The 116598-nt window shown below is 42.9% G+C and overlaps 2 protein-coding genes, 1 long non-coding RNA gene and 2 pseudogenes across 4 annotated transcripts; 2 read left to right on the top strand and 3 right to left on the bottom strand.

The window, feature by feature from the left end:
- The first annotated feature begins 2363 nt into the window (after window positions 1–2363).
- On the top strand, window positions 2364–2852 carry LOC138997057 (jun dimerization protein 2 pseudogene; annotated as a pseudogene).
- A 20682-nt stretch (window positions 2853–23534) lies between these two features.
- Window positions 23535–34871, bottom strand: LOC138997063 (uncharacterized). The gene is made up of 3 exons (XR_011468888.1): window positions 34829–34871; window positions 34567–34621; window positions 23535–23640 (listed from the first exon to the last, which is right to left on the bottom strand). It is a non-coding gene; the product is annotated as an uncharacterized lncRNA (long non-coding RNA).
- A 493-nt stretch (window positions 34872–35364) lies between these two features.
- ZFP82 (ZFP82 zinc finger protein) lies at window positions 35365–106969 on the top strand. Of its 2 annotated transcripts, XM_070398440.1 has the most exons (5): window positions 35365–35436; window positions 52046–52131; window positions 53568–53694; window positions 66220–66312; window positions 103421–106969. In XM_070398440.1, exons 2-5 carry the CDS (start codon window positions 52123–52125, stop codon window positions 104776–104778), a joined length of 1587 nt encoding a protein of 528 aa, XP_070254541.1. In that variant the 5' UTR covers window positions 35365–35436; window positions 52046–52122; the 3' UTR covers window positions 104779–106969. The 2 variants fall into 2 exon arrangements, with proteins under 2 accessions (XP_070254541.1, XP_070254542.1); XM_070398441.1 differs by lacking the exons at window positions 35365–35436; window positions 52046–52131; window positions 53568–53694; window positions 66220–66312 and adding an exon at window positions 68881–69078.
- LOC138997060 (small integral membrane protein 15-like) lies at window positions 43920–44280 on the bottom strand. Its single transcript, XM_070398474.1, has one exon. The coding sequence runs from the start codon at window positions 44178–44180 to the stop codon at window positions 43956–43958; it is 225 nt and encodes a 74-aa protein (XP_070254575.1). The 5' UTR covers window positions 44181–44280; the 3' UTR covers window positions 43920–43955.
- On the bottom strand, window positions 79594–81207 carry LOC138997050 (ornithine decarboxylase-like; annotated as a pseudogene).
- Window positions 106970–116598: the final 9629 nt, after the last annotated feature.

The raw sequence follows: 116598 nt of genomic DNA, 5'->3' as shown, positions 1-116598 counted from the left end.
AAATTAAAAATAAATGTCCCATAGGTTAGCTTTGTTTAGATTTAACATAGTGTTTTGAGATGGACCTTTCTTTCCTGTGCCTCAATTTTCATGCTCATCAAGCAGCTTCCTACATTGTATGGATATCATTCTGTGAAAGGAAAATCACATATTCAAAGTATAGGTCTGCCTTTCACTCCCTGCTACCTCTTCTTAGATACCATGTTAAAGGGTTTTGTTTGTTTTAATATTGAGTTACTTTATTTTTTTTTTTTTTAATTTTTTAAAAATATGTTTTATTGATTTTTTTACAGAGAGGAAGGGAGAGGAATAGAGAGTTAGAAACATCGATGAGAGAGAAACATCAATCAGCTGCCTCCTGCACACCCCCCACAGGGGATGTGCCCGCAACTAAGGTACATGCCCTTGACCGGAATCAAACCCGGGACCCCTCAGTCCGCAGGCCGACACTCCATCCACTGAGCCAAACCGGTGCTGGCGAGTTACTTTATTTGCAGACATATTTTATCAATTTGAGAAAAGTAGAGGAAATATCTGCAAATGGGAGAATTATTAGACACTACTTCATCCTAAAGTTTTACATTACTACCAAAATGAGAATTTCTAAATGAAATTTCATATTCTTTGTTGGTATATTTTAAGTCATTTATTTAGTTCCTCATTTAAAATTACAGAGGTAATGAATGCATTTGTACCCAAACCAATGAAGTAATGACAATAAAAAATTTTTTTAAATATATTTTATTGATTTTTTACAGAAAGGAGAGGAGAGGGAGAGAGAGTTAGAAACATCAATGAGAGAGAAACATGGGTCAGCTGCCTCCTGCACAACCCCCACTGGGGATGTGCCTGCAACCAAGGCACATGCCCCTGATGGGAATCGAACCTGGGACCTTTTAGTCCGCAGGCCGATGCTCTATCCACTGAGCCAAACTGGTTAGGGCTGACAATAAAATTTTTAAAATAAATATCTCCATCCCCTCCATTCTTCACTCTTCCCCTCTGTGCATTTCCTTTGAGTAATGTTTAAACCTTGTGTGTATCCCCCATATATCTCTTTGTACTTAAACATTAACAAGCAAATTACTTTAGTATATTTTTGCAAAAAAATGATATGTTATACATTTATCTATAATTTATTTTTTTAACATTCTCCTGTACATTTTGGATTTTCCTTCAAGGCAATCCATGATTTAATGATTACAGTATGTTTCACAGAATGCTTGTACCAATACCTAGTCTATTCTCCAGTTGTGATATTTCAGTTTGCTTCCTCTTTGTAATTTAAAAGTAGTGCTTCAATAAACATTCTTATAATTTGTCTATTTTATTTTTATAAAATAGGTTTCCCAAAGCATTTGCAGGGTTTTCTGTTTCTTAGGAAGGCCTTGCTTACAGAAAATTTTAGAGGGCAAGTGGATAAAGGAAAAGTGTGTAGTTTTTCATGTGTGCTTATGTGGGTGTGTATACACACATATAGATTTAACATTTTAATCCATCTGGAATTAATTATTGTATATGGTCTGACACAGGATGTCAGCTTTATATTCATAAATAAAGCCAATTACTTCAGAACCAATTATTAAACTATTCATCTTTCTCCTACTGAATTAAAATATTATTTATCATATAATAAATGCTCATCTTCAGATTTATTTCTGTGCTCTATTTTCCAGCAATCTTTGAATTACAATTTTCAGTAACTTATTACTTGGAAATAAAGAGCTATATTATTAATATGCAGTTTTGATTTGTAAATAAAAAGCAAATGTTTCTTCATTAGAATTTTAAAATTATTTTACCCACTTTCCATGAAAGACTCATTGGTATTATATTTGGACTATTATTCATTTTAAATACAGAGTATCTTAAAATGGACTCACAGTTGACATTGAGTAGATATTCATTAAAACGCGTGTGTTCTGAAATTTCTTGAACAACTCTCCATTCTCCTTACTTTCTAATCCTATGTAATAAAAGTCCAGCGACTGAAACAGCAGAATGACCAGAGACCAGAACCACCAGGCCCCTCAACTGGGCTGGCCCCACCCCCCAGCAAGCGGTTAGAGGCGATCAGGCAGGCAAGTGAGTGCTTAGGGGCCGTCAGGCAGGCAGTTAGGGGCCATCAGGCAGGCAGAGCCCTGAGATCAATCGCCTCAAAGAGGGAGACACAGGCTCCTGCCACACCCTGCTGGAGGGATGCTCAGAGGCTGCGATGGGAGGCGCTGGCGGTGGTGGACGCTGCAGGGAGGGGCTGGCGCCAGGCAGCTCCTGAGCAGCTCGGCACCTGCAGCCTGGCCCAGGCCTGGGGTCGCCAACTCTGCCCTTGGCTTCTGCAAGTCTGGACTGCCACTCCTCCTGCTATGATGCCTGGGCAGATCCCGGACCCTTCCATGACTGCGGGCTCTCTGCTAGGGCTCGGCCCCCTGACCGGACTCCCCAGCTTGGCCCTGACTGCAGAGGAGCTGAAATTCGCTGACATCCACAACATTGGGGCCATGATCGCCCCTTTGCACTTCCTGGAGGTGAAACTGGGCAAGAGGCCTCAACCTCTGAAAAGTGAGCTAGACTAGGAAGAGGAGCAGAGGAAAAGGCGCCAGGAATAGAACAAAGTGACCGCAGCCTGATGCTGGAACAAGAAGGAGTGGAGGGAGTTTCTGCAGCGGGAATATGAGTGGCTGGAACGCGTGAGCGCAGAGCTGAAAACCCAGATGGAGGAGCTGAAGCAGGAGCAGCAGCAGTTCATCCTGACGCTCAACCGACATCGCTCCACCTGCATCGTCAGGACCGACAGCATTAAGACCCCGGACTCAGAAGGCAATCCACTGCTGGAGCAGCTGGAGAAGAAGTGACCATGGGCTGGGAGGAGGAAGAGGAGGAGAAGGACATGAGGAGAGGGAGGATGAGGAGGGTCCCAGAGGGCTCTTCCTTGCTGCATGAAAACTCTTCAATGAGGCTCAGCACAGCTAGCATTGGCGGGGCTTTTTTGTGAAACTCAGATCAGCTACACCAGGGGAAGAAACCCAGGCTGATGAAACCCAGGACCAAGCTCTGAGACCAAAGTAGTCCTGTGGGGGGCCTGTTCTGCCTGGGCCAGGCTTTCAGGAGGCAGGACAGAAGCTCTGGTGGAGAGAGATGCCCAACCAGGCAGCTGTGTGCACTTCTCCAGCCTCTCCGCTAGGGCATCATCCAAAGGACCTCTGAGCAGCCAGGAAAAGCCATGAGTTGCAACCAAAATTAGGCTGAGTATGGAACTTAGAGTGAAACTGCAATCTGCCTACCCCCAGCCCTGACCCTGACCGTGACCCTGACCCTGACCCTGACCCTGATCCTGGTGCAAGGCGGGAGAAAGGCACAGTGCCAAGCCCTGCTGTACCCACTCACCGTGGTCCAGCTTAGTCCTGCCCAGAGTGGCAGCCTGGGCACAGCCTTGCTGGCCCTGCTGGAGTTGCTGTGGGCACGAGGCACGGGCATCCTTTCAAAGCACATACTCACTGAATGTTTACAGACTGGCTGTCCTGGCAGGGCTTTCAACTGCACATGTTTTATATACTTTTTTTTAAAAAAATATTTTTTACACAAAAAAAAGATTTTGTACAAGCAATATATAAATGGATTTCTATAATCACTAGATGTGATACAGTATAAATATGCTATGGTTTGTTTGTTATGAACAGATATTCAGCAGTTAAGGCCATTGGGTATAACTTCTAAGTATTGTAGTCTCTGGGTGTTGGGGGTAGCAGGGGTGGGGGTGTGATGCATTTCCATCCTAGTAAACCCTTCATAATACTCAGTTCTGTATCACTCAGTAAACATTACTCTTACTTCAAAAAAAAACACCAAACAAACGAGGGAGGCCCAGGCTACCTCGCCAGTGGCCCTGCAGCAGGTAAGCGGGGCCTCCCTCTGTGGGGTGATTGATCTGGGGGCCCTGCCATTGATCACCCCACAGAGGGAGGCCCAGGCCACCAGCTAGTGACACTGTGGCAGATGTTAGGTCTGGCCAGCGATCGCCCCGCAGAGGGAGGCCTAGGCCAGCCAAGCGATCGCACCCCACACCTATCACCTGCAGAGGGAGGCTACCAGTGGCAGGGAAGGGGGGTGGGGGGACAGCACTGCACAGATGGCAAGCAGTGGCAGTGGCAGGGGTGGGGCCAGAAGCCTGGGAAGGAAAGCCCTGATAGGCTCTGATCTCAGGCCAGGCCTAGGGACCCTACCTGAGGGGTCCTGGATTGCAAGAGGGTGCAGGCCAGGCTGAGGGAACCACAGCCCCCCCCCCCCCCCCCCCCCAGTGCATGAATTTTTGTGCACTGGGCCTCTAGTATCTTTATAATGTAATGCTTTATAATACTTAAAATATGCTACCCTGGCCAGTTTGGCTCAGTGGTTGGAGTGTCAACCCACGCACAAAAGGGTTATGGGTTCAATTCCCAGTCAAGTGCACATACCTCAGTTATGGGTTTGCTCCCTGCCCCCAGTTGGGGCACGTGTGGGAAGCAACCAATTGATGTGTCTCTCTCTCCTTCCCCTCCTCTTTCCTTCCCTCCCACTTTCTCTGAAAAGCAATGGAAAAAATATCCTTGGGTGAGGATTAATAACAAAAAATGTTAGTAAATTCTGAGAATTTAATATCTCTTATTAGAGTGTGTAGATATATAAAAGCCTAATATGAAAGTGTACCCTTGTGAGTTTGACCAACTGGGAGTTCAATCACTCCCTATGACGTGCGCTGACCACCAGGGGACAGTGCAGAATGAAGGAAGGCCCCGGCTGGCAGCTGGCAGCTGCTAGGGACCCTACCCATGCACGAATTTTGTACACTGGGCCTCTAGTTGATTATAAAGTGATAGATTCTTTTGATATTTTGTAATCTGAAGATTTAATCATATATTCATGTCACAGTATTTAAACCTATTTTTTTAAAAAAATATATTTTATTGATTTTTTACAGAGAGGAAGAGAGAGGGATAGAGAGTTAGAAACATCAATGACAGAGAAACATCGACCAGCTGCCTCCTGCACATCTCCTACTGGGGGTGTGCCCGCAACCAACGTACATGCCCTTGACCGGAATCGAACCCGGGACCTTTCAGTCCGCAGGCCGATGCTCTATCCACTGAGCCAAACCGGTTTCGGCAGTATTTAAACCTATTTAACTTTCTTGCCTTCATGCTGTAGACCTGATGACAGTTGTTATTGGGCAGAACTATTTTTTACCATTTCCCCCCATTTTTACAGACTGAAGGGTTGGTTTTTGAGGTTAATTTTTATCCCTTCTCTTGTTTATATATCATAAGAGAAATGATATTTTGCCTTGGTGAAATGTGTTAAAACACACAAATTACTGCCCCCCTTTTATTTGGCCCTGAATTTTTTGTCTTCTCTAGGGCAGTCAGGTCATGATTATTTATGCCTAGTCTGCAGGCCCATTCTACAGGCACAGTCCTCTGACTGTATGTATTTCAATATCTAGAGTTTAAATGAAGTATTAAGATGTGCATTTTAACTACAGATGCAGGCTGCCTCTTTCCATAAAGCATTACCAACAAAAATGCTCTATTTCTTCATTTGTGCGGAAATCAAGAGGAGAGAATTATGATTAATCATCACCTACAGAAAATTCTACTATACCCACCTTTTGTACTTTTAATTTTAATGGACACACATATTGGTTATAGTGGATTGGTCTACTTTTGTTTGAGTAGATAAGGGAATTCACTTATAGAATACTGAGTTGCTCAAACAAAATCTTAGAGTTCTAAGGAATAAAGATATAGAGTCAGGAATAATACTTTAAATGATGGCAAAGAACTTGTGTGGTGAAGTCACCACTGCAGCTGCTGATGACAGAATCCGCAGCTTATACTACTGACATCACAGGTGTTGGACTCTGAATGTTCCTGCTACTGCTACCCAGGGTTACACAGATTCTGACACCGTATGGAATCCCCACAGTCTTTGTTATTTTGTATCATCACCTTGTGGTTCTGAGATGGGTGTGTTTGAGTGCCACAGCCTAGTTTCCATCCTTATGCATTAACTTCTGGGAAGAGTGGGATGCATTTTTAATCTAGTAAGAATCAACCTCTGCTTCTTAAAGATGGGTGTTTCTAGCGTTTTGGTGATAATTTCCATAGTTGTGGTAAAAATTGATAATCTTACTATCACTATTCCACCTTGGCTTCAAGCTATCTGAGAATATTAAGGGAGACAAATTAACATTAAAAGTCAAATCATGGTCCATTTTTACAAACCTCTTAACTTTTTAAAAAATATATATTTTATTGATTTTTTACAGAGAGGAAGGGAGAGGGATAGAGAGTTAGAAACATTGATGAGAGAGAAGCATCGATCAGCTGCCTCCTGCACACTCCCCACTGGGGATGTGCCTGCAAGCAAGGTACATGCCCTTGACCGGAATTGAACCTCGGACCCTTGAGTCCGCAGGCCGACGCTCTATCCACTGAGCCAAACCTATTTTGGGCTATGATTAATAATGCTACTATGAAGCCCTGGCAGGGTAGCTCTGTTGGTTAGAGTGTCATCCCAATACACTGTGAGTTCCATTCTTGGTCAGGGCACATATAAGAATCAACCAATGAATGCATAAATAAGTGGAACAACAAATCAATGTTTCTCTCTCTCAAATCAATCGATCAATTTTAAAATCTATGAACATTCATGGGGATTTTTTGTGGATATTTATTTTTATTTCTCTTGGTTATATATGAGTAGAACTGTTAGGTTTTATGGTTATATATCTAAGAGTTTCTGGATCTCCCAGATTGTTTTCCAAAGTAGCTGAACCATTTTATATTTCCACCAGCAGTGTATGAGGATTCAGATTTCTTCACATCCTTGCCAACACTTGTTATTTTGTCTTTTTTTGCAACCATCTTAATGGGTATGAAATGGTATCTCATTATGGTTTTGACTTGCATTTCCCCAGTGACTAGTGATGTTGAGCATGTGCTTATTGACCATTTATATACCTTCTTTATAGAAATGTCTATTCAGATACTTTGCCCATTTTAAGACTGGTTTATTTGTCTTTTACAAGTGAATTGTGTTATTTATATAATTCTGTCTCTGATGAAAGTCTCTTATCGGACATGTGATTTACAAAAGTTTTATCTCATTCTGTGGGATGTCTTTTCACTTTCTTCATATTGTCTTTGAAGTACAAACGTTTTTTTAAATTTTATTTTCAACTTTGGTAAAGCCCAATTCATCTATCTTTTCTTTTCTTTTCTTTTTTAAATATATTTTATTGATTTTTTACAGAGAAGAAGGGAGAGAGATAGAGAGCTAGAAACATCGATGAGAGAGAAACATCGATCAGCTGCCTCCTGCACATCTCCCACTGGGGAGGTGCCCGCAACCCAGGTACATGCCCCTGACCGGAATCGAACCCGGGACCTTTCAGTCCACAGGCCGACGCTCTATCCACTGAGCCAAACTGGTTTCGGCTATCTTTTCTTTTATTACTTGTGCTTTCAGCGTCATATCTAAGAAACCATTGCCTAACTCAAGTTCTCAAAGATTCACAGTCATGTTTTCTTTTGGGTGTGTTATACTTTTTAACTCATATTTAGACTAGGGGCCTGGTGCATGAAGACTCATGCACTGGGGGTGGGTCCCTCAGCCTGACCTGCACCCTCTTCAATCTGGGAGCTCTCAGGGGAGACCTCTCCAATCCAGGAGTTTCTGTCTGTCTTTGCAATCATATGAGTGAATTGTCTGAGACCCCCAAGCCAGTTTGGTTTGTTGCTCACAGAATAATAGAGGCATTTTGTTTTCCTTTGCTTCATTGGTGGAGATTTCCTAAAAGTTTTAGGATATCTTCCCTTTAACTTTTCCTAGACACTCAGATTTTACTTATGTCTCTCACCTTTGCTTTCCCTCCATCCCCCACCGCAACAGTAACTTGCTCCAGGCTCACTTTGCTCTAGTAACTAGGAGATCCGACTGCCACCAGAACTACGATTCCCAGCATTCCTGGTGTTCCCCATGCTATGAGCTTCCGCTTCAGATCCTGGGGCTGCCACCAGAACTACTATTCCCAGAATTCCTGGTGCTCCCTGTGCTCTTGGTTTTCCCTTCCTGCTCTGTCTCCATCCCACAGCCTCCCACTCTGCCAAGTCCTCCAAGCTGCCAGCTCTCCCACTCTGATCTCCGCCTGGCACCTGTGTATGCAAATTAAACTGCCATCTTTGTTGGGTTCATTTGCATACTCATTCCTGATTGGCTGGTGAGTGTGGCAGAGGGATGGTCAATTTACATGTTTCTCTTTTATTATATAGGATATTTGATAAACTTTTAGTTACTTTAGGGTGTGAAGTAAAGCTACAACTTTATTCATTTGCATGTGAATATGTTGTCCCAACATGATTTGTTGAAAGGCTGTTACTTCCCCCATTGAATTGATTTGATATCCTACTGGAAAATCAGTTTATTGTAAATCTAAGAGTTTATTTTTGAATTTTCAGTTCTATTTCACTGATCTTTATGTCTATTCTTATATCATTACCACACTCTCTAGTAGTGTAATAAATTTTTGGATATAAGAAATGTGGCCCTAGCCGGTTTGGCTCAGTGGATAGAGAGTCAGCCTATCAACTAAAGCAGCCATGGGCAAACTACGGCCCGCGGGCCGGATCCAGCCCGTTTGAAATGAATAAAACCAAAAAAAAAAAAAAGACCGTACCCTTTTATGTAATGATGTTTACTTTGAATTTATATTAGTTCACACAATCACTCCATCCATGCTTTTGTTCCAGCCCTCCGGTCCAGTTTAAGAACCCATTGTGGCCCTCGAGTCAAAAAGTTTGCCCACCCCTGGACTAAAGTGTCCCTGGTTCGATTCTGGCCAAGGGCACATGTCTAGGTTGTGGGCTTGATTTCCTCCCCAGTAGGGGACATGCAGGAGGCAGCCAATCAATAATTCTCTCTCATCATTGATGTTTCTATCTATCTCTCTCCCTTCCTCTCTGAAATATATATATATATATATATTTCATCTTTGATGAAAGGTGAATCCTTCATCTTTGTTCTTTTTCAAGATTTTTTTTTTTTAGCTATTCTAGGTTCTTTGTATTCCCGTATGAATTTTCAGGTCAGCTTGTCAATTTACCAAGGACACTAGGTGGGATTTTTAAGAGATTGCATTGGGAGATAGTGCCACCTTCACCATATTAAGCATTCTGACCAGTGGAGATGGAATGTCTTTCCTTTCATTTAGAACTACTTTAATTTTTTTCAACAATGCTTTGTAGTTAGAAGAGTATAAGTTTTGCACTTATTTTGTTGAATTTATTTCTAAATATTTTTTATGTAATTGTAAATGGAATTTTTATTCTTACTTTCCATTTTAATTGTTCATTGCAACTGTATGGAAATAGAATTGATTTTTGTATCTTGGTCATGCATCCTGAAACCTTAAAGAAGTAATTTATCTAGTTTTTTACTAGATTCCTTAGGGTTATCTATATACAAGACCATGTCATCATCAAACAGTTTTCCTTTTAATCTCCAAATCTTTTTATTTCACTTTCTCTTACCTAATTGCTGTGCCTAGAACCTCTGGTCAAATGGAATTGGTGGATAGATATCCTCAAATTGTTTTTGATTTTAAGAGAAAAGCATTCAATCTTTTGGAATTAAATATTATGTTATCTGTGGAGTGTTTGTAGATGAACTTAATCAGGTTGAGAAAATTTCCTTCTATTCTTGTTTATTTTAAGTGTGGTTACTATGAAAGGGTTGATTGTGTCAAATACTCTTTCTGTATCTATTGAGATGATCAGGAGGTTTTTGTCCTTTATGTATATGGTGTATTATATTAATTTATTTTTGAATGTTAGATCGACCTTCCATTCTTGGTATAAATCCTACTTGGTCATGGCACATGATTCTTTTATATACTGCTGGATTTGGCTTCATAGTTTTTTTGTTGAGAATTTTTGTATCTATATTTACAGCATAAGTGGGTTTGTAGGATTCATTCCCTGTGGTGTCTTTTGGTTTGATATTAGGCTAATATTGGATTCAAAGCAAAGTTGTAAGTATTACCTACCCTTCTGTGTTTTTTAAAGAGTTTCTGAAGAATTGGTATTATCTAAAATGATAGAGTTCACCAGTAAAGGCATCTTGGCCAAATCTTTTTTCTTTAGTAATTTTTAATTACAAATTCAATCTCGTTATTTTTTTATGGATCTATTCAGATTTTCTATTTCTTCTTTTTTTTTTTTCTTTTTTTAAATTTTAATAATTTTTATTTCTTAAAGTATTACAAAGAGTATTACATATGTCTCCTTTTTTCCCCCCCTTGACATTCCCCCGGCCCCAACCCCCGCACCCCCCGCCCCGTGTCTTGTGTCCATTGGTTAATCTTATATGCATGCATATAAGTCCTTCAGTTGGTCTCTTAATCCCCCCCCAACCCTCCCCAGGCTTCCCACTGTAGTTTAACATTCTGTTCAATGTTGCTCTGCTTCTGTATCTACCCCTGTTCATCAGTCCATACTGGTCCCCTTTATTTGTCCCAACCTCACTGGAGTAGTCTCAACCTCACCAGGGCCATCTGAGCATCACCAGGGCCGTTTCGACCTCACCGGGGTCGTCCCTACCTCACGGGGGCCGTTTCAACCTCACCGGGGTTGTCCCTACCACACCGGGGCTGTTTCGACCTGACCGGGGTTGTCCCTACAACACCGGGGCCGTTTCGACCTGACTGGGGTCGTCCCTACCTCACGGGGGCCGTTTCAACCTCACCAGGGTGGTCCCTACCTCACGGGGGCCGTTTCAACCTGACCGGGGTTGTCCCTACCACACCGGGGCCGTTTCGACCTGACCAGGGTCGTCCCTACCTCACGGGGGCCGTTTCAGCCTCACCGTGGTTGTCCCTACCACACCAGGGCTGTTTCAACCTGACCGGGGTTGTCCCTACCACACCGGGGCTGTTTAAACCTGACCGGGGTTGTCCCTACCACACCGGGGCCGTTTCGACCTGACTGGGGTCGTCCCTACCTCACGGGGGCCGTTTCAACCTCACCGGGGTTGTCCCTACCACACCGGGGCTGTTTAAACCTGACCGGGGTTGTCCCTACCACACCGGGGCCGTTTCGACCTGACTGGGGTCGTCCCTACCTCACGGGGGCCGTTTCAACCTCACCGGGGTTGTCCCTACCACACCGGGGCTGTTTCAACCTCACCGGGGTCGTCCCTACCACACCGGGGCCGTTTCGACCTGACTGGGGTCGTCCCTACCTCACGGGGGCCGTTTCAACCTCACCGGGGTTGTCCCTACCACACCGGGGCTGTTTAAACCTGACCGGGGTTGTCCCTACCACACCGGGGCCGTTTCGACCTGACTGGGGTCGTCCCTACCTCACGGGGGCCGTTTCAACCTCATCGGGGTCGTCCCGACCTCACGGGGGCCGTTTCAACCTTACCGGGATTGTCCCTACCACACCGGGGCCGTTTCGACCTGACCAGGGTCGTCCCTACCTCACGGGGGCCGTTTCAACCTCACCGGGGTCGTCCCTACCACACCGGGGCCGTTTCGACCTGACTGGGGTCGTCCCTACCTCACGGGGGCTGTTTCAACCTCACCGGGGTCGTCCCTACCACACCGGGGCCGTTTCCACCTGACTGGGGTCGTCCCTACCACACCGGGGCCGTTTCGACCTGACCGGGGTCGTCCCTACCTCACGGGGGCCGTTTCAACCTCACCGGGGTCGTCCCTACCTCACGGGGGCCGTTTCAACCTCACCGGGGTTGTCCCTACCACACCGGGGCTGTTTCAACCTCACCGGGGTCGTCCCTACCACACCGGGGCCGTTTCGACCTGACTGGGGTCGTCCCTACCTCACGGGGGCCGTTTCAACCTCACCGGGGTTGTCCCTACCACACCGGGGCTGTTTAAACCTGACCGGGGTTGTCCCTACCACACCGGGGCCGTTTCGACCTGACTGGGGTCGTCCCTACCTCACGGGGGCCGTTTCAACCTCATCGGGGTCGTCCCGACCTCACGGGGGCCGTTTCAACCTTACCGGGGTTGTCCCTACCACACCGGGGCCGTTTCGACCTGACCAGGGTCGTCCCTACCTCACGGGGGCCGTTTCAACCTCACCGGGGTCGTCCCTACCACACCGGGGCCGTTTCGACCTGACTGGGGTCGTCCCTACCTCACGGGGGCTGTTTCAACCTCACCGGGGTCGTCCCTACCACACCGGGGCCGTTTCGACCTGACTGGGGTCGTCCCAACCACACCGGGGCCGTTTCGACCTGACCGGGGTCGTCCCTACCTCATGGGGGCCGTTTCAACCTCACCGGGGTCGTCCCTACCTCACGGGGGCCGTTTCAACCTCACCGGGGTCGTCCCTACCACACTGGGGCCGTTTCGACCTCACCGGGGCCATCCCGACCTCACCGGGGCCATCCCAGCCTTACCGCAGAAACAGGAAGTTTGGCCCTCTGTCCCCTGCCGGCGGCTCCCCACCAGACAAAATCTCCAGGCGTTCCTGGTGGTTGAACATCCAGCACTCCTGCCCTCCACCAAGTGCACAGACTGCCTGTCTGCTGTCCCCCAGCGCCCCACAAGAGACTGGGACCAGTGGGCATGTTTGTGGGCTTGCTGGTACAGCAGTTCCACAGTGCTGGCCGAGTCAGGCCCAGCCCTGGCCGGCCCCGGACCCGACTCTGCCCCCCGATTGCGTCCCTCCCAGATGTAAGGAGCTGAAATCTGCAGCCTGCTGGGATGGGCTCTGAACTTGGTGCCTCTGCACATCCTACTCAGTCTCAATGCGCTTCTTTCTATGCGAGGAGTTGAAATCTGCAGTTTGTTGGGTTGGGCTCTGTACTTGGTGTCACATTCTACTCAGTCTCAATGTTCTTTCTCTCCTTCCAGTTGTAGAGCTTCCACTGGGCCAACTTTCCCATGGTTCTGTATGATAGGTGTTTGTCTGATATTTGGTAGTTTCGATGTTGTTGTGTGAGGTAGCACGCACAGGTCTCTTCCTTATGCCGCCATCCTGGTTCTCCTGGGTCTGCTTCTTGAGTGTGTCTCTCATGGCTACGAGCAGTTGAAGTCTGCAATTTGTTGGGATAGGCTCTGGTTTTGGTGCCTCTGTAGCTCCCACTCAGTCTCACTGCGCTTCTTTCTTTTCCTCCAGTTGTAGATCTCCCACTGGGCCAACTTCCCCATGGTTCTGAGTGGCGGTTGTTTACTTCATAGTTGATAGTTTCAATGATGCTGTGAGAGAGCAGCACACACAGGTCCGCTCCCTACGCCGCCATCTTGGTTCTTTCTATTTCTTCTTTAGTCAGCACTTTATGTCTTTCTAAGAGTTTACTCATTTCATCTCAGTTATATTGATATTATATTATATTATATTGGTATATAATTGTTCATAATATTTCTTTATAATTTTTAAATTTTTCTGTATGTTCAATTACAATGTCCTCTCTACCATTCCTGATTTTAGTAATTTGAGTCATTTTTTTCTTATTCAACATAGGTAAAGGTTTGTTAATTTTGTTGACCTTTTATTTATTTGTTAACTTTATTCTTTTTTCTTCTTTTTTTATTGTTTTATTGATTAAAGTATTACAAAGAGTATTACATATGTCTCCTTTTTTTCCCGCCCTTTACAATCCCCCGGCCTCCCCTACCCCCCAGTGTCTTATGTCCATTGGTTATGCTTATATGCATGCATACAAGTTCTTCAGTGGGTCTCTTACCCCCATCCCCTTTGTGCCCCCCAACCCTCCCTGGCCTTCCCACTGTAGTTTGACAGTCTGTTCGAGGCAGCTCTGCCTCTGTATCTATTTTTGTTCATAAGTTTATAATGGTCTTTATTATCCATGAGTGAATGAGATCATGTGGTGTTTTTCCTTCATTGACTGGCTTATTTCACTTAGCATAATGCTCTCCAGTTCCATCCATGCCATTGCAAATGGTAAGAGTTCCTTCATTTTACAGCAGCATAGTATACCATCGTGTAGATGTACCACAGTTTTCTAATCCATTCATCTACTGATGGGCACTTAGGCTGTTTCCAGATCTTAGCTATGGTGAATTGTGCTGCTGTGAACATAGGGGTGCATATATCCTTTCTGATTGGTGTTTCTGGTCTCTTGGGATATATTCCTAGAAGTGGGATCACAGGGTCAAATGGGAGTTCCATTTTTAGTTTTTTGAGGAAACTCCACACTGTCTTCCATAGTGGCTGCACCAGTCTGCATTCCCACCAGCAGTGCACAAGTGTTCCTTTTTCTCCACATCCTCTCCAGCACTTGTCGTTTGTTGATTTGTTGATGATAGCCATTCTGACAGGTGTGAGATGGTACCTCATTGTTGTTTTGATTTGCATCTCTCGGATGATTAGTGACTTTGAGCAAGTTTCATATGTCTCTTGGCTTTCTGAATGTCCTCTTTTGAAAGGTGTCTATTTAGGTCCTCTGCCCATTTTTTGATTGGATTGTTTATCTTCCTTTTGTTGAGTTGTATGAGTTCCCTGTAAATGTTGGAGATTAAACCCTTATCAGTGATAACATTGGCAAATATGTTCTCCCATGTAGTGGGCTTTCTTGTTGTTTTGTTGATGGTTTCTTTTGCTGTGCAGAAGCTTTTTATTTTGATGTAGTCCCATTTGTTTATTTTTGCTTTAGTTTCCAATGCCCTAGGATCTGTATCGGTGAAGAAATTGCTTTGGCATATGTCTGAGATTTTATTGCCTTTGGATTCTTCTAGTATTTTTATGGTTTCCCATCGTATATTTGAGTCCTTTATCCATTTTGAGCTTATTTTTGTGTATGGTGTAAGTTGGTGGTCTAGTTTCATTTACTGCATGTATCTGTCCAATTTTCCCAACACGATTAATTGAAGAGACTATCTTGACTCCATTCTATGTTCTTGCCTCCTTTGTCAAATATTAATTGAGCGTATTGGTTCAGACCGATTTCTGGGCTCTCTATTCTATTCCATTGATCGATATGTCTGTTCTTGTGCCAATACCAGGCAGTTTTGAGAACAGTGGCTTTGTAATACAGCTTGATATCTGGTATTGAGATCCCACCTACTTTGTTCTTCTCATGATCACTGCAGCTATTCGGGGTCTTTTTTTATTCCAGATGAATTTTTGGAGAGTTCGTTTTAGGTCTGTGAAATATGCCATTGGTATTTTAATGGGAAGTGCGTTGAATTTATAGATTGCTTTGGGTAGTATGGACATTTTAATGATGTTGATTCTACCAATGCAAGAACATGGTATGTTCTTCCATCTGTTTATGTCTTCCTCTATCTCTTTTTTCAATGTCCTGTAGTTTTCTGAGTAGAGGTCTTTTACCTCCTTAGTTAAGTTTATTACTAGGTAGCTTAATTTTTTTGGTGCGATGGTAAATGGGATTGTTTTTTTAGTCTCTCTTTCTGCAAGTTCACTATTGGTGTATGGAAATGCCATAGATTTCTTGGCGTTAATTTTGTATCCTGCTTCATTGCCGAATTCATTTATTAAGTCTAATAGTTTTTTGATGGAGTCTTTAGGGTTTTGTATGTATAATATCATGTCATCTGCAAATAAGGACAGTTTTACTTCTTCTTTTCGAATTTGGATGCCTTTTATTTCTTCTTCTTGTCTAATTGCAATGGCTAATACTTCCAGTACTATATCGAACAGGAGTGGTGAGAGTGGGCATCCCTGTCTTGTTCCTGTTCTTAGGGGAAATGGTGTTAGTTTTTGTCCATTGAGTATGATGTTGGCTGTGGGTTTGTCATATATAGCTTTTATTATGTTGAGGTATGATACCTCTATTCCCACCTTGCTGAGAGTTTTTATCAAAAAGGGGTGTTGAATTTTGTCAAATGCTTTTTCTACATCAATTGATATGACTATGTGGTTTTTTTCTTTCCATTTGTTTATGTGATGTATCATGTTTATTGATTTGCGGATATTGTACCATCCTTGCATCCCTGGGATAAATCCTACTTGGTCATGGTGTATGATCTTTCTAATGTACTGCTGGATCCGATTTGCTAAGATTTTGTTGAGGATTTTGGCATCTATGTTCATGAGGGATATTGGCCTATAATTCTCTTTCATTGTGTTGTCTTTACCTCGTTTTGGTATTAGGGTGATACTGGCTTCATAGAATTTGCTTGGAAGTGTTACTTCCTCTTGGATTTTTTTATAGTAGTCTGAGGAGGATAGGTTTTAGTTCCTCTTGAATGTTTGGTAGAACTCCCCTGTGAAGCCGTCTGGTCCTGGGCTTTTGTTTGTTGGAAGGTTGTTGATGACTGCTTCAATTTCTTCCATAGTTATTGGTCTGTTGAGATTTTTAGATTTTTCCTGACTGAGTTTTGGAATGTTGTATTTTTCTAGGAATATGTCCATTTCCTCCAGGTTGTCTAATTTGTTGGAATACAGTTGTCCATAGTATTGTTTAACAATCATTTGTATTTCTGTGGGATCTGTTGTTATTTCGCCTCTATCTTTTCTGATTTTGTTTATTTGGGTCCTCTCTCTTTGCTTCTTGGTGAGCCTGGCTAGAAGCTCATCAATCTTGTTTATCCTTTCAAAGAACCAGCTTTTGGTTTCATTGATTTTATGTATTGTTTTTTTGGTCTCTATGTCATTTATTTTTGCTCTAATCTTTATTATCTCTTTCCTTCTGCTCACTCTGGGCTTTTCTTGTTGCTCTCTTTCTAATTCTTTGAGTTGTAGAATTAGATGATGTACTATCATTTTTTCTTGTTTTTTGAGATAGGCCTGTAGAGCTATAAACTTCCCTCTCAGGATTGCTTTCATTGTGTCCCATAGGTTTTGGATTGTTGTGTTTTCATTGTCATTAGTTTCCAGGATGTTTTTAATTTCTTCTTTGATCTCATTGGTAACCCAATCAATATTTAATAACATGCTATTCAGCTTCCAAGTGTTTGAGTATTATGGGTTGTTTTTATTGTAGTTTATTTCTAATATTATGCCATCGTGGTCTGAGAAGATGCTTGGTATGATTTCAATCTTCTTGAATTTGGGGAGACTTTGTTTGTGACCCAATATGTCATCTATTTTTTAATATGTCCCATGAGCCCTTGAGAAGAATGTATATTCTGTGGCTTTGGGGTGAAGTGTTCTGAAGATGTCAATTAAGTCCATCTGATCTAGTGAGTCATTTAGGATTGCTGTTTCTTTGCTGAGATTTTGTCTAGAGTATTTATCCAGTGATGTCAGTGGTGTATTAAAGTCCCCTACTATGATTGTATTGTTGTCAATCTCTCCTTTGATATCTTCCAGGAGTTTTTTTGTGTATTTGGGTGCTCCTGCATTGGGTGCATATATGTTTATCAGGGTTATATCTTCTTGTTGTATTGATCCCTTTAGTATTATGAAGTGGGCTTCCTTATCTCTTGTTATGGCCTTCACTTTGAGGTCTATTTTGTCTGATATAAGTATTGCTACCCCAGCTTTTTTTCATTTCCATTTGCCTGAAAGATATTTTTCCATCCCTTCACTTACAGTCTGTGTGAGTCCCTTCTGTTGAGGTGGGTATCTTGTAGACAGCAAATGTATGGGTCATGTTTTTTATCCATTCAGCCACTCGATGTCTTTTGGTTGGAGCATTTAGTCTGTTTACGTTTAAAGTTATTATTTAAAGGTACTTGTTTGTAGCCATTTCTTTTTGTGTGTGTGGCTGTTTTCTTTCTGAGGTTATTTCTTCTTTTTACACCAGTCCCTTTAGCATTTCTTGCATTGCATTGCTGGCTTGGTGTTGATAAACTCCCTTAGCCTTTTTTTTGTGTCTGTGAAGCTTCTTATTTCCCCTTCAATTTTGAATGATAGCCTTGTTGGATAGAGTATTGTTGGATTCAGTCCTTTGCTTTGCATCACTTTGTAAATTTCCATCCATTCTTTTCTGGCCTGATGTGTTTCTGTTGAGAAATGATTTGATAACCTAATGGGAGATCCCGTGAATGTAACTTTCTGTCTCTCTCTTGCAGCCTGTAAGATTCTCTCTTTGTCCTGAACATTTGCCATGGTAATTATGATGTGTTTTGGTGTGGGTCTTTTCAGGTTCACCTTGTTTGGGACTCTCTGTGCTTCTGTGATTTTTTTCTTCCCCACCTCTGGGAAGTTTTCTGATATTATTTCTTCAAATAGGTTTTCTAACCTTGTTCCTCTTTCTGTTGTTCTGGCACGCCTATTATTCGTATGTTGTTTCGTTTCATGTTGTCCCATAGCTACCTTAGGTTCTCCTCCTGTCTTTTAATTTTTTTCTCCAATTGCTGTTCAGTTCGGGTGAGTTTTGTTTCCCTGTCTTCTAATTCACTACTTCGGTCCTCCGCTTCTCCTAGTCTACTGTTGAAACTTTCAATGGTGTTTTTTTTATTGCAGCTATATCACTCTTCATTTCTTCTTGGTTCTTACATAATTTATTGATTTTTTCATCTGTTTCTTCTTGCTTCTTGCATAAGTTGTTGATTTTTTCCTCCATCCGGTTTATACACTCTAGGACCCTTAATCTGAATTCTTTTTCTGTCATGTTGCATGCCTCTGTATCACTTAGCTGCTTTTCTGGCAAGTCCTCCTTTTCTTTCCTTTCGGGGTTTCTTTGTCTACCCATGTTTATCGTATTGCCATATCTAGATGTTGAGTCGTTCAGTGGCTGCTCCTTGGGTGGCAGTGGCTTCTCGTGCTGCGGTTGCTCCTCGGGCGGTTGTGGTAGCAGCTGCTCCTCAGTTGGCAGCAGCTCCTCTGGTGGGTGCTGTTCATAGCTGTGGTGGCTCCTCTGGCTGGTGGGGGGAGGCTTCACACACAGCTGCTGTTCCTCAGACAGAGGGTGTGGTGATCAGGAGGCTGCTTTTCCTTGGATGGGGGCCGGCTACACAAGCCTCTCCTTTGAGTTTTCCGTTGATTATTCAGGAAGCCTTCTCATATTTCAGTTGTAATTCCAGCTTGTTCCTGGGAGCATGACCATGCGGCATCCTCCTTCTCTGCTGCCATTTTTAATCTCTAGAATTTTTTTGCTGGCAGGTGTCCATGATCTCGCGGCTGCAGCAGTGTCAGAAGTTAGCCCTGTCCCAGCCTATAATTTCACCAGGCCAGCTCTTCAAAACACATGTCCACCAGCTGCCTGCCTCCTGTCCTGAACCCCGTGCAGCTCCAGTTGGGCCACCTCCCTCCCTTTAGGTTCAGGGGCCTCTCCTGTTAACTTTATTCTTATTGTTGACACTATTACAGATGTCCCCATTTCCCTCTTTCAACGATGCTTTGTAGTTAAAAGAGCAGAAGTTTTGCTCCACCCAGCCCTGCCCCTCCTTCTCTCTAGCCATCACCACACTGCTGTCTGTGTCTATGGGTTATGCATGTACTATCTATTCTTTGTCTAATCCCTTAGCTTCTTCCATCCTGTCTTCACCTCCCCCGTCACTTCTGACAGCTGTCAGTTTGTTCCACATATCCACGCCTCTGGTTCTATTTTGTTTGTCAGTTTATTTTGTTCACTAGATTCCACATATAAGTGAGATCATATGGTATTTGGTCTCAGTAGGATACCAAAGTGATTGTGCAGGTTGTTGTAGGGGTACTCCGTGAAGGGTTATTTCAGTTAGCATAATAATTTCCAGGTCCATCCATGTTGTCGCAAAAGGTAAGAGTTCCTTCTCCTTTTTTGTTAATCCTCACCCAAGGATATTTTTTTCCATAGATTTTTGAGATAGTTGAATGATGGGGGAAAGGAGGGGGGAACATCGATGTAAGAGACACACATCTCCCTCACGCACCCCAACCCACCAGATCGAACCCAGGTACATGCCCTTGACTGGGAATCAAACACTGCACACTTATACCAGGGCAGACACTGGCCAGGGCAAGAATTCCTTCTTTTTTACCACTGCATAGTTTTTCATTGTGTAAATGTACCACAGTTTTTTAATCCACTCATCTACTACTGATCTGTTGACCTTTTAAAATAAGCAACTTTTTGCTTTGTTGATTTTGCTATGGTTTTCTTATTCTCTATTTTATTTTCACTCTATTTTTTTCTATTTCCTTCCTTCTGTTTGCTGTTCTTTTTGCAGTGTTGTAAGGTAGAAATTTAGATTATTAGTTTCAATCTTATTTTTAAATACAGGCATTTATTTACTGCTATTAGCTTTAACTGCATTTCACAAATTTGGGTAGGTTGTGTCTTTATTTTCATTTATTCTCAAATTATTTTCTAATTTCCCTTGGAATTTTTTATGACCCATTTATTTAAATTTTACATTTCTCCCCTGTATGTCATAGAAATTCAGAGGCATATGTTTTTTGTTGTTGCTGTTTGTTTTATTTCCAAGTTTTTGGATACAAATTTTTAACAATATCCAAATTCTTTTATATGTAACAGAGTATTATTAACTACTAGAGGCCCGGTGCACGAATTTGTGCATTGGTAGGGTCCCTTGGTCTGGCCATCGATTGAGGCTGATCAGGGCCTGCCGGCCAGGGGGAAGAACTATGGGAAGTTGGCTGTGGGAGTGCACTGACCACCAGGGGGCAGCTCCTGTGTTAAGCGTCTGTCCCCTGGTGGTCAGTGCTCATTATAGCTACCAGCCAGTCATCCAGTCATAACGGTCGAGGTTGCTTAGACTTTTCTATATATACTAGAGTCCTGGTGCATGAATTTGTGCACCAGTGGGGTCCCTCGGCCTGGCCTGAGGGATTGGGCCGAAACTGGCTCTCTGACATCCCCCGAGGGGTCCTGGATTGCGAGAGGGTGCTGGCCAGGCCGAGGGACCCCACTGGTGCATGATCGGGGCAAGGGAGGGATGTGGGAGGTTGGCCAGCTGGAGAGGGACTGTAGGAGAGTTCCAGGGCATGTCTGGCCCATCTTGCTCAGTCCTGATCGGCTAGACCCCAGCAGCAAGCTAAACTACAGGTTGGAGCGTTTGCACCATGGTGGTCAGTGCACATCATAGCAAGAGGTTGAGCATCCTTAGCATATCATTAGTATACTAGAGGCCCGGTACACAAAATTCGTGCACAGGTGGTGTGTCCCACAGCCTAGCCTGCACCCTCTACAATCTGGGACCCCTCGAGGGATGTCCGACTTGCCTGTTTAGGCCCAATCCCGGTGACTGCCTGCCTGATTGCCCCTAACAGCTTCTACCTCCCAGCCTGATCACCCCCTAACCACTCCCCTGCCAGCCTGATGGATGCCTAACTTCTCCCCTGCCGGCCCGATTGCCCCTAACTGCCCTCCCTTGCCAGCCTGGTTGCCCCTAACTGCCCTCCCCTGCAGGCCTGGTTGCCCCCAACTGCCCTCCCCTGCAGGCCTGGGAAGCCACTGTTCCCTGGGAAGTCAGAGATTGATCAGATCAACAAAGTGTTTAAGGACCTGGGGACCCTCAGTGAGAAAATCTGGCCTGGCTACAATGATGGGCAATGGGGCTGGGGTGTCGGGCACAAACTCTCCTTTGATCAGGGTGCTGCTCGGGGGTGCTCTCGCCCACTTTTTTCTCCACTTCTTCACTTTCCCTGGAATCTCAGTCAAATTATGACTATGGAACAAGGAGGATGTGTGCTTGGTCTCTCACTCATTTCTTCCTCACTCACTTCTTCAGCTGACTGTCCTGAGGAGTCCTGTGAGTTACTGCAGGTTCTTCCTCCTCCTCCCACCTCCCTCCTCCTTCCTTCTCCTCCACCTCTTCCTCCTCAGAACCTGACCCTGGTTTTCATGAGGAGGACCCCCTGAGCTGGTTTTCCTCTTGATGCTGCTATCTTGTAAGTCAGATAGCATGTTTTTCTCTTCTTTTACTGGCTTTCGGCTGCCTCCCAGCTCAAGACTCTCTCTCTCTCTCTTTCTCTCTCTCTCTCTCTCTCTCTCTCTCTCTCTCTCTCTCCGGTGGCTCTGGGGGCTGTGGCTCTGGTGGCTGGCTTTTATTTTATAGTCGTAGTCCTCTCTAATGTTTGATGATGTTCAGAAACTTCCTTCTGCACCATGGCCTGTGCTCTTGCTTCCTTGCCAGCGGCTAGACAGTTCCTCTGTCTCCTGGCTTGTCCTCTCGCCATCTCTCTCCTCTTCTGATTGATTCTCTCACTCCCAGTGTGCTTTATCCGTTCCTCTCTCTCTCTCTCTTTTTCCTTCCTTCCTTCCTTCCTTCCTTCCTTCCTTCCTTCCTTCCTTCCTTCCTTCCTTCCTTCCTTCCTTCCTTCCTCCCTCCTTTCCTTCCCTCCCTCCCTCCTTTCCTTCCCTCCCTCCTTCCTTCCTATCCTTCCTTCTCTCTCTCTCTCTCTCTCTCTCTCTCTCTCTCTTGCTTGTGTGATGTTTATTGAGCTGCTTCTTTATCTTTATCAATAATCTAAACTTCTTTAAATTATATTTTTTATTGTTGATAACATTACAGATATCTCCCATTTCCCCCCTTCACCCCCCTCCTCCCAGCTCTTAGCCCCCTCCCCCCTCCCAGGTCTTCACTACCCTATTGCCTGGTATCCTGTTCTTTTCCATGTCCTTTCCCGTGCTCCTGCTCTTTCTTTTTCACTCTAGCGTGCTTGCCCGTTCTCCTTGGAGTCCTCCTTTCTGTAGGGCGAGTTCCTGATCCTTATCTCTATATGGTGGTCCCTCAGCTCCCCCTCTTCAAGGGACTCCCACTTGGAACCTAGTCATCAGATTGCGACATTTAGAAGTACAAAATAATTAATTGAAGAAGTAGTGTTATTTTTTAAGCATTTTCTTTGCTTTCTCCTCTTGATCCTTCCATCGTTTCTTTTCCTGAAGAATCATCTAAAGTTTTTAAAGTTTTCATCTAAAGTTTTCACTTTCCAAGAGTCCTTTCCATCACCCATTTGACTTAAAACACCCAGCGCCACTGCTGCTCCCTTCTGGAGTCTCTCCATAACTTCTTCAATTTATAACTGGAAGTTTGCACCTTTTGACCACCTTCACCATTTACTCCAACCCCCTCCCCCAGCCCCTGGGAACCATCAATCTGTTGCTGGCATCCGTGAGCTTTTTAAAAAAAATGTAACATATGAGATCATATGGTATTTGTCTTTCTCCATTGTATTTATCTTTATTTTTATTGATTTCAGAGAGGGAGAGAGAGAGAGAAACATCAATGATGAGAGGGAATCATGGATCAGCTGCCTCCTGCACACCCCACACTGGGGATCCAGCCCCCAACCTAGGCATGTGCCCTGACTAGGAATGAACTGTGACCACCTGGTTCATAGGTCGACACTCAACCACTGAGCCACGCCAGCTGGGCAAACTTATTTTATTTAGCATAATGCTCTCAGGGCCCACCAATGTTGCAAATGGCAGCTTTCATTCTTTTTTTTTTTATGGCTGAATAATATTCCATGTGTACATACAGATATATCGCAGAGATATTGCAGGACCACTGCAATAAAATAAATATGGAAGTAAAAGAAGTCACAAAGTTGCTTTGCTGTCTAGTGAATATAAAGTTATATTGACACTATACTGTAGTCTATTTATTAAGTATGTAAGTAGCATTATGTCTAAAAACACGATGTACATACCTTAATTATAAAAAAAATTTTGTTAAAAAGATGCTATCATCTGAATCTTCAGCAAGTCGTAATCATGTGGCTGGTAGAGGGTTTTGCTTCAATGTTGATGAAAATGCAGTATCTGCAGAGTGAAATAAAGTAAAGTGCAATAAAATGAGGTATCCCTGGTCAGGGCACATGCCCAGGTTGCCAGCTCAATCCTCAGTGGGGGACATGCAGAAGACATTCATATCTTAGCTATTGTACATAGTGCTGCAATGAACATGGGGGTACATATCTTTTTGAGTTTAGGTTTTCAATTCCACCCAGAAGTGGAATTCCTGGATCATATGATAGTTCTATTTTTATTTGAGGAACCTCCATACTCTTCCATAATGGTTCCACCAATTTACATCCCCACCAACAGTGCACAGTGTTTTATTTTCTCCACATTCTCACCAACTTTTTTTTATTTCTTGTCTTTTTTGCTACTAGCCATTCTAACAATTGTGAGGGAATACCTCATGTGGATTTGATTTGTATGTTCCTGGTGATTAGTGATGTTGCGTATTGGTTTGTGTACCTGTTGGTAATCTGTATGTCTTTGGGAAAGTGTCTATTTAGATCTTCTACCTTTTTTCTTTCTTTCTTTCTTTCTTCCTTTCTTTCTTCTTTCTTTCTTTCTTTCTTTCTTTCTTTCTTTCTTTCTTTCTTTCTTTCTTTCTTTCTTTCTTTCTTTCTTTCTTTCTTTCTTTCTTTCTTTCTTTCTTTCTTTCTTTCTTTCTTTCTTTCTTTCTTTCTTTCTTTCTTTCTTTCTTTCTTTCTTCCTTCCTTCCTTCCTTCCTTCCTTCCTTCCTTCCTTCCTTCCTTCCTTCCTTCCTTCCTTTTTTCTTAACCTTCACCTGAGGATATTTTTTCTATTGATTTTTCTCTCTTTCCTTTCTTTCTTTTCTTTTTTTTTTTTTTTTAGAGAGAGAGGAAGGGAGGGAGGAGGGGTAGAAAGAGAGAAACGTTGATGTGACAGACACACATCAATTGGCTGCCTCCTGCCTGTACCCTGACCTGGACCAGGGATTGAACCTGCAACTGAGGTATGTACCCTTGACCCAGAATTGAATTCGAGACCTTTTGGTCCACAGGCCAATGCTCTAACCTCTGAGCCAAACCAGCCAGGGCCATTTTTAAAAATGTTTCTTTATTGATTTCAGATAGAGGAACAGAGAGAGAGATAGAAACATCAATGATGAGAGAGAATCATCAACCGGCGGCCTCCTAATGGGGATTGAGCCCGCAACCTGGTCATGTGCCCTGACCTGGAATTGAACCAGCAACCTCTCAGTACAGGGGACAATTTTCAACCAACTGAGCCATACCAGCCAGATGTTCTGCCCATTTTTAAAAAATCCTCACCTGAGGATATGTTTTTCATTGATTCTAGAAAGACAGGAAGGGAGAGAGAGAGAGAGAGAGAGAGAGAAAGAGAGAGGAAGAGAGAGAAAGGTTGTCTTCCATAAGCACCTTGACTGGTAATTGAACCTAAAACCTAGGTATGTGCCCTGACTGAAAGTCAAACCTAGGACCCTTCCATGCACCAACTGAGTCATACCAGCCAGGGCTCTGCTCATTTTTAAATTGGATTGTTCAGGGGTTTTGCTATTGAGTTGTATGTGTTTTTTTATATTTTTTGGATATTAATCCTTTATCATATATATTATTCACAAATATTTTCTTCCATTCAGTAGGTTGCATTTTCATTTTTGTTAGCTGTTTCCTTTACTGTGAGGAAGCTTTTTAGTTTTACTTAGTCCTACTTGTTTATTTTTTGTTATTGCCTTTGCTTTCAGAATCACCCCAAAAATCACCAAGACCCACGCCAAGGAGCTTATCACCAATGTTTTCTTCTAGGTGTTTTATGGTTTCAGGTCCTATGTACAAGTCATTTGTACTTTATTTTTTAAAATTTTTATTGATTTCAGAGAAGAAGGGAGAGGGAGAGAGAGATAGGAACATCAATGATGAGAGAGAATCAATTACTGGCTGCCTCGTGCACGCCCCACCCCCTCTACTCGGAATCGAACTGGCAACCAGGGCTTGTGCCCTGACCAGGAATCAAACCGTGACCCCCTGGTTCATAGGTCAACACTCAACCACTGAGCCACACACGCCAGGCTGTTCAAGTTTTTAATCCATTTTGAGTTAAATTTTGCGTATGGTGTAAGATAGTGGCAGGTTTTTTTGTTTTTGTTTTTTTGCATGTTGTCCAATTTTTCCAACACTGTTCTTTTCCCATTGTATATTCTTGGTTCCTTTGATATGGTTGTGGGAGGCAGCGAGTACTGCTTTTACCTATGCTGCCATCTTGACTGGAACTCCTGACCTTTTCTGTTTTTAAATTTCTATTTTTTATTTATTTCTACTATGACCTTATTTCCTTTCTTCTTTTTACTTTGGGTTCTGTTTGTTCTTTTTTTAGTTCCTCTAGGTATAAAGATAGATTGTTTATTTGGAATATTTTTGGTTTCTTGAGACTTATATAGCTAGAACTTCCTTCTTAGAACTGCTTTTGCTCATCCTATAAAGTATGAAAAGTTGTTTTCATTTGTTTCAAGGTAGTTTTTGACTTGCTGTTGGATTTCCTTTTTTTATGCATTTGGTTGTTTAGTAGCATGTTGTTTAGTCTCTACATGTTTGTGTTTTATCTACTTTTCTTCCTATGGTTGATTTCTATTTTCATACCATTGTGGTCAGAAAATATGCTTGATATGATTTCAGTCTTCTTGTGTTTATTGAGGCTTGATTTGTGGCCTAATATGTGATCTATATTGGAGACTATTCCATGTGCACTTGTAAAAAAATGTTTATTCTGCAATTGTGGGATGAAACATTGTATCAATGTCTATTAAGTTGACCTGGTCTAACCTGACATTTTAAGACCATTATTTCTTATTAATGTTCTGTCTGGATGATCTATATAAATGTGAGTTAGGTATTACAATCCCATACTACAATTGTATTACTATGAATTTCTTTCTTTATGTCTATCAATAATTGCTTTATAGATTTAGATGCTCCTATGTTGGAAGCATAAAGATATTTACAGTTGTTATGTTCTCTTCTTAGATTGCTTCAATGTTGATTCTTTTATGATTATGTGATATCCTTTTTGTCTTTTTTTTTTTAACATGTTTTGTTTTAAAGTCTATTTTTTCTGATATGAGTATTGCTATTTCAACTTTCTTTTCCTTTCTAATGCATGCATGGAATATGTTTTTTCACTCATTGATTTTCAGTCTGTATTGTGTCTTTCTATGTGAAGTGGTTCTCTTATAAGCAGTGTATAAGTACGTCGTGTTTCTATTTTATAAAAGAATTTAATTTATTTTTCTTTTAATTATATTTATTGCAAAATAATGGTTAATAAGATATCTTCTCATGATTTGCTGGTTTTCTTTAGTGTTTTGTTTGGGTTCTTTCCTCTTTAGTTGCGTGTCTTTTGAGGTTTTTTATTTGGGATTACCATAAGGTTTATGGGTATTATTCTATATCTTGTAGAAGTCTGTTTTAAATTAATAGGTTTTTAATTTGAATATATCCTATGAGGACTACATTTTTACTACCCAAACCTGTATCTCCTAACTACTTATTATAGTTTGAGTTGAGATTGACACTTTTTTCTTTTGAACGTCATAGTAGCTGTTGAAATGTGTGTGAGCCACTGTATTTATTAAATACTAGAGGCCTGATGCACAAAGATTTGCGCACTTGGGGGGGGGGGTCCCTCAGCCCGGCCTATGCCCTCTTGCAGTCTGGGACCCCTCGGAGGATGTCCACCTGCTGGCTTAGGCCCGCTCCCTGGGGGATCGGGCCCAGGCTGGCAGTCAGACATCCCTCTGGCAGTCCGGCAGCCCTCAGGGGATGTCCACTTGCCAGCGGGGAGCAGGCCGAAGCTGCAGTCGGACATTTCTAGCGCTGCTGAGGAGGTGGGAGAAGCTCCCACCACCACCGCTGTACTGGCAGCCATCAGCCTGGCTTGTGGCTGGGCAGAGCTCCCCCTGTTGGAGTGCACTGACCACCAGGGGGCAGCTCCTGCATTGAGCGTCTGCCCCCTGGTGGTCAGTGTGTGTCACAGTGACCAGTCATTCCTAGTCGTTCTGCTGTTAGGGTCAGTTTGCATATTACCCTTTTATTATATAGGATAGAGGCCTGGTGCATGGGTGGGGGCCAGCTGGTTTGCCCTGAAGGGTGTCCTGGATCAGGGTGGGGGTCCCGCTGGGGTGCCTGGCCAGCCTGGGTGAGGGGCTGATGGGTGTTTGCAGGCTGGCCACACTCCCTTCAGGGTTTTGGTCAGGGGTCCCCACAGGGGTGCCTGGCCAGCCTGGGTGAGGGGTTGATGGCTGTTTGCAGGCTGGTCACACCCCCTTCAGGCTGGCCAAGCCCCCAGCAACAGAAGTTCCCAGCCTCTTCTTTTTCTTCTTTCATTCTGGGAGTTATTTTACCTTCTATAATTGAAACTTTGTTGCTTTCAGTGGAGCTCAGAGCTGCCCGTGGCAGGCGGGAGGGAAGCCTCCTGCTCGCTCCAGCTCCGTGGCCATGGCCGGCTGAAAGCAGGTATCTGGGGTTTATTTACCTTCTATAATTGAAACTTTGTTGCTTTGAGTGGAGCACAGAGCCAGCTGCGGGAAAGCCTAGCCTCCTGCTCGATCCAACTCTGTGGCTGCCAGCCACCATCTTGGTTGGGTTAATTTGCATATAGTCGCTCTGATTGGCTGGTGGGCATGGCTTAAGGCGTAGCAAAGGTACAGTCAATTTGCATGTTTGTCTTTTATTAGTGTAGATTATATAGCAGTGGTTCTCAACCTGTGGGTCATGACCATCGGAAAACACATATAGCATATCAGATATTTACATTATGATTCATAACAGTAGCGAAATTACAGTTATGAAGTAGCAACAAAAATAATTTTATGGTTGGAGGTCACCACAACATGAGGAACTATATTAAAGGGTCACGGCATTAGGAAGGTTGAGAACCACTGTTATATAGGATTATATTTGGTCTTTCCTACTCTTTCTGACACAGAGTTTCTAAAACCCTTGGAATTTCCTGTGATGAGAGGGATCATGTTTTCTCTTGCTATTTTAATGAAATGACTATTGGAACACTTAAGGATGGGGGCTGGTTGCTAGGAAAATCAACCATGTGATTAGAAGGTTGGCTCTTTTAGTCCCACGTGACTGACCTTCAGGGAGGGGAGAAGAGCAGGAGGTTGGGTCAATCACTAATGACCAATGATTTGGTCAATCATTCCTATGAAATGAAACCTTCATAAAAATCCAAAAGGACAAGGGCCTGAGAGCTTCTGGGCTGGTGAACATGTGCAGATGCAGAGTGGCACACTTGGAGAGGGCATGGAGCTTTCCCCAGGCCTTTCCCTATGCATCTCTTCCATGTGGCTCTTTCTAAGTTATATCCTTTTATAACAAACCAGTAATCCAGAAAGTAAAATGTGTTAAATGACAAAAATTCGACTGAGTAAACTTGGAAATCTAATTGGTTTTATTCAATGCTTCATGATTCAGGGAGCATCAAATCTAGCAAATAGAAAGGAGTGCTGAGGACTGTACAAAATCTAAGGTTTTTAAAGCAGGGTGGGGGGTGGAACAAAGAAGTAATAAATGAGAAAAAGAAATTATTTCAAGCAAGGTCACCTCCCTTTCAGGGACAAAAAGGGCTATTTAGGCAGAATAACTTACTGGTGCTAACCAGAAAATTCTAGATTTGACTGGTTAAGATTATATTCCTGGGGGAGATTGAAACTGCTATTAAACAAAAATTTTGACTTCCAAAGCTGAAAGTCTTTTTAAAGAAAAGGGTTTATTAGGCCATTGCTAGCAAACAAACAAACAAACAATAAATAAATAAAGCTGATTTAGGGCATGGAGCATAAGCCATCAGCAGCATGGTTAAATAGAAAAGACAAATGTGTCCATCATCTCTGAGTTTTGCAAGTGGTTTTGTACATCATGTACAGGGGAGAAAGATGTAAGCTATTCTGAAAAATTTACATTAGCTACAGACAAAGAGGATGGGAGAAGGTTAGGAAGGGCTTGTTCTAGGATAGATCCAACAGAGTCCACAAAACTCATCCATAATAATAAAAGAGTAATATGCTAATTAGACCAGATGTCCTTCCTTCCAGACAAAGCCTCAGTGGGTGGGGGCTGCAGCAGAGGCAAGAGAGGCCCCCGGCCGTGACAGTGGCAGCGGGTGGGAGCCGGGGCCAAGGTCCTTGCATGAATTTTGTGCATCAGGCCTCTAGTCTATAATAATAAAAGCGTAATATGCAAATTGACTGAATGACCAAACAGTAGAACCACCATCCAGACGACCTTCCGGATGACCACGCTATGACACCCACTGGTGCCAGGCCAGCCAAGGCGAGTGCTATGCGATTGGTCAGGGATCCGGCCATCGCCCCATGATTGCCTTGCAGAGGGAGGCCCAGGCCACTGACTGGTGGGGCAATCGATCAATCTGGGGCTCCACTTTTGCCCCAAAGAGGGAAGCCCAGGCCACCGACTGGTAGGCTGCGGTGGGTGGGTGGGACCTCCCTCTGCAGGGTGCATGATTGCCCTGCAGAGGGAGTCCTAGACCACTGGCCAGTGGGGTGATCAATGGGGGGGGGGGGGCTCCATAATTGCCCCAAAGAGGGAGACCAGGCTACCCCGCAGCGGTGATGCGGCAGGTGGGCAGAATCTACCTCTTTGGGGCGATTGATTGCAGGGCTCCCAGACTGTGAGAGGGCACAGGCCAGACTGAGGAACCCCCTGCCCCCACAGTGCACAAATTTCATGCACTGGGCCTCTAGTGTATAAATAAGAAGTCAGGGCTCCTAGAGTTCTGGGGTTCCACAGAACATGGCTAACTATTCTCTCTCTCTCATTGTCCAGTCACTGTAATTTTAATGTAGAATATAGAGTTTGCAACCCAGTATGTGCCCTGACCAGGAATAAAAACTATAGACTTTTTTTTTAGATCCTCACCCTAGGATATATATATATATATATATTTTTTTTAGAGAGAGAGTGTAAAGGAGGGAGTGAGGGAGAGAAAGAGAGAGAGAGAAACATTGATGTTGCCTCCCAAACACACCCTGACCCAGGCCAGGAATGGAGCCTGCAACGGAGGTACATGCTCTTTACCGGGTATGGTACAGGGACCCTTGGATCCACAGGCTGATACTCTAACCACTAAGCAAAATTGGTGAGGGCCAAAAACATCAACCTTTTGATGCATGGGATGAGTCTCAACCAACTAAGCCACATTGGCCAAGGTCCTGTTGTTTCTTTTTGTTGTTGCTGTTAATCCTCACATGAGGATACTTTTTCCATTGGTTTTTAGGGAGAGTGGGAGGGAGGATGGGAGGGGGGAAGAGGGAGCAGAGAGAAACATCAGTTCATTGATTGTTTGCTTCCCATACACACCCCGACCGGACCAGAGATCAAATCCATAACCCAGGTACATGCCTTTGGCCAGGAATCAAACCAGTGACCCTCCAGTGCATGGCCCAATGCTCTAATCCTTTCTTTTTTCTTTTTCACTCCCTCCCTCCCTTGCTCCCTCCCCCTCTTCCTCTCTTCCTTTCTCTCTCTCCTTTCCTCCCTTCCTTTCTTCCTTCCTCACTCTTGTTCCTCCAAAGCCCACAAGCCACTTTTTAAAAAACATGTTACTTTATTGCCCTAACTGGTTTTGCTCAGTGGATAGAGCCCCGGCCTGTAGACTGAAGAGTCCCGGGTTTGATTCTGGTCAGGGGCACGTGCCCGGGTTGCAGGCTGGATCCCCAGTAGGGAGCATGCAGGAGGCAGCCTATCAATGCTTCTCTTTCATCATTGATGTTTCTGTCTCTCCCTCTCTGTTCCTCTTTGAAATCAATAAAAAATATTATTTTATTGATGTTAGAGAGGAAGGGAGAGGGACAGAGAAGAAGCATCAATTGGTTGCCTCCTGTACACGCCCTGACCAGGGATCAAACCCACAACCTGCATATGTGCCCTGACCGGGAATTGAACCACAACCCTTCAGTGTGTGGGATGACACTCCAACCAATGGAGTCAGACTGGCCAGGGCTGTTGTTTCTTTTTAACAAATGTTTCTGTGAATTATGTGACCCGCTCTAGCAAATTAATCAAAACCAGAGAGGCATTTGTTGGAACCTCCAATCTATACTTGGTTGGTCAGAAGCACAGCAACTGGCATGTGAAGTATGTGTGTTGGGTGGGGGCATTCTTATAGGACTGAGCCCTTAACCTGTGGGATTTGACACTATCTCCAGGTAGATAGTGTTAGAATTGAATTAAATTGTAGGATAACAAGCTAGAATTGCTTGTTGGTGTGTAGAAACCCTGCTCCCCAAAGAGTATGGGAATTGGGTGCAGAACCCTTTAATAAGTAAATATGAGGTTTAGTCCAGGCAATCTATATCTAAGGAATGACCAATGCAGCAGCACCCTCCCTCCCTGAACAGGGACCCAGCAACCACATAGACTTAAGCCAGCACTTCAGTAGTAATGCACTTGCGGATGCACACATGCTACCAGCACTGCTTCCATAATTAGAATTCATTTGCCCAGCTATTGACCAGGTTTGGAAAAGCTATTTCCCAGGCACCTTGTTTCCACCAATGAGGGTGGCACTGTGTTAAGAATTTAGAAAGAAGCAGAAGAGCTGGTCATTAGCAGGCAAGTCAAACATGAAACACTGGAAGAAATCAGATGGAGGCTGACTTCAAAGAAAACTCAGTATTGCCTGATAAATTGTGTCATTTTATTGTACCATGGCTAGCCTTCATGCCATGAAAATATAGCCATTCTAACAATGTCACTCTTACTGAACTCCAGGTGATAGCTGGCATGAGAGATGATAGAAATGACATTGAACTTAAAGGAAAACACCATACTGTACAACATCCTCATCAAAACAAAATATAATACTAAGTGTATTTGAAGCAGAGTTCACAAAGCCATGTAAAATCAAACTAAATAGCTGGCATTCCATAAAAAAGAGCTTTCCTTTTTTACTCCCTTTTCTCTTGTTTATGGATTTTTATTTACTTAATGGGTTATAATCAATTTCATAAATTATTGATGACAGAGGGAAAAAATTGTTGCAGGTAGTTTTTAAACACTCTAATTGTATAATTAGAAGGGATCTACTCTAAAATAGGGACTGGCAAACTTTTTCTGTAAAGGACCAAATAATATATAGAGTCAAACCTCATAATTTGTGGATTTCCATATTTATAGACTTACCCACTTGCTAACATTTATTGGTAATCTCAAAGTCAATATTCACAGCACTTTTGTGGTCATTCATGGAGTGATAAAAAATGAGTCCCCTGACTCACATTTCTCAGCTGAACTCAAGGCAACCCTCTGCCTTATTTAAGGCTCTTATACTATAAACAAGTGTCTTTTTTCACAGTCTATTTAGTACCATGTTTTCTCACTTTTGTGCCTTTTATTGGTGATCCTGCTGTTTAAAATGCCCCCAAGCATAGAGTTAAAGTGATGTCTAGTGCTCCTATGTTAGGTAAGCTTCATTCAGGCATAACTATAGTGCTGTTGATCGTGAGTTCAATGTTAAAATAAAAAAATCTATGAGAAGAGTGTGTAAAAAGAAACACATAAAACAGGTTATGTATTGATGAAAATGCTGTGACTAGATGCTTGCAGGAAACTAACTCTGTGTTTCCCTAAGATCAATGGCTCACTAATTCAGTGTTTACTGTTATGCCCAGATTTCAAGATTCCCAAGAAACCACATCAGGGAGCCAGCCAATCCGATGCAAAAGCATAAGAATCTGTATTTCAAGCTAGCTCCGCTCCCCGTCCACCAGACTCACCGACACAATGGCAAACCAAGTGGCTGAGAGAGAGAGAACCCCGCCTAGAGACCGGTTATATAGGGGGGGTTGGAGTAAGGGGAGGAGAAAGGACTGTGCTCTGCCGATTGGCCAGGTGCAAGTCGATGTCTTGTTCCTGGGTGTGGCTAGCAGAGTCTTAGACTTCCGGGAAGACGCTCCTTGCCAAACACGTGGCCAAGGTAAAATGGAGGACGTAGCCCTTACCCTGGGGCAAGGTGGAGGGCCTAGCCCTCGCCCTTTCATTTACAACTTTATAAAATACTAGAATCTGTGTACTGGTGGGGTCCCTTGGCCTGGCCTGCGGGATCAGGCCAAAACCAGCTCCCCAACATCCCCTGAGGGGTCCCAGGTTGCGAGAGGGCGTAGGCCAGGCCGAGGGACCCCACTGGGGGCTGAGGAGTGTGAGAGTGAACCAGCGATCTTTCTGTCAAAGAAAGGAGCTCACTGCCATCTTAGGTCCTGCCATTTAGATATGACCTTCAGATTCTTTCAGGGGGCTGCCATCTTAGGTTCTGCGATTTTGACATGACCTTCAGGCTCTCAGGGGGCCACCATCTTAGGCTTTGCCTTACCTTCCCCTTCCTCTGAATTAGCCAATCGCATAATAATGGGAATCTGAGCTCTGAACCCTGACCAATCAGGTCAGAGTTCAGAGTGAGAAGCAGGGCAGACCCCGCATCAGGAAATAAAACCAGAACAGACTTCCCATTCAGTGTGCTTTTGCCCATGATTTGCACGCAGGAGCACCCTTCTGCACAAAAGTAAATTTGCCTTGCCGATTCAGTTTCGAGTGTTTGTCTCATTCCTATGACATCATTGAGAGCATTTCTAACAGGAGGGACAATGGGCGGGCTCCAGGGCATGTCTGGCCTGCCTCATCCAGTCCTGATCTGCTGGATCCTACCTGTTGGAGCATCTGCCCCCTGGTGATCAGTGCACATCATAGTAACTGGCAGAGGGTAGAAGGTGGGAGGAATAATTAGCATATTAGGCTTTTATATATATAGATTAAAAAAACACCCAAAATTTAGTCTAGGGCTTCTTAAATCTTCCCAACAAAATCCCCTTAATACTAAGAAAGAGGGAACACCCACTCATGGGAATCTGGGGCAGAAGAAAATCAACTGCTGCATAGCAGGAATTACCTTTGAAAACTTATTTTTAAAGTTATGCTTATTCACATTCTTCCCCATGATGAACCTGTGATTAAATGTAAAACAAATACATAATTATCCAGAAATATCAGGTTTTTTCCCCTCCCCACTAAATCCATCAGTTAAGTTTATGCTTCTAGATGCAACATTCTTTTCTCTATTTGTGGAGAGTGAGGCTCTGGGTCACATCCATCATCCAGATAGCCATCCTGCCACAGTTCTGCAAGATTACATCAGAAGCGCACATACTCACCACACAATCAGGTGGGCTGTTTCTCAGACTCACACACCATGGTCTGCAGAGGAAAACAAATCTATCGAAACCACGCCACATAAATGTTCAGAATCAATGACAGGTTCACCAAAACACAATGCCCTGTACTCAGTCCCATTATCTCAGAGGCCCTCCTGCCCCCACCCCAGCATTCCGTTCTACACAGCCCCACACACAGTCATAAAATCTCCACAAACCACATTCCCGCCATCGCAACCTCTCAAACACACACCAGCTACATCTGTGGAAAAAAGTCGCATCCAGAATCACCGCAAAGACAGACACACAGCGCCGGCTTGGTCACTCACAGAACGCCCCCGCTGGCCCGACTACGCGCTACCCCGCTTTAAGGAGCCTGCGGCAACTTAGGAAACATCCAGGACCCCCACCCTTGCTGGGGCGCGAGGGGATCTCTGCTCACTTAACCCGAGGGCGGGACTGAAGCTCCACCTCCCGGGGTTGGCCACGCCTGCGCATTTAGTGCTGAGCCGAAGCTCCCAGCAACCCCTGCGTGCGGCCCCTTAGGCCTCGGGCTGCCCGGCGCTTGCTTCTAGTGGGCATCACTGTGAAAACGGTTCGGAGTCCAGGTGAGCAGTCCTGGCGGGAGCGTTAGCTCTGGCCAGTGTAGGGAAGGCGCTGCAGCCCGCGGGGATAGCAAAGGCGTGGCCTCACCGCAGAGCGTTGGGAGCTCCGCACGCCTGGCGGAGTGTGCGTGAGAACCGCGGTGGCGTAACTCTGTGTGAGTGGGTGGCGGCGCGGGCCAGGTGTGGCACCAGGACGATGTGCAGTAGTGAGTCCGCAACTAGTGGGCGATGGTGTTTGTGTGACTGTATTGGGTGGAGGTTCTTGTGTGACGGAGATGGCCGTGGACTGTGTGACTACGATCCTTAACGTCACAGCTGAATCTCTGCCCTCTAGCTGCACCAGCCCAGCTGCAGAGAAATGGCCCCAGTCGTGGAAAGATTTCCAGCAAAAGACCGGATCTTGGGATAAGAATGTTGGAAGTGAACGTGTCACTCTGACTGACCCTGGGCGTAATCCCACCGCACTTCATCCTCAGGAGCGCGCGTGCGCGCGGACACACTCACACACACAGCTCTGAGGGCTCCAACTGCAGGTTTCAGAACCACGGAGTTCTCTCCAGGACACTGCTGTGAAGTTTCCATCCCTGGCCTGGCCTTCCTCTAATGTCAACAGTGCTCACCCTCTTACCTCACTCTGAATTTGTGTGGATGGTGGGGACTGGTGTGGTTGTGATTTGCCCTGATTTAGCCAGACTGGGCTGGGATCCAAGAAAAGCCTGTTTTAAGATTATCTACTTCCCCAGTCCTATCAATTCTAAGAAAAGGGCTCTGAGGATAAGGAGGAGGAATGAATTTCAATTGCCCATTTAAAATTCAAGGTCAAGGTTCCTGGGTATTTCCTCTTGTTCTGTGAAATGTATTTTTGTTAGGACATGGGAATATTTACTTCCTTCTTAAATGACCTGTCCATTGAATTGATACCTATGTCCCCTCCCTAGTGCCTATATGCACATATTCATTTGGCAGATAATTGCCATTAATTTTCTTTTTATAACTCTTTGTAAAACTCTTAGAACAGTGCCTGATACTTCATAAGTACGTAATAAACATTTGCTATTTGTTGTTATGTGATAATTTGGGGCAGTTCCCTGTCCACTCCAATAGATCAGGAAAAATTAAAATATCAAGCTAATTTTGTTGGGCACTTTCTAGTTTTAAAAAATGAGATGCTCAAATGGTCTAGAACAGGAATTCTTAACCAGAGATAATTTGATCAGTTTGGGGCTTTCAGGGAACAAGAAACCCCTCGAAATAATATGTAAAAAATTGTATATATTTGTTAATGTGCCATTTTTCTGAGAGAAAGTTTATAATTTAATGAGATTATCAAAAATGACCCAGAAAGATTCAGATCCACTGGTCTAGAATCAGAGTAATGATATATGAGAGTGTTCTTTGAGATAATCTTATATAAATTAGTGCCTAACAATTGAAAATTATTAAATAAATCACACTCCATTCATTTCACAGGCCTATAGACTCACATTTCTCCCCAACTCTGTTTTTTATTTTATTTTTATGGAAATAGTTTAATTTTTGTTTCTGATGATAAAATTAATGCAGGTTTAGTGTAGAAAGGAAAAAATATAGAGACCTAAGAACTTTTTTTTAAAAAAAAAATTTTTTATTAATTTTAGAGAGGAAGGGAGAGGAAAGAGAGAAACATCAATGATAAGAAAGAATCATTGATTGGCTGCCTCCTTCACAGCCCCTACTGGGGATTGAGCCCACAACCCTGGCATGTGCCCTTGACCAGAATCGAACCTGGGACCCTTCTGTCTGGAGGCCGATGCTCTATCCACCAAGCCAAAGGAAGTCAAACCGGTCAGGGCAAGACCTAAGAACTTTTAAAGAACATTTAAATTGCCCATAGTCCCACCATCCAGAGTTAATGAATATTACTATTTTGATGTTTGTCTTTCCAAATATTTTTCTGTGTACCTGTTGACTTTGCAAAATAGAATCACAAAAACTGATTATTTAAGGAGATAAAGACTCTCCAACACTTCAAAGAAGGAACCCAGTGCAGTCATAAAATTTATTATATTTCTATGCCTGTATAGAGTAAAAGGAAGTGCAGTGGTTCCCCTCTAATATGAAAAGTCTTTCAAGAATTTACACCTTATGGCAACAAATTATCAAGATAACTTTTTAGAATTAGAGACTTTTTTTTAATGGTTCAAGGTTACGTCTAAGTACAGATTTACAATAATGTGAGAAAAAGTGATAGTAGTGATATATTCAGACATGTTATACAGAAGAACTTGGTCAAATATTTCTATGTTCAGTATGACACCTTATCAAATAAAATTTCTTTAGTTTTATAATGCCAAATGCTATTTCTTGGAGATGCTAGGGATGGAGAGCAAAGAGGGGCTTTGCGCCGTTTCTTCATTTTTGTGGATTTTTTTGCTAATATTATTAATTAAGAAAAATTACATTCTCAAGCCTAGTTTTAAAATTTGTTGTAAAGAGCAATCTTGGAAAAACTCAAAAAGTTTACTATAAGACAAAAAGAGAGGGGAGATGGGTATCCTAGTATTAAAGTTACTAAAGAAAATTAGTACAGATAACATTTTAAATTAAATATTATTTAAGATGTTTTCTTTAATAGAATAAGGGGCATGTAATGTTTTTTATTTTATTAAGTGCTTATAATAAGCTATTTTAAGTATATGTATTTTATTTTTACTTTTAAAGACTTTTATTGATTGAGTTTAGAGAGAGATTGATTTGTTGTTTCACTTATTTATGCATTCATTTGGTTGATTCTTGTATGTGCTCTGACCAGGGATTGAACTCAAAAGCTTGGCATATCAGGACAATACTCTAACCAACTGAGCTACCCGGCCAGGGCTATATGTATTTTATATGTATTATATTAGCATTAATAACATCCCTGTAAGATAGATACTGTTATTTTTTGTTTTTTAATATATTTTATTTATTTTTTACAGAGAGGAAGGGAGAGGGATAGAGAGTTAGAAACATCGATGAGAGAGGAACATCCATCAGCTGCCTCCTGCACACTCCCCACTGGGAATGTGCCCGCAACCAAGGTACATGCCCTTGACCGGAATCGAACCCGGGACCCCTGAGTCCACAGGCCGACGCTCTATCCACTGAGCCAAACCGGTCAGGGCAATAGATACTGTTATTATTCTTCCCATAGTTTAGATGGAAACAGGCACTGAAAATTAAGTAACATGTCCAAAGTGAGACAGGCTAGTAAGCCAGGACAAAGCTGAATAAGGGAAACTGGGACATATCGTTAAATAACAGTTTGCAGCCATCTAGAACAGTGGTTCTCAACCTGTGGGTCGAGACCCCTTTGAGGGTCAAAGGACCCTTTCACAGGGGTCACCTAAGACCATCGGAAAACACAAATATAATTACATATTGTTTTTGTGATTAATCACTATGCTTTAATTATGTTCAATTTGTAACAATGAAAATACATCCTGCATATCAGATATTTACATGACAATTCATAACAGTAGCAAAATTACAGTTATGAAGTATCAATGAAAATAATTTCATGGTTGGAGGTCACCACAACATGAGGAACTATATTAAAGGGTCGTGGCATTAGGAAGGTTGAGAACCACTGATCTAGAATATCTAGATGCCAAGCAGTTTGTGGCCTTCTAGTAAATCTTATCTTCCGTAAGCCAGGGACACTTGAGAATAAATGGTTTGCATTTCTTCCCACCCAGAGAGAGGGTAAATAGCTTAAATCACCGTCCTTGGGGAGACAGACAGCAGAAATCCAGTTAGTGCCATTTGTCAACTATAGCCAAGAACAGATGAAGTTAGGAGAATAAACCTCATTTTGGTACATCAGCATAGAGTTGATGAATATTCTATTGAGATCCTTCCCTAAGACCTCCTCGACACAGCGAGCCCTCAAAACCAAGGTCCCAGCTCCCTCACAGGAGCACACCCCTTACCTCCCCCACCTTTTCCCCACAGCCATGCATTTCCTGCACTCTAAGGGACCCCAGGAGGGTTGTAACCAGGAGAGCAATGAGTAGCAGCAATTCATCCCGGGTAACCCCGCCCCCCCCCCCCCCCAACCTGTCCCCAAGATCCCCTTTTCTCTGACTTTTTGTTTTATTAATCCTCACCTGAGGACACTTTCCCATTGATTGTTAGAGAGAGTGGAAGGGAAGGGGAGAGACAGAGAGAGAGCAACATCCATGCAAAAGAGAAACATCCATTGGTTGCCTCCTGCATGTATCCTGACCAGGGCTTAGGATCCAGTGTGCAACCCAGGTACATGCCCTTGACTGGAATCAAACCTGGACCCTTCAGCCCGTGGGCCGATGTTCTACCCACTGAGCCAAACCATCAAGGGCTTCTCTAACTTCTTAGTGAGCCAAAGCAGCCCAGCCTAGGCTCATGTCCTTGTTTCACCATCCCCAGCTTTAATATACATCCTCTAAAATTCACCTGGACTTATGTTGTGAAATTTTTCCTGCACAAAGTCAAGAACCCACACACTACTGGCTGGCCGTAGGCAGATCCATTCAGGGCCAGGTCCCCTTTCCAGTAACAAATATCTCCAAGTTGATAATTGTCAGAGCTTAGATTCGTGTCCTGGATCCTGATAACAAAGCCTGTGTTTTTCATATATGAGAGTCAGCCACCTCCCAACATTGTGTATATTTTTAGTCTGCCTGTCATACTTGGCAATTTATTGTGGGTATTTTCCTTCATTAATTAATATGAACCAATATCATCATCATTAATATTTCACAATATGCCATCCTATAGAGGAACATTATTTAGGTTTGTTGCATATATTAGGTATTCTGACTTTTGGTTATAAATTATTCTTTGATGAACTTCCTTACATATATCTCTTTATATACTTTTACAAATATTTCCTAAGGATAAATTCCTAGAAATGGAATTTCTAGGTTGAATTATCAGACATGTGTAATGTACAATATGCCAGATCCTTTGCTAGTACTTGGGGAAAATACAGTGACTACAGTGACATGGTTGCTATTCTTGTGTTGCTTACTATTTATGACGGTGGATAAACCTCAATAGGAATAAGATAAGTGTGATAAAGGTCATTGAAGAAGTCAGGGGAAAGGGGAGTTGACTCTAGCTGAAGCCCCTACCCTGGAGGTTTCCAGGCACTGATTTGCTCCTTCAGCTCAACTGTCTGGAACTACTTGGAGAACCCAGTGGCTCAGAAACAAACTCCTCCAGGTAGACAATGACCTCTTGGTGCACTTGAAAGGCAGAGGAACCAACAACATCCTGTACTGACTGACCATAGCATTTTGTCTTGAGGGCACTGTCTACAGCCTGTATTGCTTTGGGTAGGCTTTCTTCCCAGCGTTGGGGGAGGGAGGGCAGTTAGGAGCAACCAGGCAGGTGAGCGATTAAGAAGTGAGACCATGAAGACTGTAGGACCTGAGGGACTTGAACAAGCATCAATGAGTGTGCTGAGTTCTTGGGGAAAAAAACAAACCAAAAAAAAGCAAAACAAATAAAAGTCAGATGGCATGGCTTAGAAGATTCTGAGGAGATATCATCTGATTTTAGCATGCACTGCAGATTGTGATCAAATAATATCAAAACCCTGTGGGGGCTGGGTGCAAAATTGAAGGGATTAAGAAGTACAAATTGCTACAGCATAGGGAATCCTATATAATAAAGAGGTAATATGCAAATTAACCCTCACATCCTCACAAAGATGGCTGCCTACGACCAGGCTGGCAAGGGGTTAGTGAGGGACGACCAAATGACTGAACAAGCAGGCTGTGTGGGGTGACCAGGCTGGCAGGGGGGGGTAGTTGGGGGCGACCAGGCCAGCGGGGGGGCGGGGGGGGGCAGTTAGGGGCAACCAGGCCCCCAGAGGGAGGCAGTTGGGGGGCAACCAGGCCAGCAGGGGGGCAGAAGGAGGTGACCAGGCCAGAGGGGGCAGTTAGGAGCGACCAGGCCAGCGGGGGGAGTGCAGTTGGGGGCGACCAGGCCGGCAGAGGGGGGCAATTGGGGGCAACCTGGATGGCAGGGAGGGGAGTTAGGGGCGACCAGGCCAGCATGCAGAGGCAGTGAGGGGCAATCAGGCCAGCGGGGGGGGGGGGGGGGGGGACAGTTAGGGGCAACCAGGCAGGTGAGCAATTAGGAGCCAACGGTCCAGGATTGTGAGAGGGATGTCCGACTGCCGGTTTAGGCCCAATCCCGGCAGTTTGGACATCTCCTGAGGGTTCCTGGATTGGAGAGGGTGCAGGCTGGGCTGAGGGGAACCCCACCCCCCCTCCCCCGTGTATGAATTCTGCGCACCAGCCCTCTAGTCCTATCTAATAAAAGAGAAACATGGTAATTAGCCGTACCTCCGCTACCCTTCCCATTGGCTAATCAGGGTGATATGCAAATTAACTGCCAGCCAAGATGGCGGCCGGCAGCCAGGCAGCTTGAAGCGAACAGGGAGGAGGCTTGCTTGCTCCAGTGACTGAGGACTCCAACGTTCCCCGCCTGCGCTGCCGGCCTCTCAGCTGCAACTCTAAGAAACATTGTAACAAATATAGAAGCTAAACCAAACCCCAGAAACCTGTTTTCAGTCAGCCAGGATCTCAGAGCTGGAGTCGCAACATTGTTTCAAATACAGAAGGTAAACAAAGGCCAGAAACCTGCTTTCAGCAGCTGAGGCCTCAGAGCTAAAGCTGGCCCAGAATAAAAAAAAAAGAAAAAAAGGAGCGGTTGGGCCAAAACCGGTTTGGCTCAGTGGATAGAGTGTCGGCCTGCGGACTGAAGGGTCCCAGGTTTGATTCCGGTCAAGGGCATGTACCTGGGTTGCGGGCACATCCCCAGTAGGAGATGTGCAGGAGGCAGCTGATCGATGTTTCTCTCTCATCGATGTTTCCAACTCTCTATCTTTCTCCCTTCCTCTCTGTAAAAAATCAATAAAATATATTTTTAAAAAAGGAGCGGTTGGGAGCTTCAGTCACCCACCAGCCTGAAAACGGCCCTCAGTCCCTCAGCCAGACTGGCCAGGCACCCCAGTGAGGACCCCCACCCTGATCCAGGACACCCTTCAGGGTAAACCAGCCAGCCCCCACCCATGCACCAGGCCTCTATTCTATATAGTAAAAGGGTAATATGCCTCCCAGCACCAGGATCAGCGTAGCAGCGAGGCCTCCTGGCACCGGGATCAGTGTGACAGGGGGCAGCGCCCAAACCCCCTGATCGCCCTGCGGCTCTGTGTGTGACAGGGGGCGGGGCTACAACCTTCCTATCCGCCCTGCTCTGTTTGTGACAGGGGAAGGCGTCCCAACCCCCTGATCAGCCCTGCTCTGTGCCTGATGTGGGGAGCTCCCCAACCCCCTGATCACCCTGCGGCTCTGTGTGTGACAGGGTGCAGTGCCCTAACCCCCTGATCGGCCCTGCTCTGTAGGTGATAGAGGGCGGCGCCCCAACCCCCTGATCTGCCCTGCTCTGTGTGTGACCGGGGAGCTCCCCAACCCCCTGATGGACCCTGCTCTGAGCGTGACAGGGGGAGCTCCCCAACCCCCTGATCGCCCTGCGGCTCTGTGTGTGACAGGGTACGGAGCCCCAACCCCTCTGATGGGCCCTGCTCTGTGCATGACAGGGGGCAGCACCCCAACCCCCTGATCCGCCCTGCTCTGTGTGTGACAGGGGGCGGTGCCCCAACTCCCCTATTGGCCCTGTTCTGTGCATGACAGGGGGGAGCTCCTCAACCCCCTGATTGGCCCTGCTCTGTGTGTGACAGGGTATGGCGCCGCAACTTCCCTATTGACCCTGCCTTGAGTGTGACGGGGCGGTGCCCCAACCTCCCAATCGTCTGTACCCTGAGCATGACTAGGGGTGGCATCGCAACCCCCCGATCCGCCCTGCTCTGTGCATGACAGGGGGCAGCGCCCCAACTCCCCAATCGGCCCTGCTCTGAGCCCGACCAGGGGCTGCACCTAGGGATTGGGCCTGCCCTCTGCCATCCGGGAGCAGGCCTAAGCCAGCAGGTCATTATCTCCCGAGGGGTCCTAGCCTGGGAGAGGGCACAGGCCGGGCTAAGGGACTCCCTCTCCCCCCTGAGTGCACAAATTTTTGTGTACCGGGCCTCTAGTCATAATAATAAAAGGCCAAGAGGCATCACGACCTAATCGACCAATCAACCGGTCACCATGAGGGGACCCACCCCCATCTGGATTGGGGGCGTGGCTGGTCTTCAAACCGCCTACGGCCCCTAGCCCAGGCCTGGGCGACGCTGGGGGCCAGGTGTGTGTGGTGCAGTCTTTTAAAAAATAAAGAAAAACCCTCTAGCTCTCCGAGGCGCCTCTTGGCACTGGCCACCCTGCCCCCACCCCCACCCTGCATGGAGCCCCCAGCAGAGTGGCTCAGGTGGGTGTAGGCCTTGCGACCCCATATGCTCAGGCTTCGTTTATGAAATACTATCATAAATCCAGATAAGAAACCTTACAGGGTCCTTCCAAAGCTGCATAATTTCCCAAATGAGTTTCCTCTGGCTGCAGAGCCTGTTCATTCCTTCAATCCTTTTTCAGTCGTTTAGCTTTTGCAATATTTTCTTGGCGTTTTTGTTTTTTCTTTTGCTCCTTTTCCCTGGCCTCAATCATCTTGGCCAGTTTCCAGGACAGTACAGCATTTGCTAGAAACAATGGCATAAGGGCCAAAATAACGGTTGTAAGGAAGCCATATGGATCCTTTGCAGCCCATTCCACAACATACTCAGCCCAAGCTTTTATGTCAAACATCTTTGTAATGGTGTTAGGAAAAGGAGACTTATGCTTGAGTTGTGATCTCTAACTTTGTCCTGGATTAGTGAGCCAATTACAATTTCAGAAGGATGACCCCTGGTTGTTGTCTTCTTCTTTAGCTCTACTACACACTTCTGAGAGAAGGTTTAAATTCTATATGCACCAGGCCAGAAGCAGGAAGGCGGAAGCCCCCCAGCCTTTTTATATGAGGGTTTTTTTTCATACTTTAATTACAATATATGAAATAGGTGTTGTCATTATTTTAAAGCAATAGTTTTTTCCTCTCAATATCAAAGACCTAAATTTTTACACACACCCCAAAAATGTTTATTTGAAGTAACTATGCATCTGGATTCTGGGTTGCCTAATAAGCTCAGTGGTTAGACAGGTGCTTTTATAGCCAAGGTCAAAGGTTCTTTACCCTGATTAGCCTTTGAGGGGGGCCAGCATAGGGGAAGCGCGGAGGAGCAGGAAAACCATTAGAGGAAAAGGAATGGGATTGGAAACTCCCTCCCAACCACCCTTAAGAGAGTTCAAATGCTGTGAGGAGTGGCAGGGCGGTGGGTGGGCGGGGCGTGCGCTGGTGGGTGGGGCGGCAGACTACCTCGTGATTTCGCCCACTGGGCCTCTAGTATAGTTAATAATATTGTAATAACTATGTATGGTTCCAGATAGATACTTGACTTATTGGGGGGATAACTTCATGAATTATATAAATGTCTAACCATTATGCTGTACACCTGAAACTAATCTGTATATATAAAAGCCTAAGCAACCGAATGACCGGTTGACTGGTTGCTATGAAGTGCCCTGACCACCAAGGGGCACACACTCAACACAGGAGCTTCCCCCTGGTGGTCAGCGTGCTCCCACAGTGGGAGCACCACTCAGCTGACCAACAGGCACCAGACGCAGGCAGCACGAGCCTCTCTCCATCGGGACTGACTGGGTGCGAGCTGTGGCAGGTGCAGCAGTGCTGGGATGAGCAGGAGAGGCAGGCAGGAGCGGCAGTCCAACATCCCCCAAAGGGTCCCGGATTGTGAGAGGGCACAGTCTAGGCTGAGGGACCCCACCAGTGCACGAATCCGTGCACTGGGCCTTTAGTATAAAATAATGTTGAGTGTCAATTGTAATTAAAAATAAAAAGTAATAATCATTTTTCTACAAAAAACCCCCACAATAACCAAACCCATGGGATTTCTGTGGAGGTAAATAGATTTTATACAATAAGCTTTATATCCTCACAGTTACTCTTATAATTTTGACGCAAAGTGAGACCAACAAAACAAGAAGATTCATTAACCCTTTGGAAGGCATCATGGCTAAAATTAAAAGTTCAGAAGCAAGATCAAGAAGTTATGAGAGGTGCCCCAGCTGGGTTGCTCCGTGGTTGGAGCATCATCCTGTACACCACAAAGGTTGCAGGTTCAATCCCTGGTTGGAGTGTGAATGGGAGGCAACTGATTGTTGTTTCTCACATAGATGTTTCTCTCTCTCTCTCTAAAATCAATAAACAGCCCAGCTGGTGTTGCTCAGTGGTTGAGTTTCGACCTATGAACCAGGAGGTCATGGTTTGATTCCAGGTCAGGGGACATACCTGGGTTGTGGGCTCGATCCCCAGTGTGGGGCATGCAGGAGGTAGCCAATCGATGATTCTCTCTCATCATTGATGTTTCTATCTCTTCCTCTTTGTCTCTGAAATCAACAAAAAATATATGAAATTCACACACGGGGGTCGGGGGGGGGGGGGGGGGGGGCGGGGGTCCCTCAGCCCGGCCTGCACCCTCTCCAATCTGGGACATCTCTCTCACAATCTTGGACTGCTGGCTCCTAATTGCTTGCCTGCCTGATTGTCTCTAACTGCCTCTGCTTGCCTGCCTGATCACCCCCTAACTGGTCCCCTGCCAGCTGGGTCACCCCCTAACTGCCCCTCTGCCAGCCTGGTCGCCCCCTAACTGCCCCCCTGCCAGCCTGGTCGCCTCCTAACTGCTCCTCTGCTGGCCTGGTCTCCCCTAACCGCCTCTGCCTTGGTCCCCGCCACCATGGCTTTGTCCGGAAGGATGTCTGGAAGGATGTCCAGAAGATGTCCAGTCTAATTAGCATATTACCGTTTTATTAGTATAGATAATAAAAAATAAAATCAATAAACAAATCCTTAGGTGATGATTTTTTTAAAAAGAAAGATTCAATTTTATTTTTTAAAAAGTTATGAGAGGGAGACCAAGATGGCGGCGTAGGTAAACACCGGAGACCGCTGCCGCAAACAACCATTTCAAAAATACAACTAAAAGACTGAACGGACATCACCCAGAACCACAGGAAGGCTGGCTGAAGAGAGACTCTACAACTAGAAGGAAAGAGAACAGCAAATCGAGGCTCAGAGGCGGCGCAGTGTGGAAAATACAAAGGTACCGAGGTGCGCGCGCAAAGCGGGCTGGTGGCTGAGGGCGCGGTTGTCGTTTTCTGTCGGGAGTGAGTCTCAGACTCTGGGCTCCAGATCCGGGCGAGTCTCTAGGGACCCAGACTCAAACGGGAGAAGCGGGATTATCCGGCATCAGTTGGAACCTGAGGGCAGCTTTCTCTCCAAAGTTTGCAGCGGCTGCCGGGGTTCTGAGAAGCAGAGCCTCTGGGAACGGGACTGAGCGTGGCCATAACTGCTCCCTCCGCCCGCCCTGTGGATCCCGCCCCGCCCAAGCCCTGCGCAGAGCCATTTGCCGATCGCCTCAGGCAAAGGCTGGATTAGCGCCTCCCCAGAAGGCAGACGTTTTCCATACAGCTGATTCCTATAGCCAGTCGGCCTGGTGGTCAAACCCCTCTAGTGTTAACTACAACAATTAAGGCTTGGCTAGAACAAGACTGCGCACAGAGACCACAAGGGGGTGCACCAAGAAAGCATAAAAGATGCGGAGACAAAAAAACATGACAGAAATGGAGGATATGGAGCTAAGAATCGCAATTTTGAGGGCTTGCCATAAATTTGTGCAGAACCTCACGAAAACTAATGAGACCCTCGATGCTACGATAAAGAAATTAGAAAGTAAGCATACACGGACTGAAATAAAGAATATTATACCCAATAGCAGACCAGAGGAGCACAATAATCAAACCAAAGATTCGACAAAAAACACCCAATTGGAAAAGCAAAATGAAAAAAGAATCCGAAAGTGTGAAGATAGTGTAAGGAGCCTCTGGGACAGCTTTAAGCGGTCTAATATCAGAATTATTGGAGTGCCAAAAGATGAGAGACAGCAAGATATTGAAAACCTATTTCAAGAAATAATGGCAGAAAACTTCCCCCATCTGGAGAAAGAAATGGACTTACAGGTCCAAGAAGCGCAGAGAACCCCAAACAAAAGGAATCCAAAGAGGACCACACCGAGACACATCATCATTAAAATGCCAAGAGCAAAAGACAAAGAGAAAATCTTAAAAGCAGCAAGAGAAAGAGGCTCAATTACCTACAAGGGAATACCCATACGACTGTCAGCTGATTTCTCAACAGAAACTTTGCAGGCCAGAAGGGAATGGCAAGAAATATTCAAAGTGCTGAATACCAAGAACCTACAACCAAGATTACTTTATCCAGCAAAGCTATCATTCAGAATTGAAGGTCAGATAAAGAGCTTCACAGATAAGGAAAAGCTAAAGGAGTTCATCACCGCCAAACCAGTATTATATGAAATGCTGAAAGGTATCCTTTAAGAAGAGGAAGAAGAAGAAAAAGGTAAAGATACAAATTATGAACAACAAACATGCATCTATCAACAAATGAATCTAAGAATCAAGTGAATAAATAACCTGATGTACAGAATGAACTGGTGATTATAATAGAATCAGGGACATAGAAAGGGAATAGACTGACTATTCTTGGGGGGAAAAGGGGTGTGGGAGATGCGGGAAGTGACTGGACAAAAATCATGCACCTATGGATGAACACAGTGGGTGGGGAGTGAGGGTGGAGGGTGGGGTGGGAGCTGGAAGGAGGGGAGTTATGGGGGGAAAAAAGAGGAACAAATGTAATAATCTGAACAATAAAGATTTAATTAAAAAAAAAAGTTATGAGAGGCAACAGCAGTGAAATAAAGCACTAGTTGGGTATGTTCAGACATTCTTTTCTAGGCAAAACTAACATGTATAGACAAAGTTATGAATCATAGAGTTGGTTCACATATTGGAAACAAATAAAAACATAGCAGCTTTTTTCCCTCCAAGTTCAAGGCATTTTTAAAAAGTAAGTCACCTATTTGAAGAAAAGCTTCCTATTTGTAAAATTTTAAAAATATGTTTCAAGAATATATATGACCATATAAAATGCAACAATGTAAGCAAAAAGAAAATTAAGATTACAATGTGGAGGCCCTGGCCGGGTAGCTCAGTTGGTTAGAGTGTTGTCCCGAAGTACCAAGGTTGTGGGTTTGATCCCTGGTCAGGGCACATACATACAAGAGTCAACCAATTAATACATATAGGTGGAGAAACAAATTGATGTTTCTCTTTCTCTCTAAAGTCAGTCAATAAATAAAAATATTCTAATGTTGAAATAAGCATTTTTTGCATATTTTTCTTTTTTTAAAAATATGTTTTTATTGATTTTTAGAAAGAGATGAAGGGAAAGGGAATAGAAACATCGATGAGAGAAACATTATCAATGGGCTGCCTCCTGCATGCCCCCTACTGAGGATCAAGCCAGCAACCTGGGCATGTGCCTGACCAAGAATTGAATTGCGGACCTTTTGGTCCCTGGGTTGCCGCTAAATCACTGAGCCATACTGGCTGGGCTACAGATTTTTCTTTTTTTTTTTTTTTAATTTTAATAATTTTTATTTCTTAAAGTATTACAAAGAGTATTACATATGTCTCCTTTTTTCCCCCCCTTAACATTCCCCCGGCCCCTACCCCCCGCCCCCCCCCGCCCCGTGTCTTGTGTCCATTGGTTAATCTTATATGCATGCATATAAGTCCTTCAGTTGGTCTCTTAATCCCCCCCCTAACCCTCCCCAGGCTTCCCACTGTAGTTTAACATTCTGTTCAATGTTGCTCTGCTTCTGTATCTACCCCTGTACATCAGTCCATACTGGTCCCCTTTATTTGTCCCAACCTCACTGGAGTAGTCTCAACCTCACCAGGGCCGTCTGAGCCTCACCAGTGCCGTTTCAACCTCACCGGGGCCGTCCCTACCTCACGGGGGCCGTTTCAACCTCACCGGGGTTGTCCCTACCTCACGGGGGCCGTTTCAACCTCACCGGGGTTGTCCCTACCTCACGGGGTCCATTTCAACCTCACCAGGGTCGTCCCTACCACACCGGGGCCGTTTCGACCTGACCGGGGTTGTCCCTACCACACCGGGGCCGTTTCGACCTGACTGGGGTCGTCCCTACCTCATGGGGGCCGTTTCAACCTCAGCGGGGTCGTCCCTACCACACCGGGGCCGTTTCGACCTGACTGGGGTCGTCCCTACCTCACGGGGGCCGTTTCAACCTCACCGGGGTCGTCCCTACCACACCGGGGCCGTTTCGACCTGACTGGGGTCGTCCCTACCTCACGGGGGCCGTTTCAACCTCACCGGGGTCGTCCCTACCACACCGGGGCCGTTTCAACCTGACCGGGGTCGTCCCTACCACACCGGGGCCGTTTCAACCTGACCGGGGTTGTCCCTACCACACCGGGGCCGTTTCGACCTGACTGGGGCCGTCCCTACCTCACGGGGGCCGTTTCAACCTCAGCGGGGTCGTCCCTACCACACCGGGGCCGTTTCGACCTGACTGGGGTCGTCCCTACCTCACGGGGGCCGTTTCAACCTCACCGGGGTCGTCCCTACCACACCGGGGCCGTTTCAACCTGACCGGGGTTGTCCCTACCACACCGGGGCCGTTTCGACCTGACTGGGGTCGTCCCTACCTCACGGGGGCCGTTTCAACCTCAGCGGGGTCGTCCCTACCACACCGGGGCCGTTTCGACCTGACTGGGGTCGTCCCTACCTCACGGGGGCCGTTTCAACCTCAGCGGGGTCGTCCCTACCACACCGGGGCCGTTTCGACCTGTCTGGGGTCGTCCCTACCTCACGGGGGCCGTTTCAACCTCAGCGGGGTCGTCCCTACCACACCGGGGCCGTTTCAACCTGACCGGGGTCGTCCCTACCACACCGGGGCCGTTTCAACCTGACCGGGGTCGTCCCTACCACACCGGGGCCGTTTCGACCTGACTGGGGTCGTCCCTACCTCACGGGGGCCGTTTCAACCTCACCGGGGTCGTCCCTACCACACCGGGGCCGTTTCAACCTGACCGGGGTTGTCCCTACCACACCGGGGCCGTTTCGACCTCACCGGGGTCGTCCCTACCTCACGGGGGCCGTTTCAACCTCACCGGGGTCGTCCCTACCTCACGGGGGCCGTTTCAACCTGACCGGGGTTGTCCCTACCACACCGGGGCCGTTTCGACCTGACCAAGGTCGTCCCTACCTCACGGGGGCCCAGATTTTTCTTAATGTTTGATGCCTGTTAGTACCTCATTATGCTGATATAGGTATACTTTACAAATATAGTCATAATATCCATTTTATTTTTCTAAAGATTACATTTCTTGAATATTTTCTAAAGTGTATTTAGTGAATATAATGCACATACGTGTGTGTGTGTGTGTGTGTGTGTGTCCTGCCATATAGGGTCACACTACCTACAACTGTTGTTACCAGCATTCTTCACTCTGCAATAAGTAGGAAACATATTTTCATCTTCCCAATTAAAGACCTACACCATCATTTTTAAGTGGCAAGTTTTTCACCTTATGGATGCTTTATGATTAATGTTTGTCAACAGTTTTGCCTATTTGTGTACATGTACAGGGTGTCCCCCCAAAATGTATACACACTTTAACAGCTAATAGCTCAATTTTGAAAATAAAGTGTATTTTATGAACACTGCCTTTATAATTATTCAAAGTGCATATACATTTTGGGGGGACATCCTATATAATTATTTTCTTTAATCCCCAAAATAGAGTTTCTGAGTCAGAGAGTTTGCATGGTTTAAATATTTCTTGTACATACTTCTAAATTTACATCCTTTGTAGGTTAGACTGTTCATTTCACCACAAACTTGCTGATATGGGCATCAATTCTCTTAAAGTGATATTTAATATCTTTTGGTGATTTGATGTATTTCTACTTTTTAGTGATTCATACATGCTCATCTTTCTCTAATTGGAACTAGCAATTCTGAGGCAAGAGCTACCGTTGAAAGAGTACTGATTTTGTGGTTAGAAAAATAAACTTTGCTACTTACTAACTGAATTTCTACAAGTGATTTTACTTCTTCGAGTGTGAATTTTTTGATCCACTGCATAGATAGGATAATTATTATATTGCATTGTAATCCTGAGGATAGCTAATGTATATAAAAAACCAATCACATGAAAGTTCTTGATAAATAGATATGCTATTATCTACCTGCTGGGAGCATGAATCCATAACTTTTTTACCTTCGTTGTAAGAAAGAGATGAAGTCATGCAGGAAAGCAATGTGGATGATTCTGATTGAAAATAGTGAGGAGTCCAGAAGATTCTGTAAGTTCTGGCAGTAGGCAGGCAGGGCTGCCAGTACAGCAGTTTGATAGTGGTAATGACTGTCAGGATTGGTGCCAAGCACGCCTGCAAAACTTTGAAAAAGATTCTGCTTTAGAGGAAATGGCCCTTTATCAGCCCTGGAATTTATGACTAGGGATTAAATTAGTTCAGACTCCCTCAAATCTCCCTGTGTGTACAGTATGTGTGTTTGTTAAAGAGGGGGGAGGGGACATATTAGCTTAAGTCACTTGGGAATTTCTGAGACTTATCTGATCTCATGGTCTCCCTTTCCTCCTCCTAGCTCTGGTTTCTGTGAACTCTGGTTCTCCAGGCACGTAAACCCCAAGGAATACTGACCAGTTCTTGAATTTATAAACTATGGCCCATGTAAGTTACTTTTTCTTTCTCTTTCTGGAAATAACTGTCATTTAAGATCCTATGAACATTTATTTATCCAGAAACTTCCTACTTAAGAACCTTCTTTCATTTCCTCTAAAATCAGTGAGGGATGAGGCTAAATAGTATAATGCCTACCCCATGAGTCCTCTTTTTTCCAGTTATTATTTATGTATTCATTGAACAAATCATTCAGCATCACCTATATGTGCTCAGTCTCCTAAGCGATGCTATGGAGCAGAAATGAAATCCTTTGAGGGAGATGTTTGACCATCTCTAGTGAGATGATGAGAGAGGATAGGCACATTTGACTACTCATGGGAAAACTGACCTTTTCCATACTTCAGTTTTCCAAGTATATGAGATTTGCTATTGGTTGGCCTCAGCCTCAGTATATTATGAGATCTCATACTTTGTGAGGCTTTTAGGACTGGCTAGTAATGTGGTTGGTCTTGCATGCAGAGATAATGAATCTTCTCTGGGAATCTCTTAAGAGTTGTACACCAGGAACAGAATTCCATTTGTAGTTGAACAGGATGTGCTTGTCTAGAAAGACATTTTTGTGAATCTGGATCACCAGTATCCAGATTCTACATCAGTAACTGGTATCCCCTAACTCAGGAACAAAGAATGCATACAGTGAGGGATGGAAAATGATAGCAGTTAAGAAGATCATGTAGGTAAATAAATAGTTGTAGACTCTCAAAATTAAGGAGGACCTTGACTATTTTGTGTAGACCAAAGATATTTAAGTATGGAAGAAGATTAAGTCTCATCCATTGCATAAACTATTGCACAATCAATTTTATTTTAAGTTTATTAAAGAATCGTCATTAATAGCAAAACACTTATGATTTGATTGGGTTAAACAATGAACTTGGCAGAAATTTTTTAATTGTGTTTAGATCTTTTCTAACAGATATCGTAGAGAAACATTTTTTTAAAAGTCTTCTCTTAAGGAGAAAAGGTAGAAGGACTCACATTTCTTGAGAATTCATGAATGGGACATATAGCAGGCAAGAAGGCTTATGTACAATATTTCATTTAATTGGAAAACTGATTGTTTGTGTTTTCTTTCCCAGACATATTTGAATAATTAAGATATGCATATAGCAGGTGTAGGCTTATATACAATCTTTCATTTAATTGGAAAACTGATTGTTTGTTTTTTCTTTCCCAGACATGTCTGAATAATTAAGGTATGCCAGAGTATATAAGAAGTTATATCTGTAGCAACAGAATCCTTCAAGAACACAGGCATGCTGCTTCAGGCTCAATGATTTTCTAACTCATTATCTTACATGCTTCCAGCCAAGCCTATTTGCTTGCTTGGTCCATTTTCTGCAGTATCTCTTCCATCTTTTCTTCTTCCATCTTTAAATAAAATTTCTTTAATTTTAATTGTTTTATATGGTTTGTCATTTCAGGGATCAGTGATATTCAGTGATGTGTCCATAGTCTTCTCTCAGGAGGAGTGGGAATACCTGGACTTGCAACAGAGGGACTTGTACAGAGATGTGATGTTGGAGAACTACAGCAATTTAGTCTCATTGGGTAAGGTTATCTGCCTCCAGTAATACAGACTCTGTTCTCTGTAATGCCAACTTTCTTTTTTGGAAATTTTAGCAGTCTTTCAAGAAATTATCTCAATTTCTGCTCCCTGTTCTCAAGGGAATGGTTTGACCTTTTACTTCAAGCAGTCAAACTCGTGGCCCGCGGGCCGCATGCAACCCACAACGAATATTTTTGTGGCCCAGCCAACATAACGGTATGTAAGAAATGTTTTAATAAAAATTTTGTAATTTAATTTTTACAATATCCTGTTATACATAATTATTAATAACGAACTACAACATTTGCTAATGACTGATTACTATAATTGTGTTGCATTCATTTCCCTTACGCCCCTTATGCACAGGTGCACCATTTCTCTCCACTAATACTAGCAGTGAATGTTTTATTTTATTATTTATTTATTTAATTTTAATTTTATTTTATTGGTTTTTTTACAGAGAGGAAGGGAGAGGAATAGGGAGCTAGAAACATTGATGAGATAGAAACATCGATCAGCTGCCTTCTGCACACCCCCAACTGGGGATGTGCCCGCAAACAAGGTAAATGCCCTTGACTGGAATCGAACCTGGACCCTTCAGTCCACAGACCGACACTCTATCCACTGAGCCAAACCGGTCAGGACTAGCAGTGAATATTGTAGCAGTCGATTGTCACATCATTTAGTCTTGTAGTGAATTGTTTGGTGTGTGCAACAGGAAATATTTCGCTTTCGGAGAACAAGAAAAATAGGTTTATTTGCATTACACTTATTAATTTGTGCAGTTATTTAGTGTCTGGTAAGGTAATGTTCAAGAAAAATATTAATTTTTATTAAAATGTTCTATTATTTAATGTTAACGATTACTCATTTATTTCAGCCCTTTGTATTCAGCAAGTCTCTATTGAAATAGACCTAAAGCTTTCGTTTTTTTGTGGCCCACATAAACTTAAACCTTGTTTGCCAAAACTGGTTTGGCTCAGTGGATAGAGCATCGGCCTGCGGACTGAAGGGTCCCAGGTTCGACTCCGGTCAAGGGCATGTACCTTGGTTGCGGGCACATCCCCAGTGGGAGGTGTGCAGGAGGCAGCTGATCGATGTTTCTCTCTCATCGATGTTTCTAACTCTCTATCTCTCTCCCTTCCTCTCTGTAAAAATCAATAAAATATATTTAAAAAACAAAAACAAAAACAAAACCTTAAACCTTGTTTATTTGGCCCATCTTAGCCTTTGAGTTTGACATGCTTGTTTTATTTGTTTGGAAGGTAGCACATTCATTAAGTATATTCATCTTTCCCATACTTAAGTGGCCTTTAGGTCTTCCTTAATGATGAGGGGGCTAGATATGAAATCTAGGTGTCTTATAGCTTTATCCATGTCCAAGAAATCAGATTTCACTTTGTATTTGAACTTAGAATTGCTATATGTATTTTGTTATTTGTTGATAGACTTATCAGGAAAATAGCTACACCTGGATTCTTGTTTTTTTCCTCTGGCTATCAAAAGAACACATAATTTTTGTAGTGGTAAGTTGGATCAATTTACAATTATTTACAATTCAGAAGAATGCATTCCTTTTGTTACTAAACAAACATATTCACTGTTACCTACGTTTTAAAAAAATATATATTTTATTGATTTTTTACAGAGAGGAAGGAAGAGGGATAGAGAATTAGAAACATCTATGACAGAGAAACATCGATCAGCTGCCTCCTGCACACCCCCTACTGGGGATGTGCCCACAGCCAAGGTACATGCCCTTGACCAGAATCTAACCCGGGACCCCTCAGTCCGCAGGCCGACGCTTTATCCACTGAGCCAAACCGGTCAGGGCCACTGTTACCTACTTTTATGACTGAAAGTTAAATATCCAAGAACTTTGCACTTAATATTGTATGAATATCCTAATAACAATAAAATGCCTCAGGAAGCTTCCTGTTTTTCTCTCAACAAAATAGCAATAACAATAAATAGTAGCTAATGAAATATATATAGTGTTTAGTACATATATTGTAGGCAAAATTTATTTTATAAATATAAATTAAAAACCTTCACAACAATTGTGTAAGACAGACACTATTTTTATGCTTGTTTTATAGATAAAAATAAAGCAGGGAACTTGTCCAAGACCACATAAATGGGATGTGGCAAAAGTGGGATATGAACCCAGGCATTCTGTTCTCTCAAGTACTACAGACTCTCAAGAAGAAGTACTTGTATGAAATATAAATGAAAATAAGGCCTTTCCTTCAGTTTATTTTATAATCTTAAAATGAATGTTTTTATTTATTTACTTATTTATTTTTATTGTTGACAGTATTATAGACTAGAGGCCTGGTGCACAAAAATTTGTGCACTCGGGGGAGAGGGGGGTCCCTCAGCCCGGCCTGTGCCCTCTCGCAGTCTGGGACCCCTCGGGAAATAATGACCTGCTGGCTTAGACCCGCTCCCGGATGGCAGAGGGCAGGCCCAATCCCTAGGTGCAGCCCCTGGTCGGGCTCAGAGCAGGGCCGATTGGGGAGTTGGGGCGCCGCCCCCCTGTCATGCACAGAGCAGGGCGGATTGGGAGGTTGCGATGCCAACCCTAGTCATGCTCAGGGTAGGGCCGATTGGGGGGTTGGGGCACTGCCCCCTGTCACACTCTAGGCAGGGTCGATGGGGAGGTTGCGGCACCACTCCCTGTCATGCACAGAGCAGGGCCGATCAGGGGGTTGGGGCGCTTCCCCCGGTCATGCACAGAGCAGGGCCCATCAGGGGGGTTGGGGCTCCGTACCCTGTCACACACAGAGCAGGGCCGATCAGGGGGTTGAGGAGCTCCCCCCTGTCACACACAGAGCAGGGCCCATCAGGGGGTTGAGGAGCTCCCCGCTATCACTCACAGAGTAGGACTGATAGGGGGTTGGGGCGCTGCACCCTGTCACACTCAGGACAGGGCCAATGGGGAGGTTATGGCTCTACCCCGTTACACACAGAGCAAGACCCGTGGAGGGGGTTGGGGCGCCGCCCTCTATCACCCACAGAGCAGGGCCAATCAGGGAGTTGGGGAGCTCCCCCCTATCAGGCACAGAGCAGGGCTGATCAGGGGGTTGGGACGCCTTCCCCTGTCACGAACAGAGCAGGGCGGATAGGGAGGTTGTGGCCCCGCCCCCTGTCACACACAGAGCTGCAGGGCGATCAGGGGGTTTGGGCGCTGCCCCCTGTCACGCTGATCCCGGTGCCGGGAGCCTCGCTGCTCTGCTGATCCTGGTGCTGGGAGGCATGTTACCCTTTTACTATATAGGATAGAGGCCTGGTGCACGGGTGGGGCCGGCTGTTTTGCCCTGAAGGGTGTCCTGGATCAGGGTGGGGGTCCCCACTGGGGTGCCTGGCCAGTCTGGCTAAGGGGCTGAGGGCTGTTTTCAGGCTGGCGGGTGACTGAAGCTCCCAACCGCTCCTTTTTTTCTTTTTTCTTTGCTTTATTCTGGGACAGCTTTAGCTCTGAGGCCTCACTGCTGAAAGCAAGTTTCTGGCCTTTACCTTCTGTATTTGATACAATGTTGCGGTCCGGCTGGCTGAAGCCCGGCTTACTGAAAGCCGGTTTCTGGGGTTTTGTTTAGCTTCTATATTTGCAACATAGTTGCTTAGAGTTGCAGCTGAGAGGCCAGCAAGTCAGGCGGGGAACGTTGGAGCCTGCCATCACTGGAGCAAGCAAGCCTCCCTGTTCGCTTCAGTGCATGGCTGCCGGCCGCCATCTTGGCTGACAGTTAATTTGCATAAGGATATGCTGATTAGCCAATGGGAAGGGTAGCGGTCGTACGCTAATTACCATGTTTCTCTTTTATTAGTGTAGATGTTCCCCATTTCCCTCCACATTGCTCCCCTCTATCCAGTCCCTGCCCCACCCCAGGTCTTCACACATTATTGTCTGTTTCCATGAGTTATGAATATATGTTCATTGGTCGATCTCTTCCTGTTCCTGCCACTCCCCTCCCCTCTGCCATCTGTCTGTCTATTCCATGCATCTATGCCTCTGGAACTATTTTGTTTATCAGTTTATTTTGTTCATTAGATTCCACATATAAGTGAGATCATATGATATTTGCCTTTTTCTGTCTGGCTTTTTTCACTTAGCAGAATAATCTTTAGCTTCATCCATGCTGTTGCAAAGGGTAAGAGATCCTTCTTTTTTGTAGCTACATAGTAAGTATTCCATTGTGTAAATGTACCACACATCTTTTTCTTTTAATATATATTTTTTATTGATTTCAGAGAGAAAGGGAGAGGGGGAAAGAGATAGAAACATCAATGAGAGAGAATCATTGACTGACTGCCTCCTGCATGCCCCCTACTGGGGATGGAGCCCACAACCTGGGCATGTGCCCTTGACTGGAATCAAACCTGGGACCCTTCAGTCCACAGGCCGACGCTCTGTCCACTGAGCCAAACCAGCTAGGGCTACCACATCTTTTTTATTCATTCATGTACTAATGAGCAATTGGGCTGTTTCCAGATCTTGACTATTGTAAATAAGGTTGCTATGAACATAGGGGTGCATATATTCTTTCTGATTGGTGTTTTGGGTCTCTTAGAATACATTCCAGAGTGAGATCGCTGAGTCAAACAGCTGTTCTATTTTTAATTTTTTGAGGAACTCCATAATGTTTTCCACAGTGGCTATACCAGTCTACATTCCCACCAGTAGTGTACTAGGAATCCCTTTTCTTCACTTCCTAGCCAGCACTTATTTGTGGATTTATTGCTGGTAGCCATTCTGGCAGGTGTGTAGTGATACCTCATTGTAATTTTAATTTGCATCTCTCTGATAATTAGTGACCTGAGCTTTTTTAAAATATCTATTGGACATCTGTATGTCCCCATTGGAGAAGTGTCTATTCAGAGCTTTTGCCCATTTTTTTGATTGGGTTGTTTATCTTCCTTTTGTTAAGTTGTATGAGTTCTCTGTAAATTGTGGAGATTAAATCCTTATATGAAATAGCATTGGCAAATATGTTCTCCCATGCAGTGGGCTTTCTTGTTGTTTTGTTGATGGTTTCTTTTGATGTGCAGAAGCTTTTTATTTTGATGTACTCCCATTTGTTTATTTTCTCCTTAGTCTCTATTGCCCTAGGAGCTGTGTCAGTAAAGATATTGCTGCAACATATGTCTGATATTTTGCTGCCTATGGAGTCTTTAGGATTTTTATGATTTCCCATTTTATATTTAAGTCCTTTAGCCATTTGAGTTTGTTTTTGTGTATAGTGTAAGTTGGTGATCTGGTTTCATTTTTTTGCATGTATCTGACCAAATTTCCCAGCACCATTTATTGAAGAGAGACTGTCTTGACTCCATTGTGTGCTCTTGCCTCCTTCATCAAATATTAATTGAGCATAATGGGTTGCGTCAATTTCTGGGTTCTCTGTTCTGTTCCATTGGTCTATATGTCTGTTCTTGTGCAAGTACCAGGAGTTTTGAGAACTGTGGCTTGGTAATATAGCTTGATATCTGGTATTGTGATCCCTCTAACTTTGTTCTTCTTTCTCAGGATTGCTGTGGCTATTCGGGGTCTTTTTTTTATTCTAGATTAATTTTTGGAGAGTTTGTTCTAGATCTTTGAAATCTGCCATTGGTATTTTAATGGAGATTGCATTGAATCTATAGATTGCTTTGGGTAGTATGCACATTTTAATGATGTTGATTCTACTAATCCATGAACATGGGTATGTTCTTCCATCTGTTTATGTCTTCCTCTATCTCTTTTTTTCAGTGTCCTGTAGTTTTCTGCATATAGGTCTTTTACCTCCTTAGTTAAGTTTATTCCTAGGTATCTTAATTTTTTTTTTTTTTTTGCAATGGTAAATGAGATTGTTTTTTTCGTTTCTCTTTCTGTGAGTTCATTATTGGTGTATAAAAAGGCCATTGATTTCTGGGTGTTAATTTTGTATCCTGCTACATTGCCGGATCCATTAATTAAGTCTAGTAGTTTTTTGATGGAGTCTTTGGGGATTTCTATGTATAGTATCATGTCATTTGCAAATAAGGACAGTTTTACTTCTTTTTTTCCAATTTGGATGCCTTTTATTTCTTTTTGTTGTCTGATTGGTATAGCTAGCACTTCCAGTACTATATCAAACAGGAGTGGTGAAAGTGAGCATCCCTGTCTTGTTCCTGTTCTTAGGGGAAATGAATTTAGTTTTTGCCCATTGAGTATGATGTTGGCTGTAGGTTTGTCATACAAGGCTTTTATTTTGTTGAGGTATGATCCCTCTATTCCCATTTTGCTGAGAGTTTTTATCAAGAAAGGGTGTTGGATTTTGTCAAATCCTTTTTTTTCCCATTGATTGATATGATTATGTGATTTTTGTCTCTCAATTTGTTCATGTGATGTATCACATTTATTGATTTGCAGATATTGTACCATCCTTGCATCCCTGGAATAAATCCCACTTGGTCATGGTGTATGATTTTTCTAATGTAATGCTGGGTCCGATTTGCTAGAATTTTGTTGAGGATTTTAGCATCTTCGTTCATCAAGGATATTGGCCTGTATTTCTCCTCTTTTTGTGGTGTGTTTATCTGGTTTTGGAATTAGGGTAATAATACTGGCTTCATAGAAAGAGCTTGGAAGTGTGCCTTCCTCTTGAATTTTTTGGAATAGTCTGAGGAGAATAGGTTTTAGTTCTTCTCTGAATGTTTGGTAGAACTCCCCTGTAAAGCCGTCCAGACCAGGGCTTTTGTTTGCTGGAAGATCTTTTATTACTGCTTCAATTTCTTCAGTAGTTATCAGTCTATTCAGGTTTTTTGATTCTTATTGAGTTTTGGGAGCTGGCATTTTTCTAAGAATATGTCCATTTCATCTAGGTTGTCCATTTTGTTGGAATAGAGTTGTTCATAGTATTTTTTCATAATCATTTGTATTTCTGTGGGATCGGTTGTTACTTCACCTCTTTCATTTCTGATTTTGTTTATTTGGGTCCTCTTAATTTCTTGATGAGTCTGGCTAAAGATTCAAATTAATCTTGTTTATTTTTTCAAAGAACCAGCTCTGGTTCCATTGATCTTTCATATTAATTTTTTGGTCTCTATGTCATTTATTTCTTCTGTTATCTTTATTAATTCTTTCCTTCTACTTACTCAAGGCTTTTCTTGTTCTTTTTCTAGTTTTTTTGTTTTTTTTTACTTGTAGAATTCAATTGTTTATTTGAGATTTTTCTTGTTTCTTGAGATAGGCCTGCAGTACTATGAACTTCTCTCTCTGGACTGCTTTTGCTGTGTTCCATAGATTTTGGGATGTTATGTGTTCATTTTCATTTGTTTCCAGACAGTTTTCCAATTATTCCTTGATGTCTTTGGTAACCCATTCATTATTTAATAACATGCTTTTTCGCTCCCATATGTTTGAATGTTTTTGAGGTGTGTGGTGTTTTTTTTTATTGTAGGTGATTTCTAGTTTCATGCTATTGTGACATGAGAAGATGTTTGATATGATTTCAGTCTTCTTTAACTTCTTAAGACTTATTTTGTGTCCTAACATGTGGTCTTTGTTTGAGAATGTTCCATGTGCACTTGAGAATAATATATATTCTACAGCGTTGGCATGAAATGTTCTGTAAATATCAATTAAATCCATCTGTGTGTCATTTAAGGTCGCTGTTTCCTTGTTCTATCCAGTGATGTCAGTGGGGCGTTAAAGTCCCCTACTCTGACTGTATTGCTGTCGATCTCTCCCTTAAAGTCCTCCAAGATTTTTTTTACATATTTAAGTACTCCTATATTACGTGTATATATGTTTACATCTTCTTGTTGCATTGATCCCTTTAATATTATGTCTCTTGCTATTGTCTTTGTTTTGGAGTCTATTTTGTTAGATATACTAGTGTTGCTACCACAGATTTTTTGTTTGTTTCCATTTGCATGGACTATTTTCCTCCCTCCCTTCACTTTAATGCTGAGTCTTTTATTAAATAAGAGAACATTTATTTGATTAATCACAGATTAATTATTATAAAAAATAATTCCTAGAAGAAATGGGTTTAGGAAACAATTTATATAGGTATAGGGGCTCTAGGAGTATGGGAGTGAGGAAGCTAATGGTAACCTGCCTGGGACAGGGAGGGGGAAGGGAGAAGGGAAAAGGGAAAGGCAGGGGTGTACTTCCAGGAGGAAGAGCACACTGGCTCCTCCATCCTAAGGGTTTTAAGGGTGGAGATTATAAGGAAGGTCCCAGGAGTAGATTTCAATAGAACATTCAGCAGTTTTCCAGGTGTGTCCTTTTGAGAGTTGTGGTCTCCACTGATTGATTGGCTGGCACCAAGGCAAGGGGTCATTATTCAATGTAGCTAGTCCTGAGGTCAGCCATGGGGTCACTGGTGTGGTTTTGCTGCTTTTCTGGACCTGGAGCTTGTCATCCTGACTGGCAAAGTCAGGGCTGAGGGATGCAGCTGAATGCTAGGGACGGCTGCCAGTCATCCTCCATCAGTAGTTGGCTTCGGATGGGCTGGAGCATCTCAAGGTCTTGGGCCTGCTAGTCAGAGTCCCCACTCGTCAAGCTCCCAATTGTGAGGAACAGCCACTGCCTGGCCTGGGGTGGTCCGACTACAGTGAAGCGAGTCTGGCCTGTGACTGTGAATCACCTCTCCAGCTGAATGAGGGTGTGGCTGTGCTCTTCCATGTGATGAAGGTCTGCATTGAGATGGCCGAGAATGCACTCCTCCTGCTCCTCTTTCATGTCAAATATCAATGCAAGGTAAAAATTTTCAGGCACAGTCCACCATGTCTCCTCACTGCAAGCCCTTGTTTTCATGTTCTGAACTGCTCCTTCCTGATTCAGAATCCATCCTGGTGAGTCCTTTGTTCTGAGCTGGGTCTCTTACAGACAGTATATATATATATGGGTCCTGTTTTATTATTCACTTGCCTACCCTATCTCTTTTGATTGGAGTATTTAATTTCTTTATATTTAAGGTTATTATTGATAGGTACTCTCTTATTGCCTCTTTTAATGCCTTTGTTCCTCTCTCTTTTTCTTCTTACAGGCAGTCCCTTTAACATTTCTTACAATGGTGGTTTGGTAGTAATAAACACCTTTAGCCTTTTTTTTTTTTTGCCTGGGAAGCTGTTTACTTCACCTTCAATTTTCAATGATAGCCATGCTAGATAGAGTAGTCTTGGTTTCAGATCCTTGCTTTTCATTACTTTGTATAAATCATACTATTCCCTGCTGGCCTATAGTGTTTCTGTTGAGAAATCAGCTGATAGCCTTATAGGAACTCCCTTGTATGTAACTGACTGCCTTTTTCTTGAGGCTTTTGAGTTTCTCTCTTTGTTTTTAACATTTGCCATTTTAATTGTGATGTGTCTTTGTGGGGGTCTTTGGGTTCATCTTTATTGGGACTCTCTGTGCTTCCTAAATTTGCATTACTTTATCCTTCACCAGGTTAGAAAAGTTTTCTGTCAATATTTCTTCAAACTGGTTCTCTCACCCTTGCTCATATTCTTCTCCCTCTATTACCCCTGTGATGAGGATGTTATTTCACGTGTTTCATGTTGTCCCAAAGTTCCCCTAAACCAGTGGTTCTCAACCTTCCTAATGCCGTGACCCTTTAATACAGTTCCTCATGTTGTAGTGACCCCTAATTTCATTGTTACAAATTGAACATAATTAAAGCATAGTGGTTAATCACAAAAACAATATGTAATTATATATGTGTTTTCCGATTGTCTTAGGTGACCCCTGTGAAAGGGTCTTTCGACCTCCAAAGGGGTCACGACCCACCGGTAGAGAACCGCTGCCCTAAACTATCCTTATGATTTTTTTGTTTTGTTTGGTGCTCTGATGGAGTGATTATTTTCTACCTATCTTCTAATTTGCTGATTTAATTCTTTACTTACTCTGATGTACTGTTTATTCCTTCCAGTGTATTCTTTATTTCAGATGTCATCCTTCTTTTCCAACTGATTGTTTTTTATGTTGTTTTTCATGATATGTTGAGTATTCTTAAAATTATTACTTTATTCTCTGTTTTTGATAAATTGCTTCCCTCCATTTCATTTAGCTCTTTTTGTGGAGATTCCTCCTGTCTTTTATTTTGGACCTGTTCCTTTATCTTCTCATTTGGCTGTTTCTTTGTGTTTCTGTGTATTGGATAGGGCTGCTATCACTCCCAGTGTTGGTGGGGTGGGCTTCTATAGTGGGTGTCTTGTGGGACCCAGTGGTGTACTCTCCTTTATTTTCAGAGCTAGATGCTCTAGGAATGTCCCTTGTCAGGTTATGTGGGATCACATGTTGTAATTGAGTCTTGATTGCTGTTGTCCCTTTCACGGATGGGCTCAGCCCTCAGGCTGGCTGACTTTGAGGCTCAATGCTGAGCACTTCATGCCAACTGTTACACAGATGCTGACAGAACAAAATAAGATAAAATAAGAGCAAACTGAAAACAACATGGGAAAAAACCAACTGTTCAAAACAACAAAAGAATAAGAAAGAAAAAAGAATACTAAAGTACAAGAGACAGTAAACTAGAAAAGAGGCTCTGGACAGGCTTATCAGTTGGTTGGAGCATCATCATGTGCACCAAAAGGTAGAGGGTTTGATTCCCAGTAAGGAAACATACCTACGTTGCAGGTTTGATTCCAAGTTGGGATGTGAGTGGGAGGCAGCTGATCCATGTTTCTCACATTGATGTTTTTCTCCCTCCTCTCTCAGATCAATTTAAAAACATAATTAAAAAGATTAGAGAAGGAAAAAAGAAATAAAATAAGAGTATATGAAAGAGAAAAGAATAAATAAGAAATGAACAAATAATAAAGGAAATAATAAAATTTTAAAAGGGAATAATGAATAAAAATATTGAATAGGAAAGAAAAATGAAAAAAATAATAAAATATACAGAGAAAAAATAAGAAAAGAAAGCGAGAAATAAGAGATATGAAAGAAAGAAGAGAAGAAAGGAAAAAAGAATTATAAATGAAATATAACAAAAAATATAGAAAAGGTTAAAGAAAAATAATGGAGTTTGCCTCCTCAGTTTTTTGTGCCTGCTGTAATCACCCTTTAGATCTGCTGTTTGGGGAGCTCACTGGATTTTGCTCCAATGTTGTCCAAATCTGGCCACTTGGTGTGCTGGTCCTGGGCCCCCTGGGAGGTTTTCTGGTGCTGCCAATATCACTATTCTTGCCTGGCTCTTGGCAATCTGACTGAAACTCAATAGGGTGGAGCCCCAAGAAGTTTGATGTGCAGGGCCTCTGTCTTGGTTTTGCACCTTGAATGTTCCTGCTCTGAGCTGCTCTCCCTTCACCCTCAGAATTGCAGTCAGTGGGTTTATTCAGGACCTGGCTGGGTTGGTTTAACAGACTCGTGTTAGGAGTAGTGCCTGTAACTTGGGCGGGAGGAAGGGAGAAGGGCAGGGTTCGACCTCTCCTTCCCAAGGTTGATCTGGCTGAACTCAATGGGGAGTTCGGTTCTGGTTCTCTGTAATGCAGCTGAAAAGCCCAGCATATGTCCGCTTATCTTTTGGACAGGAGCCCACCCCAGAGGCCCGATATTAACCAGTTATGCCTGGTTCCCTGGCTCCACCTTGCTGCCCTACCAAGTAGGAGGGGGTAAATATAAATTTTAAAAAGCAGCCTTTCTTGGCATTCCAATCTTTCTGCATGGCTGGCCTCCACTGGGTGAGGCCTCCATCCAGACTCCAACTGGACCAAATGTTTGAATCCTTCGCATGGTCAGACTGAGCATTACAGGTGCAGACTCCTAGCCCAGCGCTGCTTCCCCTTGTTTTAGATCACATCAGGACAGGGCCGACCCAGCAGTTCTGCAGGTGTGGGGAGGGGCATCGCCTGTGCACTCGAGGTGGGCAAGACCAATTCTCTTTTCCAAACCATACTGTTCAGCCCCTATCTGGCTCTCTGCCCAAAGTTCTTCCAGTTAATAGAGGATCCCTCAGAGTTACTTCTAGGTGTATGGATCAGACCCCTCCGCCAGCCCTGGGCTTCTGTGTGGCCCCTCCTGCAGATGAAGATGAGAGTGAACTTCCCAGGCTGGTGTACCAAAGAAATTGTTCTTTCCCTGGGATGGTGGGGGCTGAGTCTCCCCATTGGACTGAATCCCAACTGATTCCCACCACCTGATGCTCTGGATTGGGGATCTCTGAGTGGGGCCGAGATCCCACGCTCCCAGGGAAAGGGGCTCTGCTGCTACAAATTCCTCCTGATCTGTGGGAGTTGGCTCACTCTCTCCGTGTCTCCTCCATGCACCCTGCTCTCAGTATTTCAGGTCAGCTACACTTCAACTGGTTTTTCAAGCCACTTGGTCTGCAGTTTAGCTGTAAGTCCCATTTGATGTTGCAAACAAACAGAGCCTCTGGCTACTCTGCAGCCATCTTGGAAATCCCCCCAATATAAATGTTTTTAAACCATCTTGCCACTCTTTGTCTTATAGGCTTTATTACTTGCCATTTGACTTGTAGACAAATTCAATCAAGGCTAAATCAAAGTAATTTTGAATTTATTTTTTATATAATATCACTTTACATATTTTTTCTTCTAACCAGGAAGCTTCATTTCTAAACCAGATGTGATTTCCTTATTGGAGCAAGGAAAAGAGCCCTGGAAAGTTGTGAGGAAAGAAAGAACACTATATTCAGGTGAGTAAGAACCAACTGGGTAGGGGAACCCATTACTAGAGAACACTGTTCAACTACTTAGGGAAGAGGCACGCCCTTCTGATGTTTAGAAAGTCCTCTTTAAAGGTTCATGGCCTGAAGAGAAAAGGTCTGAGACCTGGGGAGCAAATTAAGGTCTTAGCTGGGGATACTAATAGAACTACTATTTTTTTTTTAATCTCATTTACTATTCTTCTTTTTTTTTTCCCCTCCAGTTTTCCTCCCCTTTGAAAAGGGGGTGGGGGATAGATAGGTGCTTTCTTTGTTTTCTGTTGACAGCCATTCTTTCTACCTTCACATAAGGAAGAAACATGAATTTGATAGACTATAGGGAGAATGATTCCATGGTGTAGCATCTACCTCTATTTTCATCTCCTTTGAACCTCTTGTTTAAATAATATTCTTAAATTCCTTTAAATAAAGACATCTATATGTTATCATTTTGTATTTTGCCCTCCATATATTCAGGTTTCTAGCTGAGGAGACTCATTTTGGGCTAAAAGTTCGTAATTTACAAAAATAGGGCCATTTAAGTGCCCTATTTATAATATTATATCTTCTGATTTACTTTCTACCAAAGGAAAGAAAAACATGTTTATTTGTGTGTGTTTTTCCCCAATTTCAACTTGTTTTTTTATTCACATTTAGGTAACTAAATGACACAACTATTAATACTAGCAAAAAATAATGAAATGCAGAGGTTCCAAGTGAATAAGATAATACCAGTTTAGTTAGGAAACATTTAGCCAAAATAACAATTGTTGACTCATTGTTAGACATCTTAAACAAGATCATTTTTTTCTCTTCCTTTGTTTCTTTCTTCCTTTAAGTAAGTTTTATTGAAGTACTAGAGGCCCGGTGCATGAAAATTCATGCACTGGAGGGGGTGGTCCTTTAGCTTGGCCTGCCCCCTCTCACAGTCCGGGAGCCCTCAGGGCCAGGAGGTGACCCGGCGATCAGGGGAAGCCAACGCCCCCATCACACCTCTGCTGCTGCCACTGATGGCAGTGCAAGCCTCAGCCGGCCCTGGTTACCTGCACCTCAGGCCAGCCCTGGGCAGCTGGGGGGCTGATAGGACTGGGTGCCACCATCTTGTGGCTGTGGGCACCGCCATCTTTGAGGGCATGGCAGTCAATTAGCATATTCCCTCCTTATTGGCTGTGGGTGCTGCCATCCTTGCCACGGTGTGAGGGTCAGTTAGCATATTCCCTCTTTATTAGATAGGATGACATGCATACAGAAAGGTGGGCAAATGAGGAAAGGCTTTTTTGAGGAGGTAATATATAAAGAGAGACATGAAGTAAGACTGAAGCCATGTGACTCTCTAAGAGAAGAACATTCAAAGGAGATAGAAAAGGCCTAAGGAGCCCTGGCTGGTTTGGCTCAGTGGATAGAGTGTCGGCCTGTGGACTGAAGGGTCCCAGGTTTGATTCCGGTCAAGGGGCATGTGCCTGGGTTGCGGGCGCATCCCCAGTGGGGGGTGTGTGGGAGGCAGCTGGTCGATGTTTCTCTCTCATTGATGTTTCTAGCTCTCTATCCTTCTCCCTTCCTCTCTGTAAAAAACCAATAAAACATATTTTTAAAAAAAGGCCTAAGGAAGAAATTAGCTTTACATGTTTGAGTACTAACAGGAAAGCTATTCTGGCTAGAACAGGTGGAAAAGAAAGGGAAAGTAATAAGAGATGAGATCAGAGTTAGGCAGGGTCCTGGTTTGCATCTGAGACCAGACTGGGTGGTGCTGAGGCCAGGATCCTAGTCTCAAGCAGTTCTGTTTCTCAAGATGGCATGGTCTCAGGGCCCGCACTGGGTGCCCCGGAGTGTCCATGTTGGGAGCGGGGCTCCACAGTCTAAGACTGCCCGGTTTGGCAGCCCCTTGGAAGACCTGCAGAATCTAACTGTCCCTAGCTCATACACACACACACACCACACACATCCACACATTCCTCTATCGCTCCCTCACTCTCTCACACTCTCTCCCTCTCTACCTTCCTGCCGGTTGCCATCAACAATGCCAATTTTCAAGGAGATTCCAAATCTTCCAATGATTGGGGGTGTTTTAATTCCATCACCTCCCTTTTTTATGGGTATCATGCTCCGGCAAGTGATCACTCTGGCATGCCAGAGGCAGCTCCACACGGGTCCTACCTGTAGTGGAAGGTGGGGAAGAAGGAGGAGAGAATGCAGGAGCAGCAAGCGTGGTAGCCATCTCGGCAGAATGGGTCCCAACACTTAATTTTTAACAGCTGTGATTCTTAGCAGTGTATTTATGACCAGTTTTTTCAGTGTTCAGATATTTTCATAGACTCATTCTTTTCTCATAGTTACTCATGAGTTTACATATTAATTAATTAAATTAGATACTTTCGGGGAGGGGAGGGGTTAAACTGGACTAACTTGTGAGGCAGGAGTGCCTTGTCAGTTGGACCTGTAGATGTGGCTATATCCCCAGGACGTGATCAGACACTGGCCTTTCTTTCATGCCCTAGCCCCGCTGTGTATTGCCTCTGTGGAGACAGATAATAGTAGTTGCTATATGGCCTAAGGAAAATAATCTGGAGGATTCAATATACCCAGCCATATTGAACACAGTATATACTGGTTGTTAGCCACTCTACCCACAACTGATCAATTTTACAAAATGAACACCCTTGGGAAGCCACGTCCACCCTGGCAGAGTGCTCTCCTCTTGTGATTTGGAAAATCTATTGCGAAATGCATCAAGAATGTTTCAGAATTTTCCTCCCAAAGGTTATGTATATATTTTAAATTTACTCTTTTTATTACTATCATGTCTGGGATCTTTTTCTCTCCATTATATTTTATTGTTAAATATATATAAAAAGGCTATTTTATATTTTAATTTTATATCCTGCTGCTTTACTTTATTCTGTTACTATTTATATTATTTAAACCTGTTAAGTTTTCCAGTTATGTAGTTATATCATCTGCAAATAGGAGTACCTGATTTAAAATCCCCCCCCCCCTTTTTGTTTGGTTGCTGTTTTATTTTTTTATGCAATTTATTGGGGTGACATTTCGTTAATAAAATTATATAGGTTTCAAGTGTACAATTCTATAGTATATCATCTGCATATTATATTGCATGTTCATTATCCAAAGTCAAGTCTCATTTCGTCACCAATTATCCCTCTTTTACCCTCTTCTACCGTCCCAATCCCCTTTCCGTCCTGTAATCACCATATTATTGTCTGTTTATAAGCTTGAGGGTTTTTTGTTGTTTTTTGCTAATCTTTTTACCCTTTCACTCAGCCCCTCAACTGACCCCCACTGACACTTCAGTCTGTTTTCACCCTTCCCCCCACTGACACTGTCAGTCTGTTTTCTGAACCTATGAGTCTTTTCCTATTTTGTTTGTTTACTTTGTTCATTAGATTCCATATATAAGCCTTTCTCTGACTGGCTTATTTCGCTTAGCATAATACTCTCCAGGTCCATCCCTGCTGTCACAAAGGGTAGAGTTCCTTCTTTTTTTCCAACCACTTAATATTCCATTGTGTAAATGTACCACAGCTTTTTTATCCACTGATCTACTGATGGGCACTTGGGCTGCTTCCAAATCTTGGCTATTGTAAATAGCACTGCAGTGAACATAGGGGTGCATATATTTTTTCAAATTAGTGTTTTGGGTCTCTTTGGATATAGTACCAAAAGTGAAATTGCTGGCTTATAAGGCAGTTCCATTTTTAATTTTTTGAGGAAACTTCATACTGTTTTCCACATGGCTGTACGATCTGCTTTCCCACCAGCAGTGCATGAGGGTTCCCTTTTTTCCACATCTTTGACAACAGTTGTGTGTTAACTTATTGATGATAGCTATTCTGTCAGATATTGTGGTTTACATTTGCATTTCTCTTGATGATTAGTGACATTGAGCATCTTCATATTTTTATTGGCCATCTGTAGACACTTTGGCGAAGTGTCTATTCATATCCTTTGCCCATTTTTTAACTGTATTATTATTTTTGTGGTGTTGAATTGTATAAGTTATTTATAAATTTTGGATAGTAACTTCTTATCAGATGTATCATTGGTGAATATGTTCTCCCATTGAGTGGATTGTCTTTTCAGTTTGTTAATGGTTTCCTTTATGGTGGAAAAACTTTTTAGTTTGATGTAGTCTCATTTGTTTATTTTTGCTTTTGTTTCCCTTGCCCTAGGATATATATCAGAAAAAATATTTCTGCAAGAAATGTTCAAGATTTTACTGACTATTCTAGAAGATTTATGGTTTCGCATCTTACATTTAAGTCTTTAATTCATTTTGTTTATACTTGTGTATGGTGTGCAAGAAGGTGGTCTACTTTTATTTTTTTACACATATCTGTCCAATTTCCTACACCATTTATTGAATTGAATAGACTGTGTAAAACAACTCTATGTTCTTGCTTCCTTTGTCAAATATTAATTGACCATAAAGGTGTGGGTTTATTTCTTGGCTCTCTATTCTGTTTTATTGATCTATATATCTGTTTTTATGCCAGTACCATGTTGCTTTGTTTATTATGGCCTTGTAGTATAGTTTGATGTCAGGTAGTGTGAATCCTCCAGCTTTGTTCTTCTTTACTATGTTTAGGTATGTTCACTCTATTCCCATTTTGCTGAGAGATTTTGTCATAAACTAGAGGCCCGGTGCATGAAATTTGTGCATGGGACGGGGGTGTCCCTCAGCCTGGCCTGCACCCTCTCCAATCTGGGTCATCCCTCTCACAATCCAGGACCGCTGGCTCCTAACTGCTCGCCTGCCTGCCTGCCTGATCGCCCCTAACTGCCTCTGCCTGCCTGCCTGATCACCCTAACCACCTCTGCCTGCTGGCCTGATCTCCCTTTAACTGCTCCCCTGTCAGCCTGATCGACCCCAACTGCCCTCCTCTGCCAGCCTGATCTCTCCCCTAACTGCTTGCTCCCCTGCCGGCCTGATCGACCCTAACTGCCTCTGCCTTGGCCCCCACCACCGTGGCTTTGTCCGGAAGGAAGTCAGACATCCAGAAGATGTCCGTTGATCTGGTCTGATTAGCATATTACCCTTTTATTAGTATAGATTGGTGCTGGGTTTTATCAGATGCTTTTTCTGTATCTATTGATACAATCATGTGACTTTTACTCTTTATTTTGTTTATGAGGTATATAACTTTTATTTGTGAATATTACATCCCAGCAATAAATCCCACTTGATCATGGCATATGATTTTCTTAAGGTATTGCTGCATCGGTTTGCTAATATTTTGTTGAGAATTTTAACATCTATGTTCATCAGGGATATTGGCTTATCATTTTCTTTCTTTTTTAGAAAAGGAATTTTTATTGACTTCAGAGTAGAAGGGAGAGGGGGAGAGAGATAGAAGCATCAATAATGAGAGAATCATTGATTGACTGCCTCCTACAATGCCCCCAACTGGGGATTGAGCCTGCAACCTGGGCATGTGCCCTGACTGGGAATTAACCATGACCTCCTGGTTCATGGGTTGATGATCAACCACTGAGCCACACTGGCCAGGCTCATTTTCTTTCTTTGTAGTGTCTTTATGTAGGTTTTGAAATTAGGATAATGCTGGCCTCATAAAATGAGCTTGTGTCTTTCTTCCTCTTTAATTTTTTGAAATAGTTTGAAAAGAATAGGTATTCATTCTTTGAATGTTTGGTAAAATTCACCTGAGAAGCCATTCATTCTAGGACATTGGTTTGTTGAGAGTTTTTTAAATTACTGCTTCAATTTTCTTAGCTATAATTGGTCTATTCATATTTCCTGACTCTTCCTGATTAGTTTTGGAAGGTTGTATCTTTCTAGCTATTTTTTTATATAGTCCCAATTGTCCAATTTTTTGGCATGTAGTTGTTTACAATATTTTCTTACAGTCCTTTGTATTTCTGTGCTGTTCATTTGTTACTTCTCTTTTATTTCTGATTTTATTTATTTGGGTCCTCTCTCTTTTTTCTTTATGGGTCTGGTTAAATGTTTGTCAATCTTGTTTATCTTTTCCAAGAACCAGTACTTGGTTTTTATTTTTATTCATTTATTTTCTTCATAAAAAATGCATTTTAGCCCTAGCCGGCTTGGCTCAATGGATAGAGTGTCAGCCTGCGGACTGAAGGGTCCCAGGTTCGATTCCGGCCGAGGGCACATGCCGGGGTTGCGGGCTCATTCCCCAGTGGGGGGTGTGCAGGAGGCAGCCAATCAATGATTCTCTCTCATCATTGATGTTTCTATCTCTCTCTCCTCCCTTCCTCTCTGAAATCAATAAAGAAATATATTTTTTAAAAATGCATTTTATTTAATGACCAAGTACACAAATACAAACACACACATTCACACACTTATATAATTAAAACAATATTGACGCTTACCAGGTAGGATGCATTGAGAAATGTTCTGCTCTGTGTTCTTTCATTAAAAAAAAAAAAAAAAAAAAAAAGCGGGTCACAACTTAGTAAATTTTGCAAACAACAAATATGTTACAACACATAACAGCTCTAGAGTAATACTAACTTATATAATTTTGGGGAAATTTATAGTCTTCCTCCTTCTTAGAATTAGCCCACAAGAGTACTCTATGTACTCAGAGAAAACAAAAATTAACTTAGCCTTGTTACACATGTCCAGCCTGGACATGGTGGGTGCTTTCAGTGTGCTTAAATCACCTACTTTCCCAGGCCCAAAACTGAGGGGGTGACTTGCAACTATGTGTGTATTGCACATTTTATCTAACAGTCCTTTTTATATATGCTATTTCATTTGATCTTCACAACAACCCTGTGAAGTAGGCAAGGAAAATATATATTACCAGATTTGCTTTTCAGATGAAGTTAAGGCTCAGAGTGGTTAAGTGATTTTCCAGGTTATCAGATATTTGGGAAGAGGCAGAGAGAATAAGAACCATTAACTTTTAGGTTGAGGCTCTTTTCTCTAAACCACATAGACTCAGAGAGTACAATCTGACCTCAAATATTTTTACCACTTAATCCTCCTTTTCTTATTGTTGATTCAAGTTTTTATAGGACACAACAAAAGACGTGATTCTAAACTTATCCTGCAATGTTTATGCTTCTCTACCAATGAAAACTTATGGCCATAGGATATATATTCTTTTGGAAAGTACTGTGTCCTTAGCTTTGGTCTAAAGGAACATCTATACTAATAAAAGGGTAATATGCTAATTAGACCAGATCGACTGGACATCTTCCGGTCATCCTGCCTTTCTTCCGGACAAAGCCACAGTTGTGGGGGCCAAGGCAGAGATGGTTAGAGGCAATCAGGCCGGCAGGGGAGAGCAGTTAGGGGCGATCAGGCCGGCAGGGGAGGGCAGTTGGGGGTGATCAGGCTGGCAGGGGAGGACAGTTGGGAGTGATCAGGCCGGCGGGAGAGGGCAGTCAGGGGCGATTAGGCAGGCAGGAAGAGGGGTTGGGGGATCAGGCAGACAGGCAGGTGAGTCTTTAGGAGCCAGCGGTCCCGGATTGCGAGTCGGACATCGCCCGAGTGGTCCCGAATTGGAGAGGGTGCAGGCCGGGCTGAGTGACCCCCCCGGCCCCCGTGCACGAATTTCATGCACCGGGCCTCTAGTCCTATGTAGTAAAAGCCTAATATGCAAATCGACCGAATGGCAGAATGACCAGTTGCTATGACATGCACTGACCACCAGGGGGCAGATGCTCAACGCAGGAGCTTCCCCCAGCCTGAAGGCCCCAGGCCAGCCAAGGCAGGCATGAGCAGGGTCCCCCGACCTCCCCACCAGTCTTTCTGCAGCGGGAGACGGCTGGTGGCAGCAGTGGGGGGCAGGGCTGGCTGGCAAGTGGGTGTTGCTGTCCCTGATTGCCCTGCTGGTCACCTCCCGCAGAGGGAGGCGGCTGGTGGCGGGGTTTGGGGCCAGTGAGTGGGCTTCTCCAGGCCGCCTGCTAAGTGCCAGCGGGGGCCCCCAGATCACCCCGCCTGCTGGTCGCCTTGCAGAGGGAGGTGACCGGTGGTGGCAGTGGGGAGCAGGGCTGGCCAGCGGGCAGCACCAGGCCACCAACCAAGGCAGGTGCCAGCTGGGGCACCCCAATTGCCCTGCCGGTTGCCCCATAGATCAGCCCTGATTGCCGGCCAGGCCTAGGGACCCTGACCTATATATTGGGAACAGTCTCTTAGATTTAAAAATTTAAACCTGGCAAGGCTACTCTAACACTGAAAAAACAGGATGATGCAGCAATGACATGCATGGACTCTGGCTTGCACATTTTGTGGTCAGCCCTGATTTTGACACTTATAACTGTGTGACAAAGCCAATTACTTAACTTCTCCCTGCTTCAGTTTCTCCACCCATAAGATGGGAAAAATGGTACTACTGCCTCAGAAGGATCATGTTATGTAGCTACCCATACAATAGCAAGATGCCTTTCACCTGTATGAAAAGTATGGTCTTTGGTGCATGCAGCATCCTGGATTGCGAGAGGGATGTCCGACTGCCAGTAACCTGGACATCCCCCTGAGGGGTCCCGGATTGTGAGAGGGCACAGGCTGGGCTGAGGGAACACCCCCTGCTCCTGTGCACAAATTTTCTGCACCGGGCCTCTAGTAAGAAATATGAAAGATGTGAAAGGTGAAGGAAATTGAAGAGACAAGAGAAAAGGATGTAAAATAGAATGTATTAATGGATTTTAGTCCCTTTAAGCTTTTAGTTTTGTGACAGAGTTCAATAGAGAGCTTTAATGCAGATGAGATTTGAGGCTTTTGAAGATCTAAGTCTTGATGAAGTCATTCAAACTCAAATTTTGAATGAGTAATGATGGTAGGCCTCAGGGTCTTTGAAAACTTGTACTTTTTTTTTTCTTTTTTTAAAATCTTTATTGTTGAGAGTATTACAGATGTCCCTCTTTCCCCCACCCGCTCAACCCAGTTCCTGCCCAGCCCCAGGCCTTTATCAGCCTATTGTCTGTGTCCATAGGTAATGCATATAAGATCTTTGGTTAATCTCTTCCTGTTCCCCCAACCCCCTTCCCTCTGAGATTTGTCTGTCTGTTCCATGTTTCCATGCCTCTAATTCTATTTTATTCATTAAATTTCTTGTTCAGTTTGTTCATTAGATTTCTTGTTCGTTTATTTTTATTTTAAGGTTCAATTGTTGATAGATATGTATTTGTTGCCATTTTATTGTTCATATTTTTATCTCTTCCCCTTCTTCTCCTTCATCCTCTTCTTAAAGAATACCCTTCAGCATTTCATGTAGTACTGGTTTGGTGGTGGTGAACGCCTTTAGCTTTTTCTTGTCTGTGAAGCTCTTTACCTGACCCTCAATTCTAAATGAGAGCTTTGCTGGGTAGAGTAATCTTGGCTATAGGGACTTGCTATTCATCACTTTGAATATTTCTTGTCATTCCCTTCTGGCCTGCAGTTTCTGTTGAGAAATCAGCTGACAGTTATATGGGTGCTCTGTTGTAGATAATTAACTGCTTTTCTCTTGCTGCTTTTAAGATTCCCTTTGTCTTTAACCCTTGGCATTTTAATTGTGATGTGGGCCTCTTTGGGTTCCTCTTGTGTGAGACTCTGCGCTTCCTGGACTTGTAAGTCTATTTCTTTCAACGAGCAGGGGAAGTTTTCTGTCATTATTTCTTCAAATAGGTTTTCAATAGAAAACTTGTACTTTTGCTTTCCCAAAGTTCTAGGATTTGAATGCTACAATACAAAATGACTCATGTTTTTGTCCATTGATGATCTTTATATTTTTTAAAATGAAGTCCATGTTAGAGTCCATGGATATGAGTGTTCTGCAAAACTGTCGGGAATCCAAGGTTCCAGGAGGATGAGAAAAGCTCCTCCTTCCCCATCACTACACCCTCCACACCCCCAGTACTTAGTTTTTAGACTCTATTTTATTTTTACACTTGAGGCCTGGTGCATGAATTCGTGCACCAGTGGGGTCCCTCGGCCAGGCCTGTGGGATCGGGTTGAAACCGGCCCTCCAACATCCCTTGAGGGGTCCCGGATTCCTAGAGGGTGCAGGCCAGGCTGAGGGACCCCACCAGTGCACGATCGATACCGGGGAGGGACGTGGGAGGTTTGCCAGTTGGGGAGGGACAATGGGAGGGCCCCAGGTGTGTCTGGCCCGTCTGGCTCAGTACTGATTGGCTGGACCCCAGCAGCAAGCTAACCTACCGGTTGGAGCGTCTGCCCCCTGGTGGTCAGTGCATGTCATAGTGACTGGTTGGCCAGTTGACTGCCTTCCCCCTGGTGGTCAGTGCATGTCATAGCGAGCGTTTGAGCAGCCTTAGCATATCATTAGCATATGGGTTGCAGGTTTGTTCCCTTGGCTTTGATTGGTTGAATGGATGACCAGACACTTAGCATATTAGGCTTTTTTTTATATAGGATTCTCATCCAAGGATATTGTTTCCATTGATTTTTAGAGAGAGTGGAAGGGAGGGAGGAGAGAGAGAAACACCTTGATTGGCCTCTCTCCTGTGCACCCATGCCGGGGCTGGTGATCAAACTGAGGTATATGCCCTTGACCAGGAATCGAACCCATGACCCATTTTGTGGCCATTTTGTTTATTTTTGCTATGATCTTTATTTTTCCCTGTCTTCTACTTATTTTTGGCTTTATTGTTCTTTTTATAGTCTAAAGTTAGATGTTTCTCTGTTTTTGAGATTTTTCTTGTTTCTTGACGTAGACCTGTAATGCTATGAATTTCCCTCTTAGGACTGCTTATGCTATGTTATATAGATTTTGGGTTGTGTTCTCATTTTTATTTCTTTCAAGGTATCTTTTGATTTCTTCCTTGAAATCATTGTTAACCATTCATTGTTTAGTAACATGCTATTTAGCCTTTATTTCTTTGTGTGTTTTTCAGGTTTTTTGTGTGATTGATTTCTTGTTTCATAACATTATGGTCAGAGAAAATGCTTGATATAATTTCAGTCTTCTTAAGTTTATTGAGACTTTTTTTGTGTCCTAACATGTGGTCTATCCTAGGAAATGTTCCATGTGCAAGGTCAAAAAATGTATATTATGTTTCAGGGTGAAATGCTCTGAAGATACCACTTAAATTGCCTTGGCTGCTGTTGCTAAGTGGTTGGAGCATCAGCCCACTAACAGGTTCAATTCCTAGTCAGGGGTATGTACCTGGGTTGCAGGTTTGTTCCCATGGCCAGTGTGTGAGGGAGACAACCAGTCAATGTGTCTTTCTCACATCGATGTTTCGCTCCCTTTCTCTCTCTCTCTCTCTCTCTCTCTCTCTCTCTCTCTCTCTCTCTCTCTCATTCCCTGTTTCCCTTCCTTCTACTCCTCTAAAAATTAATGGAAAATATATCCTTAGCTGAGGATTAACAACAACAAAATGTGTCATTTAAGACTGCTGTTTCCTTGTTGGTTTTTTGTCTGGAAGAGCTATCTATTGATGTAAATTAGGTGTTAAAATCCCCTACTATCACTGTATTACTGTTGATCTCTCAAGCTTTGCTTTATATATATTTAGGTGCTCCTTTGTTAAGTTGCTTAGATGTTAACAAGGGTTATATCTTTTTTTGAATTGCTCCCTTTATTATGAATTCTTCTTCTTTTTCTCTTATTATAGCCTTTCTTTTAAAGTCTATTTTGTCAGATATTTATATTGCTACCTCAGTTTTTTTTTTTTTTTCATTTTCACTTGCATGAAATGTCTTTTTCCATTCCTTAACTTTTAGTATGTATGTATCTGTTGATCTGATGTGGGCCTCTTGTGGACAACATATATATGGGTCTTATTTCCTTATCCATTAAGCTATTTTATGCCTTTTGATTGGAGCATTTAAGCCATTTACATTTAAGGTGGTTATTGATAGGTACGTACTTATTGCCATTTTATTCTTTATAACTATGTTCCTCTGTTTTTTTCTTCTTAATGAAGACTAACATTTCTTGTAATACTGGTTTGGTGGTAGTAAACTCCTTTAGTTTTTTTCTGGTCTGGAAAGATCTTTATTTTAATTTTAAATGATAGCCTTGCTGGATAATATAGTCTTGCTTATAGATCCTTGCTTTTCATCCATTTGAGTATTTCATGACAATCCCTTCTGCCTGAAACATTCTGTTGAGAAATCACCAGACAGTCTTATGGGAGTTCCCTTGTAGATAACTAAATGTCATTTTCTTACTGCTTTTGAGATCCTCTCTTTGTTTTTAACCCTTTTCATTTTTATTATAATGTGTCTTGGTGTGGCCCTCTTGGGATTCATCTTGTTTGGGACTCTCTGCACTTCCTGGACTTGTATGTGTTTTTCCTTTACCAGGTTGGTGAGATTTTAAATCATTTCTTCAATAGATTCTCGATCCCTTGCTTTTTTCCTGCTGATACCTCTATGATGTGGATGTTATACTTCATGTTATCTTTAGGTCTCTTAAGTTATCTTTATTTTTAAAAAATTATTTTTCTTTTTGATGCTTTGGTTGGATGTTTTCTGCTACCTTGTCTTGCAAATTGCTGATTTGACCTATTGCTTCATAAACAACTGTTTATTCCTCCTATTCTATTCTTCATTTCAGTGTTTTCTTCATTTCTGACTGGTTCTGTTATGGTTTCTCTGTCCTTTTTCATGCTCTCATTGAGTTTCTCAAACTTCAAATATCAAGTTCTTTGATGATCTTTATAACCACTTTTTTAAATCCTATATCTGGTAAATTGCTTGACTCCTTTTCATTTAGCTTTTTCTGGAGATTTATCCTTTTCTTTTATTCAAGGCATGTTTCTTTGTCTTTTCATTTTGGCTGCCTTTTTGTGTTTGTTACTATATATTAGGTAGATCTCCTTTATCTTTCATTCTTGATAGGGTGGCGTTTTGTAGTAGATGTTTTATGGGATCCAATGGCACAGTCTCCTTGATCATATGAGCTGGATGCTCCAGGAATGTTCCTTGTGTGGAGTGTGTGCATCCTCTTATTGTAATTGAGTCTTTATTTATTTTTTTATTTTCAAAGTACTTCATTGTTAAAACAGGCCACAACACTAAGCTTTGGCTTGTTCTGCCAATGTACAGCTACAAATGCTTGCTTGGCAGTTGAGGGGCACTCTGTAGTAGCACGTTTGAAAATTCAATAAAAATCCATATAAAGCAGATATTCAAATAGTTTCCATAGGAACACAGATTAGTGTGACCCCATTGCCTAGGCCTTCCACATCCTTTCATCTGTGCCAACCTTACTTACAAAGACATTTCAAAACTAGCAATAATTAAGTTAAATGGTTCCCCCAAATCCCAAAAGTCAAGCTATACTCACATAACAACTACAATAATGGCATCTACACATTAATACGAGCTGAAGCACAGGCTGCTGGTTGGCATTTCATCCTACTCTCCCAGGCACAAGAAATAGGCAGAGTGCTGATGTCCTGCTCCTCCACCTCAGGCAGAAGTCGTGGTTCTGGACTTGCTGCATCAGTTGCCATGTCGGCCCTGACGTCACAGAGTAATCAGCCAGTCTCTGGAATCCTTTGAAAGTAGAAGTAGAAGCAACAATGTAAGCACCCAATTTTTAAAAAGCATCCAGTTTCCCACATGCATCTCAGGCAAGCCAAAGTGCTCTACAATGTGATCAGGGCCTTCACATGTTGATCCCCATATGCTGGATGATAATACTTCTCAGCCGGTTTGGGCCTCTTCTGCAGAAGGGGCTTCACGTGTGTATGATCATCATAGAGGATGCAACTAAATATCCATATACTCCATCATTTCGCATAATACATAAGGAGTTTTTCTCTTGGCTCATCATCGTTATCAGAGCCTGTTTGTTCCTTTAATACCAGTGTTTTTGTGTGTGTGTGTGTGTGTGTGGTTTTTTTGTTTTTGTTTTGGCAATATTAACTGTAAGTGTGAAAGCTGATGCAACATGGTATCTTCCTGCCTCAGCAATGAGTGTCACTCCTGAGTCTGACTTGTCAAGGGCTGGATTGAATACACTGGCAATCTCTTCAAATTTAAGCTTTGGATCCTCAGATCCAGGAAGTCACTACCAATATCAAGCAGATGCATGTTGAAACCAACCTCAGCTCCCATGTCAAACACAGTGGGCATCAGAGATGGCCTGCATTAAGTTCTCAGAATTGGTACAGCTACTTCCCATGTGGAAACTGACACCAATGACATCTGTTGCCCATTCCAAAAGAAACCTGTTGGTTTTGAATGTGGCACCAAATTTAACACTGAGACAACAGACCACTTTGGAACCATCAGTGGCAATCTGCAAAACCAACTTTGCCTTTGGATGTTCCCTGGCAACTTTCATCAATTTGACTTCACTATTGAAAGTCATCCTTTGGTCTCCACTATTAATAGCATATTTAATCTGAGTTTTTTAAAAAAATATATGTTTTATTGATTTCAGAGAGAGGAAGGGAGAGAGATAGAAACATCAATGATGAGAATCATCGATCAGCTGCCTTCTGTATGCCTCCTACTGGGGATTGAGCCCGCAACCCTGGGCATGTGCCCTTGACTGGAATTGAACTAGTCCGCAGGCTGACACTCTATCCACTGGGCCAAACCAGCCAGGGAAAATCTGAGATACTTTTTTTTATAAGGATTTGCATAGATCATTCTCTCTGGAGGCACCCCAAGTGTCTGCACCAATTGTATTTCAGTCTTGCTGGCACTGTCAAATCCCATCCTGATGGCAGCTACGATCTTCACTATGTTCTGCTGTCATTGCATTTGACTGCATTAAAGGGAGTGACCCAAGGAAGAGCTTTTAACCATTTCAGATGTTTCTTTAGAATATTTCCCAGGTCTGTAAAATAGAAGGCATCCTTATCATCAGAAGAAGAGACTTCATTAATTTTTTGATTCAGCATCTCCTTGGCAGTAAAGCCCTCATTGAGGAAATGAAAGTCAAACTCTTCATTACTAAATTTGCTCATGGTTTCTAGAAGTTCTGAAATGCAACAAAAAGGAAAATGAAGAGATGGGATTTTAAAAAAATGGTTTTATTAATTTTTTAAATTAAATCTTTATTGTTCAGATTATTACAGTTGTTCCTCTTTTTTCCCTCCATAGCTCTCCTCCACCCAGTTCCCACCCCACCCTCTGCCCTTAACCCCCCCACCACTGTCCTCATCCATAGGTGTACGATTTTTGTCCAGTGTCTTCCCGCACCCCTCACACCCATTTCGCCCTGAGAATTGTCAGTACACTCCCTTTCTATGCCCCTGATTCTATTATAATCACCAGTTTATTCTGTTCATCAGATTATTTATTCACTTGATTTTTAGATTCACTTCTTGATAGATATGTATTTGTTGTTCATAATTTTTATCTTTACCTTTTTCTTCTTCCTCTTCTTAAAGAATACCTTTCAGCATTTCATATAATACTGGTTTGATGGTGATGAACTCCTTTAGCTTTTTCTTATCTGTGAAGCTCTTTATCTGACCTTCAATTCTGAATGATAGCTTTGCTGGGTAAAGTAATCTTGGTTGTAGGTTCTTGCTATTCATCACTTTGAATATTTCTTGCCACTCCCTTCTGGCCTGCATAGTTTCTATTGAGAAATCAGCTGACAGTCATATGGGTACTCCCTTGTAGGTAACTGACTGTTTTTCTCTTGCTGCTTTTAAGATTTTCTCTTTGCCTTTTGCTCTTGGCATTTTAATTATGATGTGTCTTGGTGTGGTCCTCTTGGATTCCTTTTGTTTGGGGTTCTCTGCGCTTCCTGGACTTGTAAGTCTATTTCTCTCACCAGGTAGGGTTAGTTTTCTGTCATTATTTCTTCAAATAGGTTTTCAATATCTTGCTCTCTCTTTTTCTGGCACCCCAATAATTTGGATGTTGGTACACTTGAAGTTGTCCCAGAGGCTCCTTACACTATCTTCATATTTTTGGATTCTTTTTTCTTTTTGTTTTTCCAGTTGGGTGTTTTTTTTTTTTTTTTTAAATATATTTTTATTGATTTTTTACAGAGAGGAAGGGAGAGGAATAGAGAGTTAGAAACATCGATGAGAGAGAAACATCGACCAGCTGCCTCCTGCACACCTCCTACTGGGGATGTGCCTGCAACGAAGGTATATGCCCTTGACCGGTATCGAACCTGGGACCCTTCAGTCCGCAGGCCGACGCTCTATCCACCGAGCCAAACCGGTTTTGGCCAGTTGGGTGTTTTTTGCTTCTCCGTGTTTCAGATCTTTGACTTGATTCTTGTGATCCTCTAGTCTGCTGTTGGATCTCTGTATTATATTCTTTATTTCAGTCAGTGTATGCTTAATTTCTAGTTGGTCCTTTTTCATATTCTCGAGGGTCTCACTAGATTTATCAAGGATCTCACTAAATTTATTGGCAGTTTCTAGAAAATTCTTGAAAAACCTTATAACCGTGGTTTTGAACTCTGTATCTAGTAGTTTGCTTTCCTCCATTTCTGTCATTTGTGACCTGTTTCTTTGTCTCTGCATTTTGGCTGCTTCCCTGTGTTAATAGAGTGGCTTTGTGTGCTAGGTGTCCTATAGGGCCCAGTGGCTCAGCCTCTCCAATTACCTGAGGTGGACACTCTTGATGCACCCCTTTGTGGGCTTTGTGCACAGTCTTGTTGTTGTTAAGCCTTGATTGTTGTAGGTATCACTGGGAGGAATTGACCTCCAGGCCAATTGGCTGTGAGAATCAGCTGTGTCTATGGTGGGAGAACTTCTGTGCTGGAGACACCCTTCTGGGGCAAGACTTGCTTCAGTGGGGCTTTGGTGCTCACTGAGTCTGCCCCCTGAGTGTGTCCCTTATGGATCTGAGGAGTTGAAATCTGGATGGTCCCACTCTGACCATTGGGTACACTGGCTCTTGGATCTCTAAGGAGGTACTAATTTAGCCTCTTCCTGAGGCTACCCAGCAGGAGCTATGGAGAGATCTGCAGATTCCTCTTCTTTGTTTGGGATTTGGAGGTGCCCAGATGAGGCCCAGCTGTGAAGCAATGCAAGCTGCTGTGGGGCCTTGGGCCTTCTTTTGGAAGTTCTGGGTCTCTCTGACCCAGCTGCAGTTAGTTAGGTAATTTTAGATTGCAGAGGGCCAGACCATTCATATGCAAAAGCCTCTGTGCACAGCTTGGGTGGGTCAGGGTCTCAGGGAATCAACAGGGCGAAGCAAACAGCTATGGCTGATCCTCAGCCCTGCCCTAAGAGGCCTCTGGTCTCAGTGTCCGGCGGTAGCAGTAATCACTGCAAGCACCTTTGAGAGAAAGCTGCCCTCGAGTTCCGCCCGCTGCCAGACAGTCCAGTTTCTCCCCATATGAGTCTGGGTCCCCAGAGACTTGCCCGGAACTGGAGTTCAGAGCAGTCGGGAGCTTGAGACTCCCTCCCGATTGAAAAAGACAGCCGCGTCCTCAGTTGCCAGCCCTTTTCGGGTGCGCCTCCTTACCTCTGCACTTTACTTCCGCACCTCCTCTGAATCTCAGTGTGCTTTTCTCTTTCCTTGTAGTTGTAGAATTTCCACTCAGCCAGCCTTCCTGTAGTTCTGGATGATGTCCGTTTTGTCTTTTAGTTGTATTTTTGAAGTGGTTGTGTGATGTAGCAATTTCAGGTGTTTACCTATGCCGCCATCTTGGTCTCTCCAAGAGATGGGATTTAAAGAAATTATTGTCAGCTTTTCACAAAGCAGTTCTCCAGGAATTCCAAGTCCAGCAGAAGATGGGTATCCTCTTGGTACAGCAGTGGAAGTGCCCTTGGATCACAAGGGTGCCTTAAGCTGACCCCATGGAGCCACAGCTGCCTCAGCTGAGTGCACAGGAACACTGGCCACCCCATCAGCTACCCACCCAGCTGCCCACCACCTTGCTTCCTCCCTTGAAGGACTGCCTGCCAAGGGGCAGTGGTGGTGGAGGCTGAGGGAACTGATAGTAATTGAGTCTTGATAGCTATTGGCCCATTTGTGTGTAAGGTTAGTTCTTAGGTGGTCTGTGATGATTGGCTTCAGCCACAGTGTATGAGCTTCTGTGAAGGTGCTGACTACATGAAGTGGAATTTGCCTCAGCTGGGTCTGATGCCTGTTGAGATCTTTCTTCGGTTATGCCACTTTTTAAAATTTATTTTTATTTATTTTTTAATATTTTTTTTATTGATTTCAGAGAGGAAGGGAGAAGGAGAAAGAGATAGAAACATCAACGATGAGAGAGAATCATTGATTGAATGCCTCCTGCACACCCCCTACTGGGGAACGAGCCCACAACCCAGGCATGTGCCCTTGACCAGAATCAGACCTGGGACCCTTCAGTCCGCAGGCTGACGCTTTATCCACTGAGCCAAGCCGGCTAGGGCAAGATATGCCACTTTTGAAACTAATTGGATTCTGCTCTGTTTCTGAAGTTGGCCAATGGGTACATGTTGGTTCTGCCAGTGACTCACCTTGGACACCTTTATGGAGCTACAAAGTGATTCACAGTTTGTGGCTCCCTTTGTTGGGCCTGCGTGTGCATGGGAAGGACCAAGATTTGCACTAAGGCCACTTCCACTTGCATTGAGTCTTGGAGCAGGTCAGCAAAATGTCCAAGAATCCCAAGATCCACATCTACCAGCTGGCTGCCTTTAGACTCAGTCACTGAAAAGCCTCTGGTGGTACTCAAGTTGCAAGAGAAAAGTTCTTAGGAGTCACCAGGTAGAGGTGAGTGTTGTTCACCAAATTGATACAGATTCAGACTTGGTTCTGTGCTGGGTCTGAGTCCTTCTCAGCAAAACTCCCAGGTTATACTAAGTCTAGCTGCCACCAGCTGGTGCTTACAGACCTTTGCTGTGGGGTGGGTTATCAGAATGAGGCCAGTAGAGTTTATCAGGCCCAAATAGATTAAGATTTGGCTGTGTGAGGGGAAGTTCTACACCAGTTGGGCATGTAAAGGAATAATGTTCCCCATCCTAGAGCCATACCACTTGGTGTGTTATAGATTTTGCAGTGAGCCTGGGTTCAACAGTGTGGGGTCACCAGGTGTTGTGAGGCTGGGACTAGTGAAACTCCTTTGAGGGGGAGCACCAGTCAGCTTTAAGGAAATATAGGAGGTGAGCGTTTTGTGGAGTAGCCCCTTCACCAGAACCACACAACTCAGTCACTGACACCTTTTTAGTCTGCCCAGACCTCTGTATCCCTGCCCAGTAAGCTGACTTCTCAGCAGGGTGTGAGCTTTGTAGGATGGGATGACAAGGAATTCAGAAGGTAGTGGGGCTACCTTCTGTATTCCTCTAGGCCAAGGGTGGGCAACCCCTGGCACGCGTGCCAAACATGGCACGCCAGTAACTTTTGCTGGCATGTGAAACCCTCTCTTATAATCTTCCATTTACAATTGTGAATCTTTGTTCTCAGTGATGAATTTTGTTAAGTCTCGTAATAGGAGTCGCCTGACGGATGAAAGTAGTAGCTCGTGCATATCTCTGAAGGTCACGAAATATAAACCCGATATAAGATCTCTGTCATCAGTGATGCAGCAGCAAAAGTCCCACTGATAATATCAAACGGAATCATAAAGTTTTCTGTTGGACTATCATTGTACATGTATACATTAAAAAATAAATGTATTTTCCATCATCATATACTGGGTTTTTGTCGCTTGAATGAATTTTATTATTTCTTCAAGGTTCTTCACATATGTACACCTTAAGAGATATCAAGTAGGCGTAACATGTTCTCAAAAAATTAGGGTTGGGACGCAGAAGAATTTGAGTCAGAGATTTTGCTGGTTTTGGCACGCACTCACTAAAAGGTTGCCCACCCCCCCTCTAGGCTGATGCCATAAGGAGAAGAGTGCTCTACCCCAAAAGATGTCATCTGCGGTGTGGGAGAGAGACTCAGCATAGGGTCCCTGGTGTCTGTCCCTTCACCTCTCTTTCTAGAGCTACAAACCTGTCTCTTTTCACACAACTCTCATTTGTTCTGCCCGTTTCCCACTGGAGCCCAGAGTGAGTAGCTCTGAACAAGATTTTGTGTTTTGGCCCTTTAAGAGGGCATCTATGTTTCTAGCAGACTCTTATCTCTTTCTAGTGACTGAATCCCTGCTGAATTTTACAGCCAAATGGTATGTGGTTGCTTCTTCCCAGCTCTGTTGCTGTGGGCTGAGGAGCCTGCTGTAGGGTTCAGATCCCACACTTTTCAGGGGGAACCTTTGTAGCTGAGATATCCCTCTAGAACAGTGGTTCTCAACCTTCTGGCCCTTTAAATACAGTTCCTCATGTTGTGACCCAACCATAGAATTATTTTCATTGCTACTTCATAACTTTAATGTTGCTACTGTTATGAATTGTAATGTAAATATCTGATACGCAGGATGGTCTTAAGCGACCCCTGTGAAAGCCTCATTCGACTGCCAAAGGGGTCGCGACCCACAGGTTGAGAACCACTGCTCTAGAATCTCAGTTGTTGCCTGTGAAAGCAGGGCCAGCCCTTTTGCATCTTTGCCCTTTCTACCAGTATCAATTTGGCTTCTCCTATAAGTCCCTGGTTATAAGAATTCTATTCAGCTACTCCTCAGTTGGTTATTCATTCAGTTGATTCTATAGTTTAGTTGTGAATCCAGTTTGGTCCTAAGAGGTGGTGAATGTAGATTCCACGTATTCTGCCACCATTTTTGTTGTTAGCTTTTTGTTTTAACAAGTATTTATTTATTTTTGCATGTAAAAAAATTAAATCTTTATTGTTGAGAGTATTACAGATGTCCTGCTTTTTCTCCCCGATTGCCCCCCTCCACCCAGTTCCTGCCCTGCCCCAGACCTTCACCACCCTATTGTCTGTGTCTATAGGTAATACACATATGCATATAAGATCTTTGGTTAATCTTTTCCAGCCCCGAACCCTCCTTCTCTCTCTCTCTCTCTCTCTCTCTCTCTCTCTCTCTCTCTCTTTTTCTCTCCTTCTCTTTAGAGTTGTCACTCTTTTCATATTTCCATGCCTCTGATTCTATGTTATTCATCAGTTTATTTTGTTCATTATATTTCTTGTTCATTTTTTTGATTTTTAGATTCCATTATTGATAGATATGTATTTATTGCCATTTTATTGTTCATAATTTTTTAATCTTTTTCTTCTTCTTCCTTTTCTTAAAGAGTACCTGTGAACATTTTATGTAATACTGGTTTGGTGATAATGAACTCCTTTAGGTTTTTCTTGTCTGGGAAGCTCTTTATCTGACCATATTCTAAAGCAGCGGCCACCAACCAGTCCGAAAGGTTGGGGACCGCTGGTTTAAGGAAACCTTTGGAGCAGCAGTTGCCAACCAGTGGTCTGCAGACCACTGATGGTCCATGAGGTCCGAAAGGTTGGAGACCGCTGTTCTAAAGGATAGCTTTGGGTAAAGTAATCTTGGTTGTAGGTCCTTCCTATTCATCACTTTGAGTATTTCTTGCCATTTCCTTATGGCCGGCAAAATTTCTGTTGAGAAATCAGCTGACAGTTGTATGAGCACTCCCTTCTAGGTAACTGCTTTTCTCTTGCTGCTTTTAAGATTTTCTCTTTATCTTTAACCCTTGGCATTTTAATTATGATATGTTTTGGTGTGGGCCTCTTTGGATTCCTATTGTTTGAGACTCTGTTCTCTGACATCCCCATAATTCAAATGTTGGTACACTTGAAGTTGTACCAGAGGCTCCTTACACTATATTCATATCTTTGGATTCTTTTTATTTTATTTTTTTATTTTATTGACTTTTTACAGAGAGGAAGGGAGAGGGATAGAGAGTTAGAAACATCGATGAGAGAGAAACATCGATCAGCCGCCTCCTGCACACCCCCTACTGGGGATGTGCCCACAACCAAGGTACATGCCCTTGACCAGAATCAAACCCGGGACCCTTCAGTCCGCAGGCCGAAGCTCTATCCACTGAGCCAAACCAGTGAGGGCTGGATTATTCTTCTTTTTTGCTCTTCTGATTGGGTGTTTTTTGCTGCCTCATATTCCAAATTGCTGATTGAATCTCTTGAATTATGTAAATTATTCTTTTTTTCAGTTAGTATATGCTTAATTTCTGACTGGTCCTTTTTCGTGTCTTTGATTTTCTCACTAAGATCCTTGAAAGTTTCACTAAGTCCCTTAATGCTTTCATTAATTCCCTTGAAGGTCTCATTAAGATCTTTGAGTAACCTAATAACCATTGTTTTGAACTCTGTATCCACTAGTTTGCTTGTTTCCATTTTCTCATTAGTAACATACTAGTATTTCTTTGTTTCTACATTTTGGCTGCTTCTCTGTGTTTGTTTCTATGTATTAGGTAGAAATGTTATGTCTCCTGGAATTGGTAGAGTAGCCTGTAGGTGTCCTGTAGGCCCAGTGGCTCAGTCTTTCAGTCACCTGAGCTGGGCACTCTAGGTGCTCCCCTGTGTGGGCTGTGTGCATAGTCTTCTTGTAGTTGAGCTGTTAGTTGAGCTGTTGGTGTCACTGGAAAGAGTTGACCTCCAGGCCAATTGGCTGTAAGGTCCAGCTGTTAACAGTGGAAAAGCTGCTGTGCAGGAGACACCCCTATGGAGCAAGACTTGCTTTAGTAGGGCTTTGGTGCTGAGTCTGCCCCTTGAGTGTGTCACTTGTGGATGCATAGAGTTGTAATCTGATATGATTTGTCCACCAGGTATACTGGCTCTGGGGCCTCCAGGGACGTACAAAGTCAGCCACTGCCTGGGACCATCTGACAGGAGCTACACAGAGATCTTCAGATGGCTGCTACTTGTATTGGGCTAGGAAATGCCCAGACGAGGCCCAGCTATGAAGCAAGATAGGCTGGTGCTAATGCCAAGTCTTGGGCCTTTAATTGATAGGTTTCCAGCTATTGCTTGTTTAAGAGATTTTAGCAACGTCTGAATTCTGAGCCAAGACAGTCCATTCATATGGAAAAGCAGCTTCAAACAACTTGGATGGGGCTGCAAGTTGGATGGGGTGGAGTCTCAGGGAATCACCAGGGCAGAGCAAACAGTGTGGGCCACACTGTTGGAAACTAGATATGGCTGCCAGTCAGCTCTGTGACAAAGGACCCCTGTCTGGGAGAAAGCCACCCTCTGTGTTCTTGCCCTGATGCCAGACAGTCCAGTTCCTCCTCGTATGTCCCTGGATTCCCCCAAAGCTTTCGCTCGGTGCTGAAGCTCAAATGTAACAAGACCATGTAAGTTTGTGCATGGGCCCTGTAAGAGGAACACCTGGGACTCCAGCAGCCTCCATGTCATTCAGCCACAATCCCTGCTGGTTTTTACAGGTTGAAGTTACGGGGACTTCTCTTCCAAGCTCTGGAACCCTGAGCTGGGGGGTTTGGTGTGTGGCTAGTACCCCCTGCTTCTCATGGGAAGCCTTGGTGATAACCCTCTGGATTCAGAAAAACACCACAGGTGGGAGTCGAACCAATCTGTTCCACACCTCCGCCCCTCCTATCAGTCTCAATGTGCTTTCTTCTTTACTTCTGTAGTTGTAGGACTTCCATTCAGCCAAATTTCAGGCAGTTTTGAATGATGGTGGTTCTGTATTTTAGTTGTCATTTTGGTGTGGTTATGGGAGGTGAGTGAGTATAGGCGTTTACCTACACCACCATCTTGGTTTTCCAACAAGTGTTCTCTGCCACCATCTTACCTCCTAAATTCTTTTACCTCTAATTTTTTCCGGATAGTAAGTATGTTGACTAATAATTTTTTAAGCTGCCTTCTAGTTAAGACTATATATATTATTTTAGCTAAGTAATCATTCCTGTTTTATTGAGCTTTTTAAATAAAAAAAATCAGTAGTAGTTCTTTATTTAATCACCTTTTCAGCATCTTTGGGATAGATTATGTGATCTTTTTTCTTCATCAGCTCTATTGGTATGTGGAATTATCTTAACAGCTTTCCCCATATAAGACCACTTTAACATTCTTTAAATAAACAACACTGGGTCTTTCAGTGTGCTCTTTTATTAAATGTTTAGAATTTTTATATTAGTTTTCAGAAAGTTGGAATGTAGTTTCCTTTTCATGAATAGTCTTTATTTAGTGTAGTATCCCTTCATGAAAATAGTTTAGAAGTCCTTTTCTTTCTTAATTCTCATAAGTAGAATTTGGATGACCTATTTTTTAAGGCTTTAGTAACCTTTTTAATGCTGCTTTCCTAGGAAGAGGACATGGTAAGTCTGACCATATTCTATGCCAGTGATGGTGAACCTTTTGAGCTCGGCATGTCAGCATTTTGAAAAACCCTAACTTAACTCTGGTGCCGTGTCACATATAGAATTTTTTTGATATTTGCAACCATAGTAAAACAAAGACTTATATTTTTGATATTTATTTTATATATTTAAATGCCATTTAACAAAAATCAACCAAAAAAATTAGTTCACGTGTCACCTTTGACAAGCGTGTCATAGGTTCGCCATCATTGTTCTATGCTCTATGGAAATTAATCTGTATCTCTTCTGTGTTCAGTTTGGTAAATTATATTTCTTTAGAAATATTATTTTAGCTATGTTTAAAAATTTATTGGTGAGATAACCCCTTTTTCAAATATCCTCTGTCTATATTCATGAATATTTTAAATATTTCTTATTTCAGTGCCTGTGCTTTCTTTCTGTTTTCATTATATGAACTAATGGTTTATCTTATTTTCTGATTTGTTTTTGCTTTATATATTAGTTTTTTTTCTTTTTTTAACCTAATTCTGTTTTTATTTATTTATTTATTATTTTTTTTATTTTTATTTTTTATTGCTTAAAGCATTACAAAGGGTATTACATATGTGTCCTTTTTTCCCCCCGCCCTTGACAATACCCCGGCTTCCCCTACCCTCCAGTGTCTTAAGTCCATTGGTTATGCTCATATGCATGCATACAAGTCCTTCGGTTGATATCTTACCCCCCTCCCTCCTGCACCCCAACCCTTCCCGGCCTTCCCACTGCAGTTTGAAAATCTGTGTGAGGCAGCTCTGCCTCTGTATCTATTATTGTTCAAAAGTTTATAATGGTCTCTATTATACATGAATGAGTGAGATCATGTGGTATTTTTCCTTCATTGACTGGCTTATTTCACTTAGCATAATGCTCTCCAGCTCCATCCATGCCGTTGCAAATGGTAAGAGTTCCTTTTTTACAGCAGCATAGTATTCCATCGTGTAGATGTACCACAGTTTTCTAATCCATCCATCTACTGATGGGCACTTAGGCTGTTTCCAGATCTTAGCTATGGTGAATTGTGCTGCTATGAACATATGGGTGCATATATCCTTTCTGATTGGTGTTTCTGGTTTCTTGGGATATATTCCTAGAAGTGGGATCACAGGGTCAAATGGGAGTTCCATTTCCAGTTTTTTGAGGAAACTCCATACTGTCTTCCATAGTGGCTGCACCAGTCTGCATTCCCACCAGCAGTGCACAAGTGTTCCTTTTTCTCCACATCCTCTCCAGCACTTGTTGTTTGTGGATTTGTTGATGATAGCCATTCTGACAGGTGTGAGATGGTACCTCATTGTTGTTTTGATTTGCATCTCTCGGATGATTAGTGACTTTGAGCATGTTTTCATATGTCTGTTGGCTTTCTGAATGTCCTCTTTTGAAAGGTGTCTATTTAGGTCCTTTGCCCATTTTTTGATTGGATTGTTTATCTTCTTTTTGTTAAGTTGTAAGAGTTCCCTATAAATTTTGGAGATTAGGCCCTTATCAGATATGACGTTGGCAAATATGTTTTCCCACGCAGTGGATTTCTTGTTGTTTTGTTGATGGTTTCTTTTGCTGTGCAGAAGCTTTTTATTTTGATGTAGTCCCATTTGTTCATTTTCTCTTTAGTTTCAAGTGCCCTAGGAGCTGTATCAGTGAAGACATTGCTTCGGAATATGTCTGAGATTTTTTTGCCTTTGGATTCTTCTAGAATTTTTATGGTTTCCTGTCGTACACTTAAGTCCTTTATCCATTTTGAGTTTATTTTTGTGTATGGTGTAAGTTGGTGGTCTAGTTTCATTTTCTTGCATATATCTGTCCAATTTTCCCAACACCATTTATTGAAGAGACTATCTTGGCTCCATTGTATGTTCTTTCCTCCTTTGTCAAATATTAATTGAGCATATTGGTTCGGGCCGATTTCTGGGTTCTCTATTCTATTCCATTGATCTATATGCCTGTTCTTGTGCCAGTACCAGGCAGTTTTGAGAACAGTGGCTTTGTAATACGGCTTGATATCTGGTATTGAGATCCCACCTACTTTGTTCTTTCTCAGGATCGCTGCAGCTATTCAGGGTCTTTTTTTATTCCAGATGAATTTTTGGAGAGTTTGTTCTAGATCTGTGAAGTATGCCGTTGGTATTTTAATGGGAAGTGCGTTGAATTTATAAATTGCTTTGAGTAGTATGGACATTTTAATGATGTTGATTCTACCAATCCATGAACACGGTATGTTCTTCCATCTGTTTATGTCTTCCTCTATCTCTTTTTTCAACGTCCTGTAGTTTTCTGAGTAGAGGTCTTTTACCTCTTTAGTTAAGCTTATTCCTAGGTAGCTTAATTTTTTTGGTTCGATGGTAAATGGGATTGTTTTTATAATCTCTCTTTCTGAAAGTTTACTATTGGTGTATAGAAATGCCTCAGATTTCATGGCATTAATTTTGTATCCTGCTACTTTGCCAAATTCATGTGTTAAGTCTAGTAGTTCTTTGACGGAGTCTCTAGGGTTTTGTATGTATAATATCATGTCGTCTGCAAATAAGGACAGTTTTACTTCCTCTTTTCCAATTTGGATGCCTTTTATTTCTTCTTCTTGCCTAATTGCAATGGCTAATACTTCCAGGACTATGTTGAACAGGAGTGGTGAGAGTGGGCATCCTTGTCTTGTTCCTGTTCTTAGGGGAAATGGTGTTAGTTTTTGTCCATTGAGTATGATGTTGGTTGTGGGCCTGTCATATATGGCTTTTATTATGTTGAGGTATGATCCTTCTACTCCCACCATGCTGAGAGTTTTTATCAAAAATGGGTGTTGGATTTTGTCAAATGCTTTTTCTGCATCAATTGATATGACCATGTGGTTTTGTTCTTTCAATTTGTTTATGTGATGTATCACGTGTATTGATTTACAGATGTTGTACCATCCTTGCATCCCTGGGATAAATCCTACTTGGTCATGGTGTATGATCTTTCTGATGTACTGCTGGATCCGATTTGCTAAGATTTTGTTGAGGATTTTGGCATCTATGTTCATGAGGGATATTGGCCTGTAATTCTCTTTCATTGTGTTGTCTTTACCTGGTTTTGGTATTAGGGTGATGCTGGCTTCAATAGAATGAGCTTGGAAGTGTTCCTTCCTCTTGAATTTTTTGTAGTAGTCTGAGGAGGGTAGGTTTTAGTTCTTCCTTGAATGTTTGGTAAGACTCCCCTGTGAAGCCGTCTGGTCCTGGGCTCTTGTTTGCTGGAAGCTTTTTGATGACTGCTTCAATTTCTTCCATAGTTATTGGCCTGTTGAGATTTTTAGATTCTTCCTGATTGAGTTTTGGAATGTTGTATTTTTCTAGGAATTTGTCCATTTCCTCCAGGTTGTCTAGTTTGTTGGAGTAGAGCTGTCCATAGTATTTTTAACAATCATTTGTATTTCTGTGGGGTCTGTTGTGATTTCGCCTCTGTCGTTTCTGATTTTGTTTATTTGGGTCCTCTCTCTTTGCTTCTTGGTGAGCCTGGCTAGAGGTTTGTCAATCTTGTTTATCCTTTCAAAGAACCAGCTCTTGGTTTCATTGATTTTCTGTATTATCTTTTTGGTCTCTATGTCATTTATTTCTGCTCTAATCTTTATTATCTCCTTCCTTCTGCTCACTCTGGGGTTTTCTTGTTGCTCTCTTTCTAATTCTTTGAGTCGTAGAGTTAGATGATTTACCACCATTTTTTCTTGCTTTTTGAGATAGGCCTGTAGAGCTATAAACTTCCCTCTGAGGACTGCTTTCATTGCGTCCATAGGTTTTGGATTGTTGTGTTTTCATTGTCATTAGTTTCCAGGATGTTTTTAATTTCTTCTTTGATCTCATTGGTAACCCAATCAATATTTAATAACATGCTATTCAGCTTCCAAGTGTTTGAGTATTTTGGGTTGTTTTTTTTGTAGCTCATTTCTAATATTATGCCATCGTGATCTGAGAAGATGCTTGGTATGATTTCAGTCTTCTTGAATTTGGGGAGACTTTGTGACCCAATATGTGGTCTGTTTTTGAATATGTCTTGTGAGCCCTTGAGTGGCTTTGGGGTGAAGTGTTCTGAAGATGTCGATTAAGTCCATCTGATCAAGTGAGTCATTTAGGGTTGCTGTTTCTTTGCTGATTGTTTGTCTAGAGGATTTATCCAGAGATGTCAGTGGTGTATTAAAGTCCCCTACTATGATTGTATTGTTGTCAATGTCTCCTTTGATATCTTCCAGGAGTTTTTTTATGTATTTGGATGCTCCTGCATTGGGTGCATAAATGTTTATCAGGGTTATATCTTCTTGTTGTATTGATCCCTTTAGTATTATGAAGTGGTCTTCCTTATCTCTGGTTATGGCCTTCACTTTGAGGTCTATTTGGTCCGATATAAGTATTGCTACCCCAGCTTTCTTTTCCTTTCCATTTGCCTGGAAGATATTTTTCCATCCCTTCACTTTCAGTCTGTGTGTGAGTCCCTTCTAATGAGGTGGGTCTCTTGTAGACAGCAAATGTATAGGTCATGTGTTTTTATCCATTCAGCCACTCGATGTCTTTTGGTTGGAGCATTTAGTCCGTTTACATTTAAAGTTATTATTGAAAGGTACTTGTTTGTAGCCATTTCTTTTTTTGTGTGTGGCTGTTTTCTGTCTGAGCTTTTTATTTCTTCTTTTTACACCAGTCCCTTTAGCATTTCTTGCATTGCTGGCTTGGTGGTGATAAACTCCCTTAGACTTTTTTGTGTCTGTGAAGCTTCTTATTTCCCCTTCAAATTTGAATGATAGCCTTGCTGGATAGAGTATTCTTGGGTTCAGTCCTTTGCTTTGCATCACTTTGTAAATTTCCATCCATTCTTTTCTGGCCTGATGTGTTTCTGTTGAGAAATCATTTGATAGTCTAATGGGAGACCCCTTGTATGTAACTTTCTGTCTCTCTCTTGCAGCCTGTAAGATTCTCTCTTTTTCCTGAACACTTGCCATGGTAATTATGATGTGTCTTGGTGTGGGTCTTTTCGGGTTCACCTTGTTTGGGACTATCTGTGCTTGTGTGACTTTTTTCTTCCCCACCTCAGAGACGTTTTCTGATATTATTTCTTCGAGTAGGTTTTCTAATCCTTGTTCCTCTTTCTGTTGTTCTGGCACCCCTATTATTCGTATGTTATTTCGCTTCATGTTGTCCCAAAGCTCCCTTAGGCTCTCCTCCTGTCTTTTTTTTTCTTCTTTTTTTTTTTTAAATTAAATCTTTATTGTTCTGATTACATTTGTTCCTCTTTTTTTCCCATAACTCCCCTTCTCCCAGTTCCCGCCCCACCCTCCGCCCTCACTCCCCACCCACTGTCCTCATCCATAGGTGCACGATTTTTGTCCATTCTCTTCCCGCATCTCCCATTCCCCTTCCCCCCCCCACAAGAATAGTCAGTCCATTCCCCTTCTATGTCCCTGATTCATTGTAATCACCAGTTCATTCTGTACATCAGATTATTTATTCACTTGATTCTTAGATTCACTTGTGGATAGATGCATGTTTGTTGTTCACAATTTGTATCTTTACCTTTTTCTTCTTCCTCTTCTTAAAGGAAACCTTTCAGCATTTCGTATAATACTGGTTTAGTGGTGATGAAGTCCTTTAGCTTTTCCTTATCTGTGAAGCTCTTTATCTGACCTTCAATTCTGAATGATAGCTTTGCTGGATAAAGTAATCTTGGTTGTAGGTTCTTGGTATTCAGTACTTTGAATATTTCTTGCCATTCCCTTCTGGCCTGCAAAGTTTCTGTTGAGAAATCAGCTGACAGTCGTATGGGTATTCCCTTGTAGGTAATTGAGTCTTTTTCTCTTGCTGCTTTTAAGATTCTCTCTTTGTCTTTTGCTCTTGGCATTTTAATGATGATGTGTCTTGGTGTGGTCCTCTTTGGATTCCTTTTGTTTGGGTTTCTCTTCGCTTCTTGGACCTGTAAGTCCATTTCTTTCACCAGGTGGGGGAAGTTTTCTGCCATTATTTCTTCAAATAGGTTTTCAATATCTTGCTGTCTCTCATCTTCTGGCACCCCTATTATTCTGATATTAGTGCGCTTGAAGCTGTCCCAGAGGTTCCTTACACTATCTTCACACTTTCGGATTCTTTTTTCATTTTGCTTTTCCAGTTGGGTGTTTTTTGTCGAATCTTTGGTTTGATTCTTGTTCTCCTCTGGTCTGCTATTTGGTATAATATTCTTTATTTCAGTCCGTGTATGCTTACTTTCTAATTTCTTTATCGTAGCATCGAGGGTCTCATTAGTTTTCGTGAGGCTCTGCTCAAGTTTATAGCAAGCCCTCAAAATTGCGATTCTTAGCTCCATATCCTCCATTTCTGTCATGTTCTTTTGTCTCCGCATCTTTTATGCTTTCTTGGTGCACCCCCTTGTGGTCTTTGTGCGCAGTCTTGTTCTAGCCAAACCTTAATTGTTGTAGTTAACACTAGAGGGATTTGACCACCAGGCCGACTGGTTGTAGGAATCAGCTGTGTGGAAAACGTCTGTCTTCTGGGGAGGCGCTAATCCAGCCTTTGCCTGAGGCGATCGGCAAATGGCTGTGCGCAGGGTTTGGGCGGGGCGGGATCAACAGGGCGGGTGGAGGGAGCAGTTATGGCCGCTCTCAGTCCCGTTCCCAGAGGCTCTGCTTCTCAGAACCCCGGCAGCCGCTGCAAACCTCGGAGAGAAAGCTGCCCTCAGGTTCCAACTGATGCCGGATAATCCCGCTTCTCCCGTTTGAGTCTGGGTCCCTAGAGACTCGCCCGGATCTGGAGCCGAGTCTGAGACTCACTCCCTACCGAAAACGACAACCGCGCCCTCAGCCACCAGTCCGCTTTCGCGCGCACCTCGGTACCTTTGTATTTTCCACACTGCGCCTCCTCTGAGCCTTGGTTTGTTGTTCTCTTTCCTTCTAGTTGTATAGTCTCTCTTCAGCCAGCCTTCCTGTGGTTCTGGGTGATGTCCTTTCCGTCTTTTAGTTGTAGTTTTGAAATGGTTGTTTGCGGCAGCGGTCTCCGGTGTTTACCTACGCCACCATCTTGGTCTCTCCTCTCCTCCTGCCTTTTAATTTTTTTCTCCAATTGCAGTATAGTTTGGGTGTGTTTTGCTTCCTTGTCTTCTAATTCACTAATTCGGTCCTCCGCTTCTCCTAGTCTACTGTTGATGCTTTCAATGGTGTTTTTTATTGCAGCTATATCGCTCTTCATTTCTTGTTGGGTCTTACATAAGTTATTGATTTTTTCATCTGTTTATTCTTGCTTCTTGCATAAGTAGTTGATTTTTTCATCTGTTTCTTCTTGCTTCTTGCATAAGCTGTTGATTTTTTCATCTGTTTTTTCTTGCTTATTGCATAAGCTGTTGATTTTTTCATCTGTTTCTTCTTGCTTCTTGAATAAGTTGTTGACTTTTTCCTCCATCCGGTGTATGCACTCTAGTACCCTTATTCTGAATTCTTTTTCTGTCATGTTGCATGCCTCTGTATCACTTAGCTGCTTTTCTGGCGAGTCCTCCTTTTCTTTCCTTTGGGGGTTTCTTTGCCTACCCATGTTTGATCTCGCTGACATATGTAGATGTTGAGTCATTCAGTGGCTGCTCCCTGGTTGGCAGGGGCTCCTTGGGTCGTGGTTGCTGCTCGGACGGTTGCGGTAGCAGCTGCTTCCCAGTTGGCAGCAGCTCCTCTGGTGGGTGCTGTTCACAGCTGTGGTGGCTCTTCTGGCTGGTGGGGGGAGGCTTCACGTACAACTGCTGTTCCTCAGACAGTGGGTGTGGTGTTCAGGAGGCTGTGGTGATCAGGGGGCTGCTGTTGCTTGGATCTGCTGCGTTGATTTAAAGGCACAAAATACAACACAACAAGGCACAACGTACCAGGCACTGAACACAAGTATATTCACGATATTAATAACCCCAAATAAAGGTGACCACCCGAATTAAGAGAATTAGGGAATAAGGAAGAAAGAAGAGAAGAAGATAAAAGAGAGAAAAGAAAAGAAAAATAAGAATAAAACAAACAAAAAAGGAGTGCAAAAATAGAATTGGGAAAAAAGAGGGGGGAAAAAAAGAAGAAAAAAGAGCGAAAAGAGAGAATGAAGTAGAAGTGGGGAAGAGACTATTTGTATGAGGAGTAAACTCCAATAGAACTGCCACTAATCTCAACAAAGTCCAGCAACAGATCCCTGGAGATGAATGCAAACTACAAACCACCAATAATATCAAGAGGGGCAAGGGAAAACAGAAGCACAAAAATAACCGGGGGGGGGGGGGGGGGGGGAGGGGGGAGGGGAGGGAAGGAAAAAACCAGCAGAAAAAAAAATAAAAAGAGAAAGCAAAACAACCTCACAACCAGTCCTAAAAAAGAAAAAGAAAAAACACAAAACAAAACAAGCAAACAAATAAAAAAAAAACAATATATTCAACAATCCAGAAAACAATGGAAAGATAAGAGAAAAAAATGTTTGGAAAGTGAAGAATGATAAAGAATAGGTGTATAAGGATTTAGAGGAGTGGATTGGAAATAGGATATATAAGTAGGGTGGAATTAGACAGTGGGTAAAAGGATGGAATTGGGGAAATCTAAAGCAGGAATAGGGTAAGAGAAACAGGACACCAAAAGGGGAAAAGTGAGGAAGAGAGTTTTAGCAAAGAGGTGAAATTGAGATAGGGAAAATTAATGCTAAAGGAATGATGAAAATAGAATGGAGAACACTAATCCCAAAAGAAAATAAAGAGAAAATAAAATGGCACTTTAAAAAAATGGAAAAATGGTAGCAGTAATAATACTGGTTAAAAATAAAAATGTAGTAATTGAAAGGGTAAAATCAGGTGATGGAAAAAGAAGAAAAAGAAAAAAAAATGGTTTCTTAGTAAAAAGGCGAAAAAAGAAAAAAAAAATTTGCAGTAGTGATGGTCTTTCGGTTCTTCTAGTCTTCAGCCTGGTTCGCCTTAGTCCTGCCAGGTATTTAGGAGAGTGTTGAATTCCCCTGCATTACATTGTTCCTCCGTGTTGTAAATCACAGTCCTGATTTTAAAGCAGGCCGTATTTGTGATCCAGACTGCCTTAATTTGTATTCACCTAAGAGTCAGTTTGTGGCTCAGCCTCTGGGTGGCAGTGTTTTTGGGTTGGCCTCTGAGGCTATACCCCTAATTCTGTTTTTATACAGTTAATGCCTTTTCTGCTTTGCATTCATTTATTATTTTTCTAATTTTTTGAGGATCTTAAATTGTTTTAAAATTTTTATTGGTGTTTTTTAATTCCCTTACATGCATTATGGTTAAAATTTATAGACAGAAAGTTATTGTAGGTTTTTTTTGAAATTATTACCATTGTTTTTTAAATACAAAAATACTATTTTGGATTTTATTTCCACGTTGATCTAAGACTTATTTAATATAGACTTCTAAAATTTCAAGTGGATTTACTTTTTAAAATTCTGTTATTTCTAGTTTTAGTAAAAAAGTCTATATGATTTCAACTTTTTTATATAAACCATCTATACTAATAAAAGGGTAATATGCTAATTAGACCAGATAGACCAGATGTCATTCTGGATGTCATTCCAGATGTCATTCCAGATGTCCTTCCTGACAAAGTCAGGGCCTGGGCCAAGCCACTCGGGGCCCTGGGTGCCTGCGGCCAGCCCAGGCAAAGCTGGCCCGGGTCCCGGGTGCCTGCAGCTGGCCAGAGGGAGGGAAGCCTAGGTCTAGTGTGCCTGCGGCCAGCCCAGAGGGAGGGAAGCCCAGGTTCTGGGTGCCTGCAGCCAGCCAGAGGGAGAGAAGCCCGGGTCCTGGGTACCTGCGGCCAGTCAGAGGGAGGGAAGCCCAGGTTCTGGGTGCCTGCAGCCAGCCAGAGGGAGGGAAGCCCGGGTCCCAGTTGCCTGCAGCCAGCTGGAGGAGGGAAGCCTGGGTCCTGGGTGTGTGGGCTGAGGCTGAGGCGGTTAGGGGCAATCAACCAGGCAGGAGAGCAGTTAAGGGCGATCAGGCAGGCAGGCAGAGTGGTTAGGGGCGATTAGGCAGGCAGGCAGAGTGGTTAGGGGTGATCAGGCAGGCAGGTAGGCAAGCAATTAGGAGCCAATGGTCCCAGATTGCAAAAGGGATGTCCGACTGCCAGTGTGGGATCAGGCCTACACTGGCAGTCAGACATTCTCTGAGGGGTCCTGGATTGCGAGAGGGTGAAGGCCGGGCTGAGGGACCCCCCTTTCATGCACAAATTTTGTGCACTGTGCCTCTAGTATTATCATAATTGAAAAAGTCATTCTTTTTCTCTCATACACAACTCATTCAGTACTTAAATTTTCCTATGGCTTTTTCTCCTCTTGGATAGGCATATGCTGATCTGTATTCAATGTGACCTTTGTTAGCAAGTATTTTACACTCCAGAAACTACAAGACCCTTTGTCCCTATTAGTGTATTCCTGACATATATCCTTTTTTTTCCTTTTGTTAAGGAATTCTTGAGAACTTCAATAAGGCATAAACATTTACCTCTGTCTGAAAAATCATTGGTACACATTTCTAGGAAATACATGAATGGCCTTGCCTCTGAGGGAATGGAAAGCAGAAGACCTGGGCAAGGGGATAAAGGAACAAAACCAGTTGAGCATTTGTAAAATGGATGAGTAATTGAATAGGTTTAAAGGGAAGATTAAATAAGTAGAACTCCTCAGTATCTTTTTAATATGTGGAGACAAAGAAAAAGTAACCCATAGCTTGGGGATAAAAGAATAAAATGAGTTGAGCCTTTGTAAAAATGCATGAGTAATAGAATAGGCCTAAAGGAAGATTAAGTAAGTATAAATCATCAATACCATTTTTGTATGTGGAGACAAAGGAAAAGTAACTCAAAAGCTATGTGAAGGAAGGAATGAGCATTATAGAGAATATTGCATAGTTAAGGGTATATAAGCAGTGATAAGATGCATAGGAGTACACAGTCACCATTTTCCATTTATATATTTAACTGGACTAGTTTGGACGAATAAAGGAAATACTTAAATCATTATGGTAAGATATCCTATATAGTAAAAGGCTAATATGCAAATTGACTGAACGGCAGAATGACCAGTCACTATGATGTGCACTGACCACCAGGGGTAGACGCCCAATGCAGGAGCTGCCCCCTGGTGGTCAGTGTGCTCCCACAGTGGGAGTGCTGCTCAGCAGAAGCCAGGCTCATGGCTGGCGAGTGCTAAATATGTCCGAACCCACGGGGAGCAGGCCTAAGCCATCAGTCGGACATCCCCTGAGGGCTCCCAGACTGCAAGAGGGCGCCGGCCTGGCTGAAGGACCCTTGAGTGCACAAATTTCATGCACTGGGCCTCTTATAGTAAATATACTAAAGCCAGATTAGAGACAGAGAAATATATGGGAATTAAACGAGTGAAACCTATTATGTGCTATGAATTTATTTCAATTTTATCTTTTTAATCCTCACCCGAGGATATTTTTTCCATTGATTTTTAAGGAGAGTGGAAGGGAGAGGGAGAGACAGAGAGAAACACTGATGTGAGAGAGACACGCCAATTGGTTGCCTCCTGCACAAGCCCCGACCAGGGTCGGGGCCAAGAAGGAGACTGCCACTGAGGTAAGTGCCCTTGACCGGAATTGAACCTAGGACCCTTTAGTCCACAGGCTGACACTCTATCCACTGAGCCAAACCGCTAAGGCTGAATTTATTTTTTAATGGAGAGTAAAGTAGAGATTGTGTTTTTTGCCCTTAAAGAGGTTTAAGGGTAAGAAAATAAGCAGAATAACAATTGGAAAAATTAATAACTATATCATTTCAACATAGATATATAAAATATATATACATATATAATAACACAGACATGTAACAAAAAAAACCCCAACCCACCCAAAACATCAATTTAGATACTGTCAGTAGAGCTAGCCTTAAAGTAAGTGACTTTTAAATGAAGGGCTTAGGATGAGAAGGAGCTACCATGTAAAAAGCCCAAATCAGATTTGTGGGAGATACAGCAAACTGAAAAGCCTAAAAGATGAAAGTAAGTTGGGACATGTTCTACGATCTCAATAGGTCTCTCCAAATAGCAGTGAAGAGGACAGTGCTGAGATAATGTGTTATAAGCAAAGGCATTTTAACCACAGTAAGTTTGATTTTCTTCTAAGAATAAAGAAAAATTGTTGAAAAAAGTTAAGTATGAATTTTTTTTTTATCTTCATCAGAATCATATGGAGAATATTGAAATAGGACTGCTCAGGACTGTAGAATCCGATCCAAGAGATTTAGGTTGTATCTAAACCTGAGCATTTGTAATAAGTTCCCTAGTGATTCTAATCCACATCTCAATTTGAAAACCACTGACTTATGTTTACAGGCATATCTCGGAGATATTGTGGATTTGGTTTCAGATCACTGCAATAAAGCAAATATTCACCTTAAAGAAATTTACACAATTTTGTTTTTGTTTTCTAGAGACTATTCAGTTATGTGTACACTATACTGTAGTCGATTAGGTGTGCAATAGCATTATGTTTAAAAAAACAACATACATAACAACTAAAAATTATTTATTGCTAAAACATGTAAACCATTATCTGAACATTGAGTATGTATAATCTTTTTGCTGGTGGAGAGTAACATCAAAGATCACTTATCATAGATCATCATAACAAATATAATAAAAAACGTTTGAAATATTGCAAGAATTAATAACCAGAATAGAACACAGAGACATGAAGTGAACAAATGCTTTTGGGAAGATGTTGCTGATAGACTTGGTTAATGCAGGGTTGCCACAAGCCTCCAATTTGTAAAGAACATAGTATCTGTGAAGTACAATAATGTGATGCGCAATAAAACAAGGCATGCCTATAACTAATAACCAATCTTACATGAATTCTCAATTTTTTTCTGGTGTTCCCTTATGTTTTTTTCTCCTCAAATTTTGTAATAGCTTTAGAATTTCATTGGTCATTACTTTGGCATTTTATTATTATTATTTATTTATTTTTGCTGTAGAAATTTTACTACTTTCAGAAAGAGGAACTACACGTTTGTTCTCTTTTTTTCTTTCAGATTTGGAGACCAGGTATGAAACCAAGAGGTTATCTTCAGAAAATGGCATTAATGAAATAAAGTTAGTCCAGTGGAAGATAATGGAAAGAATTAACACACATGGCCTTAAGAATCTAATTTTAAAAAATAATTGGGAATCCAAAAAAAATTTTAAAGGACAAGAGGGATATTTTGGACAAGTGAAAATAACATCTCAAAAAGTGTCCTCTTACCAGAAACACACATCTCTTACTCCACATCAGAGAATTCACTTTGTTGAGAAACCCTATGAATGTAAAGAATGTGGGAAGGCCTTTAGAGTACGCCAACAACTTACTTTTCATCACAGAATTCACACTGGTGAAAAGCCCTATGAATGTAAGGAATGTGGGATGGCCTTTAGACAGACTGCCCACCTTAATCGACATCAGAAACTTCATATTGTTGAAAAACTCTATGAATGTAAGGAATGTGGAGAATCTTTCATGTCTGGCTCAGACCTTAGAGTACATCAGAAAACTCATACTGGTCAGAAGCCGTATGATTGTAAAGAATGTGGGAAGGCCTTCAGAGTGCGTGGGCAACTTACTCTCCATCAGAGGATTCATACTGGTGAGAAACCCTATGTATGTACAGAATGTGGAAAGGCCTTTAGACAGTATGCACACCTTACTCGACATCAGAAGCTTAATACTGCTGACAAACTCTATGAATGTAAAGAATGTGGGAAAGCCTTTTTGTGTGGCTCTGGCCTTAGAATACATCACAAACTTCATACTGGTGAGAAACCTTATGAATGTAAGGAATGTGGGAAGGCCTTTAGAGTGCGACAACAACTAACACTCCACCAGAGAATTCATACTGGTGAGAAACCCTATGAATGTAAGGAATGTGGAAAGACCTTTAGTCGTGGTTATCATCTTATTCTTCATCACAGAATTCATACAGGTGAGAAACCTTATGAATGTAAAGAATGTTGGAAGGCTTTTAGTCGTTACTCACAACTTATTTCACATCAGAGCATTCATATTGGTGTTAAACCCTATGACTGTAAGGAATGTGGGAAGACCTTTAGACTACTCTCACAACTTACACAACATCAGAGTATTCATATTGGTGAGAAACCCTATAAGTGTAAGGAGTGTGGGAAGTCCTTTAGATTGCGCCAAAAACTTACTTTACATCAGAGCATTCATACTGGGGAGAAACCCTTTGAATGTAAGGAATGTAGGAAGGCCTTTAGACTTAATTCATCACTTATTCAACATCTGAGAATTCATTCTGGGGAGAAACCCTATGAGTGCAAGGAATGTAAGAAGGCCTTTAGACAGCATTCACACCTAACCCATCATGTGAAAATTCATAATGTAAAACTATAAGAAAGTCTCAGTCCTGTGTTGTAGAACCTTTATGGGTCTAGTAATTAATTCCTTTTGCTTCATACATGCAATCATCTTGGCATATGTGGTTTTGTAGAATTTTTAAAATGTGGTAATTTAGGAAAAAACCTTTGAAAATGGCAGTGTGTCCCAAGCCTTGTCCCGGAGCAGATAGAACGAGCAACTAAATCGAATAACATCCACCCCAAATTGGCGAAGTAGACACAGCTGGTGAGACAATTCGCAGCCGGGAAGGGCAGAGGACAACTGGAGAACGGTAAAATCAGGAATCTGGGCTGGGGAGAACTGCGAGACAGTCCAGCGCAGAGGGTCAGAGGGAAACCGCATGGCACAGAGTCCGTGTCCCTTGGGTCAGGCACAGCATCTGTCTGTGGAAAGGAGGTCTGCAGGACTGCTGGTGGCAGGGGATTCTAGATCAGGGTCCATAGTCACGACAGACTGAGCCCAGAGGGGGCATTCAGGACAGCTGTCCAGACCGCACTGTGCAGGGAGGAGAGGGGTTCACACAGGCACAGCTCTTTCCCCTCCTGTGATCTTTGCTTTTCTTTGCTGAACGTAGTTCATAGGACCTTTCGGATATGGACACTCACCCGAGGCTGAGGTGTGGACTTGTGGAGTCTGGGGAAAGGAGAGGGTCCGGGAGAGGTGGCCACGAGTCTGGCGCTGAGTCATACCTGAGCCCGGGACCTGGGCAGCCATTTTCTCCTGAAGAGATAGCCCCTCCCTGCAGTCTCCAGGCAACCAATACAGCCACACCGAGACTACACCCTGAGTGGTACAAAGGGAAAAAAAATCTGAATAGCCCCTGAGAATCCACAGGGACTGGCCTGAAGAGAGGCCTTCAGTCCCAGCAACAGGAAACTGAGAAGCCACAGACAGTACAGAAGAGTGGGATCTTAAACCAGCCAAAGGAACGACACTTCACTTTTTTGTTTTTATTTTATTTTAATATTCTTATCTCTTTTTTCTTTATTTCCCTTTTTGCATTTGTTTCTTTATTTTCTATTTCTTTTCACATTATTTTTCCATCATTCTAATTTATTTCATTTTTTATCTTCTTTTTTAATCAACTTTTTCAATTTATTACTATTATTATTATCATTATTATTATTATTTTCTTCTCTTTCTCTTTCTTCTTATCCACTAATCCTCTTTCTGCTTTCTCTATACTGAACTGAGGTCCTCCCCATATTCATCCAATTCTTAACCTTACTTTCTGTATATAAGATTCTGCCCCCACCCTCTTTACTGGGAATTTGGTGTTTGTAAGTTTTGGTTTACCTATTTGTTTTCTGGTGTCTCCCCCACCCCCCCATATATATATTTTTTTCCCTTTTTCTTCCTTTTTCTTTTCTCTCATACCATTTTTTCTCTTTTCAATATAATTTGTGCTCTCTTTTCTCTCCCCTACTTTTCTCTGGTGGTCAATTATATTGGGGTTATCGGTGTTGTGAGTACATTCGTATTTTGTTCCCTTTATGTCGTGTCTTGTCGAAGTGAATTTTATCCTGTTTGGCCTAGAGAGTGAGCTAGAGAGTAAACCACATAACCAGACCCTCGGAGAGGAGACTCCATCCACAAGTGGGTCAATAACACTCCAGACCCAACAACAGAGGTAGTAAGAAGGCAGCAGTAAGGGAGAGAGCATGAGTGAGGGGGAGCAAAAGAGTGTGGGGGGGTGTGTGACTGAGGCACAATTAGATCCCACGGGACCTTTGGGGGCAGGCTAACTGGTCTTACCTAACTAGGCAGCCTCTGCTACCATTGCAAACAGTCCCAGAGCGGCTGGCTCTTCCTCAGAGGCCTCACCTTTTTGAAGGGGAGAGCTGCTGTGACCAAGAGCCCAGCCTCACCTCCACCCAAGGTGCCCTCAGATAACACCCGGGACTCTACAGCCACCCCCGCCAGGGACCTGCTACCTTGACTGCAGTCCCACAGTCACCGAAACTCCAGCCACCCTGGGCGCAGGCTCCTGTGAGTTCCAAAGCATGCTCCCCTTTGACCAGCCCAACACTTTAGCCCAGGGCACTGCGACCAAGCGAGCAGCAGCCCCGCAAGCAGCCTCATGCGGTCTGTCCCCATCCAAGGAGCAACAGCTGTGCGAGCAGCCCACCCACCCCCCCCCCCCATCTGAGGAGCAGCAGCTGTGCATGCAGCCCACACCCATCCAAGTAGCAGCCGCTGTGAGAAGCCCACCCCGGTCCAAAGAGCAGCCTGCGCCCCCCCTCCCCAAAGGAGCAGCAGCCCCATGAGCAGCCCACCCATGATGGAGGAGCTGCAGCCTCATGTGGCCCGCCCCCATCTGAGGAGCAGCAGCCTCACGCACAGCTCACCCCCGTCTAAGGAGCAGCAGCTGTGTGAGTGGCTCGACCTGGTCTGAGGAGCAGCAGCTGCCCGAGCAGCCCGCCCTGGTCTAAGGAGCAGCAGCAGCACAAGCAGCCTGCCCCTGTCCGAGGAGCATCAACCACATGAGCAGCCCGCCTCCATTCAAGGAGCAGCAGCTGTGCGAGTGCCCCCCTCCCCCACCCATCCTAGGAGCAGCAGACTCACCCCCGTCAGAGGAGCAGCAGCCGAGCAAGCAGCCCACCCCTGTCTGAGGACCACATGATCTCCCTCATTTATGGAATATAATGAACAACATAAACTGATGAACAAAAACAGATCCAGAGACAGAGAAGCATCAATCAGACTGTCAAACCTCAGGGGGAAGGTAGGGGAAGGTGGGGGTAAGGGGGAGAGATCCACTAAAGGACTTATAGCATGCATATAAGCCTAACTAATGGACACAGACAACAGGGGGGTGAGGACATGAGTGGAGGTTTGAGGGGGCAATGGGGCAATAAGGACACATATGTAATACCTTAATCAATACAGAACAAACATTATAAAAATGTGGTAATTTAATGTATTCTACCATTACTCAAACCTGATAAACTTCACATTCATTCTAAAAACTGATCTTATTAATATAACAAATGTGGGAAAGACACTTATCTCTATCCCATCACTTTCCTACTTGTATTTTATTGAACAATATGCTATTAACTGCTCTGCATTACAATTTATTCATTTGTAAAATCTATAATAATAAAAGTGTAATATGCTGATTAGACTGGATGTCCTTCCAGATACCTCCCCCATGAAGCCGGGACTGCGAGGGAAGCGAGGGTCCCTGGTGCCTGCCGGCAGCCGCTGGGAAGCCCAGGTGCCGCGGCTGGAGGGAAGCCTGGGTCCTGGGTGCCAGAGGGAAGCTGGTGCCAGCAGCCGGGGGAAGGAAGGCCTACTCTTGCATGAATTCCGTGCATTGGGCCTCTAGTGGTAATATAATACTCTGGCAGAGTAATATTACTGTAAATTCATTGATATTCCCTTCAAGAGGTGGAATTTACATCCTTTTCTCTTGAATATAATCAGACTTTGACCAGTAGAATATAGTTAAAGTGCCAGTTTCTGGACCCAGACTTACTGGTACATTTTATTTCATTTTCTAGTATTGGCATACTCTCTTAAGTTCAGACCCTGAACTGTTAAAAAGTCTGGCTACTTCTGTTGAAGATACCATAGAGAAGTCCTGAGAATACAGAGAGGGAGAAGTGCCCAGTCTTCCAGACATGCCCACCAGGACACCAGACAGTTGAGTGACATAGTTTTGGATCCTTCAGATCAGCCACCAGCAGAATGCCATTGAGTGACCTCAGTTATTGCTCTATAGAACAGAAAAATTGATCAACTGAGCCCCTGCCCAAACTCCTGACCCACAAAATCATGAGACACAATAAAATGGTTGTTGGTTTAAGCCTAAATAATCAAAGTTGACTTAAGATACTATTAAAAAAAAACTTGTACAGATCTATAAACAAAGGAAAACATTTAAATTTAGTTATCTTGTTTTTCTCAAAACCAGAATCAATAGTTTTGCAGGCAACAAGAAGTTTTTAAGAATAGATAACCTCTAACAAAATTTTGCCAGATCATTCTACAATGCACTATTTTAATAGATGAAGATGGCCCCTAAAAAGTAAAATCTAGATCAGTATCAATAAAGATATATGTAAGCATTTTAAATAGAGTTTAGTAAATTGAACTCAGTAGTTTATTAAAATGATTATAAAACATAAAATTATCTACCAGGAATATCCAGGGACTTGATCTGTTGTGATTCAATTAGGTATCCAGATTTTAGGTTTTCTAACCTGAGCAATGTAACAATGTTGGAAAGAGTGACATGACTCAGCTCTGCTATCTTATAAATTGTTTCTCTTCTTATTGTTTATCTTCATTATCTTTAAAAAAGGGATAAACAATAGCCTGGTTGGCATGACTCAGTGGTTGAGCATCGACCTATGAATTAGGAGGTCAGGGTTCCATTCCTGGTCAGGGCACATGCCCAGGTTGTGGGCTCAATCCCCTGTGGAGGGGCTTGCAGGAGGCGGCCAATCAATAATTCTCATCACTGATGTTTCTATCTCTCCCTCTCCCTTTCTCTCTGAAATCAATAAAAATATATATTTTAAAAAGGATGAACAATAGCTATAAAAAATAGGCATTCAACCCTTAGAAACCTTCCATAAATAAAAATGAGTATTGCCACGCACTTCATTTTGAAACAAACCTCTGTAATGTTCCTGTAGTCAAACAATACATTATGACTTGTACCTACAAGTCCATTTAGCTCATAATGGGCAGATTGGGCAGATCCATTGAAAAATCATTCACCATCTAGAATAATACATAGTTCCCACTCATGATTTCAATTTTTTTTAAATTTGTAAACATTACACACAATGTTTACACAAAAATATGATGCTGAAGAGTATTATAAGTACTATAATAAAATTAATTTTTGTCCGTAGGTCAATGTATTTCTCCATCATGGTTACATTTTTATGTTAGAGGTCTTCTGGAGACAGTACCTTAACTCAAAATTTCTGAAAGTATGTTCCACAAAACTAGTATTTAATGGTACTTGAAAATGATTTTGTGGTCAAACAAGCACAGGAGCTCTGTATACTTTATTTCTTGGTGGGGGGTGGAGGGGACACATAGAGTCTCTATAGAAAATATTTCATTTTATCGCCCTAGTCCAGGGGTGGGCAAACTTTTTGTGAGTGCGTGCCAAAACCAGCAAAATCTCTGACTCAAAATTCTTCTGTGTCCCAACCCTAATTTTTTGAGAACATGTTACGCCTACTTGATATCTCTTAAGGTGAACGTATGTGAAGAACCTTGAAGAAATAATAAAATTCATTCGAGCGACAAAAACACAGTATATGATGATGGAAAATACATTTATTTTTTAATGTATACATATACAATGATAGTCCAACAGAAAACTTTATGACTCTGTTTGATATTATCCGTGGGACTTTTGCTGCTGCATCACTGATGACAGAGATTTTACATCAGGTTTATATTTCGTGACCTTCAGAGATATGCACAAGCTACTACTTTCATCCGTCAGGCGACTCCTATTACGAGACTTAACAAAATTCATCACTGAGAACAAAGATTCACAATTGTAAATGGAAGATTATAAGAGAGGGTTTCACATGCCAGCAAAAGTTACTGGCGTGCCATGTTTGGCACGCGTGCCAGGGGTTGCCCACCCCTGCCCTAGTCGGTTTGGCTCAGTGGATAGAGTGTAGGCCTGTGACTCAAGGTTCCCGGGTTCAATTTTGGTCAAGGGCACATGCTCAGGTTGCAGGCTCGATCCCTAGTAGGTACCATGCAGGAGCCTGCCGATTAATGATTTTCCCTCATTAATGTTTCTATCTCTCCCTCTCTGAAATCAATAAAAATATATTATATATATTTCACTTTATCTAAACCTATGTATTTCAGACTGTGATAGAATTCTCATTCCCATTACCTATTGCAGGTGATATTACACTTTGGTAGATGTTACCTTGACCTAAAAGTGTGGCTTTAAGGATAGAAATGTCAGCATTATGACAGGTGTATGGTTATCTGTATAGTGAAGAAAGCAACTCATCATGCTATCCAATAAGCTAATTCTTTTTTTTTTTAAATTAAATTTTTATTGTTCAGATTACATTAGTTCCTCTTCCCCCCCCTCCCATAACTCCCCACCTTCCAGTTCCCGCCCCACCCTCCGCCCTCACTCCCCACCCACTGTCCTCATCCATAGGTGCACGATTTTTGTCCAGTCTCTTCCCGAATCTCCCATTCCCCTTCCCCCCCCCCCCAAGAATAGTCAGTCCATTCCCTTTCTATGTCCCTGATTCATTATAATCACCAGTTCATTCTGTACATCAGGTTATTTATTCACTTGATTCTTAGATTCACTTGTTGATAGATGCATGTTTGTTGTTCACAATTTGTATCTTTACCTTTTTCTTCTTCCTCTTCTTAAAGGATACCTTTCAGTATTTCGTATAATACTGGTTTAGTGGTGATGAAGTCCTTTAGCTTTTCCTTATCTGTGAAGCTCTTTATCTGACCTTCAATTCTGAATGATAGCTTTGCTGGATAAAGTAATCTTGGTTGTAGGTTCTTGGTATTCAGCACTTTGAATATTTCTTGCCATTCCCTTCTGGCCTGCAAAGTTTCTGTTGAGAAATCAGCTGACAGTCGTATGGGTATTCCCTTGTAGGTAATTGAGTCTTTTTCTCTTGCTGCTTTTAAGATTCTCTCTTTGTCTTTTGCTCTTGGCGTTTTAATGATGATGTGTCTTGGTGTGGTCCTCTTTGGATTCCTTTTGTTTGGGGTTCTCTGTGCTTCTTGGACCTGTAAGTCCATTTCTTTCACCAGGTGGGGGAAGTTTTCTGCCATTATTTCTTCAAATAGGTTTTCAATATCTTGCTGTCTCTCATCTTCTGGCACTCCTATAATTCTGATATTAGTGCGCTTGAAGCTGTCCCAGAGGTTCCTTACACTATCTTCACACTTTCGGATTCTATTTTCATTTTGCTTTTCCAGTTGGTTGTTTTTTGCTTCTTTGAATTTCAAATCTTTGGTTTGATTCTTGTGCTCCTCTGGTCTGCTATTGGGTATAATATTCTTTATTTCAGTCCGTGTATGCTTACTTTCTAATTTCTTTATCGTAGCATCGAGGGTCTCATTAGTTTTCGTGAGGCTCTGCTCAAGTTTATTGCAAGCCCTCAAAATAGCGATTTTTAGCTCCATATCCTCCATTTCTGTCATGTTTTTTTGTCTCCGCATCTTTTATGCTTTCTTGGTGCACCCCCTTGTGGTCTTTGTGCGCAGTCTTGTTCTAGCCAAGCCTTAATTGTTGTAGTTAATACTAGAGGGATTTGACCACCAGGCCGACTGGCTGTGAGAATCAGCTGTGGGAAAACTGTCCTCTGGGGAGGTGCTAATCTAGCCTTTGCCTGAGGCGATGGGCAAATGGCTCTGCACAGGGCTTGGGCGGGGCGGGATCAACAGGGCGGGGCGGGGGGGGGAGCAGCTATGGCTGCTCTCAGTCCGTCCCCAGGGGCTCTGCCTCTCTGTCCCAGCAACCGCTGCAAACCTCGGAGGGACCGTAGCCAGACAGTCCCGCTTCTCCCGTTTGAGTCTGGGTCCCTAGAGACTCGCCTGGATCTGTAGCCCAGAGTCTGAGACTCCCTCCTGATTGAAAACGACAACCGCGCCCTCAGCCACCAGCCCGCTTTGCACGCGCACCACCACACCACCGTACCTTTAAATTTTCCACACTGCACCTCCTCTGAGCCTCGTAATGCTGTTGTTTTTCCTTCTAGTTGAAGAGTCTCTCCTCAGCCAGCCTTCCTGTGGTTCTGGTTGATGTCCGTTCAGTCTTTTAGTTGTATTTTTGAAGTGGTTGTTTGCGGCAGCAGTCTCCGGTGTTTACCTATGCCGCCATCTTCGATTCTCCCTCTAAGCTAATTCTTTTAAAATTAAATTTTATGGTGCTTTTCAATAGAACAGAAAACCCCTAGCTCTGTTGTTTAGATAAATACACCATATGTATTTAGGCCCTTTATTGTAATGTTCAGGTTCTATACAACTTCTCACTGAATATCTACCGAATGTTTGTGTTTCTTGCTATACAGAAGCAAGAGTTTCTCTGAGGTATTTATCAAAAAGTGGGGTTGCCCAGTCACAGGTTATATTTACTTTCAATATCACTAGATATTCCTGGAGAAGTGGAGAACATCAATGTGGTACTAATTTACAACCGCTTCAACATGATAAAATATTATTTATATCTCCACTTCTGGCATGTGCTTTAATATGTTCTTGGTTAATCGTAAGAATCTTTTTACATCTGTTTATTGATAAATACTGTAATTTTCTAATTCATGCTTTTTGACCATATTCCTTTTTTAAAAGAACATTTATATAAGAATTGTGGGATTCTTAAAAATGACATTCTATCGCCAAACCGGTTTGGCTCAGTGGATAGAGCGTCGGCCTGCGGACTCAAGGGTCCCAGGTTCGATTCTGGTCAAGGGCATGTACCTTGGTTGCGGGCACATCCCCACTGGGGGGTGTGCAGGAGGCAGCTGATTGATCTCTCTCATCGATGTTTCTGGCTCTCTATCCCTCTCCCTTCTTCTCTGTAAAAAATTCAATAAAATATATTTAAAAAATGACATTTCATCTAGATAGTAATCCCTTACCTAGTATAAATGATAAAACCTTATCCCAGATCTGGTTTATATCTGTATTTATTGTGATACTGTCATTAAAGTTTAAAATATAGATATAATTATAGCTTGCATTATGACCCAATCTTCTTAATTTATTTTTTTTTACTAGACTGTTGGTTTTCTAGGCAATCAGTATGTCAATTGCAAAGAGATATACTTTTATTTTCTGGATATTTATAGTTATTAATTCATTTTATTATAATAGAAAGAATTCCAGTACAAAGTTTAGGATTAGTGGTGATAGAAAGGCATTTAATTGTTTTCCCCAATTTAATGTAAATCATTAAGTGTAATGTTTGCTCTAGATTTGAGGTCAACAGATTTTGTGTGGCTTAGTTGTTTCCTTCAGTCCCTAATCAACTTTTTTAAAATTAGAAATGCCTGCTGGATATCATCAGATGACATTTTGGCACATTGATATATAATGTTTTCTTGAATTTTGTTAATGTAATAGTTGTACTTTGGTTATTAAGGCAGTATATTATTGGTGCAAGAATAAATAGCCATCTGTATGTCCCCATTGGAGAAGTGTCTATTCGGATCCTTTGCCCATTTTAAAAATGGATTGTTTGTCTCAAATAGGGGTGTACACATTCTTTCAAATTGGTGTTAGACACTTAATGTGATTTCCCCCCAATGAAACAAAATAAATAACCCTGCAATGGAGCTATGTATATGTGATCATTTGACTCACAACAAAGGTTCTGCTGCAATGTGGGTTGGAAATGGTCTTTTCAGTAAGTAGCACTGAGTTAGGTGCATATCCATATTTATAAATGAATCTTGGCTCTTACCTCACATTACACTCAGATTAATTCTAGATATAATAGTGATCTAATTATAGAAGATATAGGCTTTAAAAGAAAACATAGAATGTATTTCTAGCCTGGGGATAGGAAAGATTTCTTAAACAGAACACTAAAAGCCCTAACAATATGGGGTAAAATAGTAAATTTTACTATATTAAATTTAAGAATATATTTTCATCAAAAGATGCCATTTAAAACATGAAAAGACAAGCCCACAGAGTGGGAGAATATATCCATAATATATATATTTGAACAAAGACTTATCCATAATATCTACAGAGCAATAAATGAAAAAAAATAGGAAATGGGCCGGGCCGTCATGGGGGAGGGGCCGCAGGCAGTTGGCTGGCCCCACCCCTGATGGGGGGGGAGCGATCAGGGGCAGAGCTGGTCTGGGGGAGGGGCCATGGGCAGTTGGCCAGCCGGCCTGCCCCTGATCAGGGTGTTGGGTGCTGATCAGGGGCAGGGCTGGCTGGGACCCAGATCAGGCTGGATCAGGCTGGTTGGCTGCCGCAGTGCGCATCATAGCCACTAGTTATTTAGGTCGTTCTGGTCGTTCCGCCGTTCCGGTCTCTGGGCTTCTATATATATACTAGAGGCCTGTTGCACGAAAACATTCGTGCAATAGGCCTTCCCTTCCACTGGCTGCCGGCACCGGTTTTCCTCTGGCACCCGGGACCCAGGCCTTCACTCCGGCCAGAGCCGCCTTCAAGCCTTCGCTGCTCCAGCCAGAGCTGCCTTCAGTCTTCGCTCTGCTGCTTCGTGCCTACATATGCAAATTAACCACCATCTTTGTTGGCAGTTAATTTGCATATCTTGCTGATTAGCCAATGGGAGGTGTAGTGAAGGTATGGTTAATTACCATGTTTGTCTATTATTATTTTTATGTATATTAGAGGCCCAGTACACGAAAATTGTGCACTCGGGGGCGGGGGTCCCTCAGCCCAGCCTGCGCCCTCTCACAGTCTGGGAGCCCTCCAGGGATGTCCGACTGACGGCTTGTCGGACATCCTTAGCGCTGCTGCGGTAGCAGGATAGGCTTTCGCCACAGCCGCTGTGCTCTCCAGATGTGAGCTTGGCTTCTGGCTGAGTGGCGCTCCCCCTGTGGGAGTGCACTGATCACCAGGGGGAAGCTCTTGTGTTTAGCATCTGCCCCCTGGTGGTCAGTGCGCATCATAGTGACCAGTTGGACGGACACTTAGCATACTAGGCTTTTATATAGATAGATAGATTTTTATTATTGACACTATTACAGATGTCCCCGTTTCCCCCATCTTTGCCCAGCACCACCATTGCCTTCCCCCATCTTCCCTCTAGCCATCATGTTGTCTGCGTTTATTGGTTAAGCATATATATTCTTTGGCTCATCCATTTACCTTTCATCCAGTCCTTCCATCCCATCCCATTGACAACTGTCAGCCTGTTCCATGTATCCATGCCTCTGGTTCCATTTTGTTCAGTTTATTTTGTCATTAGATTCCACATATTAGTGAGATAATATGGAATTTGTCTTTCTCTGACTGGCTTATTTTGCTTAGCATAATAATCTCCAGGTCCATCCATGCTGTTGCAAAAACTAAGATTTCTTTTTTTGCAACCACGTAGTATTCCATTCTGTAACTGTACCACAGCTTTTTTAACCGCTCATCTTCTGATGGGCACTTGGGCTGTTTCCAGATCTTGACTATTGTAAATCACATTGCTGTGAACATAGGGGTGCATATATTCTCTCAAATTGGTATTTCTGGATCCTTAGGCTATATTACCAGAAGTGGGATTGCTGGGTCAAAAGACAGTTCCATTTTTAATTTTTTGAGGAAACTCCATACTGTTTCCACAGTGGCTACAGCAGTCTGCGTTCCCACCAGCAATGCACTAGGATTCCCTTTCTCCACATCCTTGCCAGCACTTGCTATTTATTGGTGGTAGCCATTCTGACAGGTGTGAGGTGATATCTCATTGTGGTTTTAATTTGCATCCCTCTGATGATTAGTGACCTTGAGTATTTTTTTCATATGTCTATTGGCCATCTGTATGTCCCCATTGGAGAAGTGTCTATTCAGGTCCTTTGCCCATTTTTAAAATGGATTGTTTGTCTTCCTGGTGTTGAGTTGTGTAAGTTCTTTATATAATGTGGAGATTAACGTCTTGCAACATGTATCATTGGCAAATATGTTTTCTCATACAATGAGTTCTCTTTTCATTCTGTTGGTGGTTTCTTTTGCTATGTATAAGCTTTTTAGTTCGATGTAGTCCCATTTATTTATTTTTTCCTATATTTCCTTTGTCTTAGTAGACATATCAACCAAGATATTGCTCTGAGAGATTTCTGAGATCTTACTGCTTATGTTTTCTTC

Source organism: Myotis yumanensis, unplaced genomic scaffold (assembly GCF_028538775.1).
Source record: "Myotis yumanensis isolate MYYU_CA2020_CCGP unplaced genomic scaffold, mMyoYum1.0.hap1 SCAF_18, whole genome shotgun sequence".
NCBI lineage: Eukaryota > Metazoa > Chordata > Mammalia > Chiroptera > Vespertilionidae > Myotis > Myotis yumanensis.
The sequence above is the reverse complement of the archived record's forward strand: the minus strand, read 5'-3'. Positions and strand labels throughout refer to the sequence as shown.

Excerpts from the sequence above, each read along its gene's own strand:
- LOC138997060 (XM_070398474.1), bottom strand. The coding sequence starts at position 44,180 with ATGTTTGACATAAAAGCTTGGGCTGAGTATGTTGTGGAATGGGCTGCA.
- ZFP82 (XM_070398440.1), top strand. Across the intron at positions 53,695-66,219 it reads CAGCAATTTAGTCTCATTGG|GAAGCTTCATTTCTAAACCA; the intron begins GTAAGGTTATCT and ends TCTTCTAACCAG. Across the intron at positions 66,313-103,420 it reads AGAAAGAACACTATATTCAG|ATTTGGAGACCAGGTATGAA; the intron begins GTGAGTAAGAAC and ends TTTTTCTTTCAG.